At 49.1% G+C, this 127,198-nt stretch overlaps 2 protein-coding genes across 2 annotated transcripts; one reads left to right on the top strand and one right to left on the bottom strand.

Moving 5' to 3' along the window:
* Nucleotides 1-8,383: 8,383 nt before the first annotated feature.
* Nucleotides 8,384-36,468, top strand: WISP1 (WNT1 inducible signaling pathway protein 1). The gene is made up of 5 exons (XM_023514947.1): nucleotides 8,384-8,452; nucleotides 24,823-25,105; nucleotides 31,211-31,471; nucleotides 34,540-34,733; nucleotides 36,169-36,468. Exons 1-5 carry the CDS (start codon nucleotides 8,384-8,386, stop codon nucleotides 36,466-36,468), a joined length of 1,107 nt encoding a protein of 368 aa, XP_023370715.1.
* Nucleotides 36,469-49,142: 12,674 nt separating this feature from the next.
* Nucleotides 49,143-102,832, bottom strand: NDRG1 (N-myc downstream regulated 1). Its single transcript, XM_003792865.3, has 16 exons — nucleotides 102,740-102,832; nucleotides 90,970-91,050; nucleotides 87,740-87,775; nucleotides 73,023-73,128; nucleotides 70,369-70,489; nucleotides 68,062-68,124; nucleotides 67,247-67,307; nucleotides 65,624-65,710; nucleotides 63,479-63,535; nucleotides 61,377-61,480; nucleotides 59,767-59,823; nucleotides 58,911-58,962; nucleotides 57,712-57,759; nucleotides 55,984-56,019; nucleotides 53,771-53,822; nucleotides 49,143-51,048 (listed from the first exon to the last, which is right to left on the bottom strand). The coding sequence occupies exons 2-16, from the start codon at nucleotides 91,030-91,032 to the stop codon at nucleotides 50,807-50,809; spliced, it is 1,185 nt and encodes a 394-aa protein (XP_003792913.1). The 5' UTR covers nucleotides 91,033-91,050; nucleotides 102,740-102,832; the 3' UTR covers nucleotides 49,143-50,806.
* Nucleotides 102,833-127,198: the final 24,366 nt, after the last annotated feature.

Genomic DNA, 127,198 nt, shown 5'->3' with positions numbered 1-127,198 from the left:
CTTGAACTTTACTTTGGAAGTGAGAACAATGTAACCTAAAAATTTGTACCTCATATTAATTTAAAATTAAAGAAAAGCATTTCTGCTGTCTTAAGCCACCAAGTTTATGATAGTCTGTGACGGCAGCTCTGGGAAACTATCACGGTTGCGTCATTGAATTCTCACAACCTCCAAGGGAACAAGGCCTAAACCTGCTTTACAGATGAGAAGCCTGAAGCTCAGAGAATGCGAATGGCTCCTCCAGCACAGAGCCCTGGCAGGCTGCGGATGGACGTGGCTCACTTGCCCTCCCAACACATGCTTTCTGACTGTTCCTCAAAGCAGGCTCTGAGGAAGCTCTGCCTCTGACTCACCAGGGGGTGTTTGTCTAAAAGCAGATTTGCAAGCCCGTACCAGACACACTGACTCAGAACCTCTGGGTTGTAGTCCTGGGAATGTTTTGAAAGCTTCCAGGTGAATCCCACACGCAAAGACCCGTGAGAGTCCCTATTCAACACTGTGCTGAGGATGATCAAGAATCTGGTCTCATGCCTGGCCCAACCCGCCCCACCCCCGGTGGCTCCCTGGGCACGGTTCAGATGCTAGGGTGTCCTGGCACATGCTGACTTTGGACCTACTTCTCTGCCATTCCTTCCTCGGGGTGCTTTGGAACCCTCAGCACTGAGGACAAGCACTGCATGTCTCTCCTCCCCATGGCAGGGCTGGATGGCAGCTGCTTGCTGCTTCCCAGCCTGGAATGCCCACATCATGCCTGCTGCCAATGCAAACCACACAGCTGCCAAGCCTCAGCGTGCGCCCAGCTCTTCCACCAGGCCTGCCAAGGACTGCAGCTATGCTCTCCTCCTTCATCAAACACCCAGAGGGCCCCGGAACTCCAAGTGCCCTCCCTCAGAGGCACGAACTGGGAGTGTGCCACTGACAAAGTCAGGGTCCAAATTCTAGCTCCTGCCCCACATGTGACTTTGGGGCATCACTTGCCTCTGTGAACCCAAGTTCCTGCCTCTGTAAGATGCGGAGGGCTGCTGTGCTGGAGGAGCCATTCGCATTCTGTTAACACCTGCCTCATCTCTGCATTAACGGTGGAGGCTCAGGCCGTGGATGGAGCCAGTCTTGGCTCTTGTCACAAAGGGGCTGAGACACAAGAGAGGTGCACAGTTGTATGGATGTGATACTCACTAAAACCCATGGGCTAGACAGCATTGTCCTCCTTTCATAAGGAAGAGACCCTCACCTTCTCCTGCACTGAACTTCTATTGAGCACCTACTGTATGCAAGGCACAGGGCCAGACCTCAGGGTGCACAGGGATGAAAGGACTTGGTGCAGCCCTGGGGGGCCATGGCAGCTGCCTCATATCCAGCAGAGGATCCCGAGGCTGGAGCCCAGGACCAGGGGTCACAGGGTAAAGGCTGGACACAGAGTCCTGGCGGGTCACCCACAGGGAAGGGTGGGGTCCCAGGCTAGAGTCTGAGATCTCACTGCATACCAGACCCAGACAACAGGAATGTGATATCATCTCTGCAGCTCTGAACGGCCGCCATGGAAGCAGTCCCGTGGGCAGCACCCGCAGGCTCACTGTTGAGTCAAAGAAGCCAAATGTCAACATGAAGTTCAAGAACAGACAAAGTGAATCTGGGGTGAGAGAAGTCGTGACTGTGACTTCCTAAAGGTGGGGAGTCACAAGGCACATCTGGGTGAGGGGCACACAGAAATTACGTACAAAATTCACCAAGCTATGCTCTTAAGACATGTGCATCTTTGTGTAAGTTATGCCTCCATAAATAGTTTTCAAAAGGAGAATGAGCCTCCCCACCTCTGCGGGAGGATCTGCTTCTCTTCCCCATGCCTAAGCAATCGGGAGCAAGCATTGAAGGGACAGTCTGGGGACCAGATGGGTCAAGGTGACCGTACCTCATACCTCACCCTGAACAGTAAGGTCTGCTCTGGGAGGCTGGGGTCACTGGGCAGCCCGTGGCCTGCTCCTCTTCTTGCCACTCTGTTCCTCAGTCACAGCTGACTTGGGGACTTCCCTTGAGGCCGGCAGAGCCCTGGGGCTTCCGTGTCCTGCTCTGAGGCCCTGGGCCCCAATCAATGCCCCAAGTCAAGGCCGCCAGAGACCCTGTAGGTCGGGGTAGAAAAGAGTCTCTGGGTGGGAGAGCTCGGGGCGCCTTTGCTCAGATGAGCCAAATCTGCCTCTTTCTGTGTAGGAGAGAAGCCCCATCTGCCCGGGGCGGTTGGGTCTGTGTCTTATCCTCTCTGTGCCCTTTCCTCCCTACATACATTGCCACGTACTACACATCCTGCCACCTGGACACCAGAAGGACTCTCCCTGAGAACACAGAGGCTCTTCTTGGGGCTGGGGGGGGGGGGATGGAGAGAACCAAGAAGACAGTGTCCCAGCCCACAGCCACGCTGAAGGGAGGCAACTCAGAGAAAGAGACAATCATCGGAACACAGGTATGAGCCTCCATGACAAAGAATATGAATTGCAAACATTGCTTCACCTTCTACCGTACACTAAGCACTAATTTAGTCTCCAGCATGACCCCAGGAGGGGGATATTATCAGTATCCTCATTTTACAGGTAGGAAGACAGAGGCTCAGAGGGGAGCTTCCCCAAGTTCTCCCGGCTGGCAGGTACCGAAGGAAGGGTTTGACTTAACAGAGGCCAGCCCTTCCCCTCACCTTCCCAGGGGGGAGTGGAGACGGCTGGGAGACCCCACCTGGGGCCAAGCCTGGGGCTACAGGTGAGTGTCTGCCTAAGTCAGCTGTGACTCAGGAACAGAGTAGCAAGGAGAGAAGTAGCCACGGGCTGCCCAGTGACCCCAGCCTCCCAGAGCAGATCTTACTGTTGTTCAGGGTAAGGTATGAGGTACTGTCACTTTGACCCATCTGGTCCCCAGGCTGTCCCTTCAATGCTTCCTCCCGATTGCTTAGGCATGGGGAAGAGAAGCAGATCCTCCCCCCGGCCACCAAGCCAACACTGTGGGAGGCAGAGAGCTAAGCAGCCTGCTCCCCATCCCCCGCTGTTTTCCCAGGCAGCCAGATGGGTTCCGCAGAGCGGCAGGGAGGATACGCTGTGTGCATCTGAGTTGCCCCAGGAACTGGCGTCCTGCCACCGTGCAGTGTGGGCTCTGTGCACGTCCATCGGACAAATAAATGACAAACAAATAGGCTGTGAGTGGATCTGGTGCAGATGGCAGCTGTGGGTGCCTCCCAGGCTCCTGGTCCTGAGACAGTCTCTACAATCTTCTGTGCATCTGGCTTCCATCAAGGCAGCCTTGCTGTTTGGTGAAGGAATGCTCTTGCCTGGCCTTTGCTCTTGAACCCTCCTCCACCAGCCCCTCTTAGGAATTTATTTACGGTTTCATTGAGAGGTCTGCTGGTGAACCCACCTGAAGTCTCTTGTCAGAGCTGGATGCAGGGACCCCAAACCCGGGAGAACCATCTCCATGGCAGGATGAGAGCTGGGCCCCAAACGTGGTTCCACTGTGGACTTCCCTGTCCCTCACCACACATCTGAAGCACCTATTGTATGACAGGCGAGATGTGGGTCACAGAAGGGACCCAGGACAGACCTTGCCCTCAGAGTGTTCCCAGTGCAGGGGCCAAGTGGGAGGAATAGCATCACAGAGGAGGGTTTTACTGAGCACTTACTGTGTGCGCAGTGGTTTAATCAGGCCTTCTACCTCTCTTACTCTGTGCCAGGGTGGGTCAGGGCTGTTAGTTCCTCTCTTACAGATGGGGAAACCAGGACATACAGAGGTTACTTCTCCACGGCTCACAGTGGTGAGTGGCAGGAGCCCGTGCAGGCAGCACTGAACCACCTGCCACATGGGTATTATATCCACTATGATGACTACTCACAGGTGCGCCCCAAGGTCGAGAGAAATTCCCCAGCAGGCACATAATGGGTGGTACTCATGGGAGGTGGAGGGAGCGTGCGTGCCTCTCACTAGGAGGAGGGCATGATGAGGCTGCACGCTGGGGAAACCGAGGCAGCAGTCAGGAGCCACACACCAGGCAGAAGCTGCTGGAGAGATCTAACAAACACACAACTGACTGGAGAAGAGGAGGACTAGAAGGAGGCTGCAGCACCCGCCTATTAAAACTACCAAAAGGGGCGGCGCCTGTGGCTCAAAAAAGTAGAGCGCTGGCCCCATACAGCGAGGGTGGCAGGTTCAAACCCAGCCCCAGCAAACTGCAACAAAAAAATACTCGAGTGTTGCAGCAGGTGCCTGTAGTCCCAGCTACCTTGGAGGCTGAGGCAAGAGAATCACCTAAGCCCAGGAGTTGGAGGTTGCTGTGAGCCGTGTGACACCATGGCACTCTACCACGGGCAATAAAATGAAACTCTGTCTCTACAAATAAAAAAAAAACTCACAAAAGTACATCAGGAGCCTACTTTCTGCTTGTCTGGAGTCAGACATCTGCAAGCTGTGTGACCTGGGGCAAGTTCCTTTGGCTCTCTGTGTCTCCATTTCCCCCCAAATAAAGAGGATATAATATGAGCACTTACCTCCAAGGTGCTTAGCACGTGGCATGTACCCAATAGGTGGTTATTAAGCGAACAACCACAGTACACAGTTTACAAGGATGCACACAGTCAAATCTTCCAAGCCCAAGGACACAGACCCTGTTGTCACTGGAAAGTGGAGGAAGGCGTGGGTATTTGGAGTAAAGGGAGTGTGCAGATAAATTCAGTGTGGCCTTGGCAGTGCTCAGTGAACCCATAAATCACCAAGGACTGTGAAAATAAACTACCCCACGTGATGCTCCCAGACCTCATGCCTGGAAACAGACAGATGACGGCGTCGAGCCCCTGTAGCCCCCACACTCCTGCTTGTCCACGGGGCTGGCCCAGGACGCTGCCCTGCCCTTTCCTTCCCTCCCTCACCTTCCTTCCAGACAAGCGGTTCCTGAGTGCCTACTGTGTGCTGTGTGTTCTTTCAGGAACTTCAAGGAGCTGAATTTGGCCTGAGCGAGGTGTGGACAAATTTGTATCCGTCTTCAAGTGTTTGGTCATTCCTTCCTTCATTCCTTTTCATCGGTTCACGCCTTCACCACTTCATCTCCTTCTTGGTCATCCCTGTAAAATATGTCTCAGGTCGTCTCTGCATGCCAGGGTCTGTGCGGTTGTTGGGGGTCCAATGTCCACAGGAAGATGCAGCCTGGTCCTGCCCTTGAACCTCACAATCTATGGGAAATACCTAAAAAGATGATAACGGCACACTGGGCGAGGACCGGGGAGGAAGGAAGCAGGTAGAGTGACTGAGGACGGGGCATCCATGCCGTAGCCTAGAGATGCCACAGCTTTCCTGGAAGACCTGGGAAATGGAATGTCCCATGTGGTGGAATCCTCTTCCCACACTTCATCCATCCATCCATCTCTCCATCCATCTATCTGTCCACCCATCCATCTTCTATTTGCTCATTCATTCCTGTATTTATTTGTTTATTTGTTCAACATATAAGATAGTTTTTTCTACTTGGAAAAAATTTGTCTGGTTTCTGATAGACCCAAGTTCCAATTACACCTATACTCCACACTAGCCAAATGGCAGAGAAATGTTACTTCTCCCCCCTTGCCTTAGTTTCTTCATCTGTAGAATGGGTATAGCAATATCTTATGGAAGATTGACTGTGAGGATGAGCTGAGAAGAGGATTCACAGGATGGTAAGCATTGCCTGGAACACAGCTGATACCCCATAAAGAGCGGGCTCTTGTTCTGGTCTACCAGCCAGTGTTCATACCAGCCTTTCTCTAGCTCAGGGTGGTGGTGGGGGTGACAAACTCATCTCACAGCCTGTGGGCCTGTTCTTGCCCTTCCAGTCAGGAGTCCTGGTGGGACATGCCAACTATCTTTTGGGGGGACCCTATTTCCTTTTACCCTATTTATTTAAACAAAGAAAACTGAGGTATGGAGAGATTGTTGATTGGTCAAGGTACCCCAAGGAGTGGCAGAGCTGTGAGCACACTCCAGGCATTTTGCCCCTAATCTACCACCCTGTCTGGGTCACTGGTCATCTCTCTCCATGCTTCCCTGGCAGAGAAGAATTACCAGTGCCTATGAGGTCCCCTCGGCCCTCTGAGGTTTCACCAACAGGAGGAATGCCAGCATTTCCGTCATGTTTTGGGGTGTCTGTTGCATTTGCTCAAAGCAGGCAGATTTCCTAAAAATGACAGTGGCCTTCTCTGGGTTCCAGCTGACAGGCTCCTATCACATAACATCGAGAGGCTTTGCCAGGCCAAGCCAGCTTGGAAATGTCTGGTCCTGACCCTGTACCTTGTCAGAGGTTAATGGGCCTTTAGTTTCAGCCCCAGACCACTGCTATGTGCGTCCTGAGATCATCTGTCACCTCTGGGTTTTTGTTCAGCCTCCAATTCAGGGTACCATCTATCTTATAGTCATGAAATATTTCACAGCATGGGACTTATTCATACCTGCTGTTCATCAAAAGGACATTGAACCTGGATTGGAGCCTAGCACCTTGGGTGATTTCTTTAATGACACTTGTCAGTAATTCTGGTCTCCTGGGATTTGTTTTTAAGAACATGTGGAAAGGTAATGAGAAGGAAATGAGGACTGAAATTTACTGGGAAATCTCTATGTGACCCCCATCCTTGCATTTTATATATATGATTTTAGTAAATCTTTATATATCAATTAATATGCAATTTGTCTGGCTCCAAGGAATAAAAAATATCTAACTATGGCCTTAACCAATAAATCACAAAGTTTCTCATGTAACAGAAAGTCTTAAGGTGGTAGTTTCTAGTTTGGTGATGACACACAGTACCAAGGACTCAGGGCTTCCTTCTGCTCTGCTATCCCAGTATGTTGGCTTTTCAGTCTCAGGCTTGTGCCTCATATACCCAAAAGGACTGCTGCAGCTCCAATCATCACGTTTGCACACAAGGAAAAAAGAGAGTCAGTAGAGATATTCTTTCTGTCCTGAGAAAGAAAAGCATTTCTAAGAGTCCTCAGCAGATCTTCCCTGTCTCATAGAAAAGACACTCATTAACACATGGAAAAATTATCAGTATCACCTCCTGTGAGGTCATGTCTATCATCAAGCCCTTCTGTGGACACAGGGCTGCCTCCACCTCTGAGCAGCCATACTCAGCATCCCCTTGTTAATAAACTACAGGAAAAGGAAACAGTAACTGTTCTCTACTATAAGGCAAAGATTCCTGCTGAGTCCTGGAGACAGAAACCTCCTGAGGTGTTTAAGGAACCACAAAGGGGCTATCGTGATTGAGGTTAGTGATTGCGAGGGAGAGAAGAAGCAGGGTTCAAGGGGCAGCTGGCCCCAGAGGCCACGCCAGGACTGGGGACTCCATGCTACGTGCAATAGGCAGGCTTTGAAGAATTGTTTCCAGGAGATGACCTGTGTGTGCCATGGTGATGCTCGTTCAAGGATCTCTCTGGTTGCTCAGAGACACGTGGACACTGGAGAGTGGGCAGGAAAGCTGGGGCTGGGCAGGAGGCTGTCAGCATGGTCCATGTGGGGAGAATGGGGCTGGTCTTGGGCAGGACAGACCCTCATAGAAGGCTCTGTACCTCCTCTCTCACACAAGGAAGAGACTCCTGTGGAAGAGACTCTCGTCTGGTACCAAGGGAAGACCCAGAACCCCAGACGCAGCAGAGATACTGAGTGTCCAGGGAGCTGTGGAGATGGCTCTGGCACCTAAGGGCCTCTGGCTGCGAGCACAGAGGGGACTTGTACCTTGCTCTTCATGGCTCTCATTTGCAGTGAAGGTGATGCTGAGAACTTGAGTCTCAGAGCTGAATTCATTCTTGAATTCCTATCATTTCTAGATCAAGAGACTGAAAGCCACCCTCCTCTGCTCGCAGTTAGGAAGAGAGGAAAGAAAGACAGCAAATGAGAACCAGAAGTCGGAGCAGCCTGAAGGAATGAGAGGGCCGTGATTCTCCATTGGGAAGCCTTTCAAAGCACTGCAGCTGCCCTGGGTAACAGTATCTCTGCCTCCCGCCCCCTCCCTGCCTCTGGGAACTACCTGGCAGGGTGACCCCAGGCTGCTCGGTGAGGATCTCACACCCCGGTGTGAAATCCCAGCCCTGTAACTTTCCCTTTAAGAACTGTCAGAGCAGGGGAGGCCGGCCAAGCTGGGGCTGGAGGTGGGGACAGAGCGAAGAAAGAAAAAAAAGAAAGAGAGGCAGGAAAAGTTTTTTCAGAGGAAAATGCAGGGTTTGTCCTTAACCCTGACGTCAGATCTTGCTTTAATAAAACCCCCCAAGGGCCGCAGAAGAGGCATATCTGGTGCTCCTGATGGGCAAGGCCAGTCTGGGTCCAGCTCCCCCGAGAGGTGGCCGGATCCCCTGGGCTCTCAATCGATGTCTTTGCCACTGACTCTCAGGCATGAGGTGGTTCCTGCCCTGGACGCTGGCAGCAGTGACAGCAGCAGCCGCCAGCAGCATCTTAGCCATGGTGAGTCCTGCCCGGAGGGGCTCAGAGGCAACCAGCTCCCTGTGGGTCCGGCTGTTTGGGGTCTGGTGGGAGGATGAGAGGGCCCAGAAGGTGGGGGTAGGAAAGCGCCCAGTGAGGGGCACAGGTGAGGCCCAGAGTGAGGAGTGCAGCTGCCTGGGAAGGAAGGCAGGGAGGAAGGGGCAGCGCTCGGGGAACAAACCACAGGGTCCTACATGCCCTTCCTCCCCACCTGGCACACAGCAGAAAGGACGGGGCATGCAAGGAAGCTGGGCGTCAGGGGCCTGGCTCCAGACCCCACTTTGCCAAGACTGACTATGTGGCCTTGAGCTAGTCACTTGCCCTCCCAGAGCACCCTAAAGTGAGGACGTTGTTAGGAGAATTCTAGACCTTTGAGTTTGAAAACTCCAAGACCCTAAGCACTGGAGATACTTCAAAGATAGGACATGGAAAAACTAAGAAAAGTTGGGGATGAAAATGCCAGCCTTCAACGAGAGCTCCTCACCCGGGCAGACAGCACCTGGGGTGACCTCTAACCTGGGGTTTGCACAGCCGTCTAGTTTGTAGAGTAAGCACCCTTTGGTCCTCCATTGGAAGCCTGGTCTCCTGTGGGGATACAAGGGACATCCCCAAGGGTCCTCTCTCTCCTGCCTGTATCCTAGGCTACACCTAGGGACAGGGACAAAGGTCTGCATCTCCAAGAAGTCAGGGGACCAAGACACGTGGCAGCACCAAGCCAGCTGCTAGAGCTGGGGGTAGGGCGGGAAAAGCCAAGGGGCAGAGGGCACAGGGCGGGCAGGAGGTGAAAATCTGGGCAGCTCCTGAGGGCCAGATCCCACAGACCCAGCCAGGGCTTGCTGCCGGCTGCGAAACCAAGAGACAGAGGGAGATAGAGAGAGAGTGCTTACCACCAACATACATGGAGGTTTCCTTGGGGATTATTGAGCCCTCTCCACAGATGGAGAAACTGAGGCTCAGGGTTAAGCTACTTGCCCACGAGCTTACAGATTCTGGGTCCGCTTCACCCATATCTGCAGCTGAGAGCCCACAGCTGGCTGAGACAGGTGACAGGTACTGTTCAGGCGCCTCGGTGTGTGCAGTGACAGCAGGGAGTGTGTCTGCCAGCTTCACAGGGAAGCCCTCCCTACCTTGCACGGTGCCTGCCTGGCATCGGTGCCAAATCACCTTCCCAAGACTGTATGAGCTGTACTTTGCAAATGAAACAAATGGAGACTTAGAGCAAGTACAGGACTTTCCCGGGGTCTCACAGTCAGTGGCTGGGGCTCAGACTTAGATCCTTGGATGGCAAATTCGAACTTTTCTCCCAAAGCTCTCCCAATTAGGGAAGCTGACCATTTCCTACCAGAAGCCAAGTCGGACTTTCTGTCTGTTGGACATTGGGTACAGCTCTACCTTTATATGGATACAGCAGGTTGGGATTCTGGGAGGGCAGGGAGTGGATGGAGAAGAGGTGAGGGTTGCAGGGAGGCTGAAATCTGAGCAAGGAGAGAAGAGAAGTTTAAGGCCAGGTCCACGCACACTGGAGCCCCTGTTACCTCCCAGAGCAGCCTGTTCAGGGACATGGGAGGACCGAGTCAAGGGCTTGGCCAGCGGAGACTCCAGCAAAGGAGCCAGGAGTCCCAAGGGGCCCAGGCAGCTGAGTGGAGAGAAGGCTCTAGGACAGTGGTTCTCAACCTTACTAATGCTGCGGCCCTTTAATACTGTTCCTGTGGGTCACGACCCACAGGCTGAGAACTGCTGCAGTCTAGGAGGAGCTTGAGGTACCTCTCCTCCGTGAAGTCCTTGCCTGGGGAACCCAGACCACACACTCCCATAATCATTTCAGGATTCAGGATCCCCCAAGACAAAGGCATGGCACTTGAGTTCTCATGGCATCCTCAAAACGCCCCGTATGGGCTGTGAGACTGCCAGTTAACGAGCCAGACTCCCCTTGGAAACTAGCGCCTCGCGTCACAGCCAAATTCCATACATAGCCGTCCTCCCCAGTTAACACTGAGTGGGAAGGCACGCTGGGCCCCTTGGGAATTTAGTGGAAAAATGGTCATAAATGTTCATATGGAAGAGAAAGCTTGTGAGAATCGCCAAGGAAATTTTGAGGAGATAGTTATGAGGGAGGACTTCCTTACAAGATATGGAAAGGTGACAGGAGGTTCTGGAATGAGAGGAGGGAGACTCCAGCCCAGGAAGAGCTCAGTCTGGGAGTGAGGTGGGGGTGAGCTCAGAAACCCAGCCAGGGGCACCGGGGGGGTGGGGGGGAGACATGGTACATGCTGATGGTGTGTAACAGGCAGCACTGGGTTTTCTTCTCTTCATTCTTTTCTTCTTTTGACATCTTTCGAATGTCCACCACGAGGTGGCAGAAAATGACTGCTACATCTAGTCAGCACTACCCAGCTGTGTGCCAAATACTGTGTAAATACCTGCATGAGACCTACCTCAGTTCATCCAACAAGCATTTCCTAGGCACATCTTGAAAGTCCCATAACAACAGCATTAGGCAAGCATAATTGTCCCCTATTATAGATGCAACACTGAAGCTCAGAGAGGTTAAGTAAGTTCCCCAAGGTCACACAGCTGGTAATCAGGGAGCTGAAGTTTAAATCTAGGTCCAGCTCTTTGCAACATATACCTGCCTCCCTGGTCCAAGTACTTGTGCAGAAATAAGACACACTCAGTCCCTGTCCGTACAAGCTATCAAGGCAGGTAACGTGCAGAGTCATCAGGATAGAGACGCTGGGGTGCTGGCTCTGCCACTGCGCCAGCTTCAGCAAGTCCCTGACCACTCTGAGCCTCAGTTTCCTCATCTGTTCATGGGACTAATACCCTCACCACCACCACCACCCCTCCACCAAACTCCCTGGGGCTGAATGTGAACATGTGACTGAGTAAAACCTCTCCGACAAGTTTCAGTTCTAACACTGGTTCTGCTGGGGTCTGTGGACAGGTCTACGTATCAACATACATGGGACGTGTGCTGCTGTGCAAGTGTGCACTGCTGGCATGTGTGCAAGTGTGTCATGTGTGAGCCTCGTATTCAGATCGGGACACAGCCTTGTTCCCTGCCCCTAGAACCAGCTGTGGACCTGGGTGTCAAAATGCCCCCTTTACAGAAGAGAGAGAACACAAACAATGTGCCCTTTCACACCTCCAGTTCAGAGTTGGAATCTGAAGGAGCATTTCAAACCCCACCCAGGCCCCACACCCACCAGCTCCTTGCTCAGAGCCTCTTTGGGCTCTTTGAAGCCCCTGCTCCCAGCCCAGTGCCCCTCAGCCCACAGCTAGCCTGGAATGCTGGCACTAAAAGGCATTTCCCCCTGGCATGGCCTCTGGCGAGGGAGTGAGCATGGGAGCAGGTCTCTGCTCACCCAGATCTTTGGGAAACAAAATGTTGCCTGGCGGGCTGGGAAGCACCTCCTGGCTCTTCAGCAAATACGCAGCTCACCCCAGGCTTTTGAGAAAATCCCTGCCCTGTGCCAGTGAGCTGGCCCAATGCCAGGGAGCTGCCTTTGCCTTTGTGCAAACAGCAACTCTCCCAGGGACCTCTGCATCACTGGGTACAGCACACACCCTGGGGCTCAGATAGGGGAGCAGAGAGGACAAAGCAGCCATGGCCTTGGTGGGGTCTGTGTAGGGTCCTGGGCAGAGGGCAAAGCACAGCCCAGGCAGCAGAGTAGGGGTTACCTTGAACTTCCTGGAGCAAGACTCAACACATTTGTTCACTAGTTCAAAGACAGCATGGAACACTTGCATCCCCCGAGGCAGATGGTAACAGGGGCTAACACTGATCATCTGCTCGCTCTGTTTTGGGTCCTGCACACTCTTCCCACAAGGGCAGGTGGTCCCGTAGTCTAGAACAGCCCCTGCAGTGGAGAGCTGTGGGCTGCTCCAGGTCTCTGGGCACTTGGAATACTGGGAAGGCTGGGAAAGTGAGACACACACCAGGATTCAGAGCCTTATTATGAATACAGGACATAATATTCTCTTTAACAAATGTTTTCTATTGACTCCACATTGAAATGTTAATGTTTGGAATATATATTAGGTTAAAAATGTATTATTCAACTAAATTTCACCTGTTTCTTATTACTTTTTAATGTGGCTACTAGAAAATATAAAATTCCTTCTGTGGCTCTCACTAAATTTTACAAGACAGTGTTGGCCTCGAGAGACACTAACATACTTAGAGGTGTGATAATAGGTTGGGGAACTGGCGAGGATTCCCAGAGCCTCTGCCTGCAAGCCAGGCCGTCTCTGGAAAGAGGGGTGTGTTAATACCTCCTCCTTGATGGTGTTGGGAGGAACAAGGAAAGACATGGAAACAGACCCCAGGAAACCCCAGGAGTACCCCAGGGGAATGATTCCCCTCGGAGGAAGCTCCAGCAGCTGATGAGGCCCAGGTCCCAGTGAGCAGCCAGTTCAGCGCCAGGTGGGTGGGAGGACCAGACTAGCTGGTGGGCCATCCATGCTCTGTGCTGGGACCATCTTCTAAAGATCGCAGACCGCTGTGTCCTGGCCAGCTTCCTCAGCATGCTCAGAGGCGACTCAGTAAACACTCTGGGGTTACTATGTGTGAGAAAGAAATCTGATGAGAGTGACGATGAGGGCGCAGGTGTGACTTGGGCTGTTTGTGTCTCACACACCCCAGCCAGGACCTCAGAGCCCTGTGATGCTGACCGTGGGTTTCAGAGCCCCCAAACTTACTTGGTCCATGGGCACTAATGTCCCCGCTGTGCCCCAGCAGTCATGGCATCTGCAGGTGTAGCAGCTCGGCCCTCCGTCTGTCTGGAGGATGGTTCAGGTTGGAGACAAACATTTATGCCAGCAGAGGAGAGTGTGTTGAGGACTCAGGGTAGGGAGAGAGCTCGGAGGGCTGCTGAAAAGCACACATTCTGGAGCCATGAGCCCGAATTCCTAGAAGGACACCATGTACCTGCGCATTAACCTGCACCCCGGAGGTTCTTAACCTGCACTTGATTTTAAAAACTAGTAACTTAAACAGACCCCAGTGGCTCCCCTACTCTGACATTTCATTAATCAGCCATCTTTCCTTCTCCTCTTCCTCCTCCTCCTCCTCTCTCTTGCTGTGGAAGAAGGGAGTGAGACAGAATGAGAGAGGTGGGACTGGGCCTCTGGAGACACGAATGACCGGCATTCCAGGGCATGTTGTACCACTGAAGCCCGCCCACCCCGCCCTCTCCACCTGGAGGCAAGTTCAGGCTTGGGCTTTGTTTGTGGATAAGCTAAATCTTGACTGGAGATTGGGGTGGGGGCAGGAAAGTGAGAAAATGAGAGCCCAGGTCCAAAGAAGAAGGGAGGGTCTACTCCTGCCCCTCTGGGGATCCTGTGTTGAGTCTGGGAGTAGAGAACGGACATGTGCCATGAGCCTGCTCAGGCTGGGTGGGGATGTAGGGGGGTAGAGGAGCATTTAAGGGTAGAGGGATATCTCAGAGAGCAGGGACTCCTGACTCATGACTCCCTTGGAGCAGAGCAGCAGGCTCCTCACCTGGATAGCCACATGGCCAGCAAGAATATAATAGTTCATGCTGTGTGACTTTGGGCAAAGCACTTGCCCTCTCTGTATTCTTTTTCTCATCTTGAAAATAAGGAGGCTGCACTTGACTCTCACACTTGCTTGCAGCTGGAGACTCCATAGCGTCGTAGAGTCCACTCGTTCATTCTCTGGGCAGATCCACTGTTAAACAAGCCGCGGGGCTCGTGTGCAATAATGCTTGGGGGAGAACTCACACCACGTTCTCTCTAGCAAGGGTGTTGTTGACACCCAGAAATGTGTGTCCATGCTCTGAGATGTCCCTTTAGATGTACTTCCTGTTTCACAAGGTTCCCCAAAGCGTGCTCCTCTCAGCCCAAGTCTCCTTTGTCAACCCTCAGAGGCGCCTGGATTCCAGCCCACGGCATCCTCATAAAAGTGAAAAGTGCGCCAGCGCCCCCTGTCTGAGGGTCCTGCCACCACCCCACCAGCTCAGGGGGGCGGGAATTTGGTCAGGCCCTCTTCCTTCTCTTCCTTCTCTTCCAGCCTCATCATTTGGTTCTTCTCTCGTTCACCGTCTTTGCTGCTTCATGAGCTGTTTTCCCAAATACCCAGGGTTCCCACCTCTGTGAACACGTCCAAGTTGTCCCATCTGTCCAAATGCCGTTCCCACCCTCCTGGGTCATGAAGCTGATGCCATCCGAACTCACTGGTCGCCCTCCAGGTGCTGCCCAGGCATCCCTGGCAGAGCTGCAGACATCCCGCCACGGGTACCTGCAGGTTCCTGTTCTTGTTGCAACATCCGGCTGGACTCTGCCTTCACCCCACGCAGGTGCCACCCCTGCCTCCCTCCAAAACCAAGCCCTTTCAGTTCCCATGGCCTGAGCTCTCAGCCCTCAGGCCTTTGCACCTGCTGTGCCCTCTACCTGCCTTGCCCCCCAGACAGGCATTCCCCTGCCCCCTTGGTCTGTCACCTCTACAGTGGCACACCACGGGAGCTCATGGCGTGCCTATTGAGTGATGAACTAACACAGCCAGAACCAGCCCTGGCGTGGGCTGGTGGGATATGTGTCTGGGGAGCAGAGGAGGAAGAGAGGGGACTTTTCTGAAGTGGAGTCTTCATGCCAGGAGGGAGGAGAGCAGGAATCAGACAGGAGGGCCCGGACTCACCTGCTGAGGGCACTGAACGGCCAGTGTCCCCTTCCGGGCTTGGTGGCAGAGCACAGATGAGAAGTCGGGACACTGTGCAGGCTCTGCTTTTGTCTCTGAGCTTCAGTGTCTTCATCTGAAAAGCGGGGCGGGAAGGCACAGTCTGCCCAAGGCCCAGGGACAGTGTGGAGGGTAAGAGAAGGTGGCAGCACACAGCCTGGGTAAACGCCAGCCCCGCCACATCTCAGGGCCAAGCCCTCAAATCCCCTGCGCCTCAGTTTCTCATGTGTAAAATGGATGTAGAGCCCTGTGCCATGGAGCTCTCATGGCTAAGGGGGAGGGCACAGGTCAGGAGTTGAGCAGGGCCTGACAGGGGCTGGAGGAGGCGTGAATGTGGAGTGTTGTCTTCAAGGTCCTCTTGGGGGTTCTTAGACAGCAGAACCTGGCAGATGCTGCATGACAAGGGACTGAGGCCATCTGTCCTCCAGGCTGTTGCCCTTTATGTGCCCACACACACACGCACGCACACGCACACCAGCCAACTTCCTTGACAGCAGTATCTGGCCCTGTGCACCGGTGGCCAAGTCCTCCTGACACTTGCAAACTTCAACTTTTAAATGATCCACACAGCTGAACTGTGTGCTGGGGACCACGCTGAGCTCCTGGGCACATATTTCAACTTCACTTTATTAAGGGGGAAACTGAGGCACGGAGAGTTTAACTCCGTCCCCCCGATGGCATGCAAACTACAAAACAATGCTGGATCCCCCAAGCAGGGCTCCTAGGGATGTCCTGGTGTGTCAGCTTCTTGGACTTGTTCTGTTCATCTTCATCTTAGTCAGGGGTCCAAGGCAGGAGGAGGGAAGGGAGACGGCACCATGCCCCAGGCAGTGGGGGAGGACAGACCTTATTGAGGCCCTGCTTGCTGCACAGAGCTGGGGGGCCCATAGCTAGTACCTCAACCAACCTGATCTTCTCACAGAGAAAGTGACACTTCCAAGGCTACCAGTCTTAGTGTGGAGACTGAAGCCCGGGGTTTCCCCTCCTGGATGTGGACAGAGGAGCCCTGGGCACATGCTCACTCCTCCCTTGGAGGTGGGACAAGTCTAGCTCAGTGGATGTCATCTTCTTTCACCCTTGTCTATGCCAGCTGTGGCTCCCCACTGGTCACCCCAAGACCACTGCCATGCCCAGGCCTGGGACAGAGGCAGCCCACCCTTGCTGCTGATTACCTGAACAAACTGGGCAGCAGGCAAGAGCAGAGTGCTTTAGAGGTCACTGGGGGAGGATGGGACTCAGAGTCAAACTGCCCAATGTATCATTTCCTGCTGTGTCTCAAGTTCTCTGGGTCTCAGTTTCCCCAGCTGTCAACTAGGGACCATCAGTGCTGACCTCAGGGGTAGTTTTGATCATTACCTTGGCTGACTCAAGAAATATTCCTGCCTTTCCCCACTAGAAGACGCACACATCCTGTTTCTTGGTCTGTGAGTTCCATCTCCATGTCCTAAGCTCCAGCACTGATGGCTGGTTCTCTGAGCCCTGGTGCCTTGCTTCAGCCTGCACACCCTCGTTCATGCCGATCCCGAGCTCAGACGCCCTCTCTGCCCTTCCTCTGGACAATTGTCACTCACCCCTTAGACTCAGGATAAATCTGTCCTCTTCCAGGAAGCATTCCTTGATCCCATCTTCCATCCTTCCCCTCTTCATCCTGTATTCAGAGCCCTGACCTGAGCTGTGCCAAAGTCCTTATAGTGTGGCCCTTTGTGATGTCTTAGGAGACAGATTCTTTGAATCCCAGAACTGAGATTCAAATCTCAGCTCTGCCATTTGCTAGTGGCCTTCGGAAAATTATCTTTTTATGACTCAGTTTACTTATCTGTAAAATGGGGACAGTAATAACAAAAGCAGGGCAGTGCCTGTAGCTCAAAGGAGTAGGGTGCCGGCCCCATATACCAGAGGTGGTGGGTTCAAACCCAGCCCTGGCCAAAAACTACTAAATAAATAAATAAATAACAAAAGCAGCCTGTCTCTTATGGTTATCACAAGGATTAAATTACTTAAAGTGTAAATGGTCTTGATTCATAGAAGCCATCTAATTCAAAAAATTTTTTGAGAAAATCAGTGCAGTTTTAATGTGGACTGGGTATTAATTAAAAAGCAGTTCAAAATTATAAGTAATTTTATCAGTGTGATAATCGCGTAGAGCTGTATTTTTAAAATAATCTCACACTTTCAAGACACACTGAAGAATTTGAGGTAAAATTATAGGATGTCTAGGATTTGCTAGATTTACAAGAATACAAAAGCATGCTTACGTGTGGGGACAGCAGAAGAAACAAGGTCAACAAAGTATTGATAAGTATTCAAGCTCACGATGGGTGTGTGGGGTTCAGTATATTATTAATCCACTTTGATGACTATTTGGGCATGTCTCTAACAACACTTTTTTAAGTTGGAGATTGCGTGTGTGACAGTATGTGTGAGTGTGTGGGTGTGTGCACGTGTGTGTGTGGGTGTGAGTGTAAGTGTGTATGAGTGTATGAGATGTGTATATATGTGAATGTGTGTGAGTGTGTGAGAGATGTGTGTGAGTGAGTAGCGTGTGAGGGATGTGTGTGAGCAGTGTGTGAGAGTGTGTGCATGTGTGCGTGAGTGTGTTTGAGTGTGAATGTGTGGGTGTAAGTGTACGTGAGTGTGTGTGAGTGTGTGAATGTGTGTTAGTATATGTGTATGGATGTGTATGTGAGTATGAGTGTGTGAGATGTGTGTGTGAATAGTGTGTGAAAGAGTGTGTGTGTGAGAGAGTGTGTGTGTGTGTCATGATTTTCTCATAGCTCTGTAGAAACGTAAACACCAGGTTTAGCCTTTACAAAGCCCCAGGAGCCAGATGTGACCCACAGGCTATAATTTTCCCCCTTGCTGTGTGACCCAGTTGTCTTTCTCACATCCCTGTCCCCTCAGAGGCCCAGTGTTCTCTGAGGCTTTGTCCACACACTTCCCACTGCACCTGGATCTTAGGGTTCATTATTTGGGGAAAAATCTGGCTTCCTTCCCATTCTACTCTCTCCACATAAGGTTGACCTCCTCTGCCAGATAGTCACAGGCTGCCTGTTTATAAAACCAATTAGTAGAAAATCTCAGGAAACCTTCCGTGGGCTGCATCCCATGACAGGCAGCCTGGCCAAGGCTGAATCAGTCTCTGGCCTTCAACTCCCTGGACCCCATTCTCAGAAGGCCTTGGGTGCTGCAGTGACGGAGGAGGGTCTGGTCCTCCAAGCTCTTAGCCCAGGAGCCTCGGGGGCTTTGGAGCTAAGAGCTTTCCAAGGAGGTGGTCTGTGCAGGACCCACACCCCCAGGCTACACGTAAAGGGCTGCCCTCACCAGGGGACAGAGTACAGGTTCCTAGAGGTGCGGTCCTGAGAGAAGAGGGGAAAACGGGTGTCCATCACCTTGTGGCTGACTTACAGGCACCCAGATGTTAAAGACAGGGCAGTGGGAGAGCAGGTGGGCCTGGGGGCGTGGGTCCTGCACAGGCCATCCGCACTCTCCCATTCCCCCTATGGCCTATCTTTGCAGTAAAACAGTGAATGAAGCTGCTTCCAGCAGGGCAACCCTTTCCTGGAAGCCCCCAGGGCCCTTCTGGTGCCACTCAGAGCATTCCTGCCTCAACACTGCCCCCTGCTGGAGCATATGGATTCCTCTCTCAAATGCAGACAAGCCAAGGCCTCTGACATCTGCGCCGTCCACTGAGAGAAGGTTCAGGGTGGGCCAGGAGCTTTGCTGGACACTGAGGAGGTAGGAAAGGGCAACTCGTCCCTGAGAAGCCCCACACGGGGGTCCTGTTTCTCTTCCGGGGGCCCTGGGAAACCCGGGCTCAGCTCCATTACAATCCCTGCCTTGTTCATTGAGCACCAGACACAGTAGCTGCTGGGTGCTTGTATGTATTGGGCAGGTGGCAGAATGAGTAAATGGAGGTGACTGAATGAGGGAGTCGTGCAGCATGGTAACTACAAGGGAGGGCTCTGGAGGGACACTCGGGTCTCATACCGCTTCTCAGCTGTAAGACTTTGAACAAGTTACTTAAGCTCTTTGAGCCTTAGTTTTCCCATCTGTGAAATGGGAATAATATTAGAAACTGCTCATTAGGGCTGCTGGGGGATGCTGTCATCACCACCATTTTCCCATGAAGGAACAAACTCAGACCACATGAGCACAGCTCCACGTCTTAGAGCTGGAAGTGGCAGGTGATGGAGAATTGTCTAAAGGGTTCCCCACCCTGAAGATGCTGTGTCCTTTCGTGAATCCTGTGCCCGGTGACCCCTGGTGGTCCACCCCACTGCAGCCAGGCTCCCACTTTCTGTTCCCATCCCTATTGCTATGCATTTTTGTAAACATGAGCATGAGTAAAATGCTGTAAAAAGGTCAAACTGTAGTCTTCCATCTCCCCAGGTCCACTTTCAGAGAGCTGAAATACTCCATAAAAACCATAGGTACCACGTACCTCCAAACATTATTTCAGAAATACATACATAGCATTTCCTATGGGCCCTTTATTTTTTTTTCTTCTCTATTTTAATCAGCTCAGGGTTGTCCAGTAAATGAATGGCAGGAACCATCCCGTTGCTTTCATCCTGTGTACTGGGGACCCTCTTTGCCCAGAAGGGCTGAGTACGTAGCACTCAGCGTCTTGTCATTGGGAGCTACTCCGCTTTGTTTTCTTTCATTTTTCAGCCATTTTAACAAAACACCAAGGGCAAAATACATAATTTTTGTTTGATTGCACAAGACCCACTCTTTGAGTAATGTGTCACCCCGAGGAGACAAAGTGATGTGTGCTGCAGGTCTGCCAGATGGCACTGTGGTCACAGTTTATGTGCATTGGTGGGAGATGCACGGAAGTTTGGATTATACAGAAGTCAGGTGTGCAGAAAAGGGGTCACTGAGAACCCCACTCTTTCCTCTCCCCCTGCCCCATGATCTAAGGCAGTGTTTCTCAGTCCTATAAGAATCACCAAAGCTTGCAAGTCAGACTACAGGTTCTGAGCCCTGCCTAAAGGAATTGAAGCTGAACATTCAGAGTGGGACCCAGGAATCTGTATACTGACAAGTTCCATGAGCCAGTGGTTCTGAAACTCAGGGGCCCTAGAACCACCTGCAAAAATCCCAGACCCTCTCCAGGCAGACCCTCTTAAGGCAGGATCTCTGAGATAGTGGCCAGGCATCAATGTCTACTAAAGCACCAGGGTAGTTCTAATGTGCACTAGAGTTTGGGGACCCTCAAGGTATTTGGATTCTGTTTAAGGTTTCCTGACCTGGGTAGTCAGGAGGGGTCCCTGAGGAGGGGTCCAAGGGGGGGTGGGGGTGGGCTGGGTGTGCTCAGGGGCTGCAGCAGGCAGAGCTGGGCAGGACCAGGCTGTGCTGAGCAAGCCCTGGGCATCTTTCCTGGGAAAACATCACAGATTCCTACCACATTCTGTCTTAACCATAAACTCAGTATCTGCAGAGAGTCTAATTCCAGGAGAGACTTTTATGTGAACTCCTGCAATCTGAAAGTACTAATGCTGTTTTTTTTTTTTTTCTGGCCTTCCCTAGACAACATTCTTCTTGATTTATAATATTTGTTTCCCTTTTTTCCTTCTGAAATTCTGCTGCTGAAAAGAATGATGTAGACTCCACAGGAAGGTGTGTGTTTGCAAAGATCAGTTTCTCCTTGGGCAGGATGGGCCCCGTCCCCCAGCCTAAGGAGCTCATGGTGGATAAGAGGACAGTAGTCAGGCACTGGAGGCCTTTCTTGGTCTATGCTGCCTGCTCGCTCCAGCCTCCTCTCCCCAGCCGGCACCTCCTCTTGCCTCTGCCCAGAAGCCACATCAGGCCCCAGGCACCAGCGCAGGTACCAGCTCAGTGCATCTGCACCTGGTCCCTGTGTGCCCCCTCTTTCCTCAGCTCCATCTCCCCTCCTTCCAGACCTGCATAGCTCCTCCTCTGAGAAGCCCTTTCCAACCACAGCACACCCAGCTCCCCCTCCTCTGCACTCCCCCAGGCCGGTCCATTTGGCTCCCTCACTGTCTCCCCAGCACACAGTCAGCACCTGGCACACAAGAAAGCAGACTAAAGATGTGCTGAATAATCAAATGAAAGGGGAAATAAAAGCATGGGTGTGTGAGAGGACATCGTCATTACAGCATTCACTGTGCTCAGTGTCAAGGAGGGGAACTCTGTCTATGCAGCTTTGCTTCCTTCCAGCCTCATACAAAGTCCCGCACACCATAGGTGCTCAATAAGCACAGTGGATGGACCGAGAGAGTCAATGAACATGCGCTGGCTCCATGGTCCGCCCTGGAGGGCAGAAGCCTCCCCCTGCCAGTGGCCTGTTTTCCTATGTGCAAACACAAACAGGAAGGAGGGGGGAGGTCGGCTCATTATCAGGAGTCTGAACTCTCTTAGTCACACTCCCTAAGTGGCTGGATCTAGATGCTGGACAAGGCAACCAGGACTCGAAGGGACATGCATTAAACCCAGGAGTCCTCAGCCCCCATCTGCAAGCCTCCCAGTGGCTCCTGTCCAGCACTTTCCTTCCTGGGCTGAGTTTTCTACCACTAGATGGCGCCAACAGCAAAGGCTGGCTTAGCAGACTGTCCAGAGCCCGCCTGGCACTGCTTGGGGGCCCATAGGTGCTGTCCTGTCCAAAGTCAGGCCTTCTCTGTGTCTTCCCTTAATCAGCTGTGTGCTCTGGTGCCTCGAGGCAGGCATTTGGGAAGGAAGTTTCCTTATGAAGATCTCTAAATGGGGATGGAGACAGGAGTATGGATGGTGACCAGGTGAAAGCTTATTCCATCCAGCTCAGCTCAGTGTCTGGGGCCCCAGTCTGTCCTGGGCACTGCCGTGGTGGTGTGGAGAGGGTGCACAGCCATGTTAGTGCCAGCTCCTCTTAATGTTTCCGCTCCCATAATATCCCTCCGAATCACCCCTGGAGCCAAGGTGGCCCGACTGCACCCGCCTTACATGTGGGATGCTGAGACTCAGTAGAGTGGGCGCTTGCCCAAGGCCACACGGAAAGACCTCACATCTGTATGGCATAGGCCTTCTGTTTTTGTCTTGACACCCAAACCTTAGTGCTGAGGGGAAGAGTCTGGGTTCCAGGATGTGATGTCCTCAATAGCAAGTGACACTGTTGTGTGGTGGGATGGCTGGCTGGCTGGAGGCCAGCAACCCTCCAGCCAGCCAACCATCCCACCAGGCAACACCTACGAAGCCCTGCTGTGCACCTCGTGCCCTGTCTTCATGGGGAGAAGCAAGGCCCAGACCCCCTCTCAAGTTCATACGGCAGAGGGGGTGGGGACAGCACCTCTAACTCAGCACAGCATAGGCAGGGGAGGCTTCCTGGAGGAGAGGTGGTCTTTATTCCTCTCCTGAGAGCACATGCTGACAGCGTGAGGACTCCTCAGAGACAGTCTACTGGTACTTAGGGTGATCTGAGGCTTCTAGGGTCATAGCCTGAGGAGGAAAAGCCTCTCTCCACAGTGTCAAAAAATAGGAGTAGTTGTGTGTGTATGTGTGTGTAAGGGTGTGTATCTCTGTGTGTTTGAGAGAGAGAGAGAAAGAGAGATTGGTTTTAGTGATTTAGAAATTTGGGGGGTCTTGTATCCTGTTGTGTTTTTGAAGAAACACAAAAAAAGGGCAGTCGAACTAAAGCCTCCCAGATGAACACCAGTCAGCACCACCACCCCAGAGAGCTTTGCTCCCTGCCAGCAAGGCCCTCCAAACACATGGTGCCACTGGCCTTCCTCCCTGAAGGGAGCTACAGGCATTGTTTTCTTAATTATCCTAGGGTCTGTTTGGCCCCAATAGAGAAGCCACCCATCTGCCCCAGTGAGGACAGGCAATGTGCACCCTGCGCTGGTGCCCATGGAGTTCACAGGCGTAACCTCCCCAAACCACACAAATTTCTAATTAGGAAGAGCACATGATGCCCTCAGGGAAAGCCAGGCACGCACAGATCAGCAGGCCAGCAGAGGCTGCCAAGGCCTGAAGTCGAGCCCGTGGGTTATGAAAGCCCCAAATCTGGGTTTGCTTTTTTGATTTTAAAGGACCCTTTAGTCCCGGAATCAATGTTTACTGAATTTTCTGTGTGCCAGGACCAGAACCAAAAGCCAGACTAATTCAGCAGTTTGACTGGACTCTGGTCCTCCAGGCCAGCGTACAAGGGTGGGCCCCACTCACCTGTGCAGAGTGATCCCTGCCCTGGTGTTTAGAGCACCTGGATCTTTGCACAGTGCTCAGTGCCTCAAGTTGTAATAAATTGCCTCTAATTCCTGTAAAATTATACAAGCACAGGGGATTTTTTTAATTTATCATCAAATACCTAAAGCTTAAGAGACACCATAAGCTGGCTCTGCAGATGCGTTGCGTGAGACAAAGAGCCCGGAGGAGGCAGAAGGCAAGTGTGTCACCCTGAGAGTCAGGAGATTTGTTTGTGTCTGGGGGCTTGGTGTAAGCAGGGTCATCCTGGAGGTGCCCACCTGCCTCCCTGGGTCTCAGTTGCCAGCTAGAGAAAGGGGTGAAAGATGTGAGCATCTATCTCAGCCTGGCTTTAGTTTGACTGCCCTTGTTTGTGTTTCTTCAAAAATACAACAGGAGCACTAGTGTCCCTCATTCAGCACAGAAGGTAGACCTGTGAGCCTTGCACACTGGGCTCCCTGGTTCCACATGGAGGGAGTAGTCTGGAGCCCAGCCAGACCCCATGCTTGCCCTCATGGCAGCACAGGGTCACCTCTGAATTCAGGTGTCACAGGTGAAAAGCCCTGGACAGAGTGCCCCATGGCCCAGGAGTGGGAGGATGGCTCGAAGCCTGGCTCTGGCCTCTGTTCCTTGTGTCCTCAGGAGATTCTTCTCCTCCCCTGAGCCAAAGTGTCCTCTGGTATACAGAGGGAGTGTCGCAGATGGGATTCAGGGAAGCATCCTGGAAGGGGCAGAAAGGTGACTGGGTCTGGGAGATACAGGTAGCTTGAAGCTCTTATAACTTAGACACGAGGACATGCCCTGCCCAGTCTTCAGGGCAGGGAGCTCTTTGTGCCTTGGTTTCCCTTCCCCGCTGGCCCATTGTTACATCATCTTATTTGCCAGGATAAAGATGACACCCTTGTTTGGTTGATGTTCAGAAGATACCGGGCAGGGCTTGGGAAGGGAGACCCATTGCCCTGAGAGCAAAATGCAAAGACTCCTCTGTGCAGGGCTTGTGCTGGCCAGCAGACACTGTGCACTTCTCTGCAGCCTGGGAGGTCCACACACCAGGAGCTGTAACGCCACCCACCTGCTGCTCCAGAGCCAAGTCTGTCCTGATGTTCAGAGGGGCAAAGAATAATAATAACTATTATGACAATAGGTTGGCTGGCTGAATTCCATCTTGAATAGAATCAGAACTCTTGGTGGGGTAAAAAGGATGGACCTTCAGGTCATAGCAGAAGAGCCCTGGGATCTGAGCCCGAGCCCACTGCTGCTGTGTGACTCACAGGCTTTGAACTTCTCAGAGCCTCAACTTCCTCTCTGTAGCATGAAGCCAGCCACTCACCTCTGAGGCTGTGGACACCACCCGGAAGGCAGGATGCAAGCCTGAGGCTCAGAATAATTTGCTGAAACCTTTTTGAATGCCAGGAAGTTGGGAATGTGATGTGGAGACTCCACCTCAGCAGCCCCCTTCACTTCTGTTCTTCTCCAGCAGGCCCTTTCTCCAGAGCCCACGACCATGACCTTCACCCCAGCACCACCGGAGGACACATCCTCACATCCCCAATTCTGCAAGTGGCCATGCGAGTGCCCAGCATCCCCGCCCCGCTGCCCATTGGGGGTCAGCCTCATCACAGATGGCTGTGAGTGCTGTAAGATGTGTGCCCAGCAGCTCGGGGACAACTGCACAGAGGCAGCTGTCTGTGACCCCCACAGGGGCCTCTACTGTGACTACAGTGGGGACCGCCCGAGGTACGCAATAGGAGTGTGTGCACGTAAGTGAGACCCTCCCACCTTCCCAGCAGCCCCCAGCACCCCCAGCTCCTGCTCAAGGCCCCTCTCCCTCGCCACACCCACAGCCCCTTACCTGGCCAGGCTTCTGTTCAACAGAAGTTAGAGGCTAAAGGTGTCACTTCCTAAGAGAGAGGGCTGCCTTCATTCTCCGTGGCCCAGACACTCCCTCTTTGCTCTATTCTTAGTCCTAGAGGCACACTTATGGCCATCCCTGGGGAAGAGAGAGCCACCAGGAAGGAACTAAGCCTGGTTTGTTCTCTGAGTGTGATCTTTTGACAGATGCCTATGGGCTCCCAGGGAATACCAAGACACGGCAGAATTCTGGGTATTTTAATAACATTACAAATTAAATAATATGGTTTTTAAAAATCCAGTAGCCTTAAAAGGATAAAAACTAGCAGAGAGCAACTGCTTTCCTACCAGCCCCCATGTTCCTCTGGTTCCTACAGTTCCTTATAACTTCCCTTTCTTCTGATGTTTCCCACTATATATTACATGTCTTCTGCTATATCTTAATTAGCTGCATGTATCAATTTTGTATATTTTATTAATATACCTTTATGAGAGCTGATGACTCAGCTCCTCAATACCACCTATATTCTAAATGTCATTGTCCTAAGTTTTGGTTGTACAATCATCAGTATTTACATTATGAGTATGTGAGTATGGTTCGCTGCAATGTGAGATAGTTTACTTGTCTGAATTTTCTTTCTTATAAGCCCTCTTGTTTTTCCTGGAGTTTCTAATTGCCTTTGCTTTTCCTTCACTCTGGGTCTGTTATAATATTTTCATGTTTGGAGGGAGGACTATTGGTGCTTATTTGCTCTTAAGTGTTCTATCATGGCTATTCTGTCCCTTTTTTGTTCCCAGAGACTTCATTTCTGAGACTTTCTGACATCCTTCTATCTGGACTTGTATTCCCTTAATCTTGAATCATCTGAAATGCATGACCCAGCATGATGAAGAGAGGTAACTAGGCATGATGACACAGCAGGCTAACTTCTGAAAAGTTCCACAAAGCGTTCTTCCCTCAGTGCTGAGTTAAGCCTTCCCTGTAACTGTGACTCCAGACCTACCCCATTATCAGCCCCCATATGGCACAGTCTCTTACCCAGCTAACCCACAGTGTTTCCTGAGGTCAGGTGCAGTGCCAAGGGTAATACTGATAATTCTCAGTCTGACAATTCTACCTGAGCTTCACAATTAACTTACAGAACTTTCTAATTTTTTATCATTGGTTCACACTTCAACTTTCATTCCAAGTCACGTATCTTCAGCTTTGTAAGTAATCACCCCACTTCTTTTCACCCTTTCTGATTTTCTTCCTTTGTTGAGCAGTATGTTCAGAAAGAACAGGCAGCATCGCCTGCACAGATTCATCAGCTGTGTTGGTTACAAACATCACTCCTGAGCCCTGCCCCAGACCTGTTGAGTTAAATTCTCTGGGAGTAGGGAGGGGAATCCAGACCTCTAACTAGACGCCCAGGTGATTTTCACACATGCTGAAGTTCAGGACGGCCTGCTGGTGCACATCATCCACCCTCTCCTTGTAACCCAAGGAGAGGAGAAGCCTGCCCTGGCTTTCCTGCACCAGAACCAGCTGGCCTCAAAACTGCTTTCACTTTTTAAAAACACTCTTCAAAGTAATTTAAAAAATAATTTAGTTCATTGCAATTCTTCTAATCTCTAAAGCTAGACTGAAAAAGCCCATCATGTGCTGGGCACTGTACTTTTGTAGATTTCTTTCTTGGTCAAGAGGTTGTGTGGGCCAAGAAACTGCCTCTCCCGCCTACCTTCCCCGCCCAGGGCCTGGCAGCCGCCTTCCCATCCCCCTCACCCCCATCTCTTTGCACTCAGTTCCCACCTTCTCTTCCTACATCCCCTCAGCTTGCCAACACCATGAGCCTCTGTGTATTTCCTGTCTTTTTATTTGGAAAAACAAACAAAAAACATAGTCCAAAGGAGATTGTAATAGGTGTTACATTTACCACGGGTTCCCTGCAGGCAGGCTTGAGATAAATAAAACTGACTAGGAGTTACAGAAATCCCCAAAGGCTTCAGATGTTCATATCCATTGTTAAATTCCAAGAGGGAGTGATCATAAGCTTCATAAGAAGCTTTGTCTTTTCTGACTTAGTTGAACACTGAACCCTGGCCTAGGTGGATTCTTCACCACACACACATAGACACACACATGTACATGTGCAAACACACACACCTCGCCAGTGCAACACTGAGCATGTTCCTAGAAATGCTACCATAGTGTCATAGAGTCTCAATTGTGAGACTCGAATGCAAGAAAGAAGAGAGTCTAGGGAGGCCTAAAGGTAAGAGAAGAAGGCACTTCTGGGATGGAGGGAAAAAAGAAGGAAGGGCCCCTCTCTTTCAGAAAACGGTCAGCTCAGCCAACAGACAGTCCCCAGAAAAGGCTAAATCTGTCCTCGGATATGTGCTTGTAATGAGGCCAGGAGAAGGCAGGTGATCAACACGAGCTATTGCAACCCTGGCACATATAACTCAAATGGAGGATGGTGAGAACTATTGCTAGCTACTGAATGTAAGCCTTTGCCATCAGGGGTGGTCCTACTGTGCCTGCCACTGCAAAAAAGCCAGGTTTTATCCAGACTGCTCAGTTTTTAAGAGATTCCAGAAACTGAGATTTGTGTATTATTTGTAAATGTTGGCAATGCATCCAAAAATCTAAAAAACATTCTGTAGGCCAAACTAAATAGATGTGTGGGCAGAGAGTGGCCTCTGAATAAGACTGCCTGGCTATTTTGGTTGTACAAACACTACTCTGCATTTAATACAGCTGGCACAGGCCTGAGGGCTTTGTGGTTTGCTGGAAAGATCATATTTATAGGCAGACACACTTGGCCCGGTTCTGCAACTTGCTAGCTATGTGACTGTAGGCACGTCACTTCAGAGGCATGATAAAACCAACCTCATGTGATTGTTACGGAATAAACAAGGGCATGCAAAAAAAAATTGTGATTGGCTGGTTTGGGTTTTATTTGCTTTGCTTTAACCTTCATGTGCAGAAGTCATTTCTGTCTTGCCAATGAGGAGAGTTCCAGCCCTAGACCTCCCAGTCTAAGAGTGAGGAAGAAGAAAATTCATGCAGCCTTTGGAGCTAAACAACCTGAGTTCAAAGCCCTGCATCATCACTAACTAGTGCTATGACTTTTAGCAAGCTACTTAACCTTTTAAGGCTCAGTTTCCACATCAAGAAAAATATGACAAAAAATATCCACCTCACTGGGCAGGTGGGATGCCAAGTGACTAATACACAGGAGGAACCTGGTAAAGATCAGGCTCACCTCAGCTCATGTCTACCCATCCATCAATTATTCACAAGATGAACACAGGTGAGTGAGGGTACAAAAAGGGTACCCTCACTCACCTCTGTGAGTGCAACAAGGCATGACCCACTCTCCTTTTTCCCATGGGGCCAACAGTCCTTGGAGGTGTGGCTGAAGGCCCCAGTGGCAGAGCAAGGTGACTTGAGTTTCTGGAAGTCCTTCAATCAGAGGAAAGGTAACCAATCACATGTGAACTTGCAAGGCTGAGATTAGACAGGAGGCGCTAAGGAAACCCAGCTGGCTTCGCCAGATCTCAGGAGTGGGTCCTTTGATCAGTCAGAAAGTGAATAAGGAAGGAACCCTTGAGTCTGCCAGTAAGGCCATCACTGCCACCATGCATCCCATAGCCTGTAGTGGGCAGGGTCCCTGGAGCCAGCAGGAATGCCGCGTCATCCCCACTCAAAGGCCCAAGGAGACTGTAGCACCTCCTAGGTGGGGTGGTTCTCAGCCTTGGCTGCAAACTGGATTCATCTGGGGAGCTTTAAAAAGTACTGAGGCCAGCAAAAGAAAAATACTAAGACCCAAGGCCACCCCCACATTCTGAGGCATGAGGTGGACCTGAGAATTTTCCAGAGCTTTCCAGGTTCCACTGTGGTTCCATTGTGTAGCTCATGGTGAGAAGCACTATGCCAAGGACCCTAGGCATCTTGCACTGTCTCCCCCCAGGTCTCCACACGAGGGGTCAGAGCTCTGGGCTTAGCCCTCTCCCTTCTCCCACCTTCTCCTACACACAAACACACATGTGTGCGTGTATGCACAGGCGTTCACACACACACACACACACATACACACCCTCCTGGAGCAAGGGCGCAGGCAGGAGTGACTCAGAACACAGAGACGGGAGACTCGCCCAGTGGCTCCTCTGCTCTTTCCCCTCCCTGCTTCCCCTCCTTGACTGGGGTCTGGCGGTAGGAAACAGGCTGTGGCCAGATCCTCTGGGTTTTGAGTCCTAGCTCTATCATTTGCCAATTTCATGACTTTGAACAAATGAGTCATTTAACCTCTCTGAGCTTTCCTGTCTACCAAACAGGGGAAATAAAGCTCATGGAGTCATTGGAAAAACTGACTGATAACGTATCAGACAGGGCCTGGTGCGAGATCAGATGGTCAGAAAGAGTGTCTCTCTTCTCTGTGCCTGTGCAATAACCACACCCCAGGAAAATGAAGATGGCAACGTGATGGTGTGTCTCTATGGGATGGAAAATGCAGTAAGCACACACAGAGGAGACAGCACTTAGAAAACCGTCTTGCTGCTAGACGTTAGGATCAGTATTGTTAACAACCACCTCTAGGCAAACCCGGGGACAGGACAGAGTTATCGGTGACTGCACATTGCCAGTGCCCCTCCTCCGGTAGGCACTCTCGCTGCCCAGGGGCTCTCTACGTGTATTTCCAGAAACTGTCCTCAAGAGAGAATGTGATGTCAAGGGTGACATCTAGCCCAGCAGCTTCCAAGCTCACCCTGGAGCTGTGGGCTGGCATAACCATTGCCACATGGCCGCTCCATGTCAACCCAGAATCTCATGCCTAATGAAGAGCACTGGAGTCCACCTATCCCAAAACTTATTCCTCCTAGGAGGACAGAGAGTCTTAATCCTTCCAGGACTCCAGTTATAGAACTAGGAGTCATTCTGGACCCCATTCTCCTGGACTTTCAGCAAGTCCCACCAGCTCCTTCCAAATCTGTCTAGAAGCTGCACTCTGGGCCCCTCCCACTCACCTGGGTTACTGGCCCTGACTCTATCCTTACTGTCTACACTCAGCTCAGAGCCAAGAGTGTCCTTTTAAAGCTCAATCCCTATCACCTGGTCAACAGCTGCTCACTGAGCACCTCACGGTTCCAGGCTCTCACGGCTCTGCAGCCTCCTCTGAGCCTGGAAGGAAGCCTTCCTGCCTCCTCTCCTCCCACCCCGACTCTTCCCTCATCCAGGGTCCCTGTTCACACCTCTGATGTGCATCCCCTCCCTGCCTGAGGGCTCGTCCCCCACACTGGGTGAGCTCACTTCCTTGCCTCCTCCAGGCCTCTGTGATAGCCTCAGCCTCTGAGTTAGGCCTTCCCTGCCCACCTCACTTGAATTGGCAACTGGTCCCCACTCTTACCCCCAACTCCATGCTCCCCTTCTCACCTAGACACCTGTCACCATCAACTGTCACCATCAACACAACCAGCACTACATGATCTATGTCTATCCTCTCCCCGACCTCATTATATCGTGAACTATTTGAGGACATGAGCTTTGTCTCTTTCATTCTTTATTCAATCTCCAACACCTGGAGGCTCCATGCACATGGGCTGAGTGACTGGAGCAGTTTCCAGGTGTCCTGGCTTGTTTTGCATGCCTGCCTCCCTCAGACCCAAGAGCCCCAGTGGCAGGTATTTTTTGGTACCGGGCTTTATGCCAGACCACCTGGGTCTCCACCTGTGGGATGCTGTATCTTTGACCCAGTGCTCAGTAGGTGGAGACTGGCATGAATGTTTTCCAGTGGGTGCTGGCTGGTGACCCACAGAAACTCCTGCCCTGCCTTCCCCCCACCACAGTCCCACCCAGTGCCCATGCCCACGGTGCCCAGCCCTCCCAGCCCCCCTGCATTTGTCACTGCAGCACTCACCCTTCCCCTGTGTTGGGAGCCATCCCCGGGGTTCCTGTGTGGTCCAGGGTGGGAGGCTGCCAGGCCAGGGGACCATGCCCACTGGGCCTGACCCACTGCCCCCTGTGTTTGCAGAGGTGGTTGGCGTGGGCTGTGTGCTGGACGGGGTGCGCTACAACAACGGCCAGTCCTTCCAGCCCAACTGCAAGTACAACTGCACATGCATCGACGGCGCAGTGGGCTGCACGCCGCTGTGCCTCCGGGCACGGCCCCCGCGCCTCTGGTGCCACCACCCACGGCGCGTGAGCGTGCCTGGCCGCTGCTGTGAGCAGTGGGTCTGTGACGACAACGCCAGGAAGCCACGCAAAACTGCGCCTCGTGATACGGACGCCTTAGGTGGGTGTGGGCCTGGGTGGGCCAAGGGTGGACCCCAAGGGCGGGCTGCAGACCCTCCAGGTGCTCTGACCACCCAGGAGTGATTCGTGCTGAGTCTTAATCCTCAGCCCATCACTTAGGAGCTGTGTGACCTTGGGAAAGTCACCTTCCCCTAGGACCCTTATTTCCCTGTCTATAAAATGGAGATAATACCAACACATTATAAAGAATAAAGCCCTACACAAAGCCCTCCTGCTAAGGAGCTTAGGGGTGGGGATGGGGATGGAAGAAGGGCAGGTGTGTGGGGACCTAGGGAGGGGAGGCATGAGCAGAGGAGATGGGTCTGGAAGAGATGTCTTTTTGTTTCACCTCTGCTTCCTGGAGCCTGGCCCCACATCAGAAATCTAGCACATACCCAGCTAGTATCTGTCATATTGGTGGAAGGATGGTGGATGGATGGATGGATGATGGGTGAATAGACAGGTGGAGGAATGGCTGGGTCAGCTAGTGAGCATCTGAACCAGGACAGAGAGAGGAGAGAGATGAGGAAGACACAGATGTTGAAGGCATTGCCCAAGTGAGACTAAGGTCTCTGTGTCAAATCAATCCACCTCCTTCAGTGGTGGAGCAGGAAGCGGAGTGGAGCAGGACTCCTGGGCTTCTCCTTGCCCAGGCCAGAGGTCAAGTGCAGGGACACACATGGAGTGAAGCCGATCTGCTGTGTCCAGACAGGGTGGGGTTAGTGTAATGAGAGGCGGGTCAGTATTGGAGGAGGGAGGGGTTCAGAAAACCCTCTGCTTGGAGCTGCTGGCCTGGGTGTGGCTGCGATGGGCTTGGGCTCAGGTCTGGGGAGGCTGACATCTGAAGAGTGGATAGGAGATGAGATGAGAGGGGACAGAAGGGAGGGCCAAGCTATAAGAGGAAGACTTGGTGTGCCTGATGGCATGGCAGGTGGCAGATGAGGATGTTTCAAAGGGAAATGTCTACTAGGAACACAGACAGGAAGGAGTGAAGCATCGGCAATGGATTTGGGAGTTCTACGAATTTAAGAGCTGGAGATTGCTCAGGGACTGTGTAGAGCAGGATTTCCCTGCTCTACACTTGACAATGTCAGTGTCTTGGGCCAGGTAGTTCTTTATGGGGGGGGGGGTGTTAGTGCACTGAGAATGTTTAGTAGCATAGCAACCTCTACCTACTAGGTGCCAGTAGCTCCCTTGCCCCCAGCATTGTGACAACTAAAAACACCTGCAGACATTGCCAGTGTGCACTGGGAGATAACATCGCCAGCTGGAGAAGCCGTGTGCATGGCAGGAGGCAGCAGAGAAAGCTTGGTCCCCAGCTGGCCTGGTCAGCAGGGCAGCTGTCCCCCCACCCCCGCCATGAGGGCCACAAAGGGTCACCAGGAGAGGGGGAGGCAGAGATTGTCTGCCCATTGTGCGTGGCCCAGTGACCCCATTCTGTCCTAGTACACACAGAGCCCCTGCCTGGATGAGGTGACCCAGAAACCAAAGCCCTTTTATCCTCCCAGGCGGATTGCTGCCCACCAAGGTGCTTACAGCCCAGCCCCACCCAGCCCTGCCCCTCTTCTGTGCTTGGACGCCCACTTTCTCTCCTGCTTCTCAGCTCTCTCCCTGTTACCCTGCTCATTCCTCATTCCTTCATCTGTGTTCCCTGCACACCTCAGCCTCACTGGGCCCGAGCGTAGGTACTGACGGGCTCTTTGCCCTTCTCGTCCTGGCTGCACCTCTCTCTGCTGCTCCTCTTTTCTCCCCACACCCCATTCCTCTTTCTTCTATTACTTTTCTCACCTCCCCTCTGTCCTCCATCCGTGCTGCCCCTCCTCTTGCTCTCTGTCTCTCCCCCTCCACCCCTGTCTTTCCATCCCTTTCCTCTCTGCCTGTTCCTGCCTCTGGCTTCCTGAGCACACCGTGTCTGCGTGGGACTGGCCTGCTCCTCAGGTCTTCCTCTCGTGCATCTGGTCCCTGTCTCTCGGGGGACAGTTCTCCGTCTTATGGCTCATCCCTGCCTCCATCTCCAGCTCACTACCACTTTCCATTTTTCAGGTAGTTAATGAGGACCTACCACGTTCTAGATGTGGAAACATGTACATTAATAGAGCCACCCACAAGTGGGTCGTTGAGTTGGCCACAGTGAAGTAGCCACACACACTCCCACTGGCCGTGGGCTTAGCTTCCTAAGAGGCCCGGGACTGCTTGGCTGCTTTCACAGGTGTGAAGTCACCTTTCACAGCTCTGGGAGAGATGTGCTGTTGTCAACCCCACTAGCAGGTGATGAAGCTGAGACAGGAAGGTATAGACAGCTTTTTGGAAGTTGCACAACTAGTAAGTGGCAGTGCTACCAGGGCCACCCTGGATATCTGACCCTGAAGCCTGTATTTCCTCATGATCACAATGCCCTCAGCATTACTGACGTGACATATGAGGTATTAAGACATAGGTAGTCACCTTTGAATTTCCCCCAAGTAAACGTAATCTCTGCAGCAGCAGGAACAAGGGACAATGGCTTTGTTTGTTTGTTTGTTTTACTAGAGACAGGGACTTGCAGGCTCTCACTCTCTCCCAGGCTGGAACTTCTGGGCTCAAGGGATCCTCATGCCTCTGTCTTCCAAGTAGCTGGGACTTCAAGCCGGGCACAACTGTACCCACCCCGACATCTGTTTATCCTCCTATTCCCAGCACCTGGTGAAATGCTTGACGGGTCATAGTCAAAATTTAGACCTTTTTACTGTCCTAACAGCCCAGAGGGAGATGTTATTGGTCTAGGAGGCAAGCCCAGAGTGGGTTATCTAAGGTCACACAACTTGGGGCCAGCCACCTGTCTCTAAAGATGGCTTTCCTTCCAAGCTTCCGTGCAACCTCTCTTAATCAGAAAAATATAAGGACCTGAGAACACATTCTCTGTTCCCTTGGTAACTTTGCCAGTTAAAAGGGAATTTGCCCTCCTGTGGGGAGGGCACCCAAGTGTGCTCTCTCTCTCTCTCTCTGAGTTTTGGGGACCTTGGTGCAGGAGGGTGAGGGTCAGGCTGCTGGAAGCTGGAGACACACGGGGAATCTTGCCCCCACATACAGTGGCTGCAGACGACGTGGAGCCATGGCACAGGAACTGCATTGCTTACACAAGCCCCTGGAGCCCCTGCTCCACCAGCTGCGGCCTGGGGGTCTCCACACGGATCTCCAACGCCAACGCCTGGTGCCGGCCTGAGCAACAGAGCCGCCTCTGCAACCTGCGGCCGTGTGAGGTGGATGTCCGTCCACTCATCAAGGTGGGTCCAGAGCACCAGCAGCACCTTGGACAAACCTGGCTTTGAGCTTGGCTCCTGGACCTTCTTGGAGGGGCCTTTCGTAATAAGGGAATAATGAAGCCCACTTGGTATGTTTGGGGTGAGAGTTGTTTGTGACAATGTGTGTGTGTTATTAGTTGGTGCATTTTGGTGAATTTGATTCACCAAAAGCTCTGGCAGAACCAGAACCAAGGTCACTCTGAAGAGATCTCAGGGACTTTCGGAAGCGCTCTTCCATAGTCATTCTGAGAGTTCCTCTTCAATTCCCATCCGTCCTCTGTGCACTAGCACGGAGTTACATGGGGAGCTCTGAAGAGGACTTGGGGCCCCGGGAGTCCAGGACCTGTCTGCTGTTAATGGCATAGGACTATAGCCAATCTCCTCCCATGCTGAGCACCAGGCCCAGACCTCAGAGTGGGACATGGATCTTATTTACCTGACTGAAGCCCTCCTCACTCACGCCTTAGGATGGGTCAGCCTGATGTCATGTGAAAAACAAAGCAAAACAGAGCCAAAGCTCAGCCCTGATTCCACTCTTGCAGCACTGCTGGTTTCTTGGGCATGCCGGGGAGAAGGTTGCCCAGTGGACAGGACGGCCCAGCCCCTGTGACCCTCTTTAGACGCCCTCCACTGCCGCTTGCCCCTGCACAGCTCCTCCTTTCCTCTCTGCCAGTCGACCTCATCCGTCCTTCCTCTCCCTTCTCCTTCCTCTAGGAGTATCATTCTCTGTCCTGCTAGCCATTGTATTATTTGTGCTTAGTACACAGCTGGTGCTCAGCGGACAGCTCCTGACTAAAAACAGAAATGGAAAATGTCCCAGCAGCAGCAGGAGCAATGGGAGGCAAGACCCCGAGCCAGCGAGATGGATCCACCTAGGCTGCAGGCTCAGCTTTGCTTCTATAATTATGTGTCCTAAAAGGGTTGGCCAATTCCATAAGCTTCACACCCCCACCGATCCTGATCCAGCACAGTGTTGCTACGTAGCAGACCCCAGCAACTCCTAACAAGTTAATAAGTGGCTACTATGTACCAGATGCAGAATTATATTGTAGACACAGAAAACGGGCACCATCTCAAGGAACCATAGTCCAATAGAAGGATTGAGCTTCCTTTAAAGAATGTTGGTCCCATAGAATAAGGTGCTGACAAGCACATGTGGGAGAAGCCATGGGAGACAGAGGATGGGGAGGTAAGAGTGCTGTGTGTCCCCCCGACCGTGTAGTCCTATTGCTGGTTTCAGGGAGCCGGATCTTGCTATATTTGCTAGTGTCCTTCCTTGTGTGAACATGCCGTGGTTCTAAAAATAAGGGGGAATGCTCCTGTGACAAGTGAGAAGGAAAAATCAAGGGCTTGGAGGGAAGAAGGTGGTTGTTTGTCCTCTGAACTTCCCCACTGAAAGCAACTTTCTTTCCTTCAGGCTGAGAAGAAGTGCTTGGCTGTATACCAGCCAGAGGTGCCCATGAACTTCACCCTTGCAGGCTGCGTCAGCACACGCTCCTACCAACCCAAGTACTGTGGGGCCTGCACAGACAACAGGTGCTGCATCCCCTACAAGTCCAAGACCATTGACGTCTTTTTCCAATGCCCCGATGGGCCAGGTTTCTCCCGCCAGGTCCTGTGGATCAATGCCTGCTTCTGCAACCTCAGCTGTAGGAATCCCAATGACATCTTTGCTGACTTAGAACCCTACCCTGACTTCTCAGAAATTGCCGATTAGGCAGGTGTCAACCATGGGGCTGAGGGTCTGGCTCAGTGCCTGCGAGGTAGCCAGCCCTCTGTCCATAACTTCACACCACTGAGTCTTATTTCATCTATTTCCCCTCACTCCTAGTTACCCTGATCAAGACCACTGGGTGCCTTTCTTGTTTTTAAGGACCCAAATGACCCATGATGGTGCTGCTCAGGCCCAGACTATGGTCTTCTCCTTGTCAGTATTCAGTGTTCACAGCACAAAAACACCTATCTCTAGCTTCTCTGGACAAGACCCAGGCCTGATCCAGCCTGTTCAAGTCACCAAATTTCTGCCTAAGTCCCAAGGCATGGAATCCACTAGAAAGCCAGTATCCCTAATTCCCTCTTTGCATGTCAAACAGCAAGGCTTTTTGGGTCCATTCAGGAGGATACACGGGATTGAGAACAGTGGAATAGTCTATTATTTGGATCCTTCCAAGTGGCACTCTGATGGTCAGCTCTGACCTCAGTGTACCCCTGATTCCAATAATTTGTTTTCCCCAAGGTCACCAAACATTTGCCAAGTACGGTGAATTGCTGTTTGCTTTTGCTTTTTAATGGAAAGTTGTATACATTAATCTGGGCATTGTTGAGGTTAAGGTCCTCTTAACCTCTATACTGTGCAGGGAATAAGTTAAGTTCATCCCAATCTGAAATGCAATTTGTTAAACATTCCTGTTGATGGGAAAGGCCCCCAGTTAACACTTGAGGTATGAGGACAGGTCATCACATTTCATAAGGAGCAGTCGACCTGAGTACTGTCCACCGTCCCCTGACAGGGCTTTAGTAGCTTCCCAGCTCTTCCTTGTATCCTCACCTTCTGACTGCTTGGGGCTCAAGAGAATTGGGGGATCCCTTGAATTGGCCTCTCTGGTCCCTGACAGTGGTGTCCTGGAACATTCTTCTGCTCTTATGGAGCCTTGAGAGACCCACCTGCAGACCAGACCAGACCAGGCCAGACCTGCCTAAAATGACCAAGACAGGTCCAGATCAGCTGTGAGGCAAACCAGGAAGTGGGTCCACTGCGTCAGCTCGGGTTGGCCCCTGGAGCTAGAGGCTCTGGGTCCCCAAAGGGGTCCTTGTGCCCAGGACACATCTCTTTCTGCCTCAGCAACCCACTCTCTGGGTGACCAGTTTTCTGCTGACCAGTTTTCTGATGTTAAGACAGGGGGTTACCTGTTACCCACTTTCCGGGTATATATATAATACCTACAGGGGTTTACTTAACAGGGGTTTAAAGCCAAAAGGGGTTGAAGTCAAAAAAAGGGAAGGTTGTTATTCATGGAAATGAGGCTGTACTGTTATAATTTTTAATTTAGAGTCTTTTATGATCCATCAGTACTTTCCATACAGTAGCTCATTGAATCCTCAGGACCCTGCTGAGGTGCTCCCGTCATTATTTCTGTTCTTACGCGTGTGACACAGATGCTCAGAGAGGTGAGAGAACTTGACCTGAGTCACCAGCTGGTGTGCAGGGAAGCTGGGGTTCGAGTCCAAATTGGACTGACTCCATAACCCCCGTTTTCCTCTTTTTATAGAGCTTCCCAACATGTCACACTAGGAAAACATAATGAAACAAGTGACTTCTTGCTGTCACTTTTCCCTCTTACCATTGTTTCTAGCTCCTTCCCCAAGAGGAGAATGTCTGATTAAAAAAGAAAATCCATGCATCCCCCACAGAACATCCCTGTACATCACCCCCGTGTCAAGCCAGAACTGACTCCCGCATATTGAGTGCTAAGAAGTTGCTCATGCAGCAAGCAGAGGGATTCCTAAACAGGAGAAAGGCCTGGACATGCCTCGTCCTAATTATGACCTCCAAATCACCTCGTCCAGTGCGAGGCATACAGTGGTGCTCAACATGTGCTTGGTGTCTAAAGGAACCCGGGTATGTGTTCCTACTTTTGTTCAGAAGCTCTTTTCTTTCAGAGTTACATGAAAATCTGATTTCATCAGCCAAAATCTTATAAGTGCCCCAGGAAAAGAGACATTCACTATTTTAAAGAAAGGCGTATTTACGTATACAAGAACTCTCGCGTAAAGAGAGTTTGCCCCATGAATGATCTCTTCTACAAGTCAATGTGGAGCCTACTGGATTTTCTTAAAGTGAAAACATCTGCCATCTACAAACTGCTAGGCTAGATAACAGCTAACTCCATCTGAAATTCAAAAGAGCTAGGTTCTTACTGAATTTGAATCCCAGTGTGGAAAACTAAGCATAGCCTCCAGGATCATAGGCAGCCTGGTTGGAGGAACTGGGGATTAGCCTGAGAATGGGAGCAACAGAATGGTCAGAATGGCCAAGTTACTAGTGGGTTTGAGAAATGGACCTGTCTCATGCAGGGCCCAGAGGGCAAGTGTCAGACCCACAGGTTGAGGTCAGTTGAAATCATGAGGAAGGAGATTTGGCCCAATGTAGGGAAGCCCTTTCTAGCTGTCATCATTTTCCTGAAATGGGGTAGCCTGATTCAGCAAAATTTAAGACTAATCATAATGGGAAAAGTTCCATTTATTGAGTGTTTACTTGGTGCCAAGCACTACCCTAAGTTTTTCATTATCTTATTAATTACCAAAGCCATTTTGAGGATGTATCTCTTCCCCATTTTATAAATAGGAACTCTGAGACTCAACCAGTCTGAGAAGTCAGCCAAAATAAAAAACGTTTAGAGCCCAATTGCCGACTTCGTCTGTTCTCCCTTACTCTTGGGGATGCCTCTGGGCAGAACCCCAATGACTCCTATGGAGAATACCATTGGCAGGGGATTCCGATAGAACGAAAAGGTGTCCTGTCTCGTCCGTTGTAACTGTGTGTTCTGAGATGAGGGAAAGGCCCACTAAGGGTTAGTTCGCCTTTGCTGAAGACATTTACATTAGAGTGTATTCCTCGGATGTGCACAGTTGTGGGAGAGGAAGGGAGGCCTGAACTCAACATAGTAATCCTTGCTAAACCTTTCTCCAAGCACTTGGGGAGCTTGGAGCACATGCCAGGTCTTATGCTTTACTGCTATATCTCATTTTGTCCACATAGTAAACCTACGAGATGCAGTGTTATCGTCACGTAGAGGCAGCTGAATCTCCCAGAGGTCTAATCATTTTCTCGAGATCATACTATCTAACAAAGAGCAGACCAGGATCACGGAGCAGGATAGGCTGCTGCCTGAGCCATCTCTCCTGACACTAAGCCTAGTTATCTTGTCCCTAAATCCAAAGGTATGATCTTGACAAGAGGTGCTTTACTGAAAATAGCTGCAATTTTAACTTTGAACCAGAGGATTCAGAGTGATCAAAGAAAGTAGATTCAAATGATATGATTGTGTGTAGTCTCGCTAGCGCCGTATACGGTGCATACAGAGGGATTGTAAGGAAATGAACCAGCCTGTGACTATTATGTTGAATGATGTCACTGCTTTTTACAGGCTTATCTTGATGCTGAGTAGCCCCAGTGACAACCCTGCATGGCTGGGGATTATAAATGGTCATGATGGTCAACTGTATAGCTCTCCACGTACAGTACATGTGTGTTTGTATATATGTGTATAGACCTGTTTTCAAACTGTGACTTAATATTTAAGTGTTCTTACTGCTATTTTTGTGATTTTAAAAATATATACAAAGAAAGTCTTAGAGCTACCCAGGAGAGGAAAAATAGCACTTGGGCAATCTGTCACGGTCTACAAGTCCGCGTTTTTCTCACGATTTGTGTAGCATGGAGCATGTTTGCTCAATGTGAAGGGCTTTCACGGCTTAAACTCTCTGTTTACAGGTTTTTTCCTTAAAGTAATAAATCATCAGCAAAATCATTTACTGAGTTTGGTGATTCTTCTTGTGTATCCATTGCTATGAGACAATGACGGAACATTGAGCATGTTTGACAAATGTTCAGAATTCAGGCATCCTCAAATTATAGCCCGTGGGCCACATGCAGTCCACCGAGGACACTTATCCAGCCCTCCAGGTGTTTTTGCCGCTGCTGCCTGTCCTGCTTAGCAGCTGACTCGTCCTGGGGCCCCAGTCCGGCCCTCCAGCGGTCTGAGGGACAGTGAACTGGCCCCCTGTTTAAACAGTTTGAGGACCCCTGGTTCAGATGGTGGAAAATTAGGAGTCCAAGATATTTTATATATGGAAACAAAAATGGCTTAAAAATTTGGAGATGGGCTTAGAAACGTAAATTCCAGAATGCAGAGAAGACTAGAGAGGCCAGTGTATCCGGGCTAGGAGACAATAGATGTAAATGTAAAGTGGATTTGATGTATCCATTTATCCACTCACTTATTCAATACCTTTCAATATCCCTAAATAAACTGTAGGTATCTTAGGGGCGAGGGCTATAACTGAGTCCTCTGAGCCTAGTTCAGAAACAGGTATGTGTCAGGAACTTAGAAAGTAAGGGCTGTACGGATGGACAGGGTATCCATTGCCAAAGAGATACTTCACAGAGCAATGGAAACAGTCTTGACTTTGGAGGTCGAGTGATCCTGGTATACTTTATTTCTTACTGAAATTTCTCACTTAACATGTCTAAGCTTCAGTTTTCTCAGCTGTGAAATGTCGAAAACAATAGTACCTACCTCTTGTCTGGATGTGTGTTGCATGCAAAATTTTAAAATAGAGTTGAGAACATAAGAAGCACTTAATAAACACATCTATAATAATATTAGCCAAGTCTCAGCCTTTTCACAAACCGGGGGTAATCAATAAGGCCATAGTAAGAATTAGCATGTATATGTGTGCCTGCATGTTTAACTTATTTGGCCCTTATTTAAAATAGCAAATAGGAAGAAAAAGAATTGCCAATAGTTAGCTGAGCGCTGTTTTACTTTCATCACTGGCTGTCTGTCCCTTTGTTTCTTGATCTGTATAGTTTCCTTTCATGCTGTAACTTGCTTTAAAGCCCTGCTGCTTTTATATTCTCCTGTGTCTCTCAAACCTATCACGGCAGGTAGCACAGCTGTGGCTGAGGAAGGTGAAGTGAATGACTCTGTTGCAACCTCCTAGCCAAGTTTTGCTCACCTGCTACCCCCCAAACACATGAAGCTATTATAAGAAAATCAAGGAGAGACTTTCATTTCAAGAAAAAGTAATTGTCACATGAATTGTTTCTAAGAAGACCTCTAGCATGAGGCATATTGTTGACAACATTTGAGGTTAGATCATGGAATCTTGGGGATGCCTCAGATTAAGAAGAATATGTAGACTGGGAAAATTTCTGAGATTTAAGGTGATTGAAGTTTGAGGCAAATGGTATTTGGGGGAAATGGGCAGAACATTTTATTAGGAAGTATTTTATTATAAAAAGCATGTAGGAAATGTCAATCTTCCCCATCACCCTCTCTGAAAGAACAAGAACCCAAAGGAATCCCTTGTATTCAGAAGTTCAAGTTCTGGTTGAATTTAGGTTCTTTCTAAACATAGCACCGATAAAAATGACTTCCAGAGAGATGCATAGGCTGGCACAAAGCCCACCCGCTGTCTCGTGTACTACATTCTGAATGGCCTGCTTCCTGGTCTCCATCCTGACCCCCACTGCTCTCATTTGTTCACACAATGTGGATTCTTCACTTCATTCCACAAAAAAGGAAAAGAAACTGCTAGAAGCAGGCTATTGATAGCAATGAGAAAACATCGGTCTGCCTACAGAGGAGAAGGTAGCAAAATTAAAAACCATATCGTAAAAGGAGGTCACCCAAGTCTTAGTGGGACTGCTTATAGACAAACAGCCACCACAGCCAATAAAAACTTCACGGGTATCCACCGTCTTTGCAGCCCCCGGGAACTAACTGCCATTCTGCAATCTCCAGGCATCAGGAGGAGGTAGTGCGAGTCACATGCTCAGTGAACTGTTTTAAAAGGCAGCAAAACCTAAAATCTGTTTTAGAAATGTCTGGACAAGACACTTAGTCTCTCGGAACCTTGGTTTTACTTATGAAGCAAGGATAACTCGTCCTCACGAATAAAGAATTAAAAAAAGACACTACAACACACACTAATATTACTGATACTGGGGAAATGGGAACGTGTTTATTAACAAACCCCCCGTTACCCGTCTGGCCCTGCAGATGACAGAAGCAGAGGATCGCTAGTTTCAGAAGGAAAGAACACACCAAACGAAGCATTGCTAATGCTGGACATGCCATCTCAGCGGGGGAGCCTTCAGAAAGCTTCTCAGAGCAGGGATGAGGGATGATCTGAGACCTGACTCAAAGTTACCCCTGAACGGACTGAGGAAGAAGCACGTGGTGCATGTCACACAGCTGTGACATGTATGACGTGTTCTGCCATAGTGAGCCTGGATGTCAATGAACGTCATTCTGCAAATGATATTCCAATTCACCGCCATCAGTTACTCGGTCCCCCTGCTGCACGAATGCCAGGGAGAAACATGAGCCCAGTCACAGTGGACTGAACAGAGAGCAGACACCTGAGTAAAGCTGGGCCAATCAGATTCTTCCCCATGAGAGACACGAAGATATGATTGGTTTCAGGTTTAAGAACTGAAAGTCAAGCAGCCCTTGAGTCAAGCCCATCATTTTATGTAGCAGCCCGTATAGCCTATGGCTAGGAGGATTGAGAGTTATAGGAAATACCTGTAATGGAACACCTTGGTGAAAAGGGCATGGAGAGAGATTTGGTTCTAACAAGCACGAGTGAGCTCGCGAGATGAGAGCGTTGGTGAATTGGCAGTCTCTACACCTGTGGTGTTAAGAAGCACGAGCTCAGCCTTATATTAGGCTGGAGGAGAAGGCAGTCAGGAGGCATGCGCATTCTATCACGGATCCACTTACTCTGACTCTGTCTCCTCTCCTGCCTTCAAAACGCCAGCCCGGCGTCTCTGCTGGAGATTATCAAGCTCTGCTAAAGACTAAGAGCTAGCTGTTCTAAGAAGACCTTTACTCTCTCTAAGATACTCTGTCTCCCTCTCTCTCTCTCTTCAGATAAAGTAGGTAGCCCTCAAGCACCTACGAGAAACTGTTCCTGAGCAAGGTAGCTTAGTGGTCCTCGTTCAGAACCTACCTAAGCTGGGCCCGAGACCTGGCCAGTCCTGGGCCCTGACAAGTGGTGTCAGGAGCGGGATAGTGAACACCACTGACAAATGGTGCTGTGAGCAGGATTCAGTGAATGCGGACGGAGAGGGAAATAAGCTTTAGCAAAGTAAGAAAAAAGAGAAATAGAAATGCTTAGAGAGAAAGGAAATATCTAAGAAAGACAGCCAACGGCAGGCCTTTCTCATTCGGTTTTTCCTCTTCTTTCCTGCGTTTTCTCTTTCCAAATTCTAACTACTACTTCTGTGGGAAAAAAGCTGGTAAAATCCTTCAGCCTCTTCTGTGAAGTGGTGGGAGAAAAACAGAAAAAAGCCTCTGAACAAGAGGGAAAGAGAAAGGCTAGACCTAGGAGATAAGAATCTTTAGTAAACAAGCCTTTAGCCTCAGGGGTGAGAAAAGCCTTCCATAAAACAGCAAAGAGAAAAGTTTGGGAACAGGTTGCAAGAGTTTATTAAGTTAGGAAGGAGAACTTCTAACTGCCTTCCCCCAATACCTTCGCCCAATGCCAGCAGGAAGCAGCTTTTGAGAGACCTACGCCCCGAATCCCTTTTTGGCAGTTAAGAGTTCTGTTTAAAAAGAAAAGAATTGTAGATTGAGGCTGGTGAAGAAATAGTGGAAGTAAAGTTTGTAAAATAAGACACCAGAGTAAAAAACAGCTCAAGAGCTCCTGTCTTTTTAGGGCAGCCAAAGGTTCTAAGAATTGAAAAGGAAAAATTATAAAAAGTAACAGGCTGAAAGAAAAAAGCTAGTAGAGAAAAATCATGGCAAATGAGATACAGTACTTGAAATACAGTTGAGATCAGATGAATCTTATAGTAGAAGCAGGTAAATGCTATATTGACATCTCAATTTGGGCAGCTGGAAGATCAGAGGGTAAATCTCCCAGTTAACATCAAATGCCATAAATGTGGGGAGCTAGGCTGTAAGAGAAAGGTTTTTAAAAGGTAAAAGAACTTTGAATGCTAAAGAAAAGTAACAAAGAGCATGTAAACCTCCAGGTGTATGTCCCAAGTATAAAAAAAGCTTTCATTGGGCCAAACAAATGCCGTTATCAACTTGATAGAAGATGGAACACCTTTATTATAGGGAAATTATCAGTTGGGCTAGAATCAGGACCCACTGGTAAATCAAAGAAAAAACAGTTTAATATTTTCATTTCAAACCATTCTCAGAAAAAACAGTATAATTCAATTCTATGCTGTGGGAGCACTCTGCCAGCTTGGTTAGACCTGTGGTGCCTTAGTGTTAAAACAGGAAATTAAACCAGACCAATGGATGACAATGGAGAATAATTAGATTTAAAATGTTTGTGGAATATTAGGTTATCCTGTGTGGTGAAGGGGGGTAACCGACCTCTCATCATTGTCTGTGCACTACAACCGGGTCCAGCTAAGGAGACTGGACACAGCCCAAAGGGGAAGTGTCACTCGGAAGTAAGTGAAGCCTTTGGAAGATTATGAGAGGTGGGAACAAAGGGAGGGAAGAGTACAAGTTAAACCACCTCTGTGTTAGGAAACTCCATTTGAAAAAAAGTCTGGAATTAATTAGGAAAAATTTCACTGGAAAAGCAGCTTGAAAGCAGGGGAAACTCTGCTATCAAGGAATTGTGAAGGGTGGTACTTTTTGGACCACGAGTAACAGTTCCATGAGAGGAACTGCTAAGTGTGGAACCATTAATCCACGAGTAACAGTCTTTTGTGATCTGTGAAGGGTGGATTTCAGTACCTCGAGTAGCAAAACCTTTGGAATAGTGAGAGAAAAATGCTTGCTTGCAAAGATTGCAAGGAAAGTGTTACTTTTGTTCTCTGTTAAGTAAATATCAAAGGAAAGTTCCTACAGTTAAAGAAATGATAAATTCTATCAGGAAAGATTTCAGTTTTCTCCATTTAAAAAGACCTTTAAGGGAATTAACATCATAATCATTTTCCTCTAGCAGAGACTAATAGTTTACATCTGTATTGGGCTTCCTCATTTAAAGAGCCCATACCTGGAATTCTGAACTCTGATAATTACCATCTTTTGCCTAGAAAGAAAAGGGCTAGATAACAGGAAGAACGGCCCTTACCACATTAAAAATTTCGTTTGTATATGAAAAAGGGGGGAAATGTAGCAGCCCATATAGCCTATGGCTAGGAGGAGTGAGAGTTATAGGAAATACCTGTAATGGAACACCTTGGTGAAAAGGGCATGGAGAAAGATTTGGTTCTAACAAGCATGAGTGAGCTCGCGAGATGAGAGCATTGGTGAATTGGCAGTCTCTACACCTGTGGTGTTGAGAAGCACGAGCTCAGCCTTATATTAGGCTGGAGGAGAAGGCAGTCAAGAGGCATGCGCATTCTATCACGGATCCACTTACTCTGACTCTGTCTCCTCTCCTGCCTTCAGAACGCCAGCCTGGCGTCTCTGCTGAAGATTACCAAGCTCTGCTAAAGACTAAGAGCTAGCTGTTCTAAGAAGACCTTTACTCTCTCTAAGATACTCTGTCTCTCTCTCTCCAGCTAAAGTAGATAGCCCTCAAGCATCTACAAGAAACTGTTCCTGAGCAAGGAAGCTTAGTGATCCACATCCAGAACCTACCTAAGCTGGGCCCGAGACCTGGCCAGTCCTGGGCCCTGACAATTTTATACTTTTGCAGAAAAATCTGATCTTAGACAGAAGGAAGGTGATCTGCTCACTTGTCCCCTCCCCAATGCCATCTCTGACCTTACAAGGCCAAGCTCATCTTCTGTTCTTAGACTCCAGGGGGACACCATTGAAGGGTTTCAGATATGTAAGCTAATGGGTTTGGGCTACGTCTGGGAACCAATCCAGTGACTCTCATAGTGTGGCTGTCTGGAAGATATAAGGACAGATACCGCAGGTGCTAATCTCAGCTCACACTTGGCTTCCCAACTGCTGTTTAAACCCAAGGGCAGGGGATTCAAAACCAAAATACACAGCTAGGAGACCAGAAATAGGTCCCCAGCTGGCAAACAGCCTCTGGGCACACCATCTCTAAATAGCCCAGAAGGCTTGCAAACATTTGTGACAGAACCCCCTCCAAGAAGCCATACTGCTCCACCCCCAATTCCTTAAAGCTGAGGTGGCAGCCCTGTCACCAACTCACCTGCCAACTCCCCACTACTGGCCTTGTTCCTACAGGACCCCTAGGCAGGCCAGGCAGTTATGTCTGTTGGATAAGCTCAGCCAGGATGCTCCTTCCGTTCTGGAGCAGGGCTGCTTAACCAGGGTCCCCACGCTCTCCAGGGAGCCCTGGGTAGAATTCAGAGATCCCCATTCTTGGATGGGAAAAGAATATGCATCTTTGTTTATACTAACCTCTAACTGCAAACAAACACCAGTATCACCAGTTGTAATCACAGATATTCACCTTATTAAACTGTGGCAGGCACCTATCTTTTGACATTGCAGTAATCTTGAGACCTGACCCAAAGTTACCCCTGAACTGACTGATGAAGATGTTCCTGGGGCACATCACACAGTTGTCACACGCAGATACACTTCACCATGAGTGGTCTCTTTTGTAATATGTATTTTGTTTTATGTATTTAAAGTTCTTCAGAGAGGGGTCTGAAATCTTCTCTTAACTTATCAAAGGGTCACGTGTGGCCCAAAGGCCCAAAGAGCTGGCCTTGGCCTCTGCAGGGATAGGGCAGAACTCCAGAGGCCCCTGCCCCCAGGACCAGCCTTCCTGCCTCACTTCATGCCATGCCCAGCACATGAGGTCACCTGCCCATGGTGCAGGTTCCTGGTAAGGCACATAGTCCACTTTCTGAGCTGGTGCCCAAGCTGTCCATGCAGCTGGGAACACTTTCTCGCTCTTCTGTGCTGAGTCAAAGCCCCTTCCTCATTGCAAGTCTATAGCCTGGACAGCAGGGCCCAAGGGCTGTGGAACACCCCTGGCCACAGGAGGGTGCAGACAGTGCTCACAGCTAATGAGCATAGGGAGCCCCTGGAAGTAAGTGAAGAGCACCCCAGTAAATAACAGCATGATAGCTCTTTTAAGGGGGAGGTAAAGAATGGCTGAGTGTGGGGTGCAGTTAGCAGCTTGCTCCCCAAGATGAAGTATGGAAAAGCAGAAAAGCAGCTTGACAGTGAGAAGCCTGGCAGACACCACCCAAGCAGGGGGATCCAGGTCAGTGGAGGAGCCTGGCAGACACCACCCGAGCAGGGGATCAAGGTCAATCCCATCAGTGCTAACCCATGCTGACAGCATGAGCCCTTGATAAGATATGACAAGTAGGGCACTTCACCTCTCTGGTCTCACCCTGCCCGGAAACCCATAGCCCCAGTTGTACCGTGAGAAATAACACCAAAAACCTCGGCTGAGAAACTGTCTACAAAATGCCTGACCAGCGCTTCTCAAAACTGTCAAAAAGCAAGGGCAGTCTGGGAAACTGTTGTAGGCCAGAGGAAGCCAAGGACACGTGACAGTTAATTGTAATGAGATAGCCTGGATGGGCTCCTGGAGCACAGAAAGAACATTTGGGAAAACTTGAGAAATTCCAACGAAGCCCTGAGCCTGGTCAACAGTAACGTACCAAAGTTCTCTCGGTGGTGACAAATGCATCAAGTAATGTCAGATGTTATTATAGGGAAACAGGGTGCAGGATCCACGGGACCTCTCTGTACTACCTTTGCAAATGTTCTGTACATTTTAAACTCATCTTAAATAAAAGTTTAAATAAAACGAGAGGTTATGCTAAGACCGGTGGGAAAGGAATTCTCACAATGTTGATGGGAATGAAGCAATCCTAGAAAAACAGGTCAGAAACCAGCCGTCTCCCCAGCCCCGTCACAGACTCCTGGAGTGCTTCAGGGACAGAGTTTCTGGGACACATTCTAGCCATATAGGCCCATAATCCTGACCCCACTGGAGAAGGGCGCTGGGCAGTACGCTGGGCTCACTTTCCCCTGAGCAGCTGTACTGATAAGGCTAATAAAAGCCTTTTGCAACTGTGGGAGCTGACCTGACACCTGGCAGTCTCCATTCTGCTTTCCCCTTCTATTAAAGTCTTTGTCCCTGCACTGGCTGCCTCACCTTTCTTGTGGACACCCCCCTCACCCCATTCTATGCCTGAACCTCTCAAAACCTGTTTACATTTCTTATATGTATAGTAGAAAACAAAAACACCGCAATGGCTGTCACTGGGAATGAGGAAAGGGGTTGCTTTTCTGTAATAAAATGTAAAAACAAATACAAAGATGTTTCTCTCTAACTGGAGGTCAACAAGCTTTATCCTCTTACACTTTGCCATCCGAGCTTTTGGGCACAATGTGGCTGTCTGAACGTGCTGTGTGAAATTCACACTGATGAGTGTAAGGATGTAAAATGGCTGCTTAATATTTTTTATAGAAGTGGTAATATCTTGGTAATCTTGGGTTAATCATACTATTAAAATTAATTTCATCTGTTTCTATTATTTTAGCAAGTGGCTTATGCAGCTGACATTCTAATTCTGCTGCACAGCCTGCTCTAAAGCAAAGAGCCCTGGGTTAGGGGCTGTGGCAGGGGCCAACGGGTATCACAGACCAGTCATCCTTTCGCTGAAAGTCCCACCCTTACACCTTGATGTCGCACACACTATCTCTCAGGGCGAGGAATGAAGACACAAACCACTGCAAAGTTACAAATTTATTGGTCTGGAAATAAATACAAATATCTCATTAAGAAACTCCTCTGGAGAGACTTGTACATCTGCATCCAGCCACTCTTGCCCTGATCCTCGACCTTTCTGCACGAGGTCAGGGGAGCCTCCAAGGTGGTAGGTGGCAGGTAAATGAGTTATGACCACTCACGCCACCTAGAAGGCTGGACTGTTTCCTTCTGCCAACTCTAGGGTCCCAGAAACCACCAGGCCCCCATGGTTGACTCTCAATCTTCAATTCCCTATGATCAAACTTCCTCTAAGAAAACCCATAGTTAGCCAAAATGGAAATCACAGGCAGTGGCACAGGAACTTGGCAGCTCCGCCAGCACGGCTCAGAGACGTCAGTGGTGCCGCCCCATTCATTGTCAGGAGGTTAGCAGGGCAGGAAGACAAGAAGGCGGGAGAAGGAAGGACAGTGCTGTGGAACGTATGTTCCAGAATCCTGGCATTTTCCCAGCCCTATTCCCCATGTGAATTCCCACCCCCACCCCCTGAGAGCAAACAGTCCTATTTGAAGATCGACTGATGTTACCAGGTTAGAAATGCTCAGCTAGTAAGTATAGATTCAGGACCGGTTGTCAAGGATCAGAAACTGAATTTAACTCAAGGACACATGATACCTGGGAAATGGGCTGGAACCCATGGAAATCACAATCATGAGGAGTCCCTCCCATCTGGGAATTCAAGGACCGGCCCACCCCAATGCCCTCCTCCCCACCCCCCTGTAAGGAGAATCCCTGCAGCCAGGTATGGCTGGCCAGGACATTTCCCTCCATTCCAAAGAGTGCAACAAAAATCCACATCATTTTCCCCCAATGAACAAAAATAATCACCTGCTCATGCGTCTGGGGTGGGAGAAGGATCTGTGGGGAAGAGGCAGAGGGTAGAGCCAAAGCCTTCAAAACGCACAACACCAAACATTTGCCATAATGTTCCTCCGGCCAAGCCAGAGCTTTGGTTACCTACTTTCATTGTACATTAAAAGGACGCTAGAAAAACAGGCGTGTGGCTTCAGCATTTAGAGGTTTATATGCACCAACTTTAAAAACTGACTCCTTCAAGTCAGCTATGCGGATTTGTTTTTTCCAAATGCTTCTCTAGCCTCAAATCCCACCTTTCCCCCCTTCCTATTTTGCCTATTTAAAAGAGCTGTCTACACTACACTGCTCTCCCCCTCTCCAAATCAGAAAAGAATTTGTTTCCTGGAACTGGTCAGCTTCCCTTTAGCTGGAGAGGAAACAGGAAGTGGATGGCAGGCCTTCTGATCAAGGGCCCCTTTGAACCAGGATGCACGAGGCAGCCTGGGCTTGGCTTCGTGACATGTTTACTGGTGTGTTTCTTGTTTTTGGCAGTTTGGTGTCTCTGAGGGAAGGTAAGAGAGTGGCCGCTGGCCACAGGTTAATGGAATAGGACACTCAGGTGCCTCTTTCCTTTGGTCCACTGCTGCCCTGCCCTCACTGGAGAGGGTGCCTGGGAAAGACCCAATCTGTCACCACCAGAGCTCACTCTTACAAAATAAGCTTTGGATTAATACCAAGTTAGGCGCATGTGGCAGGCAGGGGCGGGAAGGAGCTGGAGGGGAGGGGGCTGCTATGGAGATCAGAGTCCGGGGTCAGCTGTCTACCCAGGCCACCTAGCAGGAGACCTCCATGGACTTGGGCCCGGCGCTGTTGCCGGTGGCACCCGAGTTGGGAGTGATGTCCAGGTGGGCTCCCTCGCTGGTGTGGGAACGGCTGCGGGTGCCCTCGCTGGTGTGAGAACGGCTGCGGGTGCCCTCGCTGGTGTGAGAACGGCTGCGGGTGCCATCCAGAGAGGTGACGCTGGAGCCAGAGGCTGTGCGGGACCTCATCAGGCGCGTCATGCTGGCAGAGGGCACTGGGGAGACAGGAGACAGCTGGTTAGGGGGTGGGAGACTGCAAGGTGAAGACCAGATGCAGCTGTCCAGCAGCCATGACGCCCTCCCACGTGGACGGCCCTGAACAAGCGCTCTTCCTGTCCTGCCCCAATCCTTCCAGCAATGCGGCCGGAGGGGAAGCAAGGCCCAGGTGCGGGAGGAGCTTGACAACCACCCAGAAGTGACTTGACCCAGATCTGGGTCTGAATCCAATTCTGTCACTTGCTTACCAGCTGTGTGGCTGTGGGGTATCCCTCCAGCTTTCCTACCCCATCTACAAAATGGAGATCCTACACAGATGTCCACCACCCCATGCTGTCAGCTGTCACTGGAACAGAGGGGCATTCCTGCTCAGCCACACAATCCCTACACAACCACACTCAGGGCAAGTGATGCCGCAAGGCAGGTTTGTTGCAGAGCTGTTAGCAGTCATTGCTCTTTTCTCAAGAAGTCTAAAAGCCTCAGGCATGAGTGAGGGTGCCGTCCATACTTCAGGATCACTTCTAAGACTTCTAATGCCCTTGAGCGTACAGGTGCTGATAGAGTGGAATAACAAGAAAATAAACAAACAAAAAATCCTTTCTACCTGTTCTGGGTTGAATAGTGTCCCCCCTCAAATTCATGTGTACCTAAAACCTCAGAATGTAATCTTATTTGGAAGGAGGATCTTTGCATATATAATTAGTTAAGGACCTAGAGAGGAAATTGTCCGGGATTTAGGGTGGGCCCTCAACTCAACAGTGGTGTCTTTATAAAAAGGGGAGAACACACAGGGCCACGGGGAAGAAGCCCACACAGAGGCAGAGACTGGAGTCATGCAGCCTCAGAAGCTCTGGGGCCAGGACTGGCAGAATCTAGGAAGGGGTGAGGAAAGGTCTCTCCTAAAGCCCTCAGAGGAGCACAGACCCACTGGCACCTCGATTTCAGACTTTTAGCTTCCAAAACTGTGAGGAAATAAATTTCTGCTCTTTGAAGCTACCCAGTTTTTGAGGAGTTCTTAGGACAGTCCTGGGATACTAATGCCCACACAATTGCACATAATCACTGGGAAGGCCACCCTGAAGAATGGACATCAGACACCAAGGCAGCTGGGACGTCCCCAGTAAGGGGGGCTTATGTTATGTGCTAGCAGACATGGGAGTTGGCTGCTGATGGCAGACACTCCCCAACAGAATCCTTGCTATACCCAGTTCCCTTCCTAAAGAGCTCCTTTTGAATCTGGAAGGAATGAGGGTCAATCCCACTTCTATAGCTTACATATTGTCTTTAAACCTATTTTTTCAACCCCAAATCTGGGCGTTCTCCTGGCCAGGATGTCAGTGCTAAGGTGACTGAGGTCAGGTGACCAAGCAAGGCCATGCTCGACACCATTGTGTGGGGTGGAGGGGACTCAGCGATTGGTCACTTTCTTTCCCTTTGGTTGATGCCTTTGGGGCCACTGCTCTTTCTGCTATTTCCCCTAAATTCTATAGGATGCTTTGGCCTTCAGGAAAGAGAAGCTGATTTGAGAGAGGAAAAAAAAAAAAAAAGGGCCCATCCTTTGCTTCCCCTGAATGCACCCTTGAAGCAGAAATCCAAACAATGTCATGCCCAAGACAAGCAAGAGATTCACGCCATGCAACATAAACACGGTCTGTGCCGAGGCTCTCTCCATCAGGACTTCTGCCCGCATAGCCCAGCAGGAAGGCAGGCAGAGGGGCAGGAGACCCACAGGCAGAGGCTTTCTATTGGGAGAGGGCATCTTGGGACAGGGCTCCCGCCTGAGGCATGCAAGCAAACTTACCCCTCCCTGCTTTGCTAGAACTAAGCATGCCTGAGGCCAATCTTAAGACTGGTTAGTTTGCCAAACATCCTGCTACTATTTTCGACAACCCAAGAGATTAAGAAGACAAAATACTGAAGTTCAAAGCCTTCCTTCTTAAGAAGGGCAACAAATTAACAGATTGCCCAGTATCTCACGTGGCCACTATTCAACCGCATCTTTAAACCCAATAGCGTATGTCCTTGTCCAGGGACGTCATTTCTGAGAAAACGGCAGTAGGGCCTGACTAACGACTAAACTATAACCCTAAAGCAAGAAGCAGCAGGTTCTTGAATTATGTTTCTGTTTATCCTTCAATTACAAGATTGCGTGAGTTAGCAAACATGTGTTCCGTCTTGCACACGAGCAACTCAACCCTACAGGCCACTTATACAACTTTACAGTTCTCAAAAAATTCTCTAAGCCTCAGTTTTACCACTTACAAAATGAGAATAAGAATCTCTCATAGGATTACAGTGATGGTTAAATGAGGAAAAAGGCTTTATTAATAATCTGTTATCAAGGCCACCATCATCATCACCATGTTTATCATCACTGTAAGAAAGCATGGAACCAAAATCTAAAATATTTTCATTGTTTCTCATGTCCTTGGTGCTTAAAGGGATAGTCCTCATCTAAATCAACAAAAATTTAAAAAGAAAAATCCCCAGTAGGAAACACCTTCTGTGTGATGAAAGAAGTGAACCTTTCTAGTCTAAACAGAGACTAGACTGCTGCACACTCCATACCCCTAAATATTTCCTCCTCTGCTCTGCCCAGTATTCAGGAAGCTGAAGCTGGCCCAGTGCATGGAGAAGACTCATCCAAACCTGTCTCAGGCACCTGCATTTCCAGCTCCCGCACCACCCAACCCTCTCCACGCTGGGCAGCATCATACTCACTGTAGCCCATGCCCTGCACGAAGTACTTGAAGGCCTCAGCGAGCTTGGCAGGCTGCGAGAGACAAGGAGACAACGTGCAGTTAGTCACCAGGGTCCAGATCATCCATGACCACCAGCTGACTGAAGCCCCAAGTCAGCTTCATTCACTCACTAGCTCAAGAAGAAGGCCACCATGGGTTGACAGAATAAAGCAAAAGGAAAGACAAGACTCGGGGATACTTCAGGGACCACACTAGCTTTAGCCAGAAAGGGAAAGTTCAAGTTCACATCACAATTATAGGAATGTGGACAAGTTATGTGATTTGTCTGAGTTAGTTTTCTCGCCTATAAAACGGGCAGAATATTACCACCACTGCAGGTGTTTCTGGGGAGGCCGCATCAGCCAAAGTGATGTGTCCACCTCAGCGTTCTCGCTGTGATAAGGGCTCGGCTACATCATTCCATTTACCCTTGACAACTACCTCATAGGGTTAGCAGTATTTTACCCACATTTTATAGCTGAACAGACTTGGAGAGGTCAAAAGTGGTGGATCTTACAGATCAACACAGGTTGTCCAAACCCAGAACCCACAGCCTCAGGGCAGCTCACCCCCGGCCTCAATAGTGGCAGGCTGGCTGGTGGAGGGAAGAAAGGACATAGGATAAATAGATGGGTGAAAAGGGAAAAAAGTCAGATGGAAAGAAAGAAGAATGGAAGGAAGGAAGGATGGACTGTTGATAGATAAAAAGAAAAAAGGGTCAATGGCCACAACGAAGGAAAGAGAGAACGATGGATAAAAGAAGAGAAAGGGGACGAAGAAAGGATCAAAAGAAGGAAGGGACGTTGGTCAGAAAAAGCAATTCATTAATTGGGCTACTTGAAGTGAAATGAGCCAGAAATGCTGAGAGCACAGCCAGTCCTACCAGTTACTCGCAAGCAATTCATCTCATGTGTACTAGAGGTGAATCCTCAGGTACCAAGGGCATATTTGCAGGCTTCAAGTAATTCCACCTGTTAAATCTAATACCCTGAGCCTCATTCTCCTGTGACAATGAGGAGTCATTGGTATTGCACCCACCATTCCACACAGAGCCAAACAACATTTAAAGGAGAGACTATGCTTAAATTGCCCTTTGAGACTTGTGTGACAAGGGCAAAAGGACAGGGGAGTTGGGGCTGCCGAGGACAGGATGTGGAGAGAACCAAGAACATGTCCTTGGGAACAAGAATCTCTGGGCCCAAATTCTGCCCTAGTGGGCAACCATGGGCAATCTCCCCCGTCTGTTAGCCTCCGTTTCCTCTTCTATGACACTGGGACAAAATGCTTGCTCTTCCTGCCTCCATGGATGGTTGCAAAAATTGACCCGAATCAAGGGTGAGAAACCCCTTTGTAAACACACACCCAACCAGTGAGGCACCAGGGGGAGGCGTCTGCACAGGCATCGCCTTCCCTGGGCGGTTTCCTGGAAGCCTGTGCTTGCCAGCTCCTGCTGTGGCCCTGAACATTGTTTTGATTATTACCCAGGGTCAGATCTGTTCTTGTTCCAAGTAGAGAAAGGAGGAAAGAAGGAAGAAAGGAGACAAGGAAGGCCTTAGAGGAAAAAAGTGACCAAAAATTCACATAATTTTTTGATAGTTCTCATTTTAAGATAGAATACCGAACTCTCATGATGTAAAATTGTAAGAATATAGGTTAAAAGTTCACTTGTTAAGTGGGTGGGGTTATTTATGAGCAGGAACTAGAGGAGTGAGTTGTGCAGTAAACATGCTATATCACTTGGTGTTTTCTTGTGTACATGCACTCAAGTGCACACAAATGCATGCAGACATGCATGTACACACATGTGAACAAATGTGCACATGTATAAGCAGAGACATCTGTGCACACCGTTTGTTTTAATCTCCTCTCTACCCTTCTCTTCTAGGCTGGAGCTCCCTGGGACCCTCTGCTCCTGCAGAAACCTATGGCCTTTGAGGCAGGCACGCTTAGATTCTGACTCACGATGACCGTGTTTCCACTTGGCCTCTAGGAACCCCAGTACTATCTACTCCACAGCGGATCAAATGAGTCCTTGTGAACAAGCACCTTTTATAAAGAGTAACACGCCTACAAATTGTCATCTCATGTCATGTGAGGCAGTAAGGACAAAGGCCTTACCAAGTCACAGAGGCATGCACACTGCACCCGGGGGAGGTGTCAGGTGCTTCATGCAAAAGCTAAGGTGGCACTCACCTGGGAGATCTGCGGGAGACCACCACAATCCGCCATCTAGGAGGAAGGGAAGCCAGTTAGTGCTGAGGTCACCTGTGCTCTAAGGCCAGTTCCAAGTGGGCATCCATCTACCTGTCACCCTGCCCGCTGAGGGCAACGGGCCACTGAGTAGGTGGAGGCTCTGTAGCCCCATCAAGCAAGGCTGCCACTGCTTTCGTTACTGTCCCCTCAGTATCAGACAGTGTCTCCATGGAAACCACTACCTGCAGCTTACTATGTGCAAGACACTGCAAAGCCCTAGAGATAATTTCACTCCATTCTCCTGGAGCCATGGAAGGCAGAAGCCAGGCTGGACAGAGCTGAGGGAATTTGCAAGATTCTGGCCAGGATCTGTCTGACCTGAAAGGATTTGATGTCATCCCCTTTAAGCATATTCCCGAGAAAGAATCCCTCATATGGACACTGTTAGAACGCAGCTCCTGGCCCAGTGAGTTGCCTGGCTGGCCACCCTTTGTAGACACTGTCCCTTTCAAAGTTCCTATGAAATTACCAAACCTAATGCATTGCCATGTAACGGAGGCAATTTTAGCCATGTGTTCATATGTGTCCCAACGTGGGAGTGAGCAGGGCCAAGGGCTGAGGGGCTCTTAGGCAGCAGGGTAAGGGGCGGCTGGAGGGATCAAGGGTGGGCCCTAAATCCAGTCACTGAAGTCCTTCAAAGAAGAGAGCGATTTGGTCACAGACACAGAGACACGCAGGGAGGATGCCAGGTGATGGCTCAAGCAGAGACTGGGGTGATGCAACTCCAAGCCCGGGAGCACCAGGGGCCGCCAGCAACTACCAGAAGCCAAAGAGGTGAGAAGGACTTACTCCCCAGCACCTTCAGAGGAGCACGGCCTGACCAAAACACAGGTTTTAGACTTTGTGCAGGAATGAATTTCTGTTGCTTTAAGCTACCCAGTTTGAGGCACTTTGTAATGGCGCCCCCAAAAAACAGCGTTATAGGAGTCTGAAGTCTAGCATCTTCTAACCTTGCAGGAAAGTGCAGGGGAAGAGCCTGACACAGGAGCAGCCCCCCCACTCAGTATCAGACAGCGCCTCCTGCACACTCTACTCCCATGGGGGGAGTCAAGGAACAGCGACTCACAGATGTCACTTCCTTAGCCCTCCCCAATACGGGGCAGCTGCCTCATCTCCCCATGGGCCCCTCTTGGTCACCTGCCCTCACAGGGTATGACAGGCTGGAAGGCCCTTCTTGTGCTGAATCTTTACCCAGGGCTGCCACAATGGTCTGTGGTCTCAGTTGTTGTACCATCAGATGTAACTGACAGGGCACTGGCGGAGATTGCAACAGACCCTCAAGTCCAGCTAGGAGACAGTGAGCATGCCAAGTGCTCCCAGGAGCCTGTTGGAGCAAGTCCTGCCCTTCCAACACACAGGGAGAGGTTTCTCTTCTGGGACAAGAGGGCCCTCCCAGAGGAATATCCCAGGCCACTCTAGAGACAGCTCCTGCCAAGCCCTTCCTGGCCTATCCCTCCCCAGAGCCCCATGACTCCTGAGATCTCAGAGAGGGTTCATTACAGCCTGAGGTCGACAGCGAGCACCCAAAAATGTTTGTAAACCAGATACATTAAGTCATTGTTGGTTTCTGACTACGAGCTCTGCCTTGTTCAGACAGAACTCAATTTTGCAGAAAACTCAAGGGTTTCTAAGAAAGAACAAATGCAAACTGTACTGATTTCCCTGTACCTTGAGGAGAGTGGTCTTTGTGGGGTCCAGCTTCGAGTTGCACTCCACCTGGACAAGAAAGAAGACAGTTGTTAATTTTCTACTGGAGCCAAAGTCAAAACCTTTCCCCCTTGCCTGCCACTCTGCCACTATCGCCAGAAACTCCAATATTCCCTCTAGCACAGAAGAAAAAATGTGGGTTTCAGGGGGCTTTAAATCCCAGCTCTTCCATTAGCAATTGTGTGACCTTAGACCACTTACTTAACATCTTTGGGCCTCAATTTCCTCATCAATAAAATGGGGGATAAGTGTTGTAATGAAGATTTGCTAAAGTGTAGAAGGTGCTCCGGAAAGCTCTGCTAAATGAACATCTGCTTTAACCTGCTTCTGCCAAAGATTCAGGTTTATTGTCCCCAGAGCCAACAACTATTCTTCATATTAAATCACATTGGCCAAATTGATTTTCTCTTCATTTTGTCACCTTGGAAGTGGCATCCAGAATTGGGCAGAATATCTATGCAACCTGTGATGTTCACGATGCCCAACATAGAATATCCCCTCCTGTGATGAGAATAACATATCTCTGTTGATGTATCCTCTGATTATCTCCAGTGGGTCTGCCTACATGAAACCCATGGTTCACTGAGGCACCCTAGGCCTCTACTACATGAACATCTACACAAGGCATGCCACCACTCTGGGACTCTAATCACTAACCCCTAAGTCTCCCATCTCCCCAGCTGGGGGGTCGTCAGAAAAGCTCTGTCTTCTCTTTTCCTCTGCAACATCACAGGTAGGAATTAAGGGGCAAAATGAGTCAGACAGCTTTGTCTAAGCCCCACTTCCAAGGTGTCTCTCTCCCCTGCCAATCAGATAGGGAAGATCCCCCTGCTTCCTGAAAAAGACTGTTTCTTGCCCAGGAAGCCAAGTGGCAAACACATGAGAATAAACAAGCCAATGGGATGCAGCCAGCAGGTGCAGGGCCAGGAGGGAAAACAGAGGGCCAACTGCCAAGCAGCCAGGGCAGGCAGCTACCAGGGAAAGAGACTGATGGCTGGGCCCTCTGCCTCAAGGCCAATAGAACATTTGAAAAATGTCACCTAATGTCGCCCTGATGGAGGCAGGGGAGGGAAAGGGATGGGCAGGGCCACTTTGCACAAACTCAACCAGACTTGGACTGTTCAGTTAAACCCAGAAAGCAGCTGTTGATTTCCACATACCACAGCATCCACAGCAGGGGAGCTGTCCCCAACAACCAGCAGAGCAGGGCACCTGGGATTAGGGAAAGACGGGAGCAGTGAGCATAAGGTTCATGTAAAAATTCTCACACTTCCAGGTCTGCCAGGCTGGGATTAGGAGTCTAAAAAATTTATTTTACTTTCCTCAGTACCCTTTCTTCATCCCAGTACCCTTTACTTCATTCTCCCTCCATCCTCTGTTTTGCTCTTAAAATAAAATGGGTTGGTAGTCATTTACACCTTAGAATGAACGTAAGTCAGAGAAATTCTGTGTCCTGATGTTTATATTTTAAAGCATCCCCTCATCAAGGATAGATGAGCAGAACTTTGCCAGTCAAGGCAGAGACAAGTACAGCACATGTGACAAAGGGAATGACATTCAAAGTTCCCGAGTGCCAGACAATGTGGTGCACTCAGAAAGCCACCAAAGGATACCATCATGCCCCCTGGAATCCCAGTTAGTTGTGTTCAGGACTGGCTTTCCCTCCAGGACCTGAAGTGCACTGTAAGGAGGTCCTGTGTCAGTTTCTAGGCTTTATGAAGCAATGCCTAGCACAGTTAAGGACACAGTAAATAAAGTACAGTCATCATTCCTTCCCCCAAATCAAGGGTTCCACCAGGTCGTGGGGACACCCCAAGAACTGATAAGACTTGCATACAAAGAGGGCTAAAGAGGGCTGAGCCAGACTGGGCACCACTCAGTCCCTGAAGAGAATCCGTCCAGTTCTCCCTGACTGTACTGTCCCACCACAAGCACGCCAGTCCCGCCAAACTCACAAGGAAGGCCCACTGCAACCCTAAGCAGCCGTAAGTGGTGGGGGACAGAAAAGCAACTCACTGCAGGGTGACCGTGTGGGTTCCGGGCATGGGTCTCTCTATCTCCAGGTCCCGCCGGCTGCAGGCAGAAATCACACCATTAGCATCAGCAGACCCTGCCCTGGATGAGGCCCCCACCCTGCTGAGCCAAGCCCAGAGGTTCAGGACATCCTGGGAAACCTCCCGCTCTGCCAACCCTGCAGCTTTCAGGATAGCACAGCCTCTTGGCATCCACGGTAGTGGTTAAAGGGACAGCATGCCTTAGGTGTTTCCAGTGACTGCAGCCCATCTCATTTTGTCCCAAATTAGGCTGTGATTTTTTATTTTTTTAACAGGAGCACAAATCACGCCCTCCACTAGAGAGGGTCCACACTCCCATCCTCACTCAGAGTCCCCACCTGAAAAACAGGCTGGCCTCCCAAGTGGCCTTCTTGCCCCGTAGTCTGAGCCCTACCCTCACCAACTCCAAGTCCTCTGAAGTGCAGCCACATGCTCTCTTTAGAACTCAAACCTGATCCTTTCATTCCTTCCTTTCCAGCCCTCCATCAGTTTGCCAGTACCACTGTGGGGCCCAGCATGGGGCTGGCCAGGTGCCACTCACCCTCCCCTGCCTGTGTGCAGCCCGCTCTCCGCAAGCAGGATTCAAACCATGTTCTGCTGCTTTCTGGCTGTGTGACCTTGGACAGATTACTAAACCTTTCTGTGCCTTTAGTTTCTCAGCAGGAAATGACAATGGTTATATGTCCTCAGAGTGGGGTTTTCAAGAGGATCAGTTAATTGCTATGTTGTCCATGAGGGAGAGGAAGAGTGTGGCCTTTGTGCTGGTTTCCTCTGTGTCCCTAGTGCCTAGCTGAAAGCCTGACCCCCCTCCAGCTCTCCGTAAACGTCTGCTAAATAAACGCATTTTGGAGCCTCTGCTTCATGGGTCACTGAGAATATTAGAGCCTCCCACGCTGAGATGCTGGCAGGACTGTAAGAGGAGACAGACACCAAACTCTGCTATACACACTAATTAACTTCATGACGTCAAGTATTAGCATCTGAGACACAAACCTGACGAGGCTCACTTCTAACCTCTTGGTGGGAGCCTCTGTGCAGAGCTAGCATGGCAGGCTGAGTGCCATGGAAGATTCCAGAATCCATGGCTGTCTGACACCAGGGACTCTGATCCGTGCCTAGCTGAGCTCCAGATAAACACCTTTGCAGAAGATTGTGTTCAGGTCCTCCTTGTCCCTGAAACCACAAACTCTCTCCTCGAGGGCGTCCTGCATTCCTCCTGGCCTCCCAGGCCGCTGAGCTGCTCTCTCACCTGACTTTTCTCACACGGCCTTTCATGAAGGTCGTCACAGGCACTGACTATCAACCTTTCAGGTGTGTAATCACAGCCTTCTGATGCCTGGTCCCCGGTGGCCTGGAGGAGTAGCTCAGATCCTTGTGAGGTCTGTGGAACTCCAGAACCACCTTCCATACCTGGGGTCCCTTCTGGGCACTCCTGTACTATTAATCTATTTGCTCAAATTCAGGGCTTGCACCTTCCACTAATTTTACAAGGCCCCGCTCCCTCGCCTCATGTCCTAGACCTACAGCGGGGCCCTGATAAACGGCAATCCCACAGCCAGCCGACTCCAGTACCTGTTGTAGGCGTTGATGAACAGGTGCAGGTTGCCGGGGTTCATGTCGTTCACGATGTGCTGGCGGTAGGTGTGGACCACCTCCACGTTATTCTGCATCTCCTCCTGCATTTGGAGAGGTGAGAGCACATCCTTCACTGTGCTACGGCCCTGGAATGGCCACTATTCTCTCTATTCTCCAGGTTATTTGGGCACAAAGTAAAGACAACGACTAATCCACAAGCCAGCTATGGGACCAAGGAAATCTCTGGGTAAGCAGCATACCAGGACCCAGAAGCACACAGGGGCTTGGGCTATCAGCTGGTAGCAGGAACAAGCCCAAACTCAGAAAGGTGAAGCACCTCCTCTGGGCTCATCCCCCGGGGGGAGGGGGGGTTGATTTGAACTCAGTCCTTCTGCATCTAGAGCTTAGCTTCAACATTCTCCATCTGGGGGGTGTATTTTTTAGCCTCTCTGAGCCTCAGTTCCTTCATAAAAGGGGAATGATATTACCTACTTGACCAGCTTGTGGGACTTAATAGAGGTGTGCACACACAAGCCCTCCACAAACAGTAAAACAAGATGCGAATGTTAGCAATTATTTTTTTAATGGGAAGAGTTTAAGTTTTTCAAGCTTGAAAAACAGAACCAACTCATGTAACTGGAAGTCACCAGAAAGGCAGAAAGGCCAGCAATTTCCATTCCCACAGGGGGTACAGCAGAGCCTTGAAGACCGTCAGCCTCTGCCTTCCCTCTCTCTGGACGCTTTCAAATGTGATTTGGGACAAATGAGTTATAAGCTTGCTCTGTTTCTCATTTGTATAATGTCAGACACTGTAGGTTTCACATGAAGTCTGATGAGACCAGTGGCAACCAAATCAAGGGGCGGGGGTAGCAAAGAAAGCCCATGTCAAGCTTCAGCTGCATCAGAACAGACCATGATCATTTAAGCAGCAAGGAGGCCAATTGGCTATCAACAGAAAAACCAGGAAAAAATAATCTGAGGGATTACACGGGGATTTCTATCAAAACATAATTGCAGCAACTTGGGGGCACCAATAAATATCCTCACCAGCCAGTCTCCAAGGAACTAGGGGTACAATCAGGTCAGATGCCCAACTCTACACCTGACAACCCTTCTCCAAAAAAGTAAGAAGCACCAGTTTGGAATTTTTCTGAATTTCTGTTAGTTTCAGATGACACACTCAGGGCAGACAAAATGTGTTACATACTGTGACATGAACCATAAATGAGGAAAGAGAACTACGGGAGGCCTCATAGTGGTCCCCTCTAGATATGTCCATGTCAAACCCCTGGAACTTGTGAATGTAATCTTATTTGGAAAAATGGTCTCTGCAGGTATAATTAATTAAGGATCTTGAGATGAGATCATACTGGATTATCCCAGTGGACCCTAATTCCATGGGAAAATATCCTTATCAGAGAAAAAACACAGGAGATTTGAAATAGAGAAAGTCATGTGAAGTCAGAGGTCATGTGAAGTCAGACTGGGTGAGCTCCCACTCGCCAAGGAATGTCGGCAGCCCGCTCTCCCCTGGAACCTGTGGGAGTCACAATCCTGCCAACAGCAGATTGAAAGAAGAATGGACTATTGAAATACTCAACAGCGCGAATAGATCTTAAATAGTTATGCTGAGGGAAAGAAGCCAGATAAAAAATAAGCACATGCTGTGTGGGGCCATTTATATAAAAATCTACAAACTGAAAACTAATCCATAGTGATCAGAAGCAGATCAGAAGTTGCCTAGGGAGGAAGAAGGGGAGGATGACCACCAGACACGGGGAAACTTTTGGGGTGATAAAGGTATTCATTATCTTGGCTTCTGTGAAGGTTTTACAGATATATGCATATCAAATGTAGCAAATGGTACACTTTAAACATGTACAATTTATAGTACTTGAATAAGGCTGTTAAAGGATCTATATATAAAAAGAGAAGAACTTGTCACTCATGAATGAATATTGTCACATTATTTCATAGGCATTGGGATGGGGTGCCACTGACTGTGTCTTGTCTGTCTCCACCCCCGCTGGGCCCTGTGCTGAACATCACACAACTAATTGCTGAGTGTGGACAACACAATTCCAGGTCATGCCACTCACCTTCCCAAAGAGGTGGGACACCACCATGTCAGGCAGGGCTTGGGTCCATCCGGAGATCTGCAGAAGATCAAAGTAGGTGGATTAGGAACAAGAAATTAATAGGAATTAACAAGGTCAGCAAAACCACTCTGCTCTCTAGAGCAGATGTCAAGCTCCCCTCGCAAATAAAACACCTGCCTTGGTGGGAACTCGGTTTCTGTCTCCAGTTCCCACTGGACCTGAGTCCCTGGATAGCTGGGCCTGGGGCTCCTTCTAATCCCTCATTCCCAGAGCCCACGCACAGGAGGTTCACAGCAAATCGCTGCTGCATAAAGACCCAGCCAGCTCTTAGCTTGTCTGCTCAGAAGTTCACCAGTCCCTCAGCAGAAGGCCCCCATTCACCTCTTGTAAACACACACTGGGCCCCTCAGTCTATACCCTAAGTTCTGCCTGGCTCCGACTATCTCATATCTATCATCCCTAGCCTTCTCTCTCAAGCCAGTTTCCTCTTTCTAAATATACTGAGACACCAATGACCTCCTCTTTACCACTCTCCATGTTGCCTTTAACATAAGGCATAAAGCAGGAGCTCCATAAATGCTCCCTATACAGCCAGAGCTCCATAAGTGTGTGCTGACTAACTTTGGCATCAGGCAAGGACTGGTAGGGGAGAAGCTCTAGACCTGGCAGTCCTCAGCTGGCCCTTGAGGGCCATACCCCACCTGTGGGGCACTGGACAGGCTACAGACCCCTGGACCTCAGACTTCTCATCTGGAACTGCAAGTGCCAGGAATGTCAAAGTCAAGGTGAGGACCACAAGGTATAGCGCCATATGTCACAGTGTCTGACGCTAGTGCCTGACACACAATAGGCCCCTGATATAGGTCTTCTATCTCCAAGACTAGGGTTGGAAATAAAGGTTATGGTGCAGATATTTAAACCCCATAAACATCTCAGGCTCTGTGTTAGCAAGTGGTCAACGTCCCCAGCCCTCCAAGTCGGGCTCAGAACAGCTATCAAGGAGCCCAACTGGCTGAATGAAATGTCACTTCCTTTGCTGGAAAATCAAATGAAAAACAGTGTGTTCCGCTCCTGAATGTCATGCAGGCAGGACAGAAGGTGCTCCCGCACTCTGGTAGAATGGTCAAGGAAAAATATATAGTATCAGGGTTTCCAGGACAGGGATGGGAAGTGGACGGAGCAGTATGACCCCTTCAAACAGCTATCCCAAACTTGGCAAAAACATCCTCTCAAAATGAGAAGCCAGGATTAGCCCAGCTTGAAAGGCCCTGTCCTATTTCAATTGGACTGATTTCCCCCCTCTTGGCAAACACTGAGGCCATTATGGGGACAAAAAAACAATAATAATTTTTAAAAGATAAACAAGAAACCACAGGACACCAGCCAGGGTGCAGCTTCCCAAGACAGCTCAGGCCTCCTCTTGTTCAAGTGGCCTGTTTTGCAGCCCAAGCCTGCCTGTCTCCCACCCTGGACAGGAGTCCAAGAAGTGGGTACAGTCAAGCCCACAGACCATACAGCAATAGGGTTCTGTGTCCAGCCCCAGCCCCACTGCCTAGCTGCGTGGGAGCCTGGACAACTTCCCTAACCATTCTGAGCCTCCCTTCCCTCCTGTGTAAAATGGTCATCAAAATTCCCACCTCCTGGCATTACTTTGAGGATCAAACAAGGTAATGTACACATTAGAACAACTAGAACTAGCACACAGCAAACTCGATAATGTTAGCTAATTATTACAGTGAAATTCAGTGGTACAGTCAGTACTAAATACACGTTTCTTTTTCATTAATAACATGTGAATTCCTGAGATGGGAGGCTTTTGTCTTGTTCATCCGTAGAAGTCTTATTTATCAAGAAGCCCAGCACAGGTTAGGTGGCCAGCAAGTATTTTTAATCTGAGTGATGCTTATCAAAGCTGGCCCAGTGGCCCATGGTATCCCTGGCTTAGATCCAATCCTACTGAAATTTTGTGAGTGGCAGATAACTGAGGTCATGTTTACAATTCTAAGCAAAGCAGATGAAAACCGCTGTCTTCCCTCAGTGGGCAGTAGGGTGGTGCAGGAGTGGGGTGAAGAGAGCTCCAAGGCTGCTCAAGGCAGGGGCTGCGCGCAGGGACCCCACCCACCTGACGGAGGCCCCCAGCCTCACCTTAGAGGCGGCCCAGTCCATCCAGCCTTCTGCACAAGGGTTCACGTTGATGAGGACAAGACCCTCCACCATCTCAGGGTTGTTCAGCTGCAATTAAAAACTTAAAGTGAGACAGACAGCCTGGCAATCTGAAATAGCGTGGACTCAAAGTCAAACCGAAGCTTGAGGGAAGTGCCCAGCATGGGGCTCCCAAACTCATGAGTTGTCACCATCCCCCGACTCCCACCCTATGAAGAAATGAGGTTCCAACTCAGCAGACACTGGATCAGGCCCTGCAGAGGGTGGATAAGGGAAAGAGGAAGCGTCGGGAGAGGCAGTAACACACGCGCCTCAAAGACCTGCCCGGGGCAAGTCTCATCAGCTCGCTGAGCCCCAGCTTCCCCAGTGACTGAGTGGGTGGAATATACCACCGAACCCATAGGTCAGATGGGGTGCCTAAGTGCTCTCTGGTCCTAGCAGGAGCAATTCTGTCACTTCTATATATTCACACAAACACACGTGCATACACAGTTATGCATCAATGTTCTGAGAAACATGTCAGAACATTTTGTCATTAAAATCCTACAGTGTACGTATACAAAGCTGGATGCTACGGCCTGGTACACACCTAGCCTCCCCGGTATGGCCTCTTGCTCCCCAGGCTACACTCCAAACAGCATGTTAACACATGCAGCTTCAACACGAGGGAACTTACTTGTGTCTAGAAACAGGTCTAAACAGAGCACAGGAACAGTGAATATGGTGCCATGATCTTATGGGACTATCACTGGATACACAGTCTGTCATGAATCAAAATGTCATCAGGCAGTGCCAAACTCTGCGTGTGTGTGTACAGGATACAGCTGAGAGCTTTTCTGTTCAATCCGCTGGCAGCCTGGACCAGTGATTTTCAACTGGTATGCCGTGAGAGGATCTTAGGTGTGCCACAAAAAGTTTTAAAGATCCTTTATATTTTCAAAAGAAGTCCAAAGCACCATAAGTATATACTTTCTTATTCTTTTTATTATCAACATGATTTTAGTGTGCCAAGAAAGTTTAACTAGAGGTTGAACTGTGCCGTGAGATAAATAAGGTTGAATAACACTGGCCTGGACAGCCAGGTCATTTTGTATTCACGCCAGCCAATAACAGCTAGTCAAAATACCTATGGCGGTTAAGATGAGCACTGTGACATCTTTAAACAGTTGTTTGGTAAGTACACAAAGGAGCCAGCAGCACTTGACTTGGGTCCGAAGTAATGACAGTTTGGCAAAGGCCCTGTAAGCGGTGTCTCTGATTCTAGTTTGGAATCACTTAGGATCCAGGAGCGCTGCACTGCAGAAAAGCAAGCAGCTCTTCCCAACAAGTGTCACAGCAGAATTCTCAGTGAGCAGCTGTCCACACTAGACAACTAACCAAACAAAGCCAATGACCATAGAACATGGCCACTGTCACCTTTCAGGAGAGGAAGAAGAAAAGCCTCAGCACACGTGTGTGAGTACACAGCACACACTCTCGCACACACACAGCTCATTTCTTTGTCCCTGTGGATTTCTTCATGCTTATCCAAATGTCTTCCCTAATCTTGAATTTATTTTATTTAAAATGTAAATTTTTTAAACTGCAAAAAAAAAAGGAACTCACAGCAAATCGAGTTAGGATGTAGGCACCTGCTCCTGTTCCCATGCCGATAATGCTTTTCAGCCTGGAAGCAGAAAGAAAATGCGTGTCAGGAAAGAGCGGCAGGGGCCCTGACAACCCCCTCGGGACTTCCTGAGGGTGGCTGGCTAGCCAGGCAAAGCCAAAACAGGCTGCTTTGATGTATATGGATCACCCGAGATGTACCACACTCTATGACTGGACAGAGACGGTGACCTGGGAGAAACTTGTCTCTTCTCTTTTTTTTTTTTCTTTTCCTGGCTGCCGCCCAGGCTCTGAAAGACCATCTGACATTTACAGGAAGGCCTATTACGGCATCACTGCTGCCCACTCTTAAGCTTTATTTTGGATTCTAAAACTTGAAATGAAAATAAATTGAGCAAGAACCAAGAGGTATTATCATCACACAAAAGGCTCACTATAGAGAGGAGCATTGGGAAGAAGAGGGTTTGGAGAGGGAAGCTAAGGTCTCAGGCAACCGTGTTCCAGAACATTCCATTGGAAGGAGAAGGGAACAGAAGAACAGGAGGCAAGTGTGGGGTGGGTGAGGTGGCTGGGGTGGCTGTCGTTACGTAATATAATGTGTTCACTGAGGCAGAAAAGCTGAGGTTACAGGAGGCAGACAGAACGCAGAGACTGCGCAAAGACTGGTGTTTACAAAGTATGATGAGCTCATTTCTTGCCTAATCTTTAAACTCCAACCCCAAGTTTGTGGGCAGGCCAGATCAAGTCCTCAGGAGAAGAGGAAGCTGAAAGCCACCCTCCTCTGCAGATTGGGGGAGTTGACCCCTTGCTCTTACCCAAACTGGTGAAGGACTCCAGGAAGCATTTCGGCCAGTTGGTCCATAGAGGGGTACATGTACCTGAGGAAGACACAGAGGGCAGCTAGTGACAGCCTGGACGCTGGGGGTCTAGACAGGGACACGCTAGCAGCAGCCTGCCCTGTGCACCCAGAGTCTCACCCTCCTTCTGAGGTCCCCATGACACCCCCTAACCATCAATGGTGTCTTATGCTCCAGGCCCCATGTAAGTATTTTATGAGCATTTCTAGCTCATTAAATCCTTGCACTAGTTCTGTGAAGCTGCTATGACTGTCCCCCCTTTCCAGATCACAAATATCCCTGGGGCTGAGAGATGAGCCACTTGGCCTCACACAACCAACAAGCAGCTGGCCAGAAATGGCTGTCCTCCCTGTGTGTGTTTGGTTTTTGCTCTGAGATGCTGTAGGGGTGGGGGCGACTGTGACTAGAAGGCATTTTATAGTTCCTCAGGGAGGAGCCAGGAGAGCAGGCACGGAGGGGAACATCCACAGGTGGAAGGATTATCCCAGCACGTGCCAGGGGCTTGGTGAGGCAGTGGAGAGAGGCTGAGCCAAGCAGACATGGCCAGCTGCAGAGCCAGCCAGCGAGTCAACAGAAACACGGGCGTGGGACTCACAACAAAGGCTACAAAGGGAGCTCAGAGTGTCAGGAGGGGAGACTGAGACGGGGAGGACTGTGTGAGCATGTGGTCAGGGAGGGCTTCTTGGAAGAAGTGACACTGACGTGGTCACAGGAGTCCAATCTGACTCCATGTCTCTGCAGCCTCTGAGCTGAGAAGGCCCCCAGCAGAAGAGTGGCAGAGGCATCATGCTTGCCTGGAGTGGCCATGGCTTAGTATGGACACACAAACTGTGTGACACTGGAGAAGCCACTTAGCACCTCAGCACCTGACATTAGCACCTTAGCTTCCTCCCTGCCCCCAGGGCTGGTGCACAGCCAGGAGACAACTGGATTCTGCTCACAAGGTCTCTGCTATGTGGGAAGCAGACTCCACAGCGAGAATGGGCAGGACCCCAGCCATGGAGGGGGCTCACCTGGGACATCCTCAAACCCTGAACCCCACCTCACCCGCTATAGGAGGCAGAACCAAGCTATTCCCACCAGCTGCACACTCCTATCACCTACACCCTGCCTTTTGCCTCCAAATTCCTGGGGATGGGGCCCAGACCTCTGGATATATTTAAAACTTCTCCATGGGGAGCCAAGAACTTCTACTTTGTGCCAAATCTTTCAAACAGTTGGTCCAAACAGACAGGTTTACTGGCACACCTCAGGCTTTATCTGCTGGCTAACAATTAACCATGTTCTACTGTTTTAATAAGCTGTTAGTTTTAGGTATTAGCCCTATGTGCCTGGGTGTCCCTTTTCTAGCTCTCTGATAAAGGTTAATTATTAAGGATAATTCTGAATGCTAATCAAAAAAGCTATCTATTTGTAAATGCCAAGGCCCCTCTAGAAGACTTTAAACCCAAGAACCTTCCCCTGCCCTGGTTTAATCACAGCATCAAGTTCCTGACAGGGGATGGGGCCAGGGGGAAGGGCATCTCTGAAGTCCATCTGAGTGGTGCTGACTGGGGGCTCAACAGTCTGACCACAGCTGCACAATGGGAAACTAAAAGGCCATGTCCCAAGCCGCCGCACGCTGAGGAGGGTGGGACGTACAAGCATCACCTGAACATGGGCCCTGTACTTGCACGCTAGAGTTATAGCCAGACTCCCAATTCTGAAGCTGTGTGGCCTTGAGCTGAGTAGTTAACACCTCTATGCCTCAGTTTCTTCATCTGGAAAAGGAGGTAACAACACCAGCCACCCATAGCTAGCCATACATAAGTGAAAATTACTTTTTAAAATAAAAATAATTAACCTGGATGCATAGTAAGTACTCCATCAATATTATCTCCTTCTCTCTATTTTTCTTCCTGACTTTTGAGGTTTTTCTCCTCACTATTTGGTCATGTCAAGCCCTTCTCCCACTTTGGTGCGGGCTGAGAGCACCCATTTAAAGCCAGCCTTGCAGGGGATGGAGGAATGGGAAGATAGCATCTAATGGGCTCCGAGTCTCTGCTTGGAAGTCCTGGAGACGGATGGCGGTGATGGCTGCACATGTCTGAGTGTACTTACTGCCAATGAACTTAATATTTAAAAACACTAAATCTTATGTTATATATATTTTGCCACATAAAAAATGATTAAAATAATAAATTTTGTTATTTTACCACAATAATACTCCCACATCCCCCAGGTTCCACTGTGCAGGGCTCATAGGACAAGAGACCCCCAGCTCACCCCATGGGGAAGGAGGCAGCGCCGTCCTGCTGGCCTGGGGCATCCACATGGCAGACAGCAAAGTGCTGGGTGATCTCCTGCATGTCCTCGTAGTTGAAGAGGGGGTTATAGCAGGTTTTGTCTGAAGAGCAGGCAGGGGAGAAAGATGAGAAAAAAATTAGGTGGCTTGCTGGCAAAGTGCATTCAGAAGAAGGAACACAGATCTTGTTTGCTGTTTTCCCATTTTTACTTTCCTCTGGTGATAAAAGGCAAGAATAAGTCATGGGCCAACGGTGATATCTGGCAGGTGAATCTTAAACTTGCAGTTGGTGCTGAGAGGGGCTCCTAGTCTCCTGTGGCTTTCCCATTAGTGATGATTACAGTGGCCCTGGCATGAGGTAGAGTGCTTCATTCACTAATACTCTCTTCTCTGGATAATGCTAAACTCTCACATCTGGGGCACTCACTAGAACATGCATATCACAATTTGTGGTATATAATGTATACACTTTTGCCCGTATTTTTGAGGGAGAAATAAGGATGCGCAGTATAGATGGGTAGTATTATTTGTTACCAGTACACAAAATTTCTCATATCTTGTATCTGTTCCTGTGCTTTGTAATTATTTGTTACATAAAATTCCTCATGTTAAAAAGTAAATGCTAAAATTCCTTTATAATACAAAAACCGGTAGCAAAATGTAAACAAATAAATATGTGAATTAAAAACTAGGGAGGAAGATGGGTGGAGGGAGGGTAATTGGTGGGACCACACCTACAGTACATCTTACAAGGGTACATGTGAAATTTACTAGGTGTAGAATATGAATGTCTGAACACAATAACTAAGAAAATGCCATGAAGGCAATGTTAACCAGTTTGATGAAAATATTTCAAATTGTATATAAAACCAGCACATTGTACCCCATGATTGCATTATTGTACACAGCTATAATTTAATTAAAAAAATTAAAATGAAATATGTTTTTCCTGAAAGTTTAGACCATAACCAAGAGTGTGCATTACACACAGGAGCACATTATACATAGCAAAATACAAGAATTTCCAAACAAGGAGGTAGGTAAAGAACAGATCCTCTGCTCTTATGGCCTTGGAGTAATCTCAGTCTCCTAACTGCTGAGGGTCTGAGGCAAAGATGCCCAGCTGCTCACCCAACCACATCTGTTTTCCACCTGGGTATACAGCTGGACTACATTTCCCAGAATCCCTTGCACTGAGAGCAGCCACATGATCAGATTCTGACCAATCACATGAAAGGCTCGCCATTTTCTCACAACACCTGTAAGATTCTCTCTTTTCTCCCATCTATGTACCAGATATTGTGTTGCCAGCAGAAGTCTCCAAAACTCCAGGGAATGGCAGAACCACAAGCAACACATACCCTGAGTCCCTGAATTGCCAGATATAGAACCCACCAAATTATTATAGGAGTGAGAAGTAAACACATATTACGTTAAGCCACAGAGGACTTTGTTATAGCAGTTAGCCTACTGGAACTAAAAATGAGTCTCTCCAAATGGGGGAATAATACTGCCATATGGAATTCCATGTGCCTGACACAGTCAATGGAACGAGATGATGGATATCAAAACACCTAGCATCAAACCTGGTGCATAATGGGTAAGAGGGAAACAGAGCAAGTGAGATAAAAGAAAAGTAGACATGAAGGGAAAAGATGGGTTTTCAGTGACCCAATTCATCCCCAGCCTCAAGTTTTTAATTAATAAATGTCATGGGGAAAAATGAAAATTAGCCTGCCCATCAATCAAAAATCGAGCAACGCCCAGCCTACAGTACTCAGGTTCATAATGATTACTGGACCAGGAAGGCCTCTAAGTGCCTTCTGAATCATCCTGGAAAGATTTGCCTCAATCCCATGTAATTTTAACATGAAGTACCTCCCATTCCATTCCCATCTATGAAAAATAGGGAACCTACATGTAGAAACCCTTCTGGTAATCATAAGAATTCCCTGTCTAAACATTCATTAGCACCATTATTCATAATAGTCCCAAAGTGGAAACTACCCAAATGTCCATTGACTAAAGAATGAATAAACAAAATGCAGTCTATCCATACAATAGGGTATTATTCTGCAGTAAAGGAATACAACTCTGATACATGCTACCACATGGACAGGCCTGGAAAACTTTATGGACAAAGCTGGTCACACAAAAATTACATATTAATCTACATATATAAAATTCCAGAATAAGCAAATTCATAGAAAAGGAAAGTAGATAGGGGGTTAGTCTTGAAGGAAGGGGGATGGGTGGAAGATTGGGGCACTACAGACAAAGGGTATAGGATTTCTTTGTGGAGTGATGAAAATGTTCCACCACTGACTGTGTTGACAGTTACACACGCCGTGAAAATACTCAAAATCATCTGTACACATTCCAAGGCTCTGTCACAGACAGACAGTGGAGAGCTGCTTGTGTTCCCAGTGACTCTGGGCACACAGACAACTCCATGCCCACACATGGTGCATTTCTGGCTCTTCCAGGCTGTGGCAAGAGTTCTTCCCAGAACAGCTCCAGGAAGTCCCAGAAAAGAGAAGCAGTCAGCTCTGGCCACCAGCCCTTCCTGGCTGCCTTTCTCCTTTACTGTCTTGGGAGTCTGCTGAGCAGGGAACCCTGGCCCCACAGAACTTACGGTTCATGCCAATGTCATGGTACGTGAGGATGACGGGCCGGTTTCCCTTGGGGGTCCCACACAGCGTGACGTGAATGGAGCCATGTAAAGTCTCGATGTCCTGCTCCTGAGGAAAGAGAGCAAAGGGCCTGTCAGGTGGGGTTCACAGCACCCACATGGCTGTATTAACTGACTAAAGACTCCCAGCACATTTCTGACGGTGTTTCGTGGGAGCTCATGTGTGGCCATGGAAGCCTTGGGTTTCAGGCAGCAGGTCTCTCTGAACAGAAACCACTCCCAGAATGAGGGAGGGAAAGGGAAGCCCAGCTCTCACAGAGAACAGTGCCTGGATCAGACTGTGCTGCTAATTGCACAGTCCTCCAGGAAAGGGACAGCCCCAGCGGCCTTCTCTGCTAAGACTTAGCTTTCTCCACCTTAAGTGGAGGCAAGAAGTCCTGAGCTCACCTGCTCCCATGCCTCACCCCCCTCAGCTTATTGTATCTGTGAGGGACATCTGATGGTTCAGAACTACCCAGAACTCATTCCCTACTTCCAAGGAGAGCCCCCTTCTTCTAGGAATCTACCCCTTGCACTGTCAGTCCTAGGAGGTCTGTTGACATTGTCTACCTCACATTTAATAAGCCAAGGTCAATTCCTGCCTTCCACCTTCCAGTTGCAAGGACTACTTCTGAGAAGGACACATGAGTTGGCTGAGGCCAATTAGAGCCAACCATGCTCACTTCTAGCTAATTGGGGAACTGGACTGGACTTATCCTAACAAGCCTGGGAGGGTTAGGATAGTTAACAGTGGACACACTATTAATATGAGGCAAGAGCCTGCCTGAAAACCTAGCCAGCCTGGAGGTAGAAAAGAGAGATAAAAGGTCAGGGCAATGGTTCCCTCACCCAGATGTTCAGTTACATGGACCAACAACTTCCTATCCCACATGAGCCATTTTGGGTTGACCAAAAGAATCTTAAATTATACCAAATTTATCCTCCCTCCAACCCTCCATTCTCAGAGGGCCAGGTGGCTCTTATCCTGGTCAAAGCCAACTCTCCAGCCTGTATCCTCAAGCTGGCTCACTTGGCCAGTGATCCCCACTCCCCTCCCCTCCCCTCCATACTAAACCTTCCAAGACTCCTTCCTAAAAGCTGAAGCCATGCTCATTTTTCTTTCTCCTACAGAAGCTACCCTGCCCTTGTTCCAAGTACCTCAAAGCATTCAGGGATCAATTTTCTGCCTGCCGTGTTCAATAGAACTTCTCAAGAGGGTGGCCATGAGCATTTTGCAATTGTCATCCCACTGACCCTTCAACCCATGCCTGCCCTGGGTCCCCACCCTCCTCAGGGTCACCAGAAGTTCCCAAGGACCCAAGTCACTCATCTCTTTTGAGGGACTTCCATGTCTCAGGGCAGTGACATGCTTGTGAAATGCTTCCACACTGGGCTCTCCTCCCACCCGGACTAGTAGGGGAAGCAGAGTCCTGAGGCTGTTGAAGACAAGGCACCAAGACTGTTCAGGTCCCTCCAGGCCCTCATTCCTCACAAGAGCCCTTCCAGGGCTGCAGAACCCACGCCAGCTCAGGGAAGTGAAGTCACTGGCCTAGAGCCATATAGGAAGGAAGCGACCAAAATGGATCCCCAGATGGTCGGACTCTCTGTGGCCCCCCTGTGTCTCAGCGTCACACCCTTGAGGGAGAGGCACATACTCAGGCTCCGGAAGGCCCCCCTCAGATCAGCAGGCAACATTTATCTTCCAAAGTGTAAAGGAGGCATCGAAGTAGGATTCAGAGCACTACAGATGCCATCAAACCTGCCTCTAGAAGCTCATTGAAATGTGACCTGCATGGGTCACCACTATATAGAGAGAGGAAGGTCAGCTTCACAACCTCTCTTGAGAAAAAGAAGAGGGGATGGACAGACCCACCAGGGCCAAGTCTGCCTCCCTGGCTCACATCTGTAAAACAGGGATGAGTCTACACTCTGCTCACCCCCTGGGGACACTGGAGACACACAGGACTTGGCAGGTGGGCAAGTCCCAGGCTCTCCACTGTGGGTGGCCCTGGAAGGTGGAGTCTACACAGGCTACAGGACAAAGAAAAAATACATCCCCATTTCCTGGCTCTACCAGCAGAGCCTGAAATCTCAGTGCTGTTTTTTTTTTTTTTTATCAAGGACTTGCTTCTTCTCCATCCTGGACAGAGATGCGGGTTCCCAGTGCCCACTTTGAGATGTCTGCTGCCAGCAAAACCCAGACTACCCTCATCCTCCTGTGGAAAGGGGAGAAGAACTGGAACCACACAGACATGGGGAAATGTTTGCAAGGTGATGGAGGTGGCATAAAGGCCCAGCTCCCCAGTAGCACCTGGGCCCAGCAAGGGGTTCTCCTGGGCCACATCCTGACTATCCAATAGGGTTAAGTCCCCAGAACACAGGTTACCCCATCTCCCTGCCCCTTCTCTTCCCCCCTGGGCCCAACATTTCTTTCCTGCCCATAAAAAGGCTGGAAAAATCCATAGGGGATGGAGCAATGTCCCGTGGGGGCCAGGGATCATCTGCTGGGCCTGCCTGGCCCTGGAGCCACATTGGGGACAATGGCCCATTGTGGGGGCACATTCTTCATTGTCTCCCAAGCTGACCCACATGGCTGCCTCTAAAAATAGGCCAGGCCAGGCAGCGTCCCCACCGACTATGGACATCAGGACTCAAACACAAGCTCGACCCTTTCCAAGCCCTCTTAGTCTCTGTGTTGTCACCTCTGAGACAGGAGAGAGCCTCTTCCACCTGCTCCTTAGGAGGCCGAGCACAGCACCACAGAACACGCAGCTGTGAGTTTTGAGGCTGTGGTAGATATGGGACACCCAGCCTGGCTGGCCAAAAATATCCCTGGCAACTCCAAGAGTGGGAAGGGACAATAGGTTTCTTTGGAAGCCTTAAGATTTCATAGCTGTGGAGCCAGAAGTAGATCTGAGGGTTTACCCCCCCAGTTCAGGAAGAAGCTACCTCAGTCTTAATATGTGTCAGATAAAAGATCTGATAAGATCTGAGCCTGGCACAAAAAAGACAAGTGTTACCCCCTGTGATGGAACATTCTCTAGTCAGTCCTGCCCCAAGGCTGGCAGAGCCTCATGGAGCACCAAGAGTTTACCTGTCTCGAGAACCACAGTGTTGTTCCTGAGGCCCCCGCCTCAGTGCTGCCCTGGACGAACAGGCCCAGCAGGTCTCAAAAGAAGAGGCAATTGGTGACAACCCAGCCTTGGAAAGTGGCGGCAACATGGCGAGGGGCACACAGGTGCAGGGTTGCCTGCTAGTCGCAGGTGGACATAGATGGGGAAGAAGATTTGCTAAGCTTGCTAACCTGACCAAGAGTCAGTCAGGGAACGTTACCAAACCCCTTTCACAGCTGAGGAAACTGCGGCAACTTCCCCAGGTCATAACTTGTAGTGGTAGAACCGTGATTAGAGCCCTCACTGGCTGGGCCCTGTGCCTTTGTGCCCAAGGTCCGCTGGATCCTTTCCAATGGGGTCTCAGCTCTGGACCCACCAGCCCACACAGGAAGGAGATCTTACCTGTGACCAAGTCCCACCCCTAAGTCTCTCTCTCTCACACACACACACACATGCACATGTGCCTCTACGCTAGCTCGGGCACTCTTTCTCCATTGGGCAAAATCTCCAAGACTGTGTCTGAGGTTGAATAGGAGAATTAAAACACTCACAAACACATGCCTTTGTCCTCTTCGGTCCCAAAAGAACATTCTGTCTTTCTGTCCCGGTGGAGATGAATCACCCAGTGTTCTGGAGACAGAAATCTGTCCTGTGTCCCCCACGTTTTCCCAAAGAGAGGGTGTAAGGAACCCAGGACATCAGAATGGCCCAGCACACTGCCTGTCCTCTTGCCTGAAGGAGGAAAGTCGCCTGTCTCAGCTCACCAGGGAAGTCCCCTCTGACCAGGATGGTGTCTGGGAACACAGTTACTCCTCCAGCATCCAGAATCCCAGGCTAGACCTCAGGAGACCTTGCTCACGGGGTCTATTCCAGCCAGGGGGTATAAGACAGAAATATCTGGGCTACACCTATTTTCTCTTGCTTGCCCTGGATGTGTCTAGAAAGCTGCTCTCTCCGATCCTGGAGGTGATAACAGCTATGGGAACCATAGTAATCATATTGGCTGTCACTTCCTACCAGGCCTGCCCTGGGTAGCACACATGTTTTCTCATCAAATCCACACTACAACCCAATTAGGTAACAGTGACCCACACTGCACAGAAAACTGAGGCTGAGAGAGGTTAAGTACCTTGCTTAAGGACACACGGCTGAACAGTGCAGCAGGATGTGAACCAACCTCCGATTTGGACTATTGGAATTTAAAGCCGGTTCTCATCGAGGTTCCTGTTTCACGCTCTGTGCAGAAGGAGTTAGGGAAACCTTCCCTTGCAATGTGCACTGAGTCCTCCCCCCATGCTGGATGCAGTAAATCATGCCCCCACATTTATCTGACTGCAGATGACTCTATCTTCCCGGCATCGCCAAGGATGAGCCACGCACATAGCATATCCTGGGTTACACTAACACTGAACAGAGAAACAGAGAGATCTGCTCCTCCCTCTCTCCTAAAACATGCGTCTCCCTTACGCTGCAGGCACACGCACCCTGATGTGTTAGACTTGAGAAGACCTCAGCACACACCTCAAGGAGGCACCTCCTGCCACCCACCATACCCATGACACCCGGTCCCACGTTCCCTTCTTTAAGGCAGCACCACAACACATTTACAAATATCTGTGTAACAGCTGCCTCCCCAACCACACTGTCAGTGCCCAGAGGCAAAGGCTGGCCCTGCTGCCAATGGGGTCTGGCCCAGAGCGTGCATGGAGAGATTTACACGGTCTATGCCGTCCATAAGCTGGCAAGTGGGGAACAGCACCTGTCACTTAGTATTCCTTAAAGATTTCATCTCTTTGGCTGCCAATCCTGGCTTGGGAGCTTTATAAACTATGGCAGACTGTGTTGGTTGGCACTCAAACATCTGTCGTTCCCTTCTTTTTTATGACAGAATTCCGATTTTGTACCAAAGAGCAAAGTGCTCCTTCTAAAATTCTCCCCTTCCTCATCTCCCTTGCAGCCAGAAATGGTCGGAAGACTCAGCTCTGGCCAATGAGATGCCAGCAGAACTGGGGCTCTGAGGAGAGCTTTTTAAGGGTTAAACTTAGCATTTTCATTTCTTCCTCCCCCCGCCCCCACCTGCTTCCTACCTGGAACATGGACTAGACGCCTGGGAGTTCAGGGCCAAATCTGAGGACAAAGGCTACATGCTCAGGATGACAGCAGGAGGCTGAGAGGACACACTCCAGCTGGCCTGGGTGACATTCACAGCCTGCTGTGTTAGGCCTTCCAGGTCAGCAAGAATGACAAACATGTCCTTGTTTAGGGCACTGGTTGTTGAGTGCTTTTAACCTAATGATACACCCACTGTGTTCCCCAGCCCAGTTATCAGCCTTCTCTGAGACTCCCTGCCATCAATTGTAAACTGAGGTCAGCAAGTGAAGAGACCCACCTGCTCCATGGAGCCACTCCCCAAACTAAAACTGTGCTAAGGCCTGGACATGATTTGCAAACCACAGCGTTTCCCGCCATGTCAATCATTATGCACAACTGTCCCAGAGGTGATCAGTGTGAAGCCAACCGGGGACAGCCCCACTGGCTTAAGTCAGAGGCTGGCTGATCCAGGGGGGTCTGGGGAACAGCTGTGACTGCTCCCTCCATAATCCCCTCCTTCCCAGCATGCCCTGGGCAGACACTGACTGCACTGGACACTAAGCGGATGACCGCTTACCCAGGCTCTAAGTCTGCGGGCAGCTGGGTGGCCCCTCCCGCAGTCAGGACATGGCAGAACGGGGAGGACACCCTATGGGACAAGGAAAGCTGATTTTGGCTAATCAGACCCAGCATTCAGTCTGTGGAAGTAAGAAAGGCAAATCAGAAGAACAGAGGCTCAAGAGACAATGCTGGGGGCTTGTCCCACCACTATCTTTTCATAAAATGATGCACCCCTCCCCCACATCGTCCTGGCTCACCATCCTGCTCACGGAGGAGGGGCAGCCATGGGTGTGCCACGCATCTTCTGATGCCTTCCATTAAGTATGGAGCACAGAAGGAACACGAGATGACCAGGGAGAGTTGCATGTAGGGACAGACGCTTAATGGTCCTTGCATATAAGGACAGCCACCCACTCACTGAGCAACTCTTAGAAAGCCAGGTCTGGCCTTTACACTATCATGACAGCCATAGGTACACGGTGGCACCCACCCATGGATAACAGAGTTAAGAAGCAAGACAGGCCCTTGGGTGTCCCCAGCCCCACATAATGAAAGACTTCAGAGAAGTCAGGCTGGACCTGTGGCTACTCCCTTCATTCCTCAGTCTTCCACAACGTCACCACATCAAGAAAATTTAAAGAAATTACAGAGTCAGGGAATAGACTATCATGAGCAGAAGGGCAGTAGCTGGGGGATGCAGCATCAAACTGGGTCTCACATGAGAACCTCAGTTGTCCCAGGAAATAGGAATTAGGAGGAAAATCTTTCTTGGATTAGGGAAAAGAGAATGAGCGAACCAGCTGCGATCCTTGAGGGAAGGGAGGGTAGCAGAGCCTGAGCACCAAGCCCAGGGCCATGTGCATTTGGCATTTGAAACATGCTCCGGGACGCTGGAGCTCTCTATTGCACAGATTAGAAAACCAAGGCACCAGAGGTCACATGAGTGGCCAAAGACCATGGCTAGCAAATGGTGGGGATGGATCTAGACCCTCTCCAGTTCACTGTGCCCTTTCAGGGACCCAAGGAGGTAAGCGTGTACAAGAGGCCAGCCAGAGGGAGCCTGGCAGGGCAGGCCTCTGAGGCCTGGGACTGTGGCCCACCAAGGGTGCCGGGTGGGTGAGGGTCCTCTCTCCTCCTCTGGAGGGTATTCCCAGGAGACCTACAGAGAAGCACAGGAGAGGCACTCCAGTTTTATTTTCTAAAGCCTCATTTTGCGCTGATCCAGATGAGTGTGCCTGCCATCTGTCACTTGGGGTTTGCTCTAAGTCCCAGTGGCTTTGCTAGAAGTGGGGCTGCGGGAGGGGGAGGACGGGAAATGATGGTTTGAGGATTTCCAGGCTTCTGTCTGAGTTCTGCCCACCTTCCATCAGGGGGCAGGAAAACAAAAAGCAATTGTGTGGAAAGAGAAATTAGTAAAAGGTCATTATTTCCATTTTCCCTGGGAGCTGGTCTGCTTCCAAGGAAAGGGCTGGGAAATCAGCCCCCCTGACAGGAATCTGACATCCCCAGTCCCACTCACCTCTGAGACCCAGCCTGCCACCCCCGCTCCCAGCAGCCCTGTGGGTAACACCAACTTGTTTCCCAGGGAGCCCTGGTGAGCACAGAAACTCGGCTTCCTCATCTAATCTAACTGTCTCAAACCCAATCTAACTGTCTAAATCACTGACGATGCAGGTGCAAGAAATTTAGAGGAGAGGCAGTCTGGGGCCGCGGGGTGCTCCCCCCCCCGAGGGAGGGGCTCAGCTCCATCACCCCTTCCCCCAAACCAGATTTGGCTCCAGAGGTGGGAACAAGGCCTCTGCCCTCTCTCTATCGCATTGGGCACTGACAGTGGGAAGACCCCTTTGCCTTCTTCGGGCCTTGTCTCTTCTCTGGCATTGACACTTCCCACGCACAGCTGTGAGGCCTCCGTGAGGCTCTGGTGTGCAGGTGGTGCTCAAGACACGCCAGCCATTATGACTTCCATGATTATTGCATTTTTAGGGAGCATATGGATATAAATTTAGGACTACCTGATGGTTCCTGTGGGGTCTCTCATCTGCAAAAGAGGGCAGCACCCCTTCCGCCTTGGCAGGAAAGCCCTGACACAAGTGGGTATGAAATATTCATTCTCTCCCATCCCTTCTCTTCCCCAAGGGGACGGAAGGGGAGAAAACCTTCCCCTTCTGGAGCAGCACGGGTAGGGCTGGATCTCTAAAAGGCATCTGCCAGCTCTGGCAGTCCTTGAGTAGTCTTAGACTCTAGAATTCTAGCCAATTAAAATAAGCTGGAACCCCAAACACTCCCACCCTCCCCACTCATCAAATTTGCAAACACAACTGCCTAGAAACTGATGCCAGGGACGTCTCAGCAGAGCCAGATCATACCCCATCCTTCTTGCAGCCACAACACCTCAGGCCAGCAGCTGACCCTGCCCATGCTCTGAGGGCCCTAGAATCTCTCCAGGAAGAGGAGCATACAGGCCCTGAGAACAGATGGCAGACCCTAGTGCACTAACGACCACTCTGTCTGTACTAGAGCATCACCAAGGCCAAATCAAACAGCACCTGAAGGTGATGTCAGCCAGGGAGAGATAAGGCTCAAGGCCATCTGCTCTGGCAGCCGAGCTGTCTCCTGGGACAAGCCACCCTCCAGCAATGCTGAGCTCTGGGCTCAGTGCATCTGTTTTGACTCTTGAAAAGAAAAAATTTGTAAGCTTAAGTTCTTAAGTATATTGGGAAAGGAATGGGCAATCTGCTTATGTTAGTCAAATGCTAAAGTACCAATTACTTATCAAGAAGCAAGACTGGCAGCTTTCAGATGGGCACAGTGGAGCAGCTCAGCCTCCTCAGACACAACTCCCAGAGGCCCAGCCAGACAGTTAGAATCCAGCTCAATGAGCCATAAGAGTGGTTTGCCATTAAGGCAAGTCAGTTCCTGAGTCCTTCAGCAGCTCACACCCTCACTGGGTTAAGCGGAAGCCTGATGAATTATTGCTTCAATTATTCACTTGGTCAGATTTTTTTGAAAAGTAGAAATTGCAAAGGTGAACCAGAGTCCAGGCCTTTCCAGATGTGGGACTTCAGGAAAGGGCCATGACTGGGAAAACTGGTCTGCATCAGCAGCATGGGACACCGTGCGGCGGACACCGTGCGGCCCACACCACAGCTGCTGGCTGTGAGAAAGCCTCCGTTTCCTCACCTGTCAAGTAAGGGAAACAGATTCAGCAAGAGGCAGCTGTGGCTCTGAGAACAGGGTGTGCTGGCCAGTCCTGGGACTGGCATGTCCTGCAGCCGCCCTTGGCCAGAGCTCAGTCATCCTCAGCCCGTGGCCGTGTGCACAATAATCCGTCAGGACCAGCGAGTGTCGGCATCGCACCGCTTGGTGTCTTCTGAAGGAAATCCCACAGCAACAACACGCATGAGGTTTCAGCGACCACTGACGCTGAGGGAAACTGGAGCGAGGAGCCAAATCCAGATGTATACCATTTATGCAAAGATCATTTTGGTACCAACCTTGACAAAATGTCAGTTAACACTCAGATTCAGCTCAAATATTGTGATTCTTTGAGACTGAGCTGCAAGACCACTCCCAGTTTAAAGGGTTCACATGCCTTTGCCCTTGGAAGGTTTAGAATCCAGGCTGGAGGGGCCCTTGTACATCCAGCTGCCTCTGCCTGGAATAACTCATCTATCCCCCAGATCTTCCCCTAGGTGTGTGATGAGATGCTCCATCTCTCCGTCAGGTCTCGGTGCAATGTCACCTGCTCATAACGCTTGCCTGATCCCTCAACCTGAGAAACAGCCCAGCCATGCTTGTCCCACCGTCCAGCTTCATACCGCCCTTCACTAGTATCCTCACAGCATCTACAGAAACCAAAATTGTCACATTTGCTTCTTTATATGTTTATCTCTTCCCTTTTAGGCAGTGAGAAAAGTGGTTTAAACACATACTCTGGAAGCTCCCGGCTTGAGCTCCAATCCCACCCCTACTCATCTCCAGCCTGTGACCTCAGGCAAGTAAGTTACTTAACCTCTGGGCTTGAGGTGCCCCCTCTGTAAAATGGACGGACTTCTGTGAGCATTAGATGAGCATGACGTTCGATGAGCTCAGAACAAAGCCTGGCACACATATGGCCAGAACTGAAGTTCCTGGAAACGAGGGTCACTCACTGCCTGTCACACCCACCACTGTGTCCTCCACACCTAAACCAATGCCAGGCACGCAGTGGGCATTTGTTAAAGGAACAAAGAATTGCATGACAGGAAAAATAACCCCACAGGCAACTCTGGAGATTGACCGAGAGGGCTCAGCTTAGGCCCCGGTACAGGGTGTTGGTGAACTTTTTCCTGACCTCTGCCACCCTCCTCCCATACGCTTCTCTGTGTGGTCCCCACTTTAATGATGTGCCTGCAACTCGTTCACCCACCCAGACTGAGGCCACTTCTAGGACAGCCTGCACCGGCAGCAGGAGCCAGAACTCTTCCCTGTTCTGTCAGCCACCTGTGCCCCAACATAGAAACACACAGGTGCTGGGAGAACTTTCAAGAGATACACAGAAGCGAGCCACTATTTTGAAAGGGAACAGATGAACTATGCTGTCTAGGTTTTCCTGAATTTATAACCAAGATTTTAAAAATCCATAATAACCCATACATCCAGGACTTCCACTTCTGGCTACATGCTCAAAGGAACTAAAGGCAGGGTCTTGAAGAAATACTTGCACACCAGTGTCCTAGAAGCATTATTTACAAAACTGCAAAGGTGGAAGCAGCCCAGGGGTTCCTCGGTGAATGAAGGGTGCAGGAAAATGAGGTACAGATCTACAGCAGAGTATGGCTCAGCCTTACAGGGGAAGGAGATTCAGACGCACGTACAACACGGATGAGCCTGGAGACCGCAATGCTAAGTAGATGGAAAGTAGAATGGGGCCTCCCAGGGGCTGGAAGGAGAGGGCCAGGAGCAGCTTCTGTGCAAAGGGATGGAGTTTCAGTTCTGCAGATAAAGAAGATCTAAAGGCAGATTAAGGCCACACCACAGTAAGAAGGTACCTAATGTCACCAAACTGTGCACTTGAAATGATTAAGAGGGAATATTCATGTTATACATATTTTACTGCAATAAAAGATTCCCGTGGGGAAACCCCCACCACAGTAAGTAGATGGGGCATCACATAGGACCCAGCACTGACCCACCACACCATTATCCCCAGTCATCACCCTGCCACTTAATGAGGCTGTAGCTGGTTCCCCATTTCACAGATGAGGAAACTGAGGCTGAAGGGAAGTGAAGCAACTTGCCCTGGGTCAAATAATCAGGAAAAGGCACACTTGGGGCATATAGCCCACTCTTTCTAGACCTGGAATGCAGCCACAACCTGAGGAGGAGACAGTCCCAACCCTGCCCAGGAAGACATAGCCACAGCTCCAAGGAGCCACTTCCCTGGGGAAGGCTCAGCAAGCTTTTGTTTTAGCCACAGACAGGGTAGGTTATGGTGGCTCCTGTCAGCGAGGGAGGCTGGGGTGGCCCATCCCAGTCCTAAGTGATCAGATGGCCCATGGAGCTGTCAATTTCTAGCTGTGGTCAGCCCAGAGAACCAGTCAAATAACAGGGCCCAGGGGCCATGGCAGCTGCACCTGTTACAGCTCCAACTGTCCTGGCCCCTATGTCTCCCTGTTCCCTGAAGGAAATGTCTGGAAAGCAGGCCAGCTGCCACCACTTTTAGCTGCCCAACTACGTAGCCCTGAATGAGTGACTCCCCTGCTCTCAGTCCCTCATTTTCCCCAGCTGTCAAATCAAAGATTGAACTAGATAAATCTCAAGATGATCCACTCACACCTCTTTCCCCTGAGAACCCCCCAACTCCCAGGGTCTGTAAGGATGAGAGAAAGAAGATAACACTCCTGCCATGGGGAGGGGACTCAGGGAGCCAACACAGTAAGGGTGTCTTCCATCCTGGCCAGGCAGACTGGGTGTCAGTCCCAGTGCCACCACTCTGGCCTCAGTTTCCCCTATGAATGATAAAGATAAGGACACCTCTCATGAGATTGTTGAGGTGCCACAGGAGATGCCCAGGTCAGGCCCTGAGCACAGTTCCCAGCTGGCAGGAAGTGCTCGCAAATGTCATTACATTTGCATATGCAGAACAGGAAGTTCTTGGGACCTGGAGAGGGAAAACCCAGGGCCTGGCACCATCTGGGGGACCTCAGGGGAGTCACTTCCCAATGCTGACTCTCTTCTTCTCCAACAAGTACAAGAAAGTGGAACTGGAGCCCACATGAGACACTCCTTAAAGACCAAGTTTCAGGTCCTCCCATCCCACAATGTCCCGGTAAGTGCACAGAGTTAATGGACTGAGTCACCGTGGGCGAAAACATGCTAGACACAGCTGGGTGGTGGTGGGCAGGACTGGGGTGACCAGCTGTCCTCTCCTAGCCCAGTTACTCTCAGCCACTTCTAAGCACATCCTGGGGCCCCCAAGGGGCTGCCCACCTATTCCTGCACCTGTGCAGGAGAATGGGCTGAGCTTGCCAGGGAGCTCTGCCTCTGGTTCGAACAGGACTGCAGGCTTGGCCAGCCCACCTGCCAATCAGGGAGGGGCACAAGGTATGCCTAAAAGCCTGCTCTGCCGAAATTTCCTCTCACCCTCAGGGGATGTGGAGAGAGAAGCTGGTGGCTCAGGTCCAGGCCTCAAGGATCACTTCCCCGCCCCCATGCCCATGCCCTGTATGCTTGCAGAGTGTGGTCTGTGCTTTGAGCTCTGGGCCCTGCTGTGAATTCCACTGATGTCACTGGGGAGGGGACAGTAGGGGGGGAGTTTGGATAAGGTGACCTTGATTGGTGGCTGGCTGTGTGTCCTACCTCCATCTCACTGGCTTTGTGACTACAAGGCTGTGTTCACCTGTAAAAAGATGCCACCAGAAGCCCCAGGGCTTTTGTGAAGATTAAAAGAGTACATTTTATTAAATAAATTAAATTTTAAATAGGATGCTTCCAACAGCACTACTGAACATAGTAAGTATTCAAAAGTATCAACTATTACTACTGTATTTTCAGGGAGGGAGTACAACCTCGGCTCAGAAAAGTTTAGTAACTTGCTCAAAGGCACACAGCTTGAGAGGCCAGCTAGACTTCAATCTGCACCAGGCTGACTCATAAAAATGAAAAAGAAAAGATGCTTTTTTTCAGAATGGCATGATGTCTTAGCAGTGACCTGACCTTAGGCAAGTTTAGTTTCAATTTCTTCATTCATAAAATGGGGAGAAACCAGCCCTGGTCTGAATTCATCAACCACAGATGTACCAAGAGGCTGGATGATGCTATAAACACAGGGCTGATTAGTCAGGGGGCCGCTCCTGGGGACATAAAGGGCCTGTGTCTCCCAGCTCTGCTGCTTCTAATCATGAACCCTAGTGTGGAAATCACCTGCCTCAGTTCCAGGTGTCCTTGCAGAGTGCCTCAGGTGTCCCCTGACATCAGGGATCATTAAGCACCCATAATGTCACCCTTCAAGGAAAGTGTGACTGGCACACGATAGCTGGCTACCATCCCTCTGCTCAGGGCTCCTGCTCTTGGTCCCCATGGACTTTGCTAGGAGGCTATAAAAGCACATTTTTATTTTATAGTTAAATCCTACTGGTACCGTGGCAGCTGAGGGCCAGGCCTTCCTAACCTCTTTGAGGCTCAGTTTCCAATGTTTGAAGAATAGAGACAATGATCTCTAATTTATACGGCTGTCAGAGCTAAGTGGAGTGTCCCCTGCAGTCTAAAGGAGTTATACACCTGCCTGGGTGTCCACAACCTGGTGCACCATGGGGGCTTAGTAAGTATGTTCGGAACAAGTCAATTGCACAGCGGTAATGTGTTGTCTTCAGAGAAGGCAAGTGATCAGACAGAAACCAATACTTTGGATGCACCCCAACAGTCCCACAGCACTCTTGAGGTCAGGGTCACCCCCGGGTACAGTGTGACATAGCCAGAACGACACTCAAATGCACTACAGGCCATGTACCTTGGCTTTGGCATTCAAAGCCTCCAGGATCCCAGGCTAACCAACGCTTCTTATGCACCATCCAACTTTCCCCTTGCCTTCCAAAGACAATGCACGATCCCTGCCTCTGAAAGGGTGGGGAGCATCGCTGAAATGGGAGACTCAAGAGAAGGCAGGGAGCTGAGGGGCAGGTGGAGAGCAGGAGTGAGGCGGAGCTCGGAACAGCTGAAGGCAGGGACACCTGTGCAGGTAAGCTGGAGCCTTTGGCAGGTCCAGAGCCCCCCTTCCCTTTCAGAGAGACCACAGCTGCCCAACACATGCAGGCTTCCTGCCCTGCCACCCCAGGGCCCAGCACCGTGTGGGGCTCAGCATGGGAATAAGGAGCCCAGGCCTGGGAGTTCCTGAAGTTCTGACCCACCCTGGGCTCCAGGCCGCTGGAAGTGGTCCAGCCCACTCTCCTGAGAGCTTGTTCATGGACACAGCTAACCTGCACCCCCTGGTACTCTCACTCACCCCAAGCAAGGATAGACACATTTCAGTCCCGGGCCAAAGAGAAGGCTGGTTTCACTTTGTCAAGCAGGGCCAAGACCACTGAGCCTTTGCCTCTGTCCCTGCCCCAACAGGGCCCCAAGCCCTCCAGCTCTGGACATTTCCTCACACACAGGCCCCACAGCTTTGTCCAGCAATTAGGGCTGAAGGGAAGGGGCCAGTGCCCTGTCCTACTTTCAGGGAAGCTGACTGGCTCCTGTGTCTCTGGTTGGCACTTAGAGCAGCTTCTGTTCAGGACCAGCTGCAGAGGACGAAGACCTAGCTGAGACCACTTCCTTCTCTCCCCGTGCCGCCCCACGTTTGAACAAGGATCTACTTCAAACCAATGGAAAGAGCGAAGGAAAGAGAGGGGAGGGAGTGGGAGCAGGAGGGTGAAGGAAGCCACATCATCTACTTGCCTGAACATCAAACTCTTGCAGCAGGCCGGTGATGGTCTGTGAAGAGACAAGAGAGATCGTCAGTTCCGTCAGCTCCCTCAGGTAGGGAACTAATGCTAGAACTCATGGGGCTCTCCATGGCCTGAATCCCTCTCTCCCCTCCCGCCTCAGTGGAGCTCTGAATTCCTGACAAAGAGATTTCCCTTTCCTTTTGAGCTCAAAGAAGAGAAGTCCAGTAAAAAAAATAATTGAATTAAAAATTAAAAAGACCACGTTAGCTGAGTTCCTTTTGTATGGTAGCCTTGGTAAATAAAAATCTGGAAGTCTAAACTGACACATGCTCCAGAGACTCGGGACTTTATCTGGCTGTTACCTGGGCTCCCGGTCTCCAGCCTACTGGAGCTACACTTTTAAAACTCAAACCGACCATGATCCTCCTCACATTTTTTCCTCACATTTTTTCACAGCTGCCATCATCTAGATTCTGAATTAAAATCCAACCTCTGTAGATAGAAGAGTACAAGATCTTTAAAAATTTTCCTTGATCTAAAAAATAAATAAATCTCAATTTCAGCCTAAATTCCATCTTTCATCAGAGCTGTTCATGATAGGACAGGTTCAGGAAGACAGGGTAGGGGTCCTTGTCCCCTGAGGAGCAACAAGAGTGTGACCCCAAGGAGGAACTGCAGCCTCCGTGGGCCAATGTTCCTAAGAGATATTCCTGGCATATTTTCCTTCAGATCAAGGGATTTTAAACACTCTCCAAAAACCCTGCCCCATCCTGACCCACCACCTCCTGCCAGGAGAGAAGACAGGTCAGTAGAGCCAAATGCAAAGAGGGGCAGGAAATAGAATGGCCTCCTTGGACAGCAGGGTCTGGGAGTCAGAGGACTGCAGATGCCCTGCTGTGGGAGTGAAACAGCTCCACATCCCCTGGGCTGCAGACAAGAACATCAGAGAGTTTTGGTAAAGCGCAGTGGAAGCAAGAGTGGCGACACCTACACCCGGTGTGTGAATGTGTACGCATATGTGAGTATGTGTTGGTACCAGGGACTGAAAGAAGCCATTCGGTACGACTCCAAACTTCAAAGTCTCAACCAGCATACATGGTAGTCCAGGGTGAGGACGGACTGAGGAAGAACTTCCCAACAGCAAGCCTAGCTGAAAACACTTGATGAGTTGGGATTGGAAGGGATTTATGTCCATCTGAACCTTGAAAGAAAAGGTAAATTCCCCTTAGAGATGGACGAGCATGTAACCTGGAATGGAAAAGCTCTTAGAAGTATGTTCCCAAAATAAAATGTTCTGAGGATACCAGTAGGCTGCTTGAAACAAATAAATAACGTCTCTTAAAATGCATTTAACCTTGGGCCCTATGATGCTACATCTGAGGCTTTTGATCTGGGCTGCACCTGCAGACATATCAAATGACGTACACGCAAGACACAGGGAAGGTCAAACACTCTGCAGCCCTGTTTGCAAGGGCAACAGGGAAAACACCATGTCCATGCACTGGGCACTGGGCAGATAAATTTGGTGAAATCCTATGTAGCTGGGAAGAGAAAACTAAGGGCACGGTGGACTAATGCTAGAAAGATCTCCAGGAACGCCAAGTGAGTAAAGCAAAGTGTGGTATGCTGTTTTTACAGGGTTTTTGTAAGGGGAGAATAAGACTATATTGATATGACTCTGTACTACTTCCTGGGAGCTTTTGTTTGTTTGATTGTTTTTTAAGACTGTGTCATGGACCCACAGTGAAGAGGAAATGGATTTAGAGCCTGTTCCATGGGCAGCATGGGTTGGTAGACTGTGCACCACCACCTGTTTTTGTAAATAAAATTGGATTGGAACACAGCAAGCCCATGCCACATATTGTGCACAGCTGCATTCATGCTACAAAGGCAAAGTTGAGTAGCTGCAGCAGAAACTTGGCCCCCTACAGAAAAGGTCTGCAGAATCCGAGCACAGCCTTCTGCAGCTTCCCTAGCCTTGGTTCCTAATCCTAGTGTGTCAACTCTGTACATGAACTTGGGAAATCCCCTTCCCATCTGAGACTGGGGACTTTATCTGCAAAATAGAATAGTTGCCTCCCACATTTGTGATGAAAAGTCCACAGATTTATGAACCTAAAGCAGAATAGCCATGTGTACAGTACAAAGAAATTTAACGAGCAGTCTGTTCACCGAAGTCAGCCAGCCTGGGTTTGATTCCAAGTCCCTCTTTGTAACTATGTGACTAAGAACAAATTGACCTCCTTGAGAGTTTTCTGTGAAACGAGGAAAATCACAGAAGCCAGGATCTAGCCTGACCACAGCTGAGGAGCAGGCATGCAGGATGTGGTCAGTGCATGCTAACTATTAATTTTTAAAGCATTTAGCTGGTTTAGTAGAGTAACTTCGCTAGAGCCTGAGTAGAGCCTGAGCTTCCACATTTTTAAAAGGTGTATCACCACAGGCCAGGTATGAGGCTCAGAGAGCATCGGGATGTGCACATGCTTTCAAAACAATGTCAGCTGTGTGATAGAAAGGCTCATCCCCGTCAGAACAATCAGCGCAGGACAGACCTGCAGCCCAGGCTAAAGAGAAGGGGCCTGTGATGACAGGAGAGGTTCCACCAAAAAAGATAATAAAAGTGACTGCAAAAGATGATCTGCACGGCTCATCTCGTCCATAGCAGGCAAAGTTCTAACTGCTCCGTGTGAATTAATTCCATCCTCACCTGGCCCACAAGGAAGTCCTAGTGTCATCATTTTATGGATGAGGAGCTACAGCCTGCAGAAGTGGCAGGGTTTGTTAGTGGACAGCAAGCTGCAAAGGGTCACAGCCAGGATTTAAACCCAGGCAGTGTGACCCCAGAGATGAGCTTTTAATCATGAGGGAATGAGGCATGAGCCCATGGGCAACTGGGCTCCAAGTTCTATGTTCCAGAATGACAGGATATCAGAGCTGGGGGTGCTCAGAGAACTTCAGATTCAATGCCCTCACTTTACAAATGAGAGCAGTGAGCTGTGGGTAGAGAGACCAAGAGAGATGGGCAAGGGGCCTGACCCAGGGCACCATAGCACTTAGTGGCCAAGCTGGGGCTTGGCCTCTCACCCCTTTGCCTTCAAGGGAGCAGTGGACTCATGTGTGCAGGGATGTGTACACACGTTTCTGCACAGGCTGAGTACGTGTGTATGCACACAGGCATATGGGTGTGCTGTGTGTACATATGCACATATGATGAAGGTTTCCAGAAGCTTCTCCACTCACCTCCCCTTTCTCCACCAAAGGCTTCACCTCGGCAAGGTCCACGTCCTGCATCTCCCGAGACATGTTCCTGCTGTCACCTGCCTGCAAGAAAACAAAGGCCAAGAGGTCAGCCCTCCCTGCTGAGAAGTTTCCTGATGGAAACAAATACGGGGGGGCCAGGGAATGAGAGGACAAAAAGGCTGGACTTTCACTCTGTCCAGCAGCTCTCGCAGCCTGTACCATGTGCTACAGGTGACAAAACAGCCTCTCACACTGGCACCACTGTGGTCTTCCCCCTGGGGGACCAGGACAGTGTATTTCCTGTGAGAGGAAACTGAGGTTCAGAGACACAACTGCCTTTCCAGAGAAGATCAGGCAGGACTGACAGAGGTCCCCACTTCAAGTGTAGGCCCAACCACCACACTTGGGACACCTCTCCCTGCATTTGGTAGAAGGGACCTGCACAGCTGACAACTAAAAGGGAACGACAGGTCACAGGTTGCCCTCCACGTACAGGCACGGTGCAAGCTTCACCTTCACAGCTAGCCACTACAGACACACACAGCCACACACACACTTCACCTCCGCCTCTGTGCAGTACCCAGCCACCTGCTGCAGGGAAGAGGGGCAAGGCACAGGGCCAACTGTAAGCCAAGGAGAGTGACAGGCACTGAATGTTCGATAGGATTTTGAAAGAAAAAAGAACTTCAAGACAAAAAGCACTTTGTGGGCCAAGTCAGGATAGGCCAGAGGGAAGTGACAGTGGCCAGCTAGACGGGAGCAGGGTTCAGGAAGACTCCGGATGCTGGATTCTGCCCTCTCCGACTCCCTGGAAGTGAGGCTTGGACAGGGCAGTGCCACCTACTGAGCACACTTCCCAGAGCTTAATCTGGGAGCTGAGCTATGATCTTAGAGATCCATAGTCAAGTTGGAAAAATTAATTGCCCACCAATACCTGGGGTGGGATACAAAGAATGCAGAATAAGAACACATGTTCTGCCCAGCAGCAGGGGAGTAGGGGAGAAGTCAGTGCCAAGAGGAAGGAGCCCCGGCCAGCCAGCTCACAGATCCACAACTTCTGAACTGAAAACCCCACGAGACAAGCCTGACCCAAGCCTGCACGCTGCTGCCTTCAGAGTGAATCCCAAGTCTCTGAGCTGCCCACAGCCCTTTGGATATACAACAGAGAGCACACAAGGCTCTGAACTCCAACCTGGGCTCCTCTGAAGACCCAGAAACTGCCAGGAGCCTGTGAAACACCTTGAGAGTTCAGCCAGCAGGCACAGGCTGCACAGATCCACCCTGCAAGCCACATGTGGCATTCCGTGGGTGGCTCCTGCTCTCCCCTGGGATGCTGTGGCCTGGGGCCCCAGCATGATCCTGCCCAGTCGATAACCAGCTCCACAAGAATGGCTTTATGCAGCCTTTGCATAAAGTCTACCCTCCAGAACATTCCGAAAACAGAGTTGGTTTTATATTTCTGAGCATTCCTGGGCAGCCGCCAGCTTGGAGGCAGGAAACATGAAAAGCCGGTGTCTGTTAGTCTTGCTAATTCAGCAGGTCCATGGTCCCAAGACTCTGACCCGTGGGACACATCGCCTACATAGCCTAGGGAGCCTTCCAGAAACCCAGGGACTTGGCAACACTACCCTTCATGCTCCAAGTGAAAGGACTTCTCATATCACAGGCTCTTCTTAATACCTTCTGCTCAGCAAGGAGCCCCAGGGTCACCTGGGGGTCTCTAGCTATCTCACAGGTGAGTTTGCCCCACCCGTGAGCTCCTCCCAGCAGCTGGCTCACCTGTCTTGTCCCCACTCTCCCCCTAGCGCCTAGCATCACACATGTGCAGTCAGGCCACAGCTCGCTGGCTGATCCGACGGGCAGTGCTGCTCCACAGCACGCTTTCAGTGAAGCTCACTTTCAGATTGTCACTGAACCAACCACGGAGTTCAGTGCCTTGTAAACAGTGCTATAGCCTAGACTGGTCAGTTTTACTTGCCTTCCAGAAACTGTGATCAGCTTAGAATATAAGGTCAACCTCCAAGGGCTGTCTCCTCCTCCTCTTTCTGGGCAGAAAATAGAAACATTTAGCTTTCATGGTTCCACAGGTGCACTTGGTGAAACCCCCTCACCCCGCCCTATGTGTTTTTTCCTTCCTCCAACTTAGCTTCCCAGAAGGCAGTGGGCTGGACCAGCCTGTATCTCCTGCGACAGTAAGTGCTAGAGAATCTGCTTTTGAGAGCTAGAGCAGCCTCACTGGGCCTTAGGGAAGCCCCGGGGTAAAGCTACTAGGGAACAACACCGGCTTTATCTAGACTGGGGTGACTTTATCTCCTAGGGACATTTGGCAATGTCTGGAGACATTTTTGAGTGTCCCCCAAGCAACTGATTCAGCTGATTTGGAGCCATCCAGTAAGGATCTGGGACCCTGAAGTCTGCAGGGAGAGTGGATGAAACAGAGGAAGCTTTGCACATGTGTGGGGAAGGGGACCAGGCTGGCTTTAGGCCTGGGAGCAGCTCCCATGTCAGTAAAGGCCACCCCTACCCTGTGCCTCCAGACCTGCCTTCACAGAGCACCTGAGTTCCAGGAGGCAGGCTCTGAGCTGCCACGTCCTATGCACAGGTTTCTTCCCACACTAGGTCCCACGTGTCCAAGAGCTCAGTACAAAATTAATAGCACGAGTATGTCACCAAGGACCTACTGTGTGACTGGTCTGGAATTTGGCCATGAACAAACTCCTGCCCTCACTCCTTGGGCTATGTCCCTGCTGAGTGGCAGTTCCACTTGTCCCCCTGGAGGGCAGGGTGTGTGCCGTCCTCACCAGCACTGTACCTCCGGGGCAGAGGTCCTCACACTCAGCCCTGCTGACATGTTACAGAAGCATGTGGGCAGCTTTACAGAACACTGGACTGCCCACCAGATACCCACAGACCATGCCCACAAGGTGTGACAACCAAAAATGTCCCCTGGGTGCAAAATCAGCTCATGTTGCCACCAGCTGATCTTGGCAGTTCCTGGTATGAAAGAGTATCCGGAAAACGTCTGTTAGATACACACGATTGATTGTTTACTTCCTTTACAAGACCTTCTAAAATGTAGATATAATTCTTATTCAGTGTAGTACACAAACATACACACCCACATTCTCTCACACTCTCACCAACACACTTGTTCACACTCACACCCATACTCACTCATGTTCATTCATACACACTCATTCTTACACATTCACACGCACACACTACCTCCACACCTGGTGCGTGTCCTCAGTGTCCCCAACAGATGCAGCGGGAGTGGCCTGGCTGGAGCTGAGTCCAAGGCACACACTCCACCTTCACCACACTCTTCCTTAACACATGCATTATCTCTGGGATTCAAAGTGCCCGCCCCACCCCTGCAAAACGCGAGGCTGACAGAGGACACAGAAGACACTGCCTCACAGCCTCTGTGACTTTCCACCAGCAGGCCAGGAGCTGGGGGGATTTAACCTGGATGGGAATGCTGGCTGTAACCCCCACCCCGCCAAGGGACACCATACCCAGGGGTCCTGAGTGGCTCAGCAAATATAACAGCTGCCCACACCCCCGGGGGAACTCCAGGCCCTGCCCCCTGCCTGCTGCCTTCCAGAAGTCCTAGCTACAAGATGCCCAGAACCCAGCAGAAAGGGCCAAAGAGAACCTCTAGCAGGAGGGGGGGTGCCCTCCCAGCCCACCTGCCCCCGCCTGTCTGAGGCCTCTTTGTTCTCCAAGAAGCATAGACAGAAGCCCCTGCAGACAGCAAAGAGGTCAAGACAGGTCTCCCTGTGTTAAAAGCCCACTTAGCACCAAAAAGAGGGCTCTAGGTCACAGTGCCACCCGCCACACTGGTACACACTGCCACTTCTCTCCTTCCCACCTACTTGCCCAGGAGGGATTCAGAGAAGACCAACAGCAGAGAAGGGAAAGGTGGCCAGGAGCTGGAGGAAGGCTTGTGGCTCAGACCTGGGCATTGCTGCTGATTGTGATCCTGAACAATTTATCTAACCTCTTTGCCTGGGTTTGTTCATCTGTCAAATGGGCATCTGACTCCTGCTCTCAACAAACAGCAGTGGGCTGGAATTAAACAACGGTATGCAGAAGACCTGGTGAGCCGCTGCGTAATTCATCAGAGTGCTTTCCTTTCCTGGTTGCCGTGGAGACAACGGGACATCTGAGGATACAGTCTGTATTTTACAACCCAATAGTCCCACAGCGGCCCAGGAAGGAGTGGGATATATGGGAGATGTTTGGCAAATGCCATAGAGGTTACCAGCCATCAGACCTGACGCACTGTCACTAGAGCACTCCTCCCCACCAGCAACGCCAGTCACTGAGTAACAAAGGCCCATGAGGGGCTCAGCGAATACCTTTCTAGACCAAGAGACCCAGGAGACAGTCAGCAGTTGGCTAGATCATGGGTTCTGGGGGAAGCCAGGGCTGGGATCTGCCCAGAGAAAGAAAGAATGTGACCCCAGGGCTTGGGAGGATAGTAAGCAGAGATATCCCAGGCAATCCAAGGCCACCAGTCCCTGGGGCACTGAAGGGACACACAGAGCCTCAGTGGGGTAGCCGTAATGCTGAACTAGGGTTCAGGGTATGGGGATCCTGCCACCATCTTGCTACATGACTCTGAGCAAGCCATTCCCTCTCTGGGCCTTGGTTTTCCCATCTGTAAAGTAGGCGCAATGCATGTTCTGTGGCCATCACACAGTTTATTATAAACTTGAGGAAACTGAGAACCTAGGGTGGAAGGTGCAAAGAAAAGGATCCTAGGTGTCTTACCAGAGCCCTGCCAGCCTCAACCCAGGCCAGATTAACCCTGCACCTTGGACCAAGGCCTCCCTTCCTCCCAGCCACCAATGCACATCTGTTAAGACCAGAGTCTCGCCGCAGCTCTGCCTCTCCTCTGACCTAAGCTGCCCAGCAGGACCCATCTGTACAACCTCCAGAAAAAACTCTCCTGGGCCTTCCAGAACTTCCACAGGATGGGGCGGATGTGGCATCCACAGAGAAACATCCATGTTCTGTTCTAGAAGTTACAGGATTACCCCCTACCCAGGAAGAGCTGCCACAGGTAGGCAACCATGAAAACCCCAGACAGACACCCCACTATAATGGCAAAAAGAGCAACTTCTACAGCGCTAAGTAGGCTCTAAACTCTGTACTTATTTGCACTTCTCAGCAATGCTAGGAGGGAGGCACCAGCATGTCTACCATTTAACAAGTGGGGACGCTGAGGCTCAGAGAAGTGAAGCTTTGTGCCCCAAGTGAGCAAGCAACAAGCTCACACAGGTTAAAGCAACCTTACAGGACAGTTGACAATGATGTCACATTGATATCACCCTAAAATACACACAGACCTTACCTTACCCTCTGCCTAGGTACAATGTCCTAAGGATAGCTACATGTGACCCTGAGGCTTTTGATATGTGAGAGTCAGCTAGGGAGTCACAAGCTTCTCCCTCCATCCCGCACAGTCACCACTGAGTCACCATGAGCAAGCCCGAACATTTGGCAAAATGCACCTCTTGGCCTTTTTTAAGCTTCCTTCCCAACATTCAGAAAGTTCTCTGTTTTTACCTCTCCCCCGAAGTGCCTTCCTGATATACAAAGTTCGGTACTTGGAAAAAGTGTCCACTCAATGCATTGTTTCATCTGCCCTTCAAAGAGGTGCCGGGAACAGAGCAGGTATTATTATCGTGCCCAGTTTACAGATAGGCAACCTGAGGCTCACAAACAAAGGCCCACAGGACTGCCCAAAGGCCACAAGCCTAGATTCCTCTCTGCTGAAGGAAAGATGGAAAACGGGCTCCTTTGTTGCGGGTGCAGGTGTAAGGCCAAGCAGACAACAGCTGCCTGGTGTCCTTCAGTGAAGCAGAGAAAGGGACACCAGGGGACGGTTGACCAGTTTAGCATCGATTGTTGTTGTCAGCCACTGGCCCAGATTTTGTCCCTCCGAAACACGCCTGGATTCAAAGCCACGTGAAAGCTGGTGTACTTTCCAGCACACTGGGCTCTTTATAAAATAGATCTTAAAGGGGGTGGGGGAATAAATGCAGGCTGCTGCTGCTGTTTGGCACAGCAACCTCCCCAGAAAGTTCCAGAGAGCAGTTCCATCTCTGCAGTAAGCTCAAGGAAACCCCCCTGGGATACGCTCTGGACACCAATGCCTTACTGCAGATACGTACTTTTGATATTTCTTTGCCAGAGAGATTTTTAAGTAAATCTACAGAGTGGTACATGGGCTCTCTTGGTGTTTTCTGGACCTTTTGAAACTTGAGGCTGTGGGGAGTGTGAGGAAGTTGGCAGTCTTCACTCTCAATGTTTCTCTTACGTAATCAACCTAGCAAACACCAGGGGTGGACTCCCTGGACCTTCAGAAGTTTCCTAGTTTAATGCCACAGAGTGATCAAAATCAACAAAACACTGCAAATGCCGTACAGAGGAGACAACCACACTGGGAATTCCTCAAGGCTCCAGGGCTTGTCACAAAGCCTGAAGCTCAGTAGACATCAGTGAGTTGTCTGACATTGAACAGAGAAAGTGTCACTAAGGAGAAGGCAAACCCCAGCCTCAGTCCCAGATAAGCCACAGCTGCATTCATGATTCAGGACGGGCACGGGGCTCCAACCCCAAACTGAACTTCTGTGTGTTCAAGACAAGCACAGCACCCAGGAGGTCAGTGAGAGTGTCCTGAACACAATAGGAGGAATAGGGAGGTGTCAGGAATCCCAGCACAGCCCACCCCTTTTCTGCAATGCAACCAGGATCTTCCTGGAGATTCTCAGTGGAATTTGGCAGCCTGAGTCATTTGCTTGGCGGGGAGAAGATGACCGTCTGAGGGGCTGCGCCAAGTCACTGGATGTCCAGCGGTGGACACTGGTCACTTTAGAGGGTTATTCTGTGAATCTGCGGGACAGGCGTGAGCTGCACTGGATGGTCTGAGATAATTTGTTGAAATCACACAAATGGAACTAGTGTTAGCAGAGGATGAGGAAATGGATTCCTCATACAGAACCCTTTGTCCCGAGATGGGATGCTCGGCACACTCACAGTATTCTTTCCCAAAATGGCCTTCCCGTTTCCACCCTCTGGAATGGCCCTCTAATCTTTCCTGCACAGGATGGCTCACGTTATTTCCTCAATAAACAGAGGTGTCCTTTAGACCGTTCAAGGAGAGCCTACAAAAGGCCAAACTGTCAGGTCTTGTGGGGAGGTGGGTAAGCAGACAAGCACGGCCCGGGGTGATTCACAGAGGGTGCCGCAGACACCCACTCAGCCTCCCCTCCTGGAGAGGAAAGCCAGGGAGGACTTGCCCAGGAAAGTTCCATGATTCAAAAGGAGAAGACAGAGGAGATGCAGATTCCCTGGAGAGTCCTTAGAACTACACCTAAGATTCTCTCTCACATCCACATTTGAAGAAGGCCAAGAAGAACCTTCTCACGGGTTCCCAGGGCGTGGGGCTGAGGGTGGAGTCTGAGGAACAGGATGGAGACCTGGGCCCCAGCCTCCTCTCTTTAAGAACAGCTCTCAGCTGGTTTAAAATTGATCCTGGTAGAAAGGTTTCCACAAACCTAAGGAGAGGACAAACCTATAAAATAACAGGTGAACTCTCAGGCAAAGCCTTCAAGGTCCCCACACTGCTAGTAAGCTTCACTCCCTACCCCTTCAGGGAATAGAATACCCCTCTAGACTGCAAAGACCTGAGAGATGGACCCTGGACGATCAGGGGGTGGGGAGGGTGCATGAAATGTTGATGGGAAAACCAGAGACTCTGGGACAGAAAGACCTGTTTGTGGACCCAATCAGTTTCTATTCTGCAGAGCCAAAGCTGACACCCCTCCCCCACCATTTTCCCAGAGGACCCCAAGTTTCTTTTCTAATGGCACCTACCCCAAGAACCTTGCTTTACACCACCACCCAAACGTGGTCCTCTCCACCCCTGCAACCGCGGTCCCGTCAGGCTTCAGTGTCCCCAACCCCTATCTGCACACCTACCTCTAACACATGTGGGCCAAGTTCTGCAGCAGAGACTGCCATCTCGCCCATCTCTGATTCCAAACAGAAAAAGGAAGAGCAAGAAGGCAAGTCTAAGACCAGCCTGCACTCCGGGAGGCAGGAACGGCAACCTACATGGCCTGGAAAACCCAATTCATTCTCAAAAGATGGGTTGGGTGGCCTTCGGGGGCAATACTGGAGTTTGGAAAGGGCTAGGGTGGCTCACCTTGAATAGGACTCTACTAATTTGATTCTGGACAGTCACCTGCATGAACCTCAATTTTCTGACCTGAGAGGTGGGAAGAATGTCTTCTACCTTGATTGGATAAGGCATTACCCTGACCTACCAGCCATGTTACCCAGAAGACAGCTATTTATATATAGCACACTCATTAAGGGCCAGATCCTGAGGACACAGGTTGGCCAGGAAGTTCCTGCCTATATGGCCACTTCCACCATCTCCTCTCCCCCAAGGAGCCCTGACATCAGGCGGATCCTTGGCCCATCCCAGATCTACCAAGTCAGGCTCTCAGGAGACTGGGCCTGGAAATGTGCTTTCAAACAAGGTTCCTAGGACATTTTTATGCAACCTGTATTAGCTTAGTAAAAATTACAGGTGGGGTCCAGTATCTGCAGGCATATTCCCAGGCATGAGTGAGTTTCCCCGGACTCTGCTTGTTGAGGGTAAGCCTTAAACATGTTTTCCATGGGCATTAGCAGAGCAAACACCTACGTGCTGGTTCCCACGTGCTGGGCAACTGTTCTCAGTTTACACAGGCTAATTCAATATTTACATATATCAATGAGACTGTGTCGGTCATTTTCATTTCACAGAAGAGGAAACTGAGGCACGGTGCTTCTGATGCCTCCTGGCACTTTTCATTATAGCCTAATTTCTACAAGGCCCCCAACATGCTGTCATGGAAAAGAACAGAGGCAAGTCCTAAAATTATCCTGGACTCAGTTTCCTCATCCACTTAATGGAGCCAATATAGCCCAAGCAGAGCTCTTGCAATGATTAAAGGGATGAGGGTTTGATGTGGGGTGGGGGGATGTCCTGTCCCTCTCTAGCCTGCCTTCAGGCCTGAGTCAGGCCTGCACCCAGCTTGAATCTCAGACGCTGAGTCATCACCGTGAATTTCTCCCAGAGGCACAGGGCCTTTGAGTCACGCCTTGAATGGGATTCTCTGAACTTGGGTCTGAGGAAGGACTGCAGCTACAGGCCATCAGAACATATGTGATCTTTCAGGCCAGTGCAGAGGCAAGCTCAGACCAGCAGGTTTCAATGCACCCCTGGGGCCCCCCCAGCTCTGTTCATATCAGTCATCCATTTGGGGGGTGTGGCCCAGACCCAGTTAAAGGTCACCCTAGGGGTCTGCAGCCCTTGATCCCTTTCTCATGAGACTGATTTTGCTAATCTCCTGAATTGTACTCTTTTTAAAAAAATACATGAATTATACTCTTTAAAAAAAAAAAAAACCTGAAATTCTGCCTCTTCTGCCTCAAAAGTTTCCTCACCAATTGACTTTAGCCCCTCCATAGTAGACAGGCAAAATCATGCTGGGAACCCTTTTCACTGTCTTCAATCCCAACCAGGAGACTCCTGCAAAGGGGTCTGGAGTCTGAGCTCTAGTTCCAACTCAGCCGTGACACATCCTTCCCTGTCGCTGGGTCTCAGCTTTCATATGCAACATGGAAAGAAGTGGACCAGGTCTTGTGTGAATTTTTAACTTCACTCCAAATAATCAAACCAATAGTTAGCAATTCTGAATTTGCTCATCCCTCCAAAGGAACTTTCTCAAGAAAAAAAGCCCTAACAGATGATCCAGGTCCCCCTAAAGCCAGATCCAACACCTCTGTCCATACAGATTCAAGTGCCTCCTTGGGAAGGCAGTATCATAGCGCATTCCCCACCTGCTATCATAGCCGAATGGGAGGAACACAAGGAGACACTCAGTTCATTCCATGACATAGCTCAACTCCTCCTATGTGCCAGGTGCCAGGTCACAGGGGAGGGAGGTAGTCTTTCTCCTCACCCTGGTACAAGTTTACCCTCTAGTGGGAGACAGAGTCTCACAAAGCTAAGTTGACAGGTCAAGAGGGCACCAAGTTTTCCATCACTTACTGTCAAGCTCTCTCTTACCCGGTGCTGCCCCGCCTTGGGGCTGGCTCTGCTGCTGCACATGGGCACAGAACCCAGGTCTGAGCATCCTGTGCTCCTCCTCCACCAGGCCAGGGGCCCCTGAAAGGCAGATGCTGGGCTCTCGGCACTTTGTTTATTTCAACCACACACCTGAAACTCAGTAAGGATTTCTGAGTTTCTGTACAAGAGGTGGGTGGGCTGAAAAGTTTGCCTTGAAAATGCATTTTCACAGAAAGAACCAGGTTTATATTTAGATATGTTCATTTGAAGTAGGAGGTTATCTACTGCTGCGGGGCATTCTAAGGGTGTCTAAAGCCCTCCTGCAGGGCCACTGGCTGCCCTCTGAATATTCCCCAGTAGTGTGAAGGGTCCAAACAAACTCCAGTGCCCAAGGACATGGTCGTTCTTGGAATCAAGATAGCCAGGGCCCTTTCTCTCAGATACACTACTAGGCACTTTCCACTTCCAAGCTACCCAGGGGTGTTGTTCAGACCTCCAGGGACAGCAGACAGCAGAGGGAACAAGAGGAGGACGGGGAGGTTGGTGGTAAGGAACCAATCCACTAAATTCCAGCTTTAGCTACTAATTTGACAGGCGTGACAGCAGGTTTCCCTAGAGCTGTCCACATTCCACACGCCCAATCTCCTACCCAAGGCTGAATCAGAGACCACGGTGGATCTCCCAAGCACCTCAGAGCAATTCCAGCCGTTCCCCCGCTGGAGTGCTGGAGAGCCCGTCTCGCCTGCCCCAGAGACAGGGAAGGAAAAGAAAGTGAGGGAGGGTGGGCGGAGGCGAAAATGACGCCACTCCCTGCTCCCTCCAGCTTAGGGGCCTCCAGATGCCCCGCAGAGCCCTCTTGCCCCAGCCATCTCTCTTACACCGCCACAGTGGCAATGAGGGACACCTCGGGCGGCAGATCCACCCTGCCCAGCCGCGCTCGCACACACTTGTTCCCGCGCGTGTCGCACACGCTGTGACACACCCCAGGCCCTCCACCTACACGTACACCCACACCAACACATAAGGACTCACGCACACACACCACCAGCCTCTCAGACCCACACCGGTTCCTTGCCCAGTCTGGGAACCAGACACACCCACGTCCCCTTCCGTAGCCCCTTGCTGAAGCCGCTCACCCCTACCCACCCCCATCCACATACGAGCGCGTCCCCTTCCTCAGACACGCACACGCGCGAGCGCGCGCACATACACACACGCACACACACAAAAACACACACACCCTAGTCGCTTCTGCGCCCACCCCCGCCAGCGGCGCCAGCTATGATTCCGGACGCACGCTGGCAATCCCGACCCAAGTGTTCCCCAGTCGGCTCGCCGCCCTCCTCCCCGACCCCCAGAGCCCCACTTCCACAGCTCGGGGGAATGTGAAACCGGACCTGCCTTTTCCCTCCTCCTTCTCTCTAATCAAAACCCCTACTCCGGCGGTGCCGGAGCCCCAAAGCCCCCTCTTTGCTCTGGCACTACCGGGTCTCCACATACTCGAGGCTCCGGACACCTGTTCCTGGAGCCCACGGGGCCACTAAGGGCTGTCCAGGAGCTCCAGCAGCATCCAGCGGGCGACCCCCTTCTGCTCCTCGTCGTGTCGGGGAGAAAGGGCGTCGTCGGGCTTACCTAAAGCAGAGGAAGGAAGGAAAGGAGTCGGTGGCTAGGTTGGCGGTTCAGCGTCCACAGGGAGCCGAAGAGGGTGGTGAGGAGGGTGGCACTCCGGCGCACGGCGAGCTCGAAGCCAGGCGGGGTTTGTTTATGTCCCAGTGGAGAGCGACTTTATAGGCGCTGCGGCCCCGCCCCCGCTCCTCGCCCCTCCCCGACCTTCTCGGCCTCGCACGCAGCGGGGACACACCCCTTCCCCACTCCCTCCTCCCCGGCGCGCTCGGCTCCCGCCGCAGCCTGTTGCGCAAGCCTTTGTAAGGGCGAGGCAGGGAGGGGCCTCCCCTGGACTCCGGAGCTGAGGTTCGGCTTTGCTGTCCCCTAGGAGTCCTGGGCCTCGGCGTGTGCAGCGGGCGTTTATGCAAAGGAGACGCGTGTGTGCATGTCAGCGCTCGGGCGTGTGGATGTGGACTTCCATGTGCCTCTGCGTGGCTGAGCGACCCCATCTCTGCCTCAGAGTTTCTTCTGAGTCTCTTCGCGCCACGCCCTGACAACCCCTCTGGGCGACTCCCTTCACTTCCTCCAGGTCTCCCTGGTTCAGCTACCCCCGCCCCCTGCCCCTCCAGCCGCCTGCCAAAGGCAGCTGCCTCCTGTGCTGCCTCCGGACCAACTCCCAGCTCCCTGCAATTCTCGCTCCGCTCTTCTTCCACGTCTCCTCAGCTCTCTGCTGAAATTCTGCCTCCCGTTTAATCTCGTCCATTTTGCCCACCGCATTCCATAGGCGTGGTGGTGCCTTGGGCTCCTCTCCCCTGCCCCACAGTCCCTGCCAGAAGGGAGGATCCTTGCCCCTTTCTCTACTGATTTCCAAAACTTGCATCACACACCCTTTCCAACCTTAGCACTGCCCTGCTCTGCTGTCCAGTTTCTGTGTAACTATTGCTTGCATCCTCTGCTCTGCCCAAAGAAAGCAGCAGCTCCCAACTCTTACTGCACAGGAGACGCCCCAGTCCAAGTAAATCAGAATCTCAGGCAGAGAAGATTGAGCTGGCACAGGGAGTTTTTACAAAACTCTCCAGGTGGTTTCTCATGGGCAGCTGGGCTGGAGAAGCATCGCTTTATGAATCAAGGAAAACTGACTCACAGCTCACATGGTCACTGTCCTCAGGCTACCTCTCTACTCTTAAACTTCACTCTGAGTCCAGGGCCAGAACCAGGGAAAGCTTAGGACCCCCGTTTCCTGCCCCCCCCCCACTTTCTACTGAACTGAAAACCTCTTTCTTCACCAGCCCATGCTGTCCTCAAGGCAGGGGACCAGGCTTACCTGTTTGCCTCTATAGGCCTGACACTCACTTAAACTGTCATTCTGCAAATGATAGAATCGAACTCCTGCTCTGAGCCAGGTCCTATGCTCGGCCACTGGGAAAGGACTAAAAAGACACAGCCCTTTCTTTGAGGATGTAGAGAGCCCTAAGACTCATTCTCTATCCGCGCATTAAGGTGGTTAAGCAGAGCTCCTTCGTTCCGTGCCCAGGCACCATTCTAGACCCTAAGGACATGGTCATGAGCAAAACACTTTGCTCCGTGGGAGCCATCCTGTTGTCTGAGGACCCGCCCTGATCTAGCAGGTGAAACAATTTTCTTTAACACCACTTAGATACATACATTCCCCCACAGACTCCCTGTTTTGGCTGTTTGTTGAGTGAGCACGTGTGGTTTGTTACCTACTCATGACACAGAGTATTAACTTTAAAAGCAAGGAGGAGGCTGCCCACTCCTTCAGTAACAAAGGAACCCTCCTGTGTGGGTTGGAGAAGGGTGTTTAGCCAGAGGAGGCCTTTGCCTGTCCCTTTGATGAAGACTTCAGGGCAGGACACTAAGAACAGCCCAGATCTTGGGCTTGAAGCCCAGGGGAAGTCTGGGCTTGCACTCCAACTTTCTGGAGGACCATAAGCATTGAGCAAGGCAGAGGACAGGAGAAGAAGTGGAGTGAGAAGAAAAGAGCAGAGAGAGGAGAAAGGAATTGATAGTGGCATTCCGTTAATAAAGCCCGAGTCCAGATCACCTGGGAAACGTCCTGAGGAGGACGCCATTTGCATCCTGCACTCACTCTCTGGATAGGTCCAACATCAGTTTTTCTTTCATGTTGCAGTGAAGTTTTTCTTCCACTGAGCACCAGATGAAGTAGTTTCCTCATCTTCAGCTAAGGTGGTTGTGCTGTAGTCCGATCCTCGTTGCACACACGGATGGACAGTACTCGTCCTATGAAAGGGTCACCCACGGGGAGCTGAGCGCTGGCTGTGCGTACACAGCCCCCAGCCCTGGCCAGCTGAGGCAGCAGAAGCTCTTGGAGCTGAATGTGGGCGCAACTGCACTGAACTGTTGGAATTATTTCTCTTTCTCACTGGTCAGCAATAGAATCAGGTCTGCCTAGTAACTGCACATGCGCTGCAAATCCATCACAGGGCGAGACTGGATTTTCTGGGCCAATGTCTACTGGAAATTTCTGTTGAACAACACCTTAGATTTTACCCTGGAATATTCTATGATAACTAAAATGACCATAGGAATTGTCTATTCCCAACCTTCTTTCTTAGAATCCATGGGTACTTGGGAGGTGGGAGAAACGCATCTGGAATTCATGGAGAAGAATACAGTGGTCTGTGGCCTTGAATGTGACTTTGCTGTTTGTGAGCTGTGGTACCTTTGGCAAGTTACTCAACCTCTGTGTGCGTGGAGGAAATGGATGAGAGAAATCATCAGGACTTTCAGCCACACTTTGCTGGCCCATTGCTGCAGCCCCATATTCTTTTCTCTCCCATTAAAATGACAAAGTGTCCCTGCAAAGTCAGTGTCACCCCAGTTCCAGTCCTCAGCTCCCATGGGATCCGCTCTTTCCTACAGCATCTATGTCTCTCGCTTCTGGATCATTCTAGTTAACAAGTAGAAATTCGCAGCAGTCACTGACCCTCCTAAACCAATCCCCTCTCCAACCCCAGGCCCTCTAGCTATAGCAGCTCAACTGCTCTCACCCCTTCTTCCTTGAACTTCTCATAATAGGCATCTGTACACACGTGTAAATCTCATCTCCTCTTTCTTTTTAGTGTTTGAATAGTACACTAAATAATTCTTCAAAACTTGTTTGGAAAAGCTCTAGCCTTTGTCTCCTCACTTCCCCATTTCCGTCTTCCTGGAAGCTGCCACTGGCATCTCTGGGATGAGCCTGTGTATTTATGTCTGCCACTTACCAGCTGTATATTTTTGGGTAAATTGTTTAGTTTCTTGCCTTAGCTTTCTCAACAATACAATTCCTGTACGATTCTGGGGTTACTGTGAGAAATACATGTGTTACTATATGGTCAGAGCTCAGAACAGTGCCTAGCACATAGAAAGCTCTCGATAAAATGCCAGCCATCATCATCTCATCTCATCTCATCGCACCATCTCACGTTACCCTGCCTGGCATCTTGCACAATAACTGATGCATGGAGGTAGCCAAGGAAGTGAGTACATGTAAGCACTTCTATTCGAATCCGTTCTACTTTATTCAGTCTTGCTGCTTGGACTCTGCCGGGAGGGGAATGAGGCTTTTTCTGCTTGCTTCCTGATCTCCAGTGTGGAGCGAGTCCCACCTGTAGTTCTTTATCTATGTAAATATAAATTATCCCCATTCTCTGCAAGTTGTCCTGTAAATATGCACTGTGTGCAAGGGAAAGAACTGGGAAAGAAAACCATCTTAGGTGAGGTTAAATGTGAGGCTATGTTCGGGGTACACAACAAATCCTTTACTTTGAACATAAATGAAGCGTGTACAACATACAGCCCATAAAAGATCAGCTTCAGCCTGGTGCAGTGGCTCAGGCCTGCAATCCCAGCAATTCGTGAGCTGAGGTGAGAGGAAACTATTCAACCCAGTACGTGCTTACTATGAACTTAGTGAATATTTGTAGTCTGTTTGCAGAGAGACTTACTCAGTGGGTGGCCTCCCTTTTGTCCTCTGTCCCTCCAGTTCCCTTCATCCCATGCTCAGTTGTCATCTTGAGACCTAACTCCTAGGTCCTGCCTCATTAAACCATTCTTTGCTCCTATATCCTGCTAAATTCACCACCCCCTCCCTGGTGTGGCAATTGGGGACATCCTTCCACAAGTCCAGGCTTGTCTCTTCCTCCCCACATTCTCCTCCAGCCACTTGCTTCTGTCCTGAGTGTACCTGTCTCGTCCCTACCTCGAAGTCTGTGCCACGCTATTTTCTCTTCCTTCCTAGAAAGCCTGCCTACCTGCTTCGCTGTGGAGCCTTCACTCGCTCACACATCTGGGAAACACACCAGGGCTGATCAGCACCCGCTTCACTTTTCCGGCTTCCTGCCCTTCCCTCCTTGAAGTGAGGTGTGTCAAGGAGACCTGCATTGTCAGAGGATGCTAAGAGGAAGTGACAGTGCCACTGCCAAGAGGGAGCTTTCATGGCCAGTGTGTGATTCACCTGCTATCCTTACTCTTGCCACTGTGGGTGGCAACACCCCAAATGGTGGAGGCTTCATTCCCAGCTTGGGGGAAGGAAGCACAGAGCTGGGCCCCCAGCTGACCCCAAACAGACAGAAGATATGGGGGCTTCTATTGTTTGAATGATTGTGTTCCCCACTCAAAATTCATATGTTGAAACCTGAATCTGTTATGATGGTGTTAGGAGATAGGGACATCCATTTGGGAGGTGACTATGTCATGAGGGTGGAGCCTTCGTGAAAGGGATCAGTGCCCTTATTAAAGAGATGCTAGACAGCTGCCTTGGCCCTTTCTCCATGTGAGGTTACAAAAAGGCAACTGTCTACAAGCAAGCAGACCCTCATCAGATGCCAGCACGTTGACCTTGGACATCTCAGCCTCCAGAACTTCGAGAAATTAATTTTTGTTGTTTATAAACCACCTAGTTTATGGTATTTTTTATAGCATCCCAAATAGACTCAGACGGAAAGAAATAATCCCTGCTGTCATGTTCTGCTAAGATCCTGAGGGATTTGTTTCTGCAGCCTCACATAACTCATCCTGACTGATCTACCAGCCTCTCGGGCCCTGGCAAAATGCCAGCTCCTCCAGCAAACCTCTCTGGTTCTCCTCCAGTGAAAAAAAAAATTTTTAAATCAATACATGTTTGTTAACAAGTTGCAACTCACAAGGCAGTTCATGAGTTTCTGGAAATAAAAGGATCAACAAAAAAGCATGTTCCTTACCCTCATGGGAGCCACATTAAACAAATATAATTTCAATTGTTGCAAATGTTTTTAAGTAAGAATATCATGTCCTCCTATGACTCAAGAATCTAACTTGGCTCGGTGCCTATAGCTCAACCGGCTAAGGCGCCAGCCACGTACACCTAAGGTGGCGGGTTCGAATCCCCAGCCCGGACCCGCCAAACAACAATGATGGCTGCAACCAAAAAATAGCCAGGCGTTGTGGCAGGTGCCTGTGGTCCCAGCTACTTGGGAGGCGGAGGCAGGAGACTCGCTTGAGCCCAGGAGTTGGAGGTTGCTGTGAGCTGTAATGCCACGGCACTCTGCCCAGGGGGACAGCTTGAGGCTCTGTCTCAAAAAAAAAAAAAAAAAGAATCTAACTTACTGTGTAGGGTCAGGAAAAGTCCTTGAAAGGATGGTCTTGTTAAGAAGGAAAAATAATCTTAAGGAAAAAATGATATTTGAAGCAGAGATCCATTAGAATAAGGATGGGTAGGTATGGCCTTACCATCTTCTGACCTCCTGAGTATGATATGTTTCTTCTCTTGATTAGCAAGGACTCTTTATTACAAACCTGGCATAAATATAATCTTAAATGTCTCAGGCAGTAAAGAGGGGATTGGGGTATTTATTGCCTTGCATAGCAATAACATCCAAAGAACTTAACCCAAAGGCAGGCTGGCCTCTGTCTCTCTAGCACTCAGTATCTCCCAGATCAGTTTTACTTGGTGTTGGCTTTGTTCTCAGACAGGTGATTTCTGGATTAAGTGGCAAGGCTGTTGAGTAATTGTAGGTCAGTTAGTTACAGGCCTTCTCATCTCTGAGGAAGGCAGAGCCCTGGGAAAGTTTCTCTTTCTCTCTCTTTTTTTTTTTTTTTTGAGAAGTTTTAGAAGATTTGAGGAGCTGTTAGTAAGTTTGCAGCCTCTCAGCCTGACATTTCTGGCCCCTCACTCTTTTCCTTGCCTTACCTGAGCATTGGCCTCCACTATGGCTGCCCCAGGGCACCTCCCGGACAAACTTGCCTGCCTGCCCCCTCAAGTCACACCAGGCAGATTCACACCTCTATGCCTTTACTCCTGTCTCTGCACAGGGATTTGACTTCCTCCAAGCCACAGTGCACTGGGTGGGTAAACCCAGGCAAAGTCTGTTAGTTAAATAGTAGGGGGGAGGGAGGGAAGAGATGAGGGAGGGAGAGAGAGAGGAAAGGAAGGAAGGAAAAAGGGAAGAAGGGATAGGAAGAAGGAGGGAGAGGAGGAAGAAAGGAGAGCATCCGTGAAGGATGGAGAGAAGGGGAGGAGAGGGAGGGAAAGAGGGACAGAGAAAGGAAGGAAGATTTGCATCTAACATACAGACAGTTCTCTTAAAACTACCCTCCTCATCTAGGTTTAGAAGATAGATGGTTCTTTGTAAATTTCTAACCTTTAATCACTCTGTTTGCTCCCACGGCTGCATCGTGGTTCTCTGGAGGTGCTCACTGACTTTCTGAGAGCAAATGTTTGTTTTTGTGGGTAGAGAAGTTAAACTCAGCCTCACTGGCTATCTGCCTGGCTTCTGACCAGTGCTTTTGTTTTGTCTTGTCTTGGTTTTTTTTGTTTTTCCATCACCATTACCTGGGGCTTGACTCAAGAAATGCAAAAGATTTCATAGCAACCTTTATACTTAACGGCCCCCCCAACCTGATTACAGAAGAAATGTCACCTAACTTTGCATTCCTTGCATGTAATTAAATTTCAGATACCCAGCCCTTTGCAGAACTTGGAGGTAGATTCTATCTCGGTCAGTAAGTTGTCCTGCCCAGTGTTACTAGAATCCCTCCTCACAATGCTTTCTGAAGCTGCAGCTAAACCTAAATGACTCCCAGACTCACCCTCACTCGTAGCTTCTTCCTGACCCACAGCTCAGGGACATCCCCGATGCTGTAGTCCTGCCACTCCCTCTTTCTGGACAGACTCTGAAATATTCGACCCATCAGGACTTTCAAACGTTGTGTGCCTTTGACTCCCACCAGAAGCAAATTCAAAAGGGGACTGTGTGCGAACACACCTCCCTTCTGCAACACGGGGCGGAGCATGCCCCTTGCACACTGCAAAAGGTAGATGGCAACTGTGATGACAACTGTGAATCCGCACAGCGAATGGTGGGCTGGAGCACGTGAATATTATTTTCAAGTTATAAGACAGGCCAAGGCATAGCTGTCCTGTTCTTAAGCAAAAAGGTGGGGTGATGTGGAGGAGAAGCCAACAAGCCCTTGTGAAAGTTGCCACAATCAAAATGGAGTCACTTGTGTTTTTTAAAAAAACAAAACAACTACAACAAAAAAGAACAATAAAAACCCTAAAAAGCAGAGATGGGGAAGGCCATAAACAAAGGATTGTCGTACACAAATGCCTGATAAAAGCTAACACAAAAGCCCACAAAAAACACAACTCTTAGCAAAGGCCATCACAATCTTACAAAAAACTACTTTGATGAAAACATCGGCCCAGCAGCACCCTGTCCAAACTCGGATTTACTCCTATGCCCCCCTTGCTATTGATACTTTTCGCCAAGGACAATCATCTCAAAACATGCATGTAATCCTCATTTTTCCTTTAAAAGCCTTTGTTTCTCCATCTCCCTTAATTAATACGCACATAGTTCACCGTGACACATTTCCCCATTTGAGGTGCCTATTCCTGAGTAAGTATTTTCTTTCAGAGAGTCTCCCTCTCTGTTGTTTAGGATGACACAAATGGTGTTGGAATGGAAGCAAGATAACCTACCAGAGGAATCTGCGCATCTTGGAACTGGGACCCGATCCCCACTCACTTGAGCCCTTTGAGCACTTGGCTTCCACGCGGGCATCCTCTGGGGAGTCTTCTCTCAGGCTAAGCCTACCTCTTTTTGTAAAAGTTCTTTGACTTTATTTGTGATCTGGTTTGGATAAGGCTGCCTTAAATACAGAGCCTTGCATCCCTCCTGGGAAAATTAAAGAGTTCTTATTTTTCTGACACATCTTTTGTAGTACAAAGTCATTTCATCTTTCTGCTGAGTATAATTCTGGTTTCTACAGAACTTCCCTTCTGTCTGGAAAGCAGATTTTTTCTGGTGAATTCACTTTTGGTTCCTTCTGCATGCCTGGTTTAATATTTTGTTTGATCTGCATGCCTGGCCTTAAAATTTTTGTAAACACTCCGATTTGGGTTTCCTTTCAGTTTGGTTACACTCGTCTATAAATAGGATCACTTCCTTTTCTCCCCTGGCTGTTTCTGAACCTCTTCTGCAAACAAAAACAAACGTTCTAAATGGTGGGTGTGCGACCACCGATTAAAAGCCCCTGGGGTGGTTGTCACTATCTAAAACACTGCTTTAAACTGACACTCTCTTACAGGATTTTCTTTGTTCTCTAATCATTAGTATGAATTAGAATGGAATTCTCAAATATTAAAGCATACCAGGTTTTCTGGAACTCCAGTCAGCTAGGTGGCTTTTCCTCTTGTATATTTTTAAATCAACAGTCGTCATAGGAATCATTTGTTTGAAGCTCCTTTCTCTTGGTACCAAATTAATAAACTACACATATAAAATGTCGATTAAAGCACTGGTATATACACAGAGGCTTCTAATTTCTTTGTATCTTTTTTTTCTTTTCTTCCTCCTTTCTATTTACTTTAAATATGTTTATTTTTTCACTTAGATTAAGATGAAGTACTGTTGTTAGGTGCAAAGTCACCTAAAAGTTTTTCTAAGGGAATTTCAGCCAGGATTTTTAATGAGCGAGAGGGAACCAGAGTAAGGGGGCAGAGAGAGCTTACAGAACCAAGATAACCAACAACCAACAGCCTCACCTTTTACACCTAGAGTCATCCCTTTTGGAAATGCAAATTTGGGTGTACTAGGCTAACAATCACTTAGGGTGATAGAACAGTTAATTAAAAGATTGATAGTCTAACATGGAAAGAACTAGATAAATGTTTACAAAGGTTAGGTTCTCAGATCAAACAGGCTAAAATCTTGAGATCAGAGCAGTAACATGAGGTTTCTCTGTCTGGAATAAAAGTTTCGCTTTGTATGCCTTACAAGAGCCAGAAGTTGTTGAGGGGAAATAAACCCCACAAATGCCTCCCTGCCCACATTAATTAATCAAACAAACTAGACCAGCAAACAGAAAGGTAAATTTATTGCTAAAAATCAAGGCTACTGGGAGATTTTGTTTTTCTTATACAATGCAGCCAGTCTTAACCAAAATGTAAATATTTAACCCCCAAAGTCATTTTATTTATTTTATTCAAAAGTCACTTAAAAAAATGGATAAAAGAGATTTTTGTTTTTCTTTTTTTATGCCAACTACTGTGAAAACTGCTTTACCTGAATTTTAGTCCATAGTTTTTATAAAATTACCTATTGTGACAAATAAGATTCAGCCATGTAAACAGGTACCATTTTGTCAGAAACATAATTTGCAAGTTTCTTTTATAAACCAGGGCGTTGATATTATTGTGTTTTATTGTCTCATGACTACAGTTTCAAAATGAAAGGAATATACTTTTGTCTATGTATCAAGTAGTCTGTATGTTGTTATATTGTGTGTATATAATCTTTATTCCAAAATATATCAAAATGATCTGATTAGTTAATTGACTTACAGGAAGAATTAAACACTTAAATAAATTAGTTGGCTTGGCGCCTATAGCTCAACCGGCTAAGGCGCCAGCCACGTACACCTAAGGTGGCGGGTTCGAATCCCCAGCCCGGACCCGCCAAACAACAATGATGGCTGCAGCCAAAAAATGGCCGGGCGTTGTGGCGGGCGCCTGTGGTCCCAGCTACTTGGGAGGCGGAGGCAGGAGACTCGCTTGAGCCCAGGAGTTGGAGGTTGCTGTGAGCTGTAATGCCACGGCACTCTGCCCAGGGGGACAGCTTGAGGCTCTGTCTCAAAAAAAAAAAAAAAATAAATTAGTTTATAAAAAATATAGTTATTAACCCAAACATTTTTAAGTCCATGTGACTTAAATACATTTTTCCTGGGCTTGCTGGTCAGTTTTCTATTGATATCTGTTAAATGTTTTAAGGTGTCAGAGTTTCACATAAAGGTCATAAAACTATAAATTCACCCTAAAAACAGAATGATCTTTATTTAATTCTTTGACAGGTAAAACTAATTTAATATTGTTGATTTAATGAAAACAGTGGTATTTTTTGAGTTATCAATAAGATACTAAAATTTTTTTTTTAATTTTTTTTTTGCAGTTTTTGGCCAGGGCTGGGTTTGAACCCACCACCTCCAGCATATGGGTCCAGTGCCCTACTCCTTTGAGTCACAGGCACCACCCATATTTATGGTTCTTACTTAGATGAGAAACACCTGATATTTATAGGCTATAAAAATGATTAATAAAAAATAGCTTAAAATAATAACTAGCCTTATCTCTTATTTCAGTTTTCATAAATAATCTAGGTAAAATTGTTAAAAATAAATAAATTAGATAAATGTAAATGACAAAAATCTTCAAAATAAATTCTTCATAGTTTTGAAAAATCTTTTTGGCCACTTAAAGTCTTAGAGTTATGTTAAATTAAGTTATAAATACATGTCAGATGTCTGGGTCATTTTTAAGTAAGATGAAATACTAAAACATAAATTGCTAAATTTAATATATGTTTGTTTTTGGCTTCTTAAATTTTACAGGAAGATTAAATATATTTGGTTCTATTAACATTCCTTAAAAATTATGTCATAGACATTTCTAAAATTATCAAATGGCTTTCATGTATAAAATATTGATAAGTAACAGTTCAAAATTTCTTACTACTGTTGTCACAAAAAATTAAAGCTATTAAAGTTAAAATTTTTATTAACATTTATAATCAGGTATACATAGTGTTGCAAAAAAAGCAAATACATTTTTGTATAAAAATTATTAAAAAGACATAAAAATTTGTTTTTTATTAAAAAATATACTTTTGTTGAGTTCTGGAATTATTTAAACATAATTTCAAAATATGACTAAAAAATATAAATAAAATTGAAAGAAGCAAGTAAGAGAAAAAAATGTAAAAATACATAAATATAAAGATGTATTTTTAATATGCAAAGTTAAAAACAAAAAATATTTTTAATAATAAAAAATTAAATTTTGTTATAAAGTAAAATGCCTGGTTATTTTAAAAACTAGAAGAATAGAACAAAACTAAAGTTTTAAGCATGTCATGAAGGGTCTGTGCCGGTTGTGGAAGGTTCATAAAGGGCAAATTTATTTTAAAACATTTGCATGTAATCAAGTTGTCTATAATTAAAATACAATTCTCTGTAAGTCTTTCTAAAGATTGGGCTTTGATTTGTACTTCTAAGTGTGTATATACACATAACACAAACATACAAAAGAAAGGTTCCATTACTTACTCTACCAACTTTTGACTTAAACTTCACGTTAAAACTTTTATAAATACTACAAACAAAATCTGAAGTCTACCTTGATTTGGCTTCGTAACCTCAAAAGGTTTTTAAATCTGAGATTAATGGTTGAATCACTGTACTTAGAGATAAAATTATATAAAACTATCCTTATTTGACAAATTTGTCCTACTCTGATCATCACTGGGAAAAATCAGGATCCCTATAGAGAAAATAAGTTTTGATTCTAAAGAAAAAAAGTGTCATGTACCTGTTGTTAGATTGTAGCCCTATACACTGTGGTTCAGTTCTTGTTATTTACCTGCAGCTGGGGCCAGATGCTGTGGATGGCTTTGCCCAAGTCAATGGAGTAAGACTGTTCCTCACAATGAGACTCCTGCTTCTCTTAATGTTTCCTTTCTTATGCACGCAGCACAAAGTTGTCTTTCTTTGATAGGATAATAGTGTAATTAATATTTCATCAATAATAGTAGCTTCTGCTGGTGACCTGACAAAAGTCAACCGGACCTTTGGGGGTATATATATATATATATATATATAATTATTATTATTTTTTAAAAAATCTATGCTATTGCTAATGCTACATTCTGTACCTGGATAAATTCCTCTGAGAAGTAGAGACCCAATATATAAACTTTTGAAAAAATCATAAGCTTACGAAAGCTCTCACCTGTTTACCCATAGTCATTTGATTAGGCAATTGGTTGCCTTTTAGCCTAAGTTCATAGCTCAAAAGTTATCATATTACTATTAATTTTATTTTGTATTTTTCTTTGAAATGTTTTACCTGTTACTTGTCAAATTTCTACAAAAATACAACTCCTAACAAAATAATTCTGTCCTAGAACTTTGAGATATTGGTCAAAAGACTATAGAGGAGAAGAAAGCAAACTGAACCGTGGATTTCACGTAGACTTGGCCTGAGAGCCACTTATTCAAAACGTAAGTCCCTTGTTGTCTCAATGCAACTAAAAGAGTTTTGACATTGACTTCTGTGCACCAGTCACCCTCTCCAATATAGAAGCAGACCAACAAGCCAGGACAAGTTCACCATAGGCACCGAGGGACAGACGAAAAATAACTGCGGGATAACTGACCAATGATGCTTTCCAAAAACAAAGGTCTTAATCATGGTGGGAAATGTAAAAGTTGTCAGAGTCAAAATGAAGTCACTTATATTGGAAAAAAGAGAGGAAGGAAGGAAGAGAGGGAGGAAGGAAGGAAGGAAGGGAAGGAGGGAGGGAGGGAGGGAGGAAGGAAGGAAGAAAGGAAGGAAAGGAAGAAGGAAGGAATGAAGGAAATGGAGGTGAGGAAGGCTATAAAGAGAAAGTCTCTGAACAAATGTCTGATAACAAAACTGTCATAAAAGACTCCACAAAACCCATAACTTTACACAAAGACTATCGCAACTCTATGCACACACACAAACTTCTGTGAGAATTATCTTCCCAGCAACAACTACAGTATCCAACCTGAAACAGATGCCACCCTTGCTATTGATCCTTGTAGCCAAGGACAATTATTTCAAAACATGCATGTCATCTTCCTGCTTAGTCCTTGAAACACATTCATCTTCCTTTACCTTTCTCAATATGTACGGAGTTCACCACAACACGCATATTCCCGCTACAATGCCCATTCCCTGGTAAATATTATTTTCTTTCAGAGAGTCTCACTGTCTGTCTCTTCCTGAGGATGACCCTTACTTAAAACCCAGTCAAGTTCAAAGAGTCCACCCGAGTGTGTGGAGAGGTTCTACTCACTGGCCTTCCTTCTCAGTGCAGAGCACAGAACCTTCCTGGAGGGAGGTCCTATCTGTTCTGTCAGCAACATGTTTCCACCTGGGGAAGCTGAAGCCACGCTTGGCTAATAGCAAAAACAACTCCAACTCTTGGGCCAGGCCTGGGAAGGTTACCCCAATAATACCTACAGGCTGCATAGTTCCTAGACATGGCTCTGGGGACATGAGCAGATGGTTGAACCTTAAGGAAACATCCAGCCAACGCTGTCTCCATAAAGCAGGAAACATTGGGAAAAGAGAAAACATGGCTGCCACCGTCCGCCCAACCTGCCAGATGGAGTAGGGAAAGAGCGCCAGGGCCACACCCGAGGAGAGGGGTGGATTCGGGTTGCCCCATCTGCCTAAAGCAAACAGACAATCCCTCCTTTATAGCAGATCAAGATTTATATGCATCCTGGTGAAGGGTGCCTTTACCTCCAGCACATAAGATTTAGTGTCAGTAGGCCATGTTTTTATCTTTACCACACATTATAAACTAGGAAATGCTATGGTTATTACTCTGATAATAACACTGGTAAGAAGTTTTAGAAAGACATGATCCACATAGGACAACCGCAGAAACTCCATCGCTGACCACCTCCCTGCACTGACCACTTCCTTAAGTTGACCCAGTTTTCATAGACTGGACACATGTCCATGTCAGTACAGGGAGCCTAGTTCCTCATGTTGACCACCTCTGTATGGTAATCACTTTGTTGCAGTCCCTTGGGTGGTCAACTTACAGAGGTTCTATTGTATCAGAAAATTCAGGTGTGCTCTACATACATACATCCAAAAATATAAACTACAACAAATTAAAATGAAACAAACGGCCACCCAGAAATAACCTCTACTAATTTCTCTGATGCTTGTTCGTCCAGACATTTTTCTACAGGTATACATGTATGTGTGGGTAAATATATACTGAAAATGGTTTGATGGTATTTAATTATGGGCATTTTGATGACATCTTTTTAAAATGCCATCATATTATATTGATAATTTTATAACTTGCTTTTCCCCATAATTCTTCATGATGAACATCTTTGCACTTATTTTTATTTATTTATTTTTTGGCCAGGGCCGTGTTTGAACCCACCACCTCCGGTATATGGGGCCGGCACCCTATTCCTTTGAGCTACAGGCACCGCCCCATCTTTGCACTCAAAAAATTGGACCATGTATTTTTTTTCTTCTTTTTTATTATAAAATACAACATGGGCGAAACAGAAAATGTGTAAAACAAATGTCTAATATAATGGAATCATTATAAAATGGACAGGTGAGGCCAGGCGCTGTGGCTCACTCCTGTTATCCCAGCACTCTGGGAGGCCGAGGCAGGTGGAGCTCATGAGTTAGAGACCAGCCTGAGCAACAGTGAGACCCCGTCTGTACTAAAAATAGAAAAACTAAGGTAAGAGGATCTCTTGAGCCCGAGTTGGAGGTTGCTGGAGCTATGATGTCCTCGCTGTCTATCCAGGATGGCAACTTGAGATTCTACCTATAAAATAATACAATACAATATAATATAAAATAAAATAATAAGATAAAGAACACTCAAGGATGTAGTGGCCACCCACCTGACAAAAGCTCTCTCCACTATCACCATGGCCCCCCCATGAAGCCATGTGATCATTTCGAGGCCATGTAGTATATATTCCATCTCCTAAATGGGCCACAGTTTATTTAAAGTGTTTCAAATTGTTGAACATTTCGAGTGTTCAGTTTTCTCCTGGGGTGAATATCCCTGTAAGTACTTCTACACACCCATTTTGCATAATCTTCCAATAATTTCGAGGGGGGTGGGGTGGGGTAAAAAGTGAGATTTGATTCAAAGGATGTACATATTTTTAAGGTTTTGGATACACTGTTGCAAGCTGCCTTCCCCCAGCACTTGGAGGGTTGGGCTCCCAGTGGGCGTGTCTCCACCTGCCAGGATGTTTGCTCATCTGATCTGGTGACAGCTAGTATCTCGGGCTGTCTCTATACATTTGCATGTCTTTTTCTGCTGTCGACGCCAAATGACATCATTTATTTCACATACTTACACTTGGTCTCCAAGGATTACAAGTGAGAGTTCCTGTATTAATATATATCATCTCAAGAGCTGTCCTATCTCCGTGTCCATCATAGGAAATAAAACCCCATCCCACCGCTTCTCTTCCTACTCCATGTCTGGGGTCACTTACCAGCTTCTAGGCTGGAGGCCAAACTGGCGTCATTGCAAAAGCCCAGTTCTGCTATGAGAGGGCTGTGGCAACTGGGCTAAGTCACTGCCCTCGCCCAGCCTCACATTCCTCAGCTTACACGGGCTCCGAAAGTAAGAGAATAATGAAAGTGATTATGAACTCCAGTGTTTATTAAACTAACACTTGCCTACATCTACCCTGTGCCAGGGACTGTACTAGACACTCTACAGGCTTTATTTCTGGTTTTTGCCGCAATTTGCAGAGCAAATATCATAATCTCTATTTTACACATGGGGAAACTGAGGCTCAGAGAGGGGAGGTGACTGCCTCTGGGCCTACAGCTGTGAAGACTGATGGGCCTGGCTGATTCCCAAGAACCTGCTCTTTGGGGGAGGACCCAGCACCATCAGCATCTCTGGAAGGGTATATGGAATGACCAGCATTAAGTGGTGTCTGGAGAACCTTCTATTCTACTGTTCTTGGAGCATCTGCTCACTCATGGGTCCCACTGCTGTTTGCTGTTTGTCACACCCACCCACCAAGAATGGCGTGGACTGCTCCTATCTGGGAGACCTCTCTCAGGACTCAGGACCCACTTGAGTCAAGCTTCCCAAGAATGAGACGACACCCACTCACTCCACCTTTGGCTCCTTTTTTGTCTCAACCTCCTGCTCCCACCACCTTCCTCATCTTCTCTTCCTGAGGGTTCCCTGTTCAGTAAGTCCTCCCTGATGGAAACTCACAATGTCCAGCCTGACGGGCTCTCAGAAGAAAACAAAGAGAAGAGCGGGCTTGCCACAACTGAATGTCTATACCAGCGATGTCACCTGCATTATCTCATGCAAGTTGCTCCCAGACTGGAGTTGTTGTTTCCATTTTGCAGATAAGAAGGCTGAGCTCCAGATAAGTGACACCCTGGACCAAGCACTCATGGCTAATGAGAATAGCTAATACTTACTTAGCACATAGGTACTAGAGACAGTCATAAACTGTTTGCATATAATAATCATAATCATTCACCATATCCCCAAGAGGAAGGCTACTGTTTCTGTCATATTCCGTTTGTACATAGAAATGCCAAGGCAAGAAAAATAATTTGCCCAGGATGTCCTAGCTAATAAGCAGAGCTGGGATTGGAACTCAGGCAGTCTGCCAGGTTTGTCCCTAGCTACCGTGTCTGGGTGCCCCCCAAGTCTCATGATTTCTTGCCCCTAAAACTCCGAGTGCCTGCCTTCTAAATACAGGGAGCTCTATAAACATTTATTTTTGGTAACTTTTGTGGGGAAAGGTTTGGAGCCAACATTCTCCCTGTGTAGTTGAAGGAATGTGACATCCAGAGAGTGTGTACCTGGCCCTGGGCTCCAGGTCTCATGACCCTGAATCCAGTCTCACCACCAGCCCAACCCACAACAGCCTCAATTCAAAGGAAGAAGGGCGCTGCCGGTGAGCTCACCTTCTCCCTGCCCCCTCAGCTGCGGTGGTGGGTTGGGGCTCTTCAAAGGAGTGAAATGTGTTTAATCACTAAGTGAGTAACTGGGGGAGGCTTCTCAGGGCTGATGATTACTAGAAGCTGGAGAAGGAGTGCATGTTCAGTAATAGGCCAGTGGGTTGGGATGCCAGGCTGGCTGAGTCTCTCCGGTTTTGAAAGTCACCTGGATGACTCAGGCTCCAGGCCGTCTCCTTTGACTCACTCCCTGGCTGAGGGCTGGGCTTCTCATCCCTGGGATACCCCACTCCCCAGGCGATTGCTGCCTTGCCTCTCCCTGCCCCCCTCATCTATTTACATCACCTGGTCCCAGACTGGCTGGAGGAACTGAAGCTTAAAGAGGCCTGTGTTCGATCCTAGCAGATCTTGGACATGCTGTCTAAACCTCCTGGGTCCTCAGTTTCCTCATCTTTGAAGTGGGTGCACCAACATCCATGTCACTGTGAGAACTTACAGAGATAATTGCAGTAAGTTCCACCCCTGTGACTATCATCAGTCTGAAGCTGCCACCCTTGTAGCCTGCTGGCCATAGGCCCTGGAAGGACCCTGTTCTTTTGCTGCTAATGTCCTTTCCTGGTCTCACCCCCCTTTTTTCCACATGGGGAGTGAATCCAGGAAACCAGGGTGGCTGCGGGTCAGAGGGGGAACAGCCCCCTTGGTGGCCAAAACTGCACTAACACAATAGTCAGTAGTCACATGCAGCTATGTTTACAGTAGCTCAAAGGATAGGAAATTAAAAATTAGCCACATGGTGAGTGCTGGATAATAGATGTGGACTGTACCGTCCAATGCACATTTCCATCATTGCAGAAAGTTCTCTTGGTTTTACTGGTTTATTATTCTAGAAAGTTCTATCTAGAGTAATTAACAGAAGACAGTGCCCTAAAGAGCAGGAAGAAAACACTTTCTCCACTCCTCTGGACAGTAACTGAAGCCCCACTTCCATTTACAGGGAAAGTTTTAACAGCCCCCACAGCCCACGTAGAAGAACAGGGGATTTGTGACGAGGAAGAACGTGTGCGCTCATCCCAGGACGTCTGTGGCCACGTAGTTCTTCAGGACACATCTCTGGGCCCCTGCACTGGAAGCCTTCCAGGCTGGTATCTCCAGTGACGTCTGCATTGTCCACCCACCACGGTGACCAGCAGTGTCACATGGAAGCCTATTTTCTGTTGGCAGGCCTGTCCCTCCTTTGCCAGCTCCCTGGGAAAGCTCTCCTGGGCACCGGTGTGTTCCCTGCATCCAAGGCCTGCCTGCACACAGTCGAGGCTTGCTCCCTGCTGATAGGATGGATGAGCACCAGGCAGATGGCAGGCAGGCTTGCAGAGGGTGGGGCTGGCTCTGATGGCTTTGATCTCTAACATAACCTGCTCTTCTTTAGAAAGTCTTTGTGACTAGAACCTACTGCTCCGGGTCCAATCACATTCCAAGCTTTCACACGTGCTCTCTTACGCCCACAGAACCGGTGTTGGTCTTGTAAGAAGTAGAGCTGAGGGGTCATGGACCAGGAAGGGGGGGAGGGGAAGGTGAGATGGGGAGAAACTCAGTGGGGTGGATGGGCCTTGTGTCTAGACAAGGGTTTCCCCAAACAGGCCCCGTAGCAAGTACCCAGAACCGCCAGTTTGTGTTGCTCTGCGCCTTTTTAAATTTGGGGGTACGGTGGGAGTGAGGGTGGGAGAAGAGCACAGTGGAATATTCCACGTGGGTCTTTCATCTAAAAAACTCAGAATCGGTTGCAGATATGTCAGGACAAAGTCTTTATGGGTGTCCCTGCCAGAGCAGCCCAGCCTGGGGTCCCCGACTGTCTGGGAGAGTGGGCCCTGCTGAGGGCGCCCACCAGCTGCTCGGGGGCTTCAGAGCAGCCGGTGAGGTCCCGGGCGCCATTCCCCCAGGTGGCCCAGCCCAAAAGGTGTCCGGCCTGCCTGTCCACCTGCTCAGTCACGTTCTCCTCGTCCGCAGCGTCCCCCACGCAGCCCCAGCGCTTCCCAGGCACAGGTAAGCCTCCGGGCCCCGGGCCAGGCGTCTCTGGCTGGCTCCCCGGCTGGGCGGGTGACTGTTGGCATCTCTGCCTGCTCACCACACCTCCCCCCGGAAAAGAAATCCCTCCTCACACCCAGGCACTCGGGTCCCCGCCTCCTACCAACAGTTCTCCTCTTGTCCTTAAGAGTTTACAGTCCAGATATTCAGGACCTGTCCAAAGCCACGCTTTTCCAGCGAACACAGGAAGCCGCATTTGTTCATTCATCATTTATTCAGCCAGTTCAGGCACGCATTTGTCCAACAGCTCGTCCTGCTCCCAGCGGCGCCCTGTCGCACTGGGTGCCCGAGACGGGAGCCGGCGGGTGCCTGGCTGTTGAGGCTGGCGGCGGCGGGGCGCCCTGCTCCCTGCGGCCAGGCCCTTTCCAGGCCCTGCTCTAAGTGATTTCCAGGTTGGAAGCCTCAGAACACTCCGATCAGGCAGATGTTTTCATGCTCCCACTTTTATAAGAGAGGAGAATGGGCACAGTTTAAGTGACAAAGTGTTCCCCTACACGGCTCGCATTGTCCTGCTGGGGATGTGGTAACCAAGTACTTTGGCGCATGGATGGCCACGTCCTCAGTGACTTCACCGGTCTAACCGCTGTACCTACGTCCAGACTTTCTCTTCTTACGAAGACACCAGTGATCCTGGATTAAGGAGCCCTAATGACCTCATTGTAACTTGATTACCTCTCCAGAGGCCCTATCCCCAAATGCCCTCACATGCTGAGGGGATTAGCATTTTATCACATGGATTCCAGGGACACAAGCCCATTCCACAGCAGTAGGGCAGGGCCAGGATTTGAATTCAGGCTGGTAGGCTCAGAACTCACATGCTGTCTTCCATAGAGGATTCCCACCCATACCAGGTAAGAACGCCACAGAGATTCCCCTACCCTGAGGTTGGTGACTTACTCCTAGACTAGGGGGACCTGGGGGAGTGAACAGGAATAACTGCTTGGTGCCCCCCAGCCTCCTCCCCCCACCCCCTGTACCCCGCAGCCCTCCAAGCCCTGGGTACAGCCCAACACTTCTGGCTGAGCCTTCACGGAGGGAGCAGAGGGCTGCCATACAGGAGAAGGCATATGGGAAAATTCTCTGACCTCTCAGCCTTTGCTAGCTTGGAGAATTTTCTAGAAAGGTGGATGGCTCCAAAGAGATGTAAGCTGACCATTTCACCCTGCTGGAGGAATCAGAACAAAAGAAAACAAGTTAAAACCACCAAACCACGTTCATTGAAATGATTTTGGAACACTTCAAGTTACTGTAACAAACAGAAATCAGATGCAGACGCATTTAGTTTGGAAACGTTTGTTCTGCATCATACCTGTTATTTAAGCAGGCAATAAATTCATTCCATCAGCTTTACCAGCTCTGGGAACTTGGGGAGAAGCCATTTAAACTCTCAGAGCCATAATTTTGTCACCTGTACAACAAGGATCGTAATACCTACCTAAGTTTGCTAAGAAGAATGAAATCAGATCACTAGCAAACATTAAGGATTCAATAAATGTCTTCTGGCCCAGGGCCACCGCAGTGGGCCCCTAGAGGACTGGCACCCAGGAAACTACATATACAGACTTTATTTCAAGAGCATAAATTGGGAGAAACATATGTGTGTTCTATGAATCCCCTGACTACAGCTAAGCCAGGCATGGGTGTAGCATGACAGGCCTTCCAGGTGAGGATGGACCTTTCAGGAAAGCTCTGCCCTTTCCCTTGTTCCTATCACAAAAAAGAAAAATGTCTACAAGGTAATCACTTGGAAGTGGATATCTATTTTAACGGTTTTTAACAATTAAAACCATTTTTATGTTTACACCATGTGGTAGTCGTTGGCCCCCATAGTCCTGGCTACCTGGGAGACGGAAGTAGGGGAGTCACTGGAGCCCAGGAGTTCACATCCAGCTTGGGCAACATAGTGGGATCCCATCTCTAAAAACAAAAACAAACAAGAAACATTATTTTATATTTTCATTTCTGATAGAATCTGAGAAATCAAAGATAGCAAGATTATAGCAGAGCTTTTGATACCTGTCTAGAATTGCTAATTGCATCTCCTGCACGGTGGTAGATGACAGTGCTGCCCAGAGGAAGAGTCTCTGTGTAATAGCAGCAAGTGAAGTCTACCTGGACACAGAGTGGAAGTGGTGGGTATTGCCATCCCCAGCTAGTCCCTTCTTTGCATCTGGTTCAACCTAGGCTGTGTGAACATAACAGTCCTCTGGTGAAGCTAGACAGTAATAGCTAGCTGGGTACCAGCTCTGACCTCACTCCTTGGTGAACGTCCCCACTAGGCAGAGCTGGGAGTGAAGGACATGTTGACACGTGGACCTCATGTTGCGACGCAGATCTGAGTACATGATGATAAGCACTTTACTCACATTATTTCTGATCTTCCCAGCAATTCTGCAAGCTCAGCACAAGCATACCCATTTCATAGGTTAGAAAGTGGAGTTGCTGAGAGTTACTCAGCTAGAGTGACTGTCCCAGAGTTTATACTACACTGTTAAGTGTCATCTTCTTGGGACTGGAATTTGCTCCCTGCTTTAACAACAACCCCCCCCCCCCACGCTGTTGTTCCTTGGGTTCTGCTGTGTTCCCAGGAAGAAAAGGAAACTGGCCATCTGCGGGGCCAATGACAGAAGCTTTCTTTTGTCTCCACCCTGCTGAGTTAGGACAGCCTCCGCAGGCTTCTATTTGGTTTTGACTCTGGGATGAAACCTTGGCTTTTACCACCGGTAGTTGGGTGGATCCTGCAGTGGCTGGGGAAAGGCTGTGTTTTGCCCCAGACATCTCGGCTCGGTCCAGGAGCACGTTCTTCACGGACTAACCTTGAGAAAGCCATTTCTCTGCATGCAGAGGCAGGGCCAGGTGCTGACTCAGGGCTGCCTGGACAGTCTGAGGTTGCTTTTCTTGTAGAAGTGGGAGTGTAATGACCTGTGTTCTGTCTGCCAGCCCCTCACCTGTGGGCCAAGAATCAAGGAGCCTGCGCAGACTCCTGACTGGCACACAGGAGACCTGTCTCCCCTCCATCTCATGCCCCCAGCCTTCATGTCACCTTTGTGCTAACTCTGCAAAGGTTTCCGTGATTACTATGTAACTTTGAATAGGGAATACACTTTAATAGCTTACAAAATAAGCAACATAAAAAAATACACAGGAAAATTTCTTATTCCTACTCATGTCTCCCATCCATTGAGTTTTCTACCCTCCCCCATGACAACTACTTTTATTACCTTTGTGCATACCCTTCCTGAGTTTCCTCCAAAAACTAACACGTATGAACACATATGCTTACTGCTCCATGACTATTACACGAAAGTTAACATCCCGTCAACACCATTTTGCACCTTATTCCAAGTACTAATACATCCAGAAGCTCTGACAATATGTGAAGCATGTCTTTGCTCTTTTCGGTTTCTGACCATGTACCACTGGACAGATATACTAGGGTTAGCCTTCTCCTGATGGACACTATGTATATTTCCAACTTCTAACGACAAGGGATGCTATAATAATTTGTCACTCAGTAACTGAGAAAGTTTATCAATTGGATAAATTTCTAGAAATGGTACTAGTGGTTCAAAGGGTCTATGCTTTTATAACTTTGCAAGTATTATCAAATTTTCCCCTCCATAGAGTTTGTACCAATTTATACTCTCACCAGGACTCTGCCAGTTTCCACCCAACTTCACCAACAGAACGTATACTCAATATTTAAATTATTTACCGATTTTATAGGTGCTAACGTTTTAATCTGACATTTATCTTGTATCTTTTGATGTTTAAAAGCCATTTATGTTTTATAAAGTAAACTTTCTATTTATATTCTCTACCCACTTCTTGTGTTATTAGCCTTTTTCTTACTTATTTGTGAAAGAGTATAAAATACGACTTGTGAATATTTTTCCCAGATTGTCTTTTTTAAATTTTATTAATGGTTTTATTTTTGTAAGAATTAAAAAAAATTATATAACAAGATTTGTCAATCAATTATTTATGAATTTGAGCCATAGTTGACTAAGTCTTCCTACTTCATACTTCTTTTCAGAACTAATATGGGTTAAAATATTACCTTTTATATTTTATCCACTTGGAATTAATTCTAATGTATGAAGTAAGCTGTGTTTAGACTGATATTCAGTTGACCTACTATACTTTATGGAATACTTGATCTTTGCTGACCTGAAAAAATGCCACCTTTATCTTATCTTATACTAAACTATAGAATGCATTTGATTATACTTATCAACTTTCTATCTTATTTCATTGAACTGTTTATGAATCAGTGACACACTACTTTAATTAATAATTAATTAGATTGATTAATTATTGAGCTTCATAACATCTGATATGACTGCCTCCCACATAGGTTTTTTCCTTCAGATTTCGTTCCTTGTTTGTTTTCAATATGAACTTTAGAATCATCTACTTCTAAAACAAAGATAAAAACTTGATATTTTTATTGCATTTATATTAAATTTAGAAATGCACCTAGACAAAGGTTTAGCATTGTTATGATATTGAATCTTCCTAACCAAGGACAGGTCATATCTTTTCATTTGTTTAAATCTGCTTTTATGTCTTTCGGGAGAGTTTATAGATTCCTCCATAATAGGTCTTGCTTATTTTTTAAAATTTTATTCCGGCTCGACACCTGTGGCTCAAGGGGCTAAGGTGCCAGCCAAATACACCTAAGGTGGCGGGTTCAAATCCCCAGCCCAGGCCCGCCAAACAACAATGACGGCTGCAACCAAAAAAATGGCCAGGTGTTGTGGGGGCGCCTGTGGTCCCAGCTACTTGGGAGGCGGAGGCAGGAGACTCGCTTGAGCCCAGGAGTTGGAGGTTGCTGTGAGCATGATGCCATGGCACTCTACCCAGGGGGACAGCTTGAGGCTCCATCTCAAAAAACAAACAAACAAAAAAAAAAAACAAAATAAAATTTTATTCCAAGATATTTTGTTGTTTTATTGCTGTTGGTGATGAGTTTCTTCTTCTACTATATCTACTTTATTCATCAGGATTAGTCAGTCACTAAAAAGAAATCCTATTTAGGCTCAGCACCTGTAGCTCAGCAGCTGGGGCACCACCACATACACCGGGGCTGGTGGGTTGGAACCCAGACCGGGCCGGCCAAACAACAGTGACAACTACAACTACAACAACAGCAAAAAATAGCCAGGCATTGTGGCCATAGTCCCAGCTACATGGGAGACTGAGGCAAGAAAATTGCTTAAGCCCAAGAGTTTGAGGTTGCTGTGAGCTGTGACGCTAGAGTACTCTAATGAGGGCAGCATAATGAGACTCTGTCTCAAAAAAATAAAAGGTGGGGGGAGAAATCCTGTTTAGTATTTCTGTCCAGTGGACTTTAAGTAGGAATTAGTTTCACA

This window comes from Otolemur garnettii, unplaced genomic scaffold, assembly GCF_000181295.1.
Source record: "Otolemur garnettii isolate 467f Iridium unplaced genomic scaffold, OtoGar3 scaffold00062, whole genome shotgun sequence".
Taxonomy (NCBI): Eukaryota; Metazoa; Chordata; class Mammalia; order Primates; family Galagidae; genus Otolemur; species Otolemur garnettii.
Note: the sequence above shows the minus strand (reverse complement) of the source record. Positions and strands in the feature narration are given on the sequence as shown.

Coding starts and splice junctions, on each gene's coding strand:
- WISP1 (XM_023514947.1), top strand. CDS start 8,384: ATGAGGTGGTTCCTGCCCTGGACGCTGGCAGCAGTGACAGCAGCAGCC. Junction 25,106..31,210: donor CGCAATAGGAGTGTGTGCAC/GTAAGTGAGACC, acceptor CTGTGTTTGCAG/AGGTGGTTGGCGTGGGCTGT. Junction 31,472..34,539: donor TCGTGATACGGACGCCTTAG/GTGGGTGTGGGC, acceptor CCCCACATACAG/TGGCTGCAGACGACGTGGAG.
- NDRG1 (XM_003792865.3), bottom strand. CDS start 91,032: ATGTCTCGGGAGATGCAGGACGTGGACCTTGCCGAGGTGAAGCCTTTG. Junction 87,776..90,969: donor CTTTGGTGGAGAAAGGGGAG/GTGAGTGGAGAA, acceptor GTCTCTTCACAG/ACCATCACCGGCCTGCTGCA. Junction 61,481..63,478: donor TGTCCCACCTCTTTGGGAAG/GTGAGTGGCATG, acceptor CTCCAAATGCAG/GAGGAGATGCAGAATAACGT.